We start from the raw sequence: 144,179 nt of genomic DNA on the forward strand, positions 1-144,179 counted from the left end.
AGTCCTTGTGGTGTCTGTTTCTCTTCCCATACCCCATGGAGCACAGGCTGGGAGGTGGGATAGCATCCTTTCTGCTTCTCATTGTTTCTTCCTAACCATTTTCTCCCTACTTCCTTAAAAACTTCTGGTCTTTTGAGGTAACTGCCATTACCATGTATATTAATCTTGGATTTTTCCAGAAAAGCAGAACCAATGAATATATTTGTATATTTATATCTCCTATAATAAAATGTATTATTATAATATAACATTATATATATTCAATATTTAATGTTTTATTTTAAATATATAGTATATATTTACTATACACACACAAACACACACACACACATGCACTAAAATTTACTATATATGTATTCTAAAATACTTATGTGTATTTACTGTAAGGAATTTGCTCACACCATTGTGGAGGCTGAGAAGTTCCAAGATCTGAAGTAGGAGAACTGCAGACCCAGGAGAACTGAGAGTGAAGTTCTAGTCTAAGTTCAAAGGCATGAGAACCAGGAGAGTTATAAGATCCTGTCTGGATTCGAGTCTGAAGGTAAGAGGAAATGGCTATTCCAGCTCAAAGACAATGAGGTAGAGAGAAGGAATTCTTTCTTACTCAGTATTTTATGTTATTCAGACCCTCAGCAGATTAAATGAGGCCCACTCACACTGGGAGAGCAACTTGCTTTACTCCTAACTACTCATTCAAATTTTTTCTCACTTTCTCACATATACACTTATTTCTCCTATCCTGTTAAATATATATGTATTAATTGAAGATTCAAGGGATTAGATCTGATAGAGTGCCTGAAGAACTATGGATGGAGGTTCGTGACATTGTACAGGAGGCAGTGATCAAGACCATCCCAAAGAAAAAGAAATGCAAAAAAGCAAAATGGTTGTTTGAGGAGGCCTTACAAATAGTTGTGAATAGAAGAGACATGAAAGGCAAAGGAGAAAAGGAAAGATATACTCATTCAAATGCAGAGTTCCAAAGAATAGCAAGGAGAGATAAGAAAGCCTTCCTCAGTGATCAATGCAAAGAAATAGAGGGAAAAAAAAGAAAAGAAATAGAGGAAACCAATGGAATGGGAAAGACTAGAGATCTCTTCAAGAAAATTAGAGATACCAAGGGAACACTTCATGCAAAGATAGGCACAATAAAGGACAGAAATGGTATGGACCTGACAGAAGCAGAAGATATTAAAAAGAGGTGGCAAGAATACATGGAAGAACTGTACAAAAAGGTCTTCATGACCCAGATAATCACGATGGTGTGATCACTCACCTAGACTCAGACATCCTGGAATACGAAGTGAAGTGGGCCTTAGGAAGCATCACTATGAACAAAGCTAGTGGAGGTGATGGAATTCCAGCTGAGCTATTTCAAATCCTAAAAGATGATGCTGTGAAAGTGTTGCACTCAATATCCCAGCAAATTTGGAAAACTCAGCAGTGGCCACAGGACTGGAAAAGGTCAGTTATCATTCCAATCCCAAAGAAAGGCAATGCTAAAGAATGCTCAAACTACTGCACAGTTGCACTCATCTCACATGCTAGTAAAGTCATGCTCAAAATTCTCCAAGCCAGGCTTCAACAGTAAGTGAACCATGAACTTCCAGATGTTCAAGCTGGATTTAGAAAAGGCAGAGGAATCAGAGATCAAATTGCCCACATTCATCGGATCATCGAAAAAGTGAGAGAATTTCAGAAAAACGTCTACTTCTGCTTCATATACTATGCCAAAGCCTTTGACTGTGTGAATCACAACAAACTGTGGAAAATTCTGAAAGACATGCAAATACCAGTCCACTTGATCTGCCTCCTGAGAAATCTGTATGCAGGTCAAGAAGCAACAGTTAGAACTGGACATGGAACAACAGACTGGTTCCAAATCAAGAAAGGAGTATGTCAAGGCTGTATACTGTCACCCTGCTTCTTTAACTTATACGCAGAGTACATCATGAGAAATGCTGGACTGAATGAAGCACAAGCTGGAATCAAGATTGCCAGGAGAAATATCAATAACCTCGATATACAGATGACACAACCCTTATGGCAGAAAGCAAAGGAGAAGTAAAGAGCCTTTTGATGAAAAGTCAAAGAGGAGAGTAAAAAAGTTGGCTTAAAGCTCAACATTCAGAAAACTAAGATCATGGCATCTGGTCCCATCACTTCATGGCAAATAGATGTGGAGACAGTGGAAATAGTGACAGATTTTATTTTGGGGGGCTCCCAAATCACTGCAGATGGTGACAGCAGCCATGAAATTAAAAGACGCTTGCTTCTTGGAAGAAAAGTTATGACCAACCTAGATGGCATATTAAAAAGCAGGGACATTACTTTGCCAACAAAGGTCCATCTAGTCAAAGCTATGGTTTTTCCAGTAGTCATGTATGGGTGTGAGAGTTGAACTATAAAGAAAACTGAGCACCAAAGAACTGATGCTTTTGAAATGTGGTGTTGGAGAAGGCTCTTGAGAGTCCCTTGGACTGCAAGGAGATCCAATCAGTCCATCCTAAAGGAAATCAGTCCTGAATATTCATTGGAAGGACTGATGCTGAAGCTGAAACTCCAAGACTTTGACCACCTAATGAGAACTGACTCATTTGAAAAGACCCTGATGCTTGGAAAGACTGAGGGCAGGAGGAGAAGGGGATGACAGAGGATAAGATGGTTGGATGGCATCACTGACTCAATGCACATGAGTTTGAGTAAGCTCCGGGAGCTGGTGATGCACAGGGAAGCCTGGCATGCTGCAGTCCGTGGGGTCGCAGAGTCGGACACGACTGAGTGACTGAATGAACTGAACTGATTAATTGAAGTAGAGTTGATTTACAGTGTTGTGTTAATTTCTGCTGTACAGCAAAATTATAAATATATATATACATATATATGTGTATAAATATATATATATATAAATATATTTATATAGTTGTTGTTTAGTTGCTTAGTCATGTCTGACTCTTTGCAACCCCATGGACTATAGCCTGCCAGGCTCCTCCATCTATGGGATTTTCTGGGCAAGAATACTGGAGTGGGTTGCCAATTCCTTCTCCAGGGGATCTTCCTGATCCAGAAATTGAACCCGTGTGTTCTGCATCTCCTGAACTGTGGGTAGATTCTTTATTGCTGAGCCACTGGGGAAGCCCTATATACTTAAAAAAATTTCATTCAGAAACACTCTCAGAAACACACCCAGAATAATGTTTAACCAAGTGTCTGGGCACCCCTTGGCCCAGACAATTTGACACATAAAATCAGCCATTGCACCACACTCTTCTCACCATCTTTCTTGTTCACTGAAGGTTTGAACACTTAGTTCCTTCTTATTATTTGGGAAACTGTAGAAAATATATTTTTACATTTTTGTACAGTGTTTTGAACAAATTTCATGAAATTTGGTAGCTATGCTAAAGATCAATGCTTGGAAGATGAAGGGTGATGAGGAAATGAAAGGCTTTCCTGAGAGAGCTGCCTCCCTGGAGGGGTGTGTTTATTTCAAGATGGGGTGAGACTTGGGAGCTTTGCATGTCCCTGGGCTCTAAAGTTGGAGACATTCACTTCCTCTCCTCCTTGGAGTCATTTATTTACATTCCTAAGAAAGAATTTCAGGATACATTCCAAGGTGAGTTTATTTCCCGAGGGAGTGACAAAGATCTTCTCCTTAACCATTTTTATTCAGGCTCCTGCACCTTCTAGATCCATCTGTTCAGTTCCTTCCAGGAGCCAGTTTTGGCAAGAAACTTGCTAAGTTATTTTAACCAGAAGCCCCCTTCCTTGACATATGATCAGATTCCTCATCTTCCACTGCCCCCCAGATAATGCCTGATCATCCCAGACTGCCTTCAGCAAGAGTCCTGAGAGGTTAATTTATTCAGAACTCCCCTGGCCCCCGATGATTCCTTTTAGTCATTATCCCTCCACTGCCTCTACCTGCCCCTTGGCTGTGACTCCCAATTGCCCATGCTGTACTCAGAGTTGAGCCTGGTACTGACATCTCCCTTTTTGCAATAGTTCTGAGTAAAATCTGTCTTACCACTTTCCTGTCCAACTCTTTGTTTTTCTTAGAGGGGAGATGAGTTTTGTTTTATTTTTCAAGAAAGGGAAGAGGGCCACAATATAAGCCATCTTATTTAACTGCTCAGATGCGTATTTCCATTTGCAACTGCAGGATGTATTCAGAGACGTCTGATGTAGCATTCTTTGTATCACCCCAGGGGTGAGGATTGACATGTGAGGAGAGTGTGGTTATGATAGGTGAGTAAAATTAATTTGTTCTTTCTCTGAAAACTCATATCTCCCACCAACTTAATATGAGCAAATATAGATACTGAACACTTCACATTGTCTTCATCTCTGCTCTAGGTTCTTGCTGATTCACATTCACATCAAATCCTTACACAAAGGCTTCTTAGCTCTTTCTTTTCCTCACTGTTCACATGCAAGGTTTCCTGTTTCACCTCAGCCACTTGCTCCTTTGTCTAAGATCTCTGACAATTTAATTCTAAGCATATTCCTTTCAAACACCACACTTCTTATCTTTACTTACTTGAGTGCTATGTCCTCACAATGCTTAGTCTATACAGGGACCATCCATTTATTTGTCCTCCTTTTTCACTGAGCATTACTCTTTTTTAAAAACCCAGTTTAGAGTTCTTGGTCCTTAACCATAATTACTCCCTTGTAAACACCCTCAGCTCTTGGCCTTTCTTGGCTTTGCTTGGCAAAACTCCAGCCTTGGCTAAAGTAAATTTTCTGACTCTAACACCTGCTTCCAAGCAACCAAATGTGTGAGGAACAATTGTCAGCAGTGACAACTGGTCCTGCTTTGAATTCATTACATAACTTCACTAAATCCTTCAGTACTACCCAGCTACCCTGTTACTTCCTCTGGTCAATTCTTTCTCTCACATCCAGAGAGAACCATTTCATACTTTGTCCTCTCTCCTTGAAACTGCTGATATCTTTCTGTATCAGTCAGTTTTTACTGTATAACAAGTGAGTACAAAGTCCCCATGGCCCACAGCACAATCTCTGGATCAGCTTGGTTGCTTGTTCCACGTGTCTCTTCATGCTCCAGGGGACCAGGAAACATTTTTTTCACAGCAGTGGAAGAAACAAAGAGACCAGGTCCAGCTGGGCAAGGTCACTTCAGTGTTCTGTTCACCTCACATTCACTCAAGTTGCATTGGCCAAAGTAAGTCACAATGTGATGGAAAAGTATTCCTCAGATAAGGGGGCTCCCCTGGTGGCTGAGATGGTAAAGGATCCACCTGCCAATGTGGGAGACTCAGGTTTGATCCCTGGGTCAGGAAGATCCCCTGGAGAAGGGAATGGCTACCCACTCTAGTATTCTTGCCTGGAAATTCCATGGACAGAAGAGCCTGGCAGGCTACAGCTCATGGGATCACAAAGAGTGAGACATGACTGAGGACTAACACACACACTCCTCAGATGGAGCTGTTGGGGGGAGTAAACATTTGCTGAAGGATAAGCATTCCCAGTTGATGATCTTGCTTTATTTCACTGAACAATCAAAAGAGAACTGCCTTGTATTTCCCCCAGTGAGTTGCCAGCCCAGCAGTAGCCTCTGCCTGACTCATGCCCTTGGCCTTCTTTCTTGTGATAAAGGGTCTGCTGTGTCTAAACCCAGCCTCTCCAGGGTGCCCTGGATCCTCTCTATTCTGGCTATGGTAGGTGGCTTCCCTGCACCATCAATTTTTCCTTCTCTCCTGGATCATCCCCAACAGCAGACATGCTGACTGGATCCCACACCAAAACATTGTCCTGCTTTGACTTGTTTTATCCCACTCTTGTCACCAGGTCAACTTGCTGATCTTTATAGAAAAACTCCTCAAAAGTGAAGTGAAGCTGCTCAGTTGTGTCCGACTCTTAAGAGTTGCCCAAATTACAGTTTCCACTGTCTCACTTTCTAATTCCAACAAGCTTTTATCTTCCATGTTAAGATCACAGTGGTCAAGGTCACCAACAATCACCATCTTGTCAAATCTAATGGACACTTGCAGCCTTCACCTTGCTTGACCGGTTGGTGGGATTTGGTACATTGCTTATTTCCTCCTTGAAGTCTCTTATTTGGTTTCCATGAGGCTCCCTTCTCATCCTCCTGCTTTACTAACTCCTCTTCCCGTGATTTTTCTTGTTTACAATTCTTCTCTTTTTGTGATGTCTAAATGTTGGTTCATTCTGGACTGAGCATTTGATTTCCTTCTGTGTCTAAAATTGCTCCCTAGGTAGTTCACATTTCACATAGTCTTGTGGCTTCAAAAGCATGTATAAGCTGATCCACATTTTTATATTTGTCCTTGACTTTCCCCCTAAACTTCAGACTTGTTACCCAATTTACTACCCAAGCCTGCTGCTTCCCATTTAAGTAAGTGATGCCACCTAGAGTCAGGCCATCTGGTTTTGGTTCTCCTCTTTACATCTTTCTTCCATTGTATTGTTGGAAGTATCTTTCAACTAAATCTGGAATCCACCTATTGTGACCACCTCTGTGATTGAAAGAATAATGCCCCCTCTCCAGAACACATGGATGCCACCTTACATGGCGACAGGGACTGTGTAAATGTGATTAAATTTACAGACCTTGGATGGAAGATTATTTTAGATTATCTGGCAACCCAATCTAGCCATGTGAGTCCTTACAATTGGAAGAGGAAGGTAAAAGGGGGTAAGAAAGACGTGATTATGAGAAAGACTTAACCATGTTTGTTGGCTTTGAAAATGAAGAAGAGAGGCCACGAGCTGAAATATGTAGCAGCTTCTAGAAGCTGGGCACAGCCCTTATTTTGCAGCCTGAAGGAAACAGAGACCTTGGGTCTTTAGCCACAAGGAAGTAAATTCTGACAATTTAATTGAACAGGAAATAATTTCTTCACTAGAGCCAGCAGAGATGAATGAAATGCTGCTAATACCTCATTAGACTGCATCATTAGACTATATAGGACTTCTGACCTAAGGAACAGTGAGGCAATAGATTAGTGTAGTTTTAGGCACTAAGTTTATGGTGACTTGTCACAGAAGGGATAGAAAACTAATATGACCTCTCCTAGAAATGTATCCAGAGAAAAACATGATCTGAAAAAATATTAATACATGCACCCCAGTGTTCACTGCAGCACTGTTTATAATAGCCAAGACATGGGAGCAACCTAGGTGCCCACCAACAGAAGAATGAATGAAGATGTGATGCGTGTGCATGTTCAGTCAGGTCCGACTGTTTAGTGACCTCATGGATTGTAACCTGCCACTTTCCTTTGTCAATGGGACTTCCCAGGCAAGAACACTGGAGTGGGTTGCCATTTCCAACAATAGAATATTATTCAGCCATTAAGAAGGATGAAATAATGCCATTTGCAGCAGCATGGATGGACCTGGAGATGATCATACTAAGACAAGTAAGTCAGACAGAGAAGGAGAAATATCATATGACATCCCGTATATGTGGAATCTAAAAAGAAATAAACAAATGAACTTATTGACAAAGCAGAAAGAGACCTACAGACTTAGAAAATGAACTTACAGTTGCCAGGGATAGTTATGGAGTTTGGGATAGACATGTACACACTGCTATATTTAAAATGAATAACCAACAAGGACCTACTCTTACTCTGTACAGCACAGGAAGCTCTGATCAATGATATATATGACAGCCTGGATGGGAGGGAGTTTGGGGGAGAATGGATGCATGTTTGGGTATGGCTGAGTCCCTTTGCTGTTCACCTGAAACCATCACAACATTGTTAATTGGCCATACATCAGTACACAATAAAAAGTTAAAAAAAAAAAAAAGAACACTGGGACTTTCCAGTAGTCTGGTGGTTGAGACTCTGAGTTTCCAATGCAGGGAACACAGGTTCAATTCCTTGATTGGGGAACTAAGACCCACATGCTGTGCAGTGCAGCCAAATAAAATTTAAAAAAAAGAAAAAAGAAAACTAATACAACCTTTGTTACTATCACCCTATCAAAGGCACCTCCATCCAGTTGCTTTTACTTTGCAAAATAACCAAAGTAATATTTTAAAATAGAAACCAGGTCATGCCATTATTCTGCTCCAAAGCCATTCTTCTGCTTTAAAATCTTCTCAACACATGTAGGAAAAATCCAAATTGTTTATCACGACATACACATCTCTACATATCTGATGCCTGTGTAACTGAAGAATCTTGAATTCTTTCATGCTTCTTCTCTGTCTCATTTTGCTCTAACACACTGATCCTGCAATTTTTTAAAACAGACCAGGATCATCCCTACCTCAGAGATTTTATCCTTGCAGTAACTTTTCCTTGAAATCTTTGCTCTTTTTCCAGGTATTTACCAGGTTTGTCCTCTCGTTTCATCTGGTTCAGTGCTGACAAGGCATCTGCATGGGCAGGACTCTTGCTTGGCCAGATCTCTAATCATCCCATCTTCCACTCCTGCCACCTCTGTTTCTTCACCTGTTATATTATTTTTGACAGCATTTCTTGGTATTCAAAATGAGTATTATAGTCTCATTCCTTTGCTGGTTTATTGCTTGTCTCTGCCACTAGAAAATAAATTTCACAAGGGGCCACAAAAGTTTGTCTTGCATGTTGCTGTTTTGTGCTTTGCTGGATAGAACACTTCTGGTGCATAATAAAGACTCAGCATATTTTTGTGATGACTTAGAAGCATGGCATGGGGGGTGGGAGGAAGCTTCAAGAGAAGGGATATGTTTATACTTATGGCTGATTCATGTTGTTGTGCAGCAGAAACTAGCACAACATTGTAAAGCAACTGTACTCCAATAAAGAGAAAAGAAAACAAACAAACAAGACAAAAAAAAACCTTAAAAAGAGTAAAGAACAGATTGCAGCTAGAGCATCTGAGTCTTTGATTCAGTGAATTCATCTCATCTGCACCTCAAGTGCTCAGAGAGGGAATGGAGATAGAAGCTCTCAATTTCTACATGATGACTTCTTTCCCAGACAGATCGGCACGCCAGTGGGCTCACTGGGTGAAGGGCCTCTGAAGAGCTTGGAAGGCAGTGCAGCTGGACTGGGCTAGCATGTTGCTTATGTCTCAAAACAGTAGATTCAGAGCCCAAGGGGAAAGGCACACAGGCAGAGCATCTGACGTGGCTGATCAGCTGCTGTTTCAGAATTTGGGGACTCAGAGTTGCAAGAGGTTGTAGTATTTTGCTTGCTTCTTTGGTTTTCTGCTGAATGTACATAGTTTTTTAATATAATGAAGACTGGAAGAAGCTTCTCCTCTCCTCCGACATACAGAATGATCTACTCCCATGCTGTTACAGCCTTCGAGAGAGGTCACAGAGCATGACCTGCCAACTAAGTCACACATTTAGCATCTCTCATTTTTGATGATGTTACTGAAGTGCTGAGATATCAGAACATGTGATATTAAAAAAATACTCATAGAACAACTTCATCTACAGAGATGAATCCTTGGGTCTACCTGACCTGCAGAGCTCCTTCAAATCACTGTATGCTTCCTCCCACCCACGTTTTAGGACCTAGCTGACACAGCAGGACTCAAGCTTCTGTAGCTCCTTCTTTTACATCATGAGTCTTCAGGTAGTTTTGATCAAATGTTTTTTTTTTTTTTTTACTATGATTCAAAAATAGAAATTTACATTTTTAAAATTAAAAGACACTTTGTTCTGCTCAAGTTCCTTTGCTGATACCCATTTCCTGGATGAAGTAACATTTTGGAGTGCAAGTTAACTTTAGAATGTCCATCTGTAGCAACATATAGCTTAGGGCTCACAAGGAGCTGCACAGGAGCCATGCTCTGTGATGGCTAAAGACACATCCTCTCATTCACTAAAGCTTACTCTGTGCCAAGCTCTGTGCGAATAATAGCACTTTATAATCATAGTCCTTCCTCCCCAGTTCTCCTTTGATCCAGTCCAGCTTCTGTCCCCAGCACAGCAGGGAAACAGCGCATGGAAAGGTCACCAATGACCTCCATCTTGTCGGGATCCAAGAGATCCACCTGGGTCTCCTCACAGGTCCTCTTGGTGGTATTAGATCCAGTTGACCACTTCATTCTCTCTCCTGAAATTCTTTCTTCTCTAGTTTCCAAAATGATTCATTCTCTTGATTTCCTTCCTCCCTCAAATTGCCTTCATTAATGCTGGTTTTTACCAGATGACATGTTGGTGAACTGCTGGTGGTTGCCCTTCCTTCTTCCTTCATTTGAATTTTCCCCTTAGGTGGTTTGTTACGGTCCTATGACTTTTAAGGCTATCTAAATGTTAATGACTTCCAAGTTTATGTTCATCCCTGAATTCTTCTTTGAGCTCTAGTCTCATATATGCAACTGCCCCCTTGACATCTCTATTTCAATATCTTTTAGACTTCTAGACCAAAAAAATCTGAAACAGAACTTTTGATCCATCACTATAATAAGAAAAAAAAAAAAACTAGAAGTAATCCTTGATTCTTCTCTTTCCATTATTGACACATCCAAATCCATCATCAAGTCCTGCCAGCTCTACCTCCATAAGGTACTTCCCCAAGCTACTTGGCTTGTCCCCACAGGTCCCATGCTGGTCCAACTACTTAATGGTTTCTTGGAGTTGATGAAGCAAAAATGAATTAGAAATCATCACTATCTTTGGAGAAGTTGCAGATGAATAAATGAATGATCATAACAGTGTTTAGTAAGGGCTGTTTGACATGGGAAAACACAGGGAATCTTCTTGGGCATATATTAAATCCGGTATGTCTTGGACTCTATTGTATGAGTCTAATAGGAGAATGTTAGATAATCATAGATGAGAACCAGAACAAAGGGTATTTGCAGTCTCCACCCAAAGGCATCAACTTCCCATAGATTCTTCAGCTACAAAATGGTACAGAAAGTGTAACATGCACTTCACCAAGTGAACTACTCAATCTAAAGAGACTACTCAATCTAAAGTTTTCTTGAGCACTTACTGTATGCCTAATGCTGGGCTAAAGCAAGGTCAGAAAAATGCTCCTCTGATCTCCTCCACGTCTGCCTTGTATGAATGTCCACCTCCTAGTGCAGCACTGACAAAAATATGGCATATGGCACCCATGGTGGCTGTTGCATCACTAATGGGTGGTGGTCTTTTTCATCTTTGCATATGGTACCCGTGGCTCCAGGCAGACACTACCAGCCAATAGGAGTTGGTGTTGGAAGCTAAACCCATTTACTATTTGTTTGCTTGAGGTCTCTGCATATAGGGCATTTAGGGGGTCTATTAATGACTGCTGCTTGGAGGGGAGAGAAATTGGGGGATAGGCAGTAACGTCAGAGAGCCTGTCCTCTTGGGCTTAGATCCTGGTGAATCAAGAGTCCTACCTCTTTTGTTTTCCTTCCTAAGTTTATAATTTCTCTGTTTTCATATTATGCTTTGAGAGTAAAAAATTCAGTGTGCTTACCCCTGAAAAGAAAAATTATTGGAAGGCAGGCTTTGATTTCCTTGATGAGCTCACACATTTGTTGGCATCTTGTTCATCTTTCTATTCTAAGCCCCTTCCCCACACCCTCCAACCCTCACAGCATCTGAGACATGAGAAGTGTTCAGAGAATGTGAGCTGGATGAATGACTGAGTTGATAGGAGGTCAGAGTCTGGAGCCTCCCCATTTGGTGAAATAACTGATGACCAGTCAGGGAGGAAGACTCTGAGACACAATGACTCCTCCGTGGGAACCATCATGTATTCATTCAATAAATATTTATGCTTTTCTTTTCTATTTATTAATTTTCACCTGATTATAGTTGCTTTACAATGTTGTGTCAGTTTCTGCTGTATAGCAAAGTGAATCAGCTATATGTATATGTATATCTCCTCTCTTTTGGATTTCTTTTCCATTTAGATCACTGCAGAGCACTGAGTAGAGTTCCCTGGCTTGAAACTCAACATTAAAAAAACTAAGATCATGGCATCGAGTCTTACCACTTTATGGCAAATAGAAGGGGAGAAAGTGGAAACAGTGACAGATTTTATTTTCTTGGGCACCAAAATCACTGTGGATGCTGACTGAGAAACCATGAGATTAAAAGACACTTGCTCCCTGGAAGGAAAGCTATGACAAACCTAGACAGCATATTGAAAAGCAGAGACATCACAACAACAAGTGTATGTATGTCAATCCCAGTATCCCAATGTATCCCACCCTCCCTCTTCCCTTGGTATCCATACATTTTTCCCTGTATATCTGTGTCCCTATTTCTGCTTTGCAAATAAGTTCATCTGTATCATTTTTATAGATTCCACATATAAGCAATATTGTATGAACAAAGGTTAATCCTTTAGACTAGCGGCATGATCCCCAGCTCCTTGGAACTTCCAGTCCATTTGGGGAGACAGACAAACAAATGCATAATTATAAACTGATTAATCAGGAAGGATGCAGCTTCGATGGTTCCAGAATTGGCTGGTGTGGAGGTGGGTGGGGCTCTGCACTCAGTCACTCACCTTGCCATCCTCCGAGACCCGTCACAGGTCCCCAGTGGGAAGAGCGCAGGGGCACAATAAGCAGGTCTCAGGCTGCAATAGAGGCCCTGGATTGTTAATGTAAACTCCATGAGTGAGAGATCTGCTATCTAACATGCTCCATTGGCACAGCCCGCGGTGAGAGTGGAGCTTGCTTTTTAACACCATGAAAGTTTTATCTTCCCAGACTTTAGTTCCAAAGAGGCAATAAACTAAATATTTAAGAGCGCCCCAAATTAAAAGTGACAGACAGACCCGAAGAAGTCTCCTACTTTGTAATGATAAAAATTAGCATAACTTCTACTTCATAAAAATGTACACTTACAGGCTTTAATTGGTTTTCATTTTATGGTGGCTTAGCTAAATCTGAGCCCTCTGAGTTGGGGTTTTTAAAAATTTTGTGAAAATAGTAACTTCATTCTCTTCTTTTTAAAGCTTTAATTTCTTTTCTCCTTTTTATGAAATGATGGTGCAGCCTCCAAATCCTCCTAAGTCTTTGGAATGCTTATTCGGTTCGATAGGTTTCCTTTCTTGAGTGTTCGTCTCTCTGCAGAATATAAAATTTGAGCCCTAAAATAAAACCCCCAAAATCAAGCAGTTAAAAAAACAGTTAGAACCTGTATTCTCTTTACTAACACGTTCCATGAAGTATTTGGAGGATACCACAAAGGAGACCACATAAAGCCCTCTCTACCAATATGCTCTGGAAGGACTGGTGCTAAAGCTGAAGCTCCAATACTTTGGCCACCTGATGTGAAGAGCCAACACATTGGAAAAGACCCTGATGCCAGGAAAGGTTGAGGACAGGAGGAGAAGGGGTGACAGAGGATGAGATGGTTGGATGGCATCACTGACTCAGTGGACACAAGTTTGAGTGAACTCCAGGAGATGGTGAAGGACAGGGAAGCCTGGCGTGTTGCAGTCCATGGGGTCACAAAGAGTCCAACACAACTTAGTGGCTAAACAACAGCAACTGTCAATATGGATATTATAGAGACCAAAATGTTTAAAGATTTTGTTGTTAGTATCCCTCCCTTCTCGTGACCATAATATTGATTTCAAAACAGGAAATCAACATTGTTAGTTTTCCACCTGCTGTTGTATAGTCTTCTCTCTTTCTTCCTCCCTGATTTCTGAGGTCTGTGGCTCCTTTCCTGTGTCATTGGCTTTGAACAGTGTTTCCCAAATTTTCCTCTCAGTGTTCTCTTCATAGAAGAGAGAGATATGTGTCCCTGAGCTTCTGGGGGATAACCCAGAAGGACTTGCCAAAACACAACATTTTGGGGTAATCTCCTATTTTATTTTATCTTGTTGCATGGCATGCAGGATCTTAGTTCCCTGACCTGGGATCAAATTTGTGTCCCTGCAGTGGAAACATGGAGTCTTAACCACTGGATCACCAGGGAAGTCCCTATAATCTATTACAGTTTCCCATCTGCCCCTTTGATTTACATTCTTACCTTATTCTCACTTGTTTTACTATAAAAATGTGTATTTCCCCAAACTTGCAAGTCACATTGATGTTTTCAGATATTTTATCGAGCACACGTGCCCTACAGCTGTGTGGGTGGTGGGTGGGGGTACTCAGCCCGGATGAGATGCATAGTATCTGGGCATGAGTTTTAGCACCAGGTGTACTGAGTGCTCCATTCAACAGGGTGAGACCCAGACCCTGGCTTCCTCTTGTCACCCCAAGAAACTAGCAACAGTTTGCCCTGGTGGTTTTTTCAGTCTCCTCCTGCATCTCCAAATACCTTATCCTTCCTGAGGTCTCCATTGTTACCCCAGTTAGAGGCAGAATCTCCCCTTCCTTCACATCCATGTGACAAAAGCAAGACAGAACAAAATAAAAGGAAGAGACAGAATTAGATGGCAAATGATGGAACTTGGAAACCCTTATTTTGCAATTATCGCTCTAATGAAATTGGGTGAAAGTCATGGGATGAAAAATTACAGGGCTATTGGATAGACACAAAGACTCAGAATAACACTCCTTGGTTATTTATTAATCACAAGGGGAAACTTCCCTTCACAGCCCTGGCATCTATCAGCATCAAGGTTGTGGGAGGAGCTGACATCACGGGCTGTTGCTCTGATGCAAGAAGAAGGGCAGAGCATCAAATATTTAGCATTTCAGTCGTATTTATTTTAACCTGAATCTAACATTGAGGACACAGTCAGACTCAATCAGACTGTAGGACAATCAGCAAAACAATTGGCCTGAACTCAAAAAAGATGCTGCAAAAAAAATGCAAAATAAAAACATAGACAAAGGCTCTGTTCTAGGTGAAGGATAGATAGAGAGGCACAAAGATTAAATACACTGCATAATCCTTGACAGGGTCTTGAACTCCTGAGACATTTGAAATGGATTATATATGTGATGCCATTATCAGTATTAAATTTCTTGGATGTGACAATAAGAGTCAAGTTATGGGGGAAAATATCATTTTCTTTAGAAGAAATATTTGGGGATAAAAGATTTGGGAATGAAATATGATGACTTAAACTTTCTTTTTTTAAAAAAAGCTGTAAAGTAGCAACTCTATTTTTTTTTTTTTTTAGCTTTTTAAAAAATTTTAATTGGAGGATAATTGCTTTACAATACTGTGCTGGTTTCTGCCATACATCAACATGAATCAGCCACAGGTATACATAGGTCCCCTCCTTCTTGAACCTCCCTCCCACCTCCTACCTCAACTTGCTTTCAAGTGATAGATAAATAAGTAGGGGGAGAGAGAAAGAAGGAGGGGGAGAGAGGGAATGCCAATGTTGGAAAGATTTAATTGGTGAAATGGGGTCAAAGGTGTTTGTTGTAATCTTTGACTTTTTCTGTAAGTTTGAAGTTTTTCTTGCTTCTGCAGAAAAAAAAAATCCACATAGCAATGTCCATCTACAAGTGTCATTTGGCAATTTTAATCTTATACTCTAGTCGTTTGTGGGTGTTCTACTGTCTCTAATGAAAACTTGACTTTCCTAGAATGAAGACCCAACTAGTACATTCTATAAGCAACTACTAAGAAATATCAATAACCTCAGATATGCAGATGACACCACCCTTATGGCAGAAAGAGAGTGAAGAGGAACTAAAAAGCCTCTTGATGCAAGTGAAGAGGAGAGTGAAAAAGTTGGCTTAAAGCCCAACATTCAGAAAATGAAGATCATGGCATCTGGTCCCATCACTTCATGGGAAATAGATGGGGAAACGGTGGAAACAGTGTCAGACTTTATTTTTTTGGGCTCCAAAATCACTGCAGATGGTGATTGCAGCCATGAAATTAAAAGACGCTTATCCTTGGAAGGAAAGTTATGAGCAACCTAGATAGCATATTGAAAAGCAGAAACATTACTTTGCCAACAAAGGTTCGTCTAGTCAAGGCTATGGTTTTTCCAGTGGTCATGTATGGATGTGAGAGTTGGACCATGAGGAAAGCTGAGCGCCGAAGAATTGATGCTTTTGAAGTGTGGTGTTGGAGAAGACTCTTGAGAGTCCCTTGGACTGCAAGGAGATCCAACCAGTCCATTCTGAAGGAGATCAGCCCTGGGTGTTCTTTGGAAGGAATGATGCTAAAGCTGAAACTCCAGTACTTTGGCCACCTCATGTGAAGAGTTGACTCATTGGAAAAGACTCTGATGCTGGGAGGGATTGGGGGCAGGAGGAGAAGGGGATGACAGAGGATGAGATGGCTGGATGGCATCACTGACTTGATGGACGTGAGTCTGAGTGAACTCTGGGAGATGGTGATGGACAGGGAGGCCTGGCGTGCTGCGATTCATGGGGTCGCAAAGAGTCGGACATGACTGAGCGACTGAACTGAACTGAACTGAGGCTAATTCATGGCTTTCCACACCATGTGTGTCCAGTACTTATCGTATCATTTACATGAGTGTAGTGCACTAATTCCTTGTACACTGAATGAATGAATACACCTCTCAGCCCCCCACCCTAGCTGCTGCTAAGTCGCTTCAGTCGTGTCCGACTCTGTGTGACCCCATAGACGGCAGCCCACCAGGCTCCCCCGTCCCTGGGATTCTCCAGGCAAGAACATTGGAGTGGGTTGCCATTTCCTTCTCCAATGCATGAAAGTGGAAAGTGAAAGTGAAGTAGCTCAGTCATGTCTGACTCTTAGCGACCCCATGGACTGCAGCCTACCAGGCTCCTCCATCCATGGGATTTTCCGGGCAACAGTATAGTCTCTGTTGGAGAGTTATGAAGATCTCGTGAGTGCTTCCAGGATGCAAGCTCCACATTTAGGATGCTACTTCTTGGCCTTGAAAGCCTCACATTTATCTATACAAGATGATAGGATGTGTGTGTGTGTGTGTCTTGTGTGAGGGAGCTGCCCAAATAATTTGAGAGCTGTGCAATAAAAATGCTTTTATGATAGGGGAAGATAGCATGCAAAGTTACAGATGATAAAGTTTTTATGAAGTGATGTTTTAAGGATATAGGGCATGAACAATAGAAAGGAAGTACACATTGAAGTCACGCTTTTCAGATGAGATATATATCTATCTCCAAGTTCTGGGAGCACTGTGTTTTTTCTCACATTCGTTTGCTTTGGGAAGCCCTGGTTTATCTTCCAGAGGGTCTCGGAGTTGGGGAAGAGGGGCTGTAAAGCTTCACATGGCTTTGACCATGTTTTACTGAAACCGCAATAGATGGAGATGCAGATATGGTTTCTTCACTTAAAGGTCAGGTGGATTTCAGGAGATGCCCCCTTACTCTTAAGAGGATGGTCTTTCTTCGGTGTGGTCCCTTCATGAAGCTTGGATTCTGAGAGACTCCAGATTGATCTGGATGCTGGTGGAGAAGATTGCTGTTACCGAGGCCACGAGGGGAGGGTCAGCACTGTCCAGAGGGTGCACGGGAAAGCAGACTCATCCCCCTCTGGCTCAGTCTGACTGCCAGCCAGATGGGCAGGTGACTGCCTTCCTAGCTCACCTGTAAAGCCAGCACCCCGCCAAGGTAAGTGCTGTTTCTTCTTGGCGACAACGTAGTTGGTATCACCCAGTGACGTCACATCACGTCACTCCTATTACAGGACCTCGTCATGCCTTCTTGCAAAACAATGAGCTCTGGCATCTCTGTGCCCAGGCGTGTCTGGCTTCTTCCCAGGACTGGCTTCCATTACAGGTGCCTCCTTGCTGGCCATGAACAGGTCTCTCTTTGCTCACAAGGAGGAGGATGCAGCTCCAGTAAGATAGTTTTACCTCCAAATCTTCCCCCGTGATTGTGCAGTGGCAGCTGTAGGGAATATAAAAAAGTGACACACAGCCCCACACTATGTACCACTCTTTGTTTCTGATTTTCCATTTTGATTCCATTTTGAACTGTTGATTCTATTTTGGGACATGGAGAGAATGCTCCCTTCTCTGCCCCCTTTGTAAAAATGAGCGGGAGGGGCAGATGGATGCAATTCCACAAGTCACCCTGCTGTCTCTCTCATTCTGGGTTCCACTGTGTCCCAATGACTGACCTAGTTGAATGTTTAGATTTTCCTTTATATTAATCTATTTGAACAGGAACTCCATTTGCATGACTTGAATACCAAAGCGATACGAAAGTGGATACTGACACGTCTCCACTCAACCCACCTCCTACCCACCCTGTGCCCTCCACTTGCCCTTGATGGTCATTCTCCACCCTCTGCTCAGCCTGGAAGCTGCCTATGTAGCCCACTCACCAGGCTTCCCTGCTCTGTTTAGCCAGTGGGAGATGCTGACACAGTCTCCTTAAGTGTTGGCCTTGGTGGATAACTTCCTCTGCTGCTTTGTTAAATGTGCCTACAGTTGGGTACACCATCTCAGTAGTAAGCCCCTTTCTGTTAAACCCATCCAAGTGAACCAAGAGCTTGTGGTCAGACCCAAACTGACTGAAGGAGGAGAGAGCAGGGCTCCGAGGGGTCACTTGGCTCTCTCCAAGTCACACAGCTTACTTGTGGAGCAGAGTTCTGATATGAACTGGATGTTTGTGTCCACCCTTATCCCTAATTCACATGTTGAAGTCCTAACCTGTGATGTGATGGTATTTGGAGGTGGGGCTTTGGGGAGGTGATTATGGTTAGAGGGCTTCCCTGGTGGCTTAGACAGTAAAGAGTCTGCCTGCAATGTAGGAGACTCAGGTTTGATTCCTGGGCCGGGAAGATTCCCTGGAGAAGGCAATGGCAACCCACTCCAGTATTCTTGCCTTGTGGTGGCTCTGTGGATATGTGAGGACCTCAGCCGGAGGACGCAAGGCAGAGTCTTGGAGGAGGTGGAGGTGGGGGAGGTGGATGGGACACCCAGGCAGCTGGCAAGGGGAGGGGGCTGCTCCACAATGAAGGACCCGCTCACAGCTGCACTCATTTCTCTCCTTCCAAGGGAAGGACGCGTCTTTGACCCCAGTGGGTGGCTGTCCTCTGGCTTCACCTTTGCAAAGCTTCCTCCTCAGCCCTTTGGTCTGTGAAGCTTGAGCCCTGGGGAGTCCTCAGTCCTGTGACCTCAAAATGTGCTGCGGGTCCAGAGGAGGAGCTGAAAAAAGATGAAAAAAGATGTTTTTGGTATATACGAGCCTGGTCCTAATTTATTCATGGTGTGGATGGCCTCTCAGCATGTTGCCATTTGACAGGGCTCCATCAGCTTCATAGTTGAGAAGCAACACTCTCCACTGGATAGCCCTGCCACGTGAGGTCCGAAAGGTGATGAGAGAAGAGCTGGCTTTGTGTTCCTATTTGGGAAGGTTTTTCTTTGAGCTCTAATAAGTTGGATGGCATCACTGATTCAGTGGACATGCACTTGGGCAAACTCCATCGTGAGGGACCGGGAAGCCTGGTGTGCTACAGTCCATGGAGTTGTGAAGGGTTGGACACAGTGAGGGACTGAACAACAACAACTTCTTTATTTTTATTTATTGGCTGTGCTGGGTCTTCATTGCTGTGAGGGCTTTTCTCTAGTTGCAGTGAGCCTGCTTCTTACTGAAGTGGCTCCTCTTGTTTGGAGCACAGGCTCTAAGGCATGCAGGCTTCAGTAGTTGCAGCATGGGGACTCAGTAGCTGCAGCATGGGGACTCAGTGGTTTCGGCTCCTGGGTGCTAGAGCACAGGCTCAGTAGCTGTGGTAAATGGGCTTAATTGCTCCTTGGCATGTGGGATCTTCCTGGACCGGGGATTAAACCCTTGTCTCCTGCATTGGCAGGTGGATTCTTCACCACTGAGCACCCAAGGAGAGCCCTCTAGCAACTTCTGACTGTGGAGCTGACTGTGTGGCCTTCCTAGCTGCATATAGAAAGCCAAGCTCTATGGGCTCTGAGCAAAGCAGAAATAAAGGTCTGGAAGGGAGTCTAGGTGGGACCAGCTTCCTAAGGTGACCACCCCACCAACAGCTTCCCTTTCTGCTGGGGGAGTGGTGCCCTTCCTCCTGAAGTTTTCTACAATGGGGCTGTTAAGAGCCTCCTGATCTACTGACTGAGCTAGTCAGGCACTATGGTGGGGTCTTTAAATCTCGAGCCCTCCACCAGGAGCTGGGAATGGCTGCCCTGGCACCCAGGTTTCCTGAAGCCAGAAGGGAAGAGTGGAGGCAGAGATATACTTTATCATCACCCTTTTTCTAAAAGGCAAGAAATAATTATTGAGGTCTTTTTTAAACACATTAATTCCCTTGTCTGAATAGAGATTGAAATTTGTTAACTGATAATTAACGTCTTTTTTACCTTTTAATTAAAAGTTAGCTGCCAGTGGAAAGTGCAGAAGTGGAAGTGGAAACATTCTCTCACTGTCCCCAGGCAATGTATGCTCTCGGGTTTTCCTGACCTGCTGGCCAGTTGGAGGGCCAGAAGGTGGCATTTGTATGCAAGTGATTAGGGACTTGGGGAGCTTGAGAAAAAAGTTATTTCTTTTATGCAAACTGATGTGAAAGGTAAGGCTGAGACAATTAAAAATGAAGATCATCTCCCGATCCAGTCCCTTCGGCTACAATCCCAGCCCCGCTTGTCTGCTTCTGAAGGGGAGAAGGCTTTATTTTGTCTTGCTGGGGCTGACTGCTGAGTCACCACAGATAATAGCTTCCTCCAGTATCTTCCATAAATGGAGGGCAGCTGGCCACCACGCTCTACGGCTCCGCTGGGATGCTGCCTCCTTGTCGCTCTTCTGATTGTCATGAGCTGCCACAGATGGCATTTAACTACAATTTCCCCAAAGGACACTTACTTCCCACCACTGTTAATAGCTTTATGGGTTGTATTCTGTCCAAGATTGGGGGATGGGGCACAAAGTCCTTACCTAGAAGTAACTTTTTTATTGTATTTTGAATAACCCAAGATTAATTTGCATCCTTGTAGGATTTCTATGTATCATTTATTGAGCTCTTGTAATGTGCCAGGCATAGTACTAAAACTCTGGGATGTTGGCCTAAACCCTATGAAATTGCAGATATCCAATTCCGCCTGCCAATGCAGGAGATATGAGTTTGATCCCTGGGTCGGGAAGATCCCCTGGAGTAGGAAATAGCAACACACTATAGTATTCTTTCCTGGGAAATCCCAAGGACAGAGAAGCCCAGCAGGCTATAGTTCATGGAGTGGCAAAAGATTCAGACGTGATTTAGCAACTAAACAACAACCACCAAAATTAACCTACAAAACTAGACATTTCCCATGGTTTAACCTAATACTTAATTGCACTTAATCCTCACAATAAGTCTACAGGGAGGTATCATTAAATTGATTTTTTGGATGGTGAGGAACCACGGTTCAGGGAGGTGAATGTATTTGCTTAATCTTGCAGAACCAGGAGGCTGCAGAGACTGCTGTCTTATGCTAAATAGCTTGCAGTATTCTGCACCTTATTCTGGGGCTTGGGGACCATATCTGGATGTTTCAAGAAGTTTGGACTAAAATTCAGTGCTTTTCAATAGCATGCAGTGCTGTGCTCTGAGAAGGCATTTAAAACAAAATTTCAGAGCCATAGTGATGGGGGAGGTGTCCCTTTGGCATTTACCAGGTGGTTCAGGGGTGCTAAGCACCCTATAAGGAGTGGGGTGGTCCTGACCCACATCAGTCATTCTGTTCCAAGGGCCAGTTGCTTCCTCCACAGGAACATGGGCTGGAGTGAACCCCAGGTTTCTTTGGCAATAGAACCCAATCATTTTGAGTCTTCAAAGGCAGTGTTTCTTTCTGTGCATAGCTGATGAGCTGTCTGACCACCCCCTTTTTGAGGATGCACTGATCCTGCCAGGCTCAGGGTGGGCTCCTGAGGAACATGATTCTGGTATGTGACTGCATCCTAGGCATAGCTGGTTCATCCAGGGGTGGACACCTAGCCAGACTGATTTCTGGGAAAGCTGACCACATGTACAGACAGAGACCACATGTGGCTGGGACCACTGCTGGGACACTGCACATGAACTTGGGCTTGCGGTGGTCGTCTTCCATCCACATGCGCCTTCAGCATCCAAGAAGCTCATTTTTTTCTTCAAATCCTTCTTTGAAATTAGTCTTGGTATTTGTCTGGAAATAGATCCAGTATTCACCTATTTATCAAGTGGCTAATTTTAACAAAATGGACAAGCATAATTATAATTGGACAACAATTCAAAGTAAGGACATGGGTATTTTCCACATCAAATGACTATGATCTGGGGTTGTTTTTCATCTCATTGATTTTTTTGTGGGCATTGAGAGCAGCTCTTTTCCTTGTATTTCGATTGTTACCTCTTAAGAATCCAGCTTAATTATCTTCAAGGTTTTATCTTCATAAAAGCCACTAAACTACTTGGAAATAATAGTTTCAGCATTATATGTGAAAGAATTCTGTCCTCAGACACTGAAAGGAATGATGACAGCAAGAGACATCTACATGATGCTTCTTTTCTTTTCATAATTATAAGTATTAGATCCCATCATTATGAAAAATAATATACTTAATTTATTTTAAAAAATGGATTGTACCTGTTACATAAGGGAAAGAGATTCTCAGCTCATCAGTCACTTGGGGAAATTCTTTGAGATATGAAAATTTTCTGGAACTTTTTTTCTGGAGTTGACTTTCAATGTGAATTGTCAGGATTTCAGATAATTTCCAGTGTTTTGGAACTGATCCCAGCTCCTTCAGAGGGCCTGACTTCACTCCAGGTCTTGATGTGGGTTATTCATGTCTGAATCTACTTCATTCATGGCTGGGGGAAGTTTCTATTGAGGAGAGTCTGGACTTCTCATGATCCCAAACCTCACCATGGCAGCAACATATAGGAAACAATAGGACCAAGATAGATGGGTCAATTTAATTCTCTGAACCTTATGAGTTTTGTTTTTGTTTTGTATTTAAAATGGGCTAATCATGCCTAAATTAAAGTGGGATTAAATGTCATAAGGCAGGTGAATGTACTTTGGAAATGAAAATAAGATGTCTGGCAGCTGAAACCTTGGCAATCTGACCTCTCTGTGATGCTGAGCGGCCATCAGTGTGTAACCACGGAGCAGAAACACAGGCATCCATTGCTTGACTTCTGGTTTTCATCAGCATGAAAAGCCCCACAAAAGAGCCCCGTCCGAAAAGCAAGCAGGTGAGGACAAGGGCAATGCACACAGACTCCGAAGATGAGCAGGCTGGCTGCGAGGCCCCCGAGCCAAGGCCGAGTCCTGCAGTGGTGACCTGAGGCTTTGGAGAGGACCGCCCTGCATTGAACCTACACCTGCGGGCTGTGCTCAGCGGTGGCCAGCCTCACTTTTCTATTCTTGGATACCACTTATCTACTAAGGATATGGTGAGAAGTGAATGAGATTGTGTGTAGGAGAGCTGGTCATTTATTACCTGCTTCCTGGAACAACATGCCACTCCCACCCTGGCCCAGGGTAACTCAGGTATGGGGGTGTCCGGGGACTGTGTGAGTGGGGATAAAATGGTCCCTTTATCTCTCTGGGGGATGTGTCAGAGATGAGGGAGAGATTCCTTCTTGTCTGCTCCAGAAATACACTCTAGTTTTCTTGATTTCTGGAAGCAAGTGACCCTAGCTCCTGCCTGGCTCCAAATGATAACCACTGGCCCATGTCCTGAATGGACACAAAGGTCAGTAGCCGAAGATTACTGGGGAGTGTTCCTTGGGTCAGCTCTCAGGCAGGCAGTGCTAGTGCCCATGAAGTCCCTCCTGGTCAACCCCTTAGTTCAGCCCAGTTCTCATCTGTAAGAATTCTCCACAAATAACAGGACAATCCAGTGTCTCAGAAGCTGCAACTTTTCCTTCTTAGACCAATGTCCAGAATTGCCTCCTTTCTCTACCTGGCTGCCCAACTCCAAGGTCCTAATTTCTCTGGCCCTGCCTAACTCCCCTCACTTGAGGCGTGATGCATTTATACATCATCTCCAATCATTTCCATTCCTTGGCTCTGGACCTCTTTCCCTCTCCTCTTGCACTCAGTGATTCTTTAGGGGACCTTCTGGGGAATTTTCACTTGCTCCTTCCTCCTGTATCTTGACTCTGCCCTCCCTCCAGCCTCTCCTGGTTTTTGGTCCTCCCTGAGACAAACTTTACACAAGGTGAGTGTCATCTTCCTCCTCACTGCTAGGGTCCTCCCTTCTTCCAGGGGTAAGCCTCTTCCTGTAGCCATTCATCAGGTCTCTCTATCTCTACCCACCCTAGACTGGTATCCTGCCATGTTTCTGGTTGCTCTTTCAATAGTTCAAGTACTTCATGAAGTTTTAGATATTTTTCCATGGCCCTAGGGATCAAAGGATGCACAGGTTCTGGAAGAATTACATGTCCCCAGAGATCTTATGGATATTGAAGAACTGATGCTTTTGAACTGTGGTGCTGGGGAAGACTCTTGAGAGTCCCTTGGACTGCAAGTAGATCAAACTAGTCAATCCTAAAGGAAATCAGTCCTGAATATTCATTGGAAGGACAGATGCTGAAACTGAAGCTCCAGTCCTTTGGCCACCTGATGTGAAGAGCTGACTCATTAGAAAAGACCCTGATGCTGGGAAAGATTGAAGGCAGGAGGAGAAGGGGAAGACAGAGGATAAGATGGTTGGATAGCATTGCTGACTGGATGGACATGAGTTTGAGTAAGCTCCGGGAGTTGGTGATGGACAGGGAAGCCTGACATGCTGCAGTCCATGGGATCGCAAAGAGTCACACACAACTGAGCGACTGAACAACAAGAAATCTTATTAAAGGCATTGCTATTACTGTTAAAAAATATGTGTTTATGGGAGAGTGTGCAGCAAGCTAGGGAGTGGCTATAAATGACATTCTGGCCTTTAGACTATTCAGACCAAAATAGAGCCATAGAATAGAATGTTATCATTCAAAAAACAACAAAATTCTGTAAAGCAATTATCCTTCAATTAAAAAATAAATAAATTTAAAAAATAGTTTTGCTTTGTAGGCATATGTTTGCAAAAGATGTTTTTCATCAGATGAATGAAAGCTTTTTTTTTCTGGTTAATTTCTTTACGTAATGAAAATGACCTCACCTTCTGAGATCCAAGTATATGATGGCATTCATGCATTTTTTAAGCTTCCTTCTCCACAATTATGCCTCAGTCAGAATATCTCATTTATGAGCTTAGTGACCCTGTGGCCACTCTGGAGGAAACATTGCCCCCACTCCCACAGCTGCTTAACTAGAGAATTAAATTTTTCTAAAGACTTTATTTCACTGAATTTAATTGACTGAGTTTTTTTTTTTTCTAATTTTTGCTATATCAGTATTAAGTTCTTTGGTGTGATTCAGTATCTGGAATTATTTAAAGCAAGTGCTTGTATTAAGTGGAGTGAACTTATCATTTTTAATGCTAATGTTTTTCAGTCTTGAAATGATTAAAACGACAGGAAGGTTTTGTAGAGGTCAGGTGTGAATATCATTTTTGCTTTCATTTTGAAAGATTTTAGCACAATTTCCTATCATCTATTGATATATACATTAGGCTCAGTGAGCGGGCACCATATATAATTCTTCCATGACCCATTTAAATTGTGTTAAGTTTAGGGGGTACCTCTGGGAATATGTTATGATTGTGTACTTTCTGTCTTCCCTTTTTTCTAGCCCGTACCCTTGAGACAGACAGACATTCAGACACACACACACACACACACAGAGATACACACACAATCTTTATTTTGTTGGTTGGACCAGCACAACCCTGGTACAAGGAAAGTACTCTATTGAGTTTTGAGGGGCTGAGATAGTGGGGTCCACTATTTTATACACCCAAGAAGAAAAACCATGATCAAAATTTTAAATTTTACTACCATACAAACTATTCATTTTCTCGAGGGCAAATAGTTGGATGGTCTGAATATAGGGAACTGAAAGTTATATTGTAGGTGAGTAGCAACAATGAAGTGACCTGTTATTTAATTTCTGGATCACTTGGGGATTCTCATGGAGACACTGTGTGAGAAGACACACCCATTTCTCCCACGTGACCCATGAGGATGTCTCCCAGGTACTCTAGTGACCATGGGCTGATCATGTAGTATTCACAAATCCTCCTAACTTCTCACCCCTGATGGATATTACCCCGACTCCAGTGAATCTAAGCATGTTATCATATTTTGGACACTCAAGCACACACATTTCCGACTGGGCCAGCTCCCAACCCCAGGTCAGAGTCTGCTTTCTCCCACTTCCCCCAGCACTTGGGTGTCAGGTTGTACCTGTAAGTAGACTCTGAAGTGGAGCTTAGAATGCTCGCAGGGTGACAGGGTATGACAGGTGTCCTGTTATCACAGCCATGTGGAAATTGTGAGTAAAAAATGTTTCCCCTGCCACATTGCTAGACAAAAGATGCTGCAGTCATCAGCTTCTTCAGCCATGCCGTCGGTGAGCTCTCAGGCGACTCAGGATGAAGATGAATAGGTTGCCAAGCCCTGCAGTCACCCTGACTGTGCACCCTGAGGGGATTCAAGATGGAGAAAAGCAAGATGCTGGTGGCGGATTCATTATATTTGGCAAAACTAATACAATTATGTAAAGTTTAAAAATAAAATAAAATTAAAAAAAAATAAAGTGAAGAGTGAAAGTGTTAGTTAGTCATGTCTGACTCTTTGTGACTCTATGGACTGTAGCCTGCCAGGCTCCTCTGTCCATGGAATTCTCCCGGCAAGAATACTGGAGTAGGTTGCCATTCCTTTCTCCAGGGTATCTTCCTGACCCAGCGATCAAATCTGGGTCTCCTGCATTAGAGGTGGATTTTTTTTTAACATCTGAGCCCCCTGGGAAGCCCCCTAGACATTTAACGTGCGCATTACAGGAGTGATCTCCAGGAGCCCACACTCTTGCATCTTCCCATACATACAAGAGTGCTAAAGTCATCAAACTGAGATGTTATCTTTAATTAGCAGTCATCTTTTGATGTTCTGATTACCTGGTCTTTGTAGTAAAAACTCCTATATATCCTGGTTCCCCCCTTACCCCTTCAGAGCAGTCCCTCAGAGCTGTCTGAGATGCTGTGTCCCAGGCTTAAATGCTCAGCTTTGCTTGCCATGTAAAATGGAATTCTCAGCTTTTAGGTTGTGCACTATTTTTTGGTCCACAGAGTGAAGGCCGGGGTAGGGCTGGGGTGGAGGATGTGGGCTGTGACTCCAGCAGACTCACAGGAAGTTTCAGAGCTGGGATGGAGGACCCTGGAGAACTGTCTCAAATTCGGCAAGGGGTCCAGGCCTTTGTTGGATGTAGACGTGTCATTAGAACAGAGCTGTGGCTTTGGGTGAGGCAGCTCGCTTGGGCTGAGGGCAGGCTCCCAGGGGACTGAGGGCAGGGCTGGGTTCATCACCATCACTGACACTCAGCAGCTGGGGAGTGAGACTTCAGTCCTGGGAGGGCGGGGTCTGAGGATGGCCACTGGAGCATCTTCCATAGAAAGAACCTCCACCATGGTCCAAGTCTGCCTGGGCTTCCATGATAGAGGACCATGCAGTGGGTGGCTTAAACAACAGGTATTTATTGTCTCACAGTCTGGAGGCTGGAAGTCCAAGGTCAAAGTGCCAGCAGGGTCAGTGTCTCCAGGGACCTCTCTCCTTGGCATGTCGATGGTCATCTCCCCGCCATGTCCTCACATGGCTGTCCCTCTGGGTGTGTCTGTGTCCTGACCTCCTCTTCTCATAAGGACACCAGCCACACTGAGCCAAGGTCCCTCTATATGACTTCATTTTGACTTCATCATCTCATTAAATGCCCCACCTCCAAAATATGCGGTGGGAGTAGGAAGTGGGTGGGGCGCACAATTTAGCTTGCAACACCGGACAAGTGGGCTGGCTCTGCAGAACCACTAATTTGAAATTAGTTTTTTTTTGAAATTGTTTTTTTTTTTTTTATGCTAAGTTCAAATGTATTTTTTTTTTTGATAATACAAAAAAGTAATCCTTGAAAATCAGAATACATAACAGAAAGAGCACAATAACTTAAGTATTAAACATCTGTATGAAATAACTGTTGCAAAGTTTGACAAAAATGCACACTTAGAACATGCGGTTATTAAAAAAAAAAAAAAAAAAAACAGAAAAAAACACCACACGATTCTGTAGAACCAATGTTATGTCACCACCAGGAGAGCACCAAGCAAGGCACCATTGGAAAGACAACATACTTGGAAAGTCTCTATAAATAAAGTAAATGCTAATCTGGTCGAAAAATCGGTGTCTTTGGTAAAAATTCTATGAGGATGACATATTCCATCATGTTATTCGTTTCACATTTCCTTTTGCTCAGTCTCCAGTGCAAGCACAGCTTGTGGTATAACCTATTGTTTTCCCATTCTAATAACTTCTCAATCGATCTTCGTGTTCTTTTACTGAGGCAAATAACTGGCCACATACTGCAACCTAAAGTGCAGCAGCAACAAAGGCAGCCACAAAGTAGCCAACGTACATTAACAGGAAGATTCTTCTTAAGACAACTGTTAACTCTGTTGATGCTGGCTTTAAATTCTTCAGGAGCTACTTTTCCAGTTAATGAAGAGGGGAATTCTGATTCAAATTTGTTGCTCAGTCCAAATACGGTGACGTGACCAGAGCCGCGGACCACCACCGGGTCCGGCGAGTTCTTGAGCAGCTGCTCTTCCAGGGCCCGCTCCTCGTCCTCCTCCTCCTCATAGATCTCGTCGAAATCCGCCATCCTGAGACTCCGAGACCCTCGGACCGAAGGGGCCTGTCCAGAGACGGAGGCCGAGATACGGGCTGGCGAGACGGCGAAGGCTGAGAGGAGTCGCTACCGCGGGCTCCGAGGCCGCGGAGTTCGTTCTGTGTAGTCTCGGCTTCCGCTACAGAAGAGATGGGGTCCTGAAATTTCGAGGACAGTGTCTGGAGAGGGAATTGGGGGAGCTCACCTGTGGAGGAAGAAAAGACAGGGGAACTAATTAAGGGCTGAACAAAACACAATTCCGAATGTTGTCACTGTCGGCCTTAGAGAAAGGGCTCTTTGAACATAAATACCTACTGACCTTTCCAACAAAGAGTGAGCTGTGGGAGGTGGCACACCAGCTCTGGGAGCCTTCCAGGAGGCTTCACCCTGGGGGCTGACTCGCACATTTAATTGGGAGAAAAGGGACTGCAGGTCGTAAGATGACCTTTTCATCTGTCACTTTCAAGGTCACTTAGACCTTGCGAATACTAGTGGCTGCAGATGAGACTGAGGCAATTGAAACTCGAAGATGAGATGACAGAAGTCCATGGAACCGTGGCCGATGGACTCGATGCGTACCTGTCCCCGTTCCTCCAGAATCCCCCTTTTCTCCTTCTCAGGGAGCCTTTGTAAGGAACCAGTGACCTCACTGAGGGTCAGGCAGGGTGGAAGTTTGGATAAGTAAACTCACGTTATTTTAAGTGAGACAGAGAGACACAGGGTGGGTGGGAAAGAAGAGAGAGCACAGAGACAACAAGCCTGCAATGCCAGGATGGCAGCCATGCGACATTGGCTAAAACATTGGAAGACCATGACTGAATATTTCCATTAATCTATTTTTTCTTTAAAAAGGCAATAAAACACAGGTCATGGAGGTTTACAACAGATAGTCATGCCAGTAATTCATTTATTTATATTTGTTTATAGTAAGTCCTTGTTGGTTATCTATTTTATTTTTTTAATTAAACTTTTTATTTATATTGAAGCATAGCCAATTATGGGCTTCCCTGATGGTTCAGACAGTATCTGCCTGCAATGTGGGAGACCCAGGTTTGATCCCTGGTTGGAAAGATCCCCTGGAGAAGGAAATGGAAACCCACTCCAGTATTCTTGCCTGGGAAATCTCATGTACAGAGGAGCCTGGCAGGCTATGGTCCGTTGGGCAGCAAAAGAACTGGACATGACTTAGGGACTAAATAACAACCACAAAAACTCAAGGAGAGACTAAATTTTTACAGACAACACACACACGAATGAAGCATTACAATAAAGAAATGCTGCCAGGAGAGGTTTGTTGAATAAGGTTGCATTTCCACACTTGTAAATACAACCAGATTGAAGGCAGGAGGAGAAGGGGATTGCAGAGGATGAAATGGTTGGATAGCATCACCAACTCAATGGACATGAGTGAGCAAGCTCTGGGAGTTGGTGATGGACAGGGAAGCCTGGCGTGCTACAGTCCATGGGTCACAAAGAGTTGGACACAATTGAGTGACTGAACTGACTGAGATACAACCAGGATAACCTCCTGGCTCTGGACCATGTGCGTCTAGAGGTTGGAGACAGGTGGATTCTCTAGGACGGATTGTTAATAAAATTGAAGGCAGCAGGAATCAAGGTAGGGGATCAAAGACTGAAGCCCACTGGCCTCCCATTAAGGTGGAGATGCTCAGACTCTGGTTTGGGGACCTATAGTCACCAAGGGACCATAGTTGGCTTCTGGTTGGGGAGCAGTAAAGGCAAAAGGAAGAAGTCCATGGAACCGTGGACTTCACTGTTGCTGGGCTGGTGAATCACTCCATCAGAGTGACACATTTTCTGTCTGTCCTGAAACCTTCCATGGTTAGGGATTAGGACAGAGCTGTGACTGCACATGGTGGTCACCAAAAGCCACGAAGAGGCAGAGAAACAAAGGAGGAGAAATGAAAGAGGAGATGGATTTTCTTAAAGTCCCCATACCTCCTGCCATTGTATGCCAATGATGCATTGGGTATGTAGGTCTGGTGAAAAGCCTTAGGTCATCAATATATAGTCTCCCTATAAATAAACCCAAAGGAAGATTTGAAAGATTGCCTGGCCCAACTCTGCACCTTCGGGCAGGCCCATGCTTCCAAGAAAATGAAAATAATCTGTCCATATTATATATTTTTTCATAAATTGCAGAACCACATGTCTGTATTTTAATTCAGCAAGGCTGAAGAATTCCCCCAGATCTAATATATGAAGCTGTAGATCTAATTCTCCTGAAGTTCTTTCAAAATTTATTTCCCAGCACAATATATTTAGTGTATGTATTTTTTCTTAGGTTGGCAGATGTGAGGTTTTAATATTTCTATATTACTAGCGCAGGAAATGAGACGCTGAGGAATGTGGAGGCTTGGCCAAGGTCATAAGGCAAACGATTGCTCACGTCAAGGATTAAAGTTCTAAGCTTCTGTTTTCTGGCTCCATCTACCATGTAAGATGGTGTTTGGTTGACCTAAGGAGAGTCATTGGATAGGGATGTGTTGAAGCTATTTAAATAAGATTGTTATTAATATATGTAAGAGTCAGCAATGACTATACACCTCCAAACCGTGATAAGAGAAGTAGAGGCAGGTGGTAACAGTGAGCCTGAGGAGTTGGGAAGGAGTGAGTGGTGTGTGTGTGTGTGTATGTGTGTGTGTGTATGTATGTCCTCTCACTGCTTCAAGCAGTAATTCTCAAACTTGACTGCTCATCAGAACCACATTATTGATGTTCAGTCACTCAGTCATGTCTGACTGTGACCCCATGGACTGCAGCACACCACGCTTCCCTGTCCTTCACTATCTCCCTGAATTTGCTCAAACTCATGTCCATTGAGCTGGTGATGCCATCCAACCATTTCATCCTCTGTTGCCCCCTTCTCCTGCTGCCTTCAATCTTTCCTAGCATCAGGGTCTGTTGTGATGAGTCGGCTTTTCACATCAGGTGGCCAAAGTATTGGAGCTTTAGCTTCAGTATCAGTCCTTCCAATGAATATTTAGGGTTGATATCCTTTAGGATTGACTGGTTTGTTCTCCTTGCAGTCCGAGGGGCTCTCAAGAGTCTTCTCTAGCACCACAATTTGAAAGCATCAGTTCTTTAGTGCTCAGTGTTTTTTATTGTCCAAGACCATCCATTTGTTATCTATTACCCTTGTCCTTGGGGAGTCCAAGACAGGGGTCATGGAGCCTTTGCCATCCTTGGTCTTATGGCTGGTTGTACTGAGGTGCCACTGCCCCAAGAGCATAGATGCAGCTGGCTGGGAGTTGTGGTCCAAGAGCCCATCTAGGGATGTGATGGAGGAGCACTCAGTGCCAGGGTGCCCATGGAGCTGGCCAGTGAGCATGATGGAGACATGTGGGGTGCACCCTCAGATGTGTCCTGTGTCACTCGTGGGCACTGACTTCTCACGGATGGCTTAATTTTCCTCCTGTGGCCACATTCAGCATCTGCCTTGTGTCTTCTAAAACAGATACAACCTCACAACTCATTAACAAGAGATAGCTATTTTACTAAAGATGCCCTGGGGAAATGGTGGTGGTGGTTTAGTCGCCAAGTGGTGTCCCAGTCTTGTGACCCCATGGACTATAGCCTACCAGGCTCCTTTGTCCACTGGATTCTCCAGGCAAGAATCCTGGAGTGGGTTGCCATTTCCTTCTCCAGTCCTGGGAAATGAAGAGTTAAGCTGCGCTCCATGTCCACACAATGAAATTCCCCATAAGGTTCTTCTAGCCATTCCTGGAAAGTCTTCCCCAAGTGCTTGTTAGGTCATCCATGTACTTGGTTGAGTCACCATAACAACATACCACAGGGTGGGAGACTTAACCAATAGAAAGTTGTTTTCTCTCAGTTATGGAGCCTGGTAGTCTGAGATCAAGGTGTGGACAAGGCTGTCTCCTGAGGCCTCTCTTCTTGGCTTGTAAATGGCCGTCTTCTCCCTGTGTTCTCATGAAATGAGGATATCTTCTCCCTGTGTCCTCCTCTCTGAAATGGGACCTGGTCCAGATTTCCTCTTCTTCTAAGACACCAGTCCTGTTGGACTTGAGCCCACTCATATGATCTCAATTTGCCTTAGTTACCTCTTTCAAGACCCTATCTCCAAGTATAGTAACATTCAGAAGTACAAGGGGTTAGGACCTTAATGTATGAATTTTGTGTCTGTGCTCAGTCACTAAGTCGTGTCCGACTCTTTGACCCCATGGACTGTAACATACTAGGCTCCTCTGTCCGTGGGATTCTCCAGGCAAGAATACTGGAGTGGGCTGCCGTTTCTTCTGCCAGGGGATCTTCCTGACCCAGGGATCCAAATCACATTTCTTACATCTCCTGCATTGACAGGTGGATTCTTTACCACTGCACTACCTGGGGAGCCATGAATTTTGGGGGGATACAATTCAGCCTATAACATCATTCATCCTCTCTTTCATAACCTTCATAATCCCCTGGTTTGTCCCAAACAGTTGTAGGCTCTACTCCGTAAAGCCACAGCCCACAGTCTGGGCGCCACCAATCCTAGTCCCTCTTATTGGAAGCTCCAGCAACGACGTACTCACTGCTTCTCCAACCCCAAGTTCTTGCAGTCTGTATGTGTGTCTGCGCTACAGCCAGGGCAGGAGAACGCAGGCTGGTGCTCTGTGTCCCTTCTCTTGTCCCTTCTGCCTGAGCACAGTCTGCAAACCATGGACCCGCCAAGACTACCACTGGAGAGCTCCACCTCCCTCTCCAGGCATAGGGTACTCAGAATTCCCACCCACTGAGGCGACTCTGCAGAGGGTGTGGTTCTGCGCCTCAAGGGGAGGACGGAGCCCTGCCCTCCCTCCTCCGGTCTGCAGTGCATCAGTCGGAGACACTGCGGACCTGGTTCTTGACCTCGACCTTCCTCTTCCCAACTCCCCTTCCTAAGCCCCTGGGGAGTCCTAAAGGCATCCCGCCTGGGTTCTCCCGTGTGTGAAATTGGGGACAGAATTTTGAGGAGTATGCTGTCAGGATGGGCTGGCAAGAAGATGCTTTGAGAGCCTGCAAATCCTTCGTGTGGTTAGGATATGTATCAGTTCAGTTCAGTTTGGTTCAGTCGCTCAGTCGCGTCTGACTCTTTGCGACGCCATGAATCGCAGCACACCAGGCCTCCCTGTCCATCACAAACTCCGGGAGTTCACTCAGACTCACGTCCATCGAGTCAGTGATGCCATCCAGCCAGTTCATCCTCTGTCGTCCCCTTCTCCTCCTGCCCCAAATCCCTCCCAGCATCAGAGTCTTTTCCAATGAGTCAACTCTTCGCATGAGGTGGCCAAAGTACTGGAGTTTCAGCTTCAGCATCATTCCTTCCAAAGAAATCCCAGGGCTGATCTCCTTCAGAATGGACTGCTTGGATCTCCTTGCAGTCCAAGGGACTCTCAAGAGTCTTCTCCAACACCACAGTTCAAAAGCATCAATTCATCGGCACTCAGCCTTCTTCACAGTCCAACTCTCACATCCATACATGACCACAGGAAAAACCATAGCCTTGACTAGACGGACCTTTGTTGGCAAAGTAATGTCTCTGCTTTTGATTATGCTATCTAGGTTGGTCATAACTTTCCTTCCAAGGAGTGAGCGTCTTTTAATTTCATGGCTGCAATCACCATCTGCAGTGATTTTGGAGCCCCCAAAAATAAAGTCTGACACTGTTTCCACTGTTTCCCATCTATTTCCCATGTGTATGCTTAATTTATATATTAAACCTATTTATCTTGTTCTGTGAAATAGGAATTATTATAATGAATACACCAATTTTCCCACTGAAAGGGGACCTTCTATAGATACAGTTCCCACGTAAAGTGGCTATAAATGAAGAAGGTGGGTTCACAAGCCATGGAGACTCCTGATTCTGTCTTCTTTGTGGTCCTGCTCACTGGTGTTCACAAGACTCAGACAAGGGCTCAGACCCAGTGCTTCTGTGTCAGCCTCCTTGGGCAGCCTGTGCTTGATGGTTCTGAAGTTTCCATCCAGCGCTCACACTGCTCATTGTATTTATCTGTGCTGTTTTCATCTTGAAATGTGCATTCTGGCTCCATCAGTCAGTTCAGTCACTCAGTTGTGTCCAGCTCTTTGTGACCCCATGAACCGCAGCACTCCAGGCCTCCCTGTCCATCACCAACTCCTGGAGTTTACCCAAACCCATGTTCATTGAGTTGGTGATGCCATCCAACCATCTCATCCTCTGTCGTCCCCTTCTCCTCCTGCCCTCAATCTTTCCCAGCACCAGAGTCTTTTCAAATGAGTCAGCCCTCCTCATCAGGTGGCCAAAGTATTGGAGTTTCAGCTTCAACATCAGTCCTTCCAATGAACACCCAGGACTGATCTCCTCTAGGATGGACCGGTTGGATCTCCTTGCAGTCCAAGGGACTCTCAAGAGTCTTCTCCAACACCACAGTTCAAAAGCATCAATTCTTTGGCACTCAGCTCTCACATCCATACATGACCACTGGAAAAACCATAGCCTTGACTAGACAGACCTTTGTTGGCAAAGTAATGTCTCTGCTTTTAAATATGCTGTCTAGGTTGGTCATAACTTTTCTTCCAGGGAGTAAGCGTATTTTAATTTCATGGCTCCAGTCACCATCTACAGTGATTTTGGAGCCCCCCAAATAAAGTCAGCCACTGTTTCCACTGTTTCCCCATCTACTTGCCATGAAATGATGGGACCAGATGCCATGATCTTAGTTTTCTGAATGTTGAGCTTAATGGCACCCCACCCCAGTACTCTTGCCTGGAAAATCCTGTGGACGGAGGAGCCTGGTAGGCTCCAGTCCATGGGGTCGCTAAGAGTTGGACACAACTGAGCGACTTCACTTTCACTTTTCACTTTCATGCATCGGAGAAGGAAATGGCAACCCACTCCAGTATTCTTGCCTGGAGAATCCCAGGGATAGAGGAGCCTAGTGGGCTGCTGTCTATGGGATCGCACAGAATTGGACACGACTGAAGCAACTTAGCAGAAGCAAGCCAAATTTTTCACTCTCCTCTTTCACTTTTATCAAGAGGCTCTTCAGTTCTTCTTCACTATCTGCCAGAAGGGTGGTGTCATCTGCATATCTGAGGTTATTGATATTTCTCCTGGCAATCTTGATTCCAGCCTGTGCTTCTTCCAGCCCAGCGTTTCTCATGATGTACTCTGCATATAAGTTAAATAAGCAGGGTGACAATATACAGCCTTGATGTAGTCCTTTTCCTATTTGGAACCAGTCTGTTGTTCCATGTCCAGTTCTGTTACTTCCTGACCTGCATACAGGTTTCTCAAGAAGCAGGTCAGGTGATCTGGTATTCCCATCTCTTTCAGAATTTTCCACAGTTTATTATGATCCACACAGTCAAAGGCTTTGGCATAGGCAATAAAGCAGAAGTAGATGTTTTTCTGGAACTTTCTTGCTTTTTCAACAATCCAGTGGATGTTGGCAATTTGATTTCTGGCTCCAACACTCTGCAAAAGCCATGTACAAACCTCTTCTTAGATGGTGCCCAGAGGGGTTCTGTTCTCTCCTTTTACCTCACTTTATTCTTTGATATGAAGCTTATCAACCCTCCCCTTGGGAACTGGGAAGCTGCCAGCAAGGCTAGGACCAAATTGGGCACACAATTTAAGGAGGCACCAGCTTTTAGGTTTGAGCAGGTGAAGCTCTGGCATTTGCAGGAACCTGAGAGTGAGTGCCTCCTTAAATTTTGCACCTGCCCTGCAGTCACCATTTCTTACTTCCTTCTCCAAACTCAGAAAGTAGCTTCTGTGGATCCAGCAGGTGGGGATTCAAACAGTAGGTCACCCAACTATTCCCAGGTCCCCCTAGGGTATCTGCATTTCAGGGTGGCTGTGAGGCAGAGTTGGTGGGACCTCACCCCCAAGCAGTCACTGTGGGTCATCTCCAGGCAGTGTGTAAGGATGATCTGGAAAGAACTTGGAGAGGATTAAAGTTTACGTGATTGTTGGCATGGAGAGGAGAGGGTGCCTGCTGGGAACAGGAAGCCTGGAGAAAGAGGGCATAGAGGTGTCATGAAAGCCCTCTGGGGTGTCAGGTGAGAGAGGGAGGGGCTGTGGAGGAGGATGTTGGAGGGAGAGGCTGCTGGGGTGATGGCTGGATGGAAATGGAGGAGAGTCAGAGACAGGGCTCTGATTAACATAATTTCCACAAGCGAGTGTGGATAGAGTGTCTGTGCTCCAGGTGACAGGTGAAGCCCATGGCGCATCTGAGGATCATACTGTGGTACCCAGGTCCTCATTTATTTGTCTACACCAGCTGTTTGGTAGCCATCACTTGGATATGCTTGCATCTCTGGTGGGTCCTTTGCATGTGAGGTGTTACTCTTATTCTTTGAAGTATTTGCCATGAGAAGGCATTCTTGTTAGCATGCTGAGGCTCCTACTTGAATCTGGACCCAATTGAAGCCAGCAAGTTGCCGGCAGGTGTCCTGACTAGTGGTGGACCAAGGAGACAGGCAGCCACATGTATCTCAGGTCTGAGGATTGGCTGCATTCCCTTCTGTAACATCTGCCCTGTCAAAATCAAGGGCCCATGCAGATGCTGCTCAGGGTCTTAGCAGTCCAGTTCAGTTCAGTCGCTCAGTCGTGTCCGACTCTTTATGACCCCATGGCCTGCAGCACACCAGGCTTTCCTGTCCATCATCAACTCCTGGATTGCTGAAACTCATGTCCATTGAGTCGATGATGCCACCCAACCATCTCACCCTTTATCATCCCCTTCTCCTCCTGCCTTCAATTTTTCCCAGCATCAAGGTCTTTTCCAAGGAGTCAGTTCTTCACATCAGGTGGCCAAAGTATTGGAGTTTCAGCTTAGTAGTCCAGACCTGGGCAAAAGGATCTTCACTGCCAGGCTGGATGGGCAGATTCCAGGGTCAAAGCCAAGTCTTCTCCAGCACTGGTGAGGCTATCACAACCATAGGAATAGCTGGGGAGAGGGGGGATGCTGTCCTCTGAGGAGTCACAGTGTGACTCTCCAAGTCCATGACCCCAACTGCTCACTTCCTACCGCCGGAGATGAGAACCTGGGGCGCAGGCAGGCTGGCAGATTTGGGGTTGGAGAAAGAGGAGCAGAAAATATTCAACTCTCAAAGCTGAGATTGTGCTACGAAGGGCAGGCGCCTCCCAAGTAAACCAGGGGGTTGCTGGGTGACTAGCATCAGGATTTTCAGAACTGCTCTTCCTTCCAAAAACAAACCTTCTGCTCGCTGACATTGAAAGTGCATTTTCCAAGTATCTAAATCCCGTACCCCTTGGAATTATGGAGTGACAAATCTGTGATGATCTCTGTGCTTCCTACTTAGACTATCTTGTCATCTGTCCTTTCCTTCCCTCCCTGGTGGGGCTTGGAGCCCTGACCCAGCCTGCCTTTCTCCTTTGCTCCACTAGGTGGCCCTGGGAGCTCTCAGATATCTGCCAGGCGTTCAGACAGGTGAATGAATCTCATTGGCTCAGAGGAAGCATGATGCCACCGGGCAGCCCTTTTTAAGAGAAAAGCCAGAACGGGGAGCAGCGACCCCTGAGCAGTGCTCTCCGTGTGGTCGGTGGGGATACGGAGCTGCCCGTTGTTACAGCATCATGAGTGAGGTGAGTGGGGCTTCCACTCTGGGAGGGAAACCTGGGGGTGAGACGGGGCAAAGTTAGACTCAGAAGATGTGAAGGGCTTCCGAGTGGTGAGAGCATGTCAACCCTGGAGCTATTTACCTGGAAGACTGACTCTGTTCCTATCTGGGTTTGCATTGCAAGTGCAAAAATTGGTTAAGTTGCAACTTTTACAAATTAAAAATGAAAGGGATTCATTGTTTGCTTCTGATTGAACTGTGAGTTGGAAAGTGCTTTGGGATTTAGACCTCAGGAGAGAAGGCTGAGTGAGTGTTTTTAGTCTCTTGCAAAGATTTGTCCTCTTGCGGTGTGTGGGTCTTCACATATCTTCCTTGGTGGGTACCTTTTAGAATGTGAGCAGGCTGGCCATCTGGTGAAAGTCAGCCTTGGAAGAGAAGCAAGGGAAGGATTGCATTGCATGATCCTGTGGAAACCTTGCCTGTACAAACTACATCTGCAGTTAATCAGAGTAAAACCAGGAGAGAAATGCAAGTCCAGTGAACCACGAAAAATCTATGTGTATGGGTGTGTGGGTCTAAGATGGGAGAGACCCTGGGAGAAGAGGGGCTACAGTTTTCAACTGAAAGTCACTGCGCTGCATCTGTTTATGCAGAAGAGAGTTTGTTGGGGGGCAAACTGAATGCTCACTGTATTTTTAAAAAGATCGTATTCTCTATCTTTACAAAAAGGCAGATTTGGGGTTGTATAGCATCACCCTCTAATTTGCACTTGGTAACCAAGACAAATCCACTTTCATTTCCTTTTGGTTGGCACTTAAATCATTACTTTTTAGATCTTTTATTTTGTCTGTCTTCTTTTTTTAACAGACGGGTGAACCTTTTTTGGAAATCTACAGTAAAATTAACAACTTTAAAAATAAAATGCTTCTTTCCTGCTTTCATATGTCTAATGGGTGACTTTTGATATAAAGGATTGCCTGCAATGCAGGAGACCCAGGTTTGATCCCTGGGTTGGGAAGATCCCCCGGAGAAGGGAATGGCAACCCCCTCCAGTATTTCTTGCCTGGAAAATCCCATGGACAGAGGAGCCTGGTGGGCTACAATCTATTGGGTCACAAAGAGTTGGACATGACTGAATGACTTACATATATATACATATATATATGTATATATATACAGTAAAATTAACAACTTCAGCAATAAAATGCCTCTTTCCAGCTTTCATTTTCCTGATGGGTGACTTTTGATACAAGCATGACAGGAAGACAGAGTAGGCAAAGCGTTATGAGATTTAGGAATTGGGTTTGGGATGGAGCCAAGGGCAAGTATGGATGGAAGAGGGGAAGGCAGGGTTATTCCAGCAGCAACAAGGGTGACCGCCATGGCAGCTCCTATTTGCCCAGCATCCTTAGAACCAAGCGGGGTATCTAGTTGTCTTATTTGAACTTCCTTACAACCCCGTGAATTAGAATAGAATTACCATGTACGTGCTAAATTGCTTCAGTCTATCTGACTCTGTGTGACACTATGGACTTCAGCCTTCCAGGTTCTTCTGTCCATGAGATTCTCCAGGCAAGAATACTGAGGTGGGTTGCCGTGCTGTCCTCCAGGGGATCTTCCCAACCGAAGGTCTTATGTCTCCCGCATTGGCGGGGGCTGGGGGGGAATCCTTCACCACTGGCGCCATCTGGGAATAAGTGGGTGCTGTTATGATTCCCAACTGACAGATGAGGAAACTGAGGCACAGGTCAAGGTCAGTTGGCTCAAAGCCACCAGCTCGTGAAGGGTAGAATCAGGACTTGGGTGGGTCTTGATGTCCAAACGGCACATGGAATTTCCTGGTCCATGTGAACGATGGGTGCCAGAGAAGAAAGAGGTGGACAGAGCGGGTGAGGGTGGGGGGCGAGGCCAGGAAGCTGGGCCTCCTGGTCCTGAATGTTCACTTAAGGGGCTTTCTGCAGACTCAACGGAGATTCTAGAAGCTTCTCTGTTTGCACCAGCTCACCTTGCTTGTGAGTAGCAGGAACAACTGTGTGGAGTGGGGTTTTTATATACAATTTAATTGGTTCATGTAGAAGGGCTTGGAAACCTGTGCAGCCCAGGGCCCTCCCTGTGTTCAATCAGGTTGGCTAAAGGGGACTCTTCAGGAGTGGGGAATTTCCTGCTGGTTCTCCCCTCTGGCTGTCACCCCCATCTTTACCAGAGTCTCCTTGCTCAGCATCTGGAGCTTTCTAGAATGCCTCAGCTTGGCAGTGTTCACTTAACTGTGGGTCCTCAGGGAGACAGCAAGTATCCCAGAGCTCACCCATCATTAGGATCACAACCTCATTTCTGCTGAACCTGTAATTAGGGCAGTTCTGCAACCACAGCCCTGCCCCCCAGCATCTGTCAGATGCCTTGCTGGGCTCTTCCAAGAACTCTGCCTCTTTCCTTGAATGTTGATAAACTCCCACAGTGTCTCACACCTTGACTTCCCTTTGCTGTCACCCGCCTCAATCCAGCATTCCCCCTCACCCCCGCCACCTTTCTCCCTCCTACACGGGTTCCCTGCTCAGGTCCCATGCAGCCCCGTCCTCAGGGTGACCAGCTCCCTGGCTCATCTCCCAGTTTCTTGGGAGTGTTCTCCTTGGAGAGTGGGAATTGGTCCTTTGACTCAAACTTAAATCTACTTAAAATGTTTCATAAAGTTGAACAGAAACTCCTTTCTGGGTAGAGGACTGAATCTCCCCTCCTTCCTCCTCAAGCTTTTCTTTAGTTAAATGAATTCCATGTGGCTTCCGGTTTTAATAACTCTCAGGTGGGTGTGGATTTCAGATGATCATTTACTTACCCATGTAACTAATTACCCCAGAGAGCCAAAGCAGTGGATTTTCTCAGACTTTCCTACGACTTTGGGTTTTATTTGAGTCTGATGGGCACCTCATTCCTGCTCCAGATGTTCGGGTTTATCTCCTGCTCTAGAAATTCTGAGGTTCACAGCTGGGCTGGGAGGAGAGGCTCCCCAGTGGCTAAATGCTCCCCAGAGTGGGCTCTCTTGAGTTCTTGCAGCCTTTCATGAGCCTGCAGCTTGATTCAAATTGGGTGACTTTAGGACAACACAACATCTTCTTTTCCCCTTTTGACAACACTTTATGGGGGAAATGGCATGTGATTGAAAAGAGAAGCTCACGTGTAGCAAGGCAAGTAAAGTCCAAATTTAGGGCAACGTGACAGAGTGGAGGTGGTTGGCGGGGGTGTCTAATTTACATTTCGGTATTAAAGTGTGTCAGAGGTGCCTGGAGCAATCTACGAGATGAGCTGCAAGATCACTTAGCAGGGATTAAGATGCAAGCTTAGGTACATTTGCTGGATCAGAAATCCTAACCACCACGGCTGACGTTTACAAAATGCATTCTCATCTTTCCCCACCGGATTTCTCACATAGGGAGAAAAAAAAGGCTCCCTTTGTTTAGTGACCTAATAATACCATGTGAAATAAGTTCTGCCAATAATGACAGTCAGTCCCATTTTCTCATTCAGGTGTCTTTTTAAGTTCCTTTTCAAAAGAACTGATTTAGTAGAGCCAGGAGCAAGAATGTACCGCATAACGGCACATGTTTGGAGAGTGGCTTTGCAAAATGACATGTACTTTTTGTGAGGCGGTGAGGTGTTCCCCATTGCATAATACATCCTTGACAGCTGTGAATTAGACTTGAAACCCCTTTGGGAAAGTGTTCTCCTGACCCTTCCTTGTTGCTGTTCCTGGTCTCTTTTCTAGCATCGATTTCGGTGGAATGTTGCAATTTGGTGCCAGGTTTCTGGGCCTTTCTCCCATCCAGACTTGGCGATGACAATAAGACTGTACGTGTCCAGGGCTGGTTTGAACACAAGGAGGAATTAAAGGGCAAATCTTTAGACCTTCATGTGTATCCCAGGTGGCACTGGTGGTAAGGAACCTTCCTGTCAATGCAGGAGATGTAAAAGAAGCAGGTTCGAGCCCTGAGTTGGGAAGATCCCCTGGAGAAGGAAATGGTAAACCGCTCCAGTATTCTTGCCTGGAAAATTCCATGGAAAGAGGGGCCTGGAAGGCTACAGTCCTTGGGGTCACAAAGAGTTGGACATAACTGAGCAGAGACCTACACAGTGTATCCTTAGCGCTGAATCAGAAGCTACTTGCCTGATACACTAAATCTCTGAAGCAAGAAGCAAACAGTGAACCACATTGTTTTGGAAAGAGACTGCCAGGGGGAAGCTCTGCCACTTATATCAGGGGTAGAGGGGATGGACAAGACATGACTTCATTTTTCAAAGGTAGCCATTGGTTTAAAATTTGCATTTGACACTGGTTTAGGGTTTACTTAACCAGCATTCAGGGTAATCCTTTGGAGAGAGAAATATTAAGATAAAACAGGTCTAAAGTGAAAATTAGTATAGTTCTGTGTTTCCTATGATGTAACAGTAAGCTGAAACAGATGCCAATGTGTGAGTAATAGGTTTGCAAGGAACTGTATAATTTAGACCAGTTAAGCACAGATACTGAGGATACCTGCATAAAATATGGATTTTGCAACTGGCCTCAAAGGCTTAGCAGGAAAAGGTCAAATGAAAATTCAACTTCTTAGGCAATTTTAACCTCACTTGCAGATGGCCCTGCAGCTGAGATACAGGAAGACCCAGCAAGATGCTTATGGTTTTGCTGGATCATAGAATGATAGATGTTCTAAATGGGGACATTAGGTCTAGAAAGACTCCAATTACAACTTGGGTCTGAGGTTCAACATTTCCTAAGTAGGAAGAGGCCAGTGAAGCAAGAATGTGTGTTTGTTCAGCTGATGATGGTAATGGATTGCTCTAAGATTGATTTCCCCAATCCTGCATTTCATTAACAGAAGCTGTGGGATTAAGAAGTCTCATTGTTTTTCTCTCTTGAATTCTAAGAATGACAGAATGCAAGATGTATGATATTTTTTAGAAAGAAAAATTGAATAAATGACTCACAATTAGAGGTTTAGTGGAATAATGTGATCAAGATGAAGAGGAAACATGGGCTTTTGTAATGGAAAGTACCTTGAATGTATGATGAACACGTTCTCTGCATTATTTTTAAAAATTCTAATTTCTGCTCTCAGAGCTCTGTCAGAAGAGTTTTCAGAGGTGGAAGGCATTCGCACTTTGTTTGGGGTCTTTCTGTTCTTGGTTCACTGGCCACACTGGACTATTTGAACATCTGAATAACATCATGAACCCAAGCTTGGGGCTTTCCATTACTTTAGAATGACTTTCTAGAAAAGGCTTCAGAGTAGGGAATAGAAAGATTGTAGGGGATGCATATGCACAGGTTTATATTGTATTTGATTGATATTTTTATAAAACAGTGCCTTAAAGATCATGTTGTTAAAGTGTTATCTTAATCTGTCTGGGCTGCTGCAATAAAATACCACAGACTGAGTGGCTTATAAAAAATAGAAATTTATTGCTCACAGTGCTGGAAGCTGGTAGTCTGAGATCAGGGTGTGGGCATCCTCAGGTGATGGGTCTCTTCTGGGTTGCAGATTTCCCACTGTATCCTCACCTATTGGAAGGGGCAAGAGAGTCTTCTGGGGTCTTTTTGATATAGGCACTAATTCCATTTATAGGCTTCCCAGGTGGCTCAGCAGTAAAAGAATCCACTTGCAATGCAGGCAAGAATACTGGAGTGGGTTGCCATGGTCCTTAGAGCATCCCTATTATACTGGGCTGTTTAAATATGGCTATTAAATCCCTGGGCTTCCCATGTGGCACTAGAGGTAAAGAATCTGCCTGCCAATGCAGGAGACACAGGAGATGTGGGTTCTATCCCTAGGTTGGGATGATCCTCTGGAGAAGGAAATGGCAACCCATTCCAGTATTCTTGTCTGGAAAATCCCATGGACAGAGGAACCTGGCAGGCTATAGTCCATGGGGTTGCAAAGAATCAGACACGGCTTAGCAACTAAACAACAAACAATGACAAAATCTCATTCATGAGGGCTCCAACCTCACAACCTAATCACCTCCTAATGCCATCACCTTTGGGTGTTATGATTTCAACATTCGAATTTTGGCAGAACACAAACATCCAGACCATAACTAGTATGGGCTGCATTTTATGTATTAGAATTATCCTACCTGGACTGTGAACTTTCTGATGTCATCCACAGACCCAGCTCCTGGGTGTGGCACTTGGGGATGTTCAGTTACTGGATGAATCAGATCAAATGGCTTTTGGGGGTCTGGATTTGTCAGTTATTATAACCAACAGACCAGCACCTTCTTTTCTAACTGTTGAGATTTGTGGTCTGGGTAGATTTGGAGAGAAAAATTTCTCTCTTTTGTTCTTTACCTCCAGGTTTGAAACCTGTGTTTGCCATTTAAATCCTTTTAAATTGGAAATGGGTGCATTGTTACACATGTCAAATAAACACTTTCATGGCTGGCAAAGAAAATGAGAAAAAAATCAGAAGAATCTCAATAGAAAGAACTCTTGACATTTGGGAAAATGTCAAGGAAAATAGGGAGCTGAGGGAAGAATGGAGAATTCTAATATCCTTCAGTTTGGGGCTTTTCTCCTTTGAGACTATTTTGCTTCAAATAAGTTCTGTGAAATTCAGACAAAACCAATGATAGCCCAAGGTGGCAGAGCTCACTTCTACCTTGAAAAAGACCCATTGTTTTTGAAATATAAAGTCAATTAGACAGTTAGGGGTTAAGGGTGAATAAGAAATAGTCCAAAATGATCTTTAGTAAGTTAGCTCCATATGCCCAATCATAGTCAAACCATAAATTCTGGAATATTGTTGAAGGCACAATATAGAATACAGAAAGCAAGCTGTGTATTTAAATATTATAATTAATACTTAAAATGAAGCCCCAATGTTAATACTAAATAAAACAAATAGTTCAATTATAGTTGCATATTCATACCATAATAGTTAAGGGAATGCCAATGTTAATATTCATTAAAACAAACATTTTAAACTATAGTTGTGTGTTTAAATTTTCAGGTTACTTTATATTTGAAATAGGAATATAGGACAATTCATATGCAAAAGACATCAACTCATATTTGTTCTCCTGGAAGCTGAATGTTGAATTATGAATCCGGGATACTGTGCAGTCCGTGGAGTTTGTGTCCATTTTCCTATATTCCCTACTCATAAGCTACTTACCAGTCTTCCAGTCTTCGGAATGAAGTGAGGTATAAATAATCAATGGCAAAATGCTGTTCATTTGATTTAATATAGGTGCCTTTTGGATACGGATACATGACTGTATCAGGTGGCGCTGTGGTAAAGAATCCACCTTCCAGTGCAGGAGACACAAAAGACATGGGTTCAATCCTGGGTTGGGAAGATCCCTCCACTCCAGTATTCTAGTCTGGAAAATTCCATGGACAGAAGAGACTTGTGGGCTGCAGTCCATGGGGTCACAAGGAGTTGGACACGAATGAGCACGCACACGAGAATGTTGTGTGGCTCATGGTTCTGTGACATAAGCCAAACAAGCTTGCCACACCCATCAAAGGTCCAGGCCTATAAACCAGCATCTCTTTCAGGGCTCTTTTACGTGAACAATGAGTTACCCATTACAGGCATCAATCTGCTTGAACGTCATTTGTGCCTTGCAAATAGCCCTAAATTTATGCTTCAGAATCTCACTGAAATACTTCTCATTCATTTCTGAAAGGGAAACTCATGGCCATATTTATAACATTGTCCGTGGAAAAATCAATCACCCACTAAATGCCATTATTTTATATTTTGCTCTCAAGCTGCCAGTTTATAAATAAAAGGAAGACAAATTAGAATCATAAAACAGGAAGGTAATCATCCACAGATTGAAAATGGCCTTGTAGGACATCTAAGCCAAGAAGTATGAAATGATGGAACTTTCGAATGGGGCCATTTTCATACCATAATGGAGCTATAATGGAGAACAGGGGGTCCTTTGTTCTGAGTGGTTTTCCCTTTCCAGTTTGAGGACAATGGTGGGTTTTCCAAGACTGAAATATGTCAAGTCATCCATAGAGCAATCTTTCACCCAATGGCCTGGAATGTCTTCTGCATGTTAGTTTTTAAAATACTTGTTTATGATGATTTGACAGGTAAGTTTGTATCTGGGTTGACCAGAGATTATGCTTTTCCAGCTATTACAGTCCAAAGCTGCTGTGGAATGACTCAGCAAAAGAAATGGTCATCTGCTTCCATAATGCTACACCTGTGCCATGGCCAAAGTTCTAATGAAGTGACTAGTTACTTTGTTGTTGTTTTTGGTTACCTATTTTAAATATAGAAGTGTGTACATGTCAATCACAAACTCCCAATTTATTCTTCCTCCAACCCCATCCTCTTGGTAACCATTCAGTTCAGTTCAGTTGCTCAGTCGTGTCCGACTCTTTGCAACTCCTGGAGCTTGCTCAAATTCATGTCCATCAAGGCAGTGATGCCATCCAAGCATCTCATCTTCTGTCATCCCCTTCTCCTGCCTTCAATCTTTCTTAGCATCAGAGTCTTTTCCAATGAGTCAGTTCTTTGCATCAGGTGGCCAAACTATTGGAGCTTCAGCTTCAACATCAGTCCTTCCAATGAATATTCAGGACTGATTTACTTTAGGATTGACTGTTTTGATCTCCTTGCAGTCCAAGAGACTCTCGAGAGTCTTCTCAGTAACCATAAGGTCATATTATATTTTAATTTTATGCAATGACTGAGAAAAGGACACCAGAGATTGACAATAGACCATGCATTAACATTGATCTTAACCAAACAGGAAGTAAAGATAAAGAAATAAGCTCTTTCTTACTCTCAAGATCTTTTTTGAAAATTTTTTAGCCAATCACTTTTCTGTATACCATGTGGCTAAGTTCCAATGTTTAAAAACTAATTTATAAATAACACTTAATTTAAGATTCTTAGGTATCAGTTCAGTTCAGTCGTTCAGTCATGTCCGACTCTGTGACCCTATGGGCTGCAGCATACCAGGCCTCCCTGTCCATCACCAACTCCCAGAGTTTACTCAAACTCATATCCATTGAGTCAGTGATGCCATCCAACCATCTCATCCTCTGTCTTCCCCTTCTCCTCCTGCTTTCAATCTTTCCCAGCATCAGGGTCTTTTCAAATGAGTCAGCTCTTCGCTTCAGGTGGCCAAAGTATTGGAGTTTCATCTTCAGCATCAGTCTCTCCAATCAACACCCAGGACTGATCTCCTTTAGGATGGACTGGTTGTATCTCCTTGTAGTACAAGGGTTTCTCAAGAGTCTTTTCCAACACCACAGTTCAAAAGTATCAATTCTTCTGTGCTCAGCTTTCTTTATAGTCCAACTCTCACATCCATACATGACTACTGGAAAAACCATAGCTTTAACTAGACAGACCTTTGTTGGCAAAGTAATGTCTCTGCTTTTTAATATGCTGTCCAGGTTAGTCATAGCTTTTCTTCCAAGGAGCAGGTGTCTTTTAATTTCATGGCTGCAGTCACCATCTGCAGTGATTTGGGAGCCCCCAAAATTAAAATATCTCACTGTTTCCACTGTTTATCCATCTATTTGCCATGAAGTGATAGGACTGGATGCCATGATCTTAGTTTTCTGAATGTTGAGCTTTAAGCCAAGTTTTTCACTCTCCTCTTTCACTTTTATCAAGAGGCTCTTCAGTTCTTCTTCACTTTCTGCCAGAAGGGTGGTGTCATCTGCATATCTGAGGTTATTGATATTTCTCCTGGCAATCTTGATTCCAGCCTGTGCTTCTTCCAGCCCAGTGTTTCTCATGACGTACTCTGCATATAAGTTAAATAAGCAGGGTGACAATATACAGCCTTGACGTACTCCTTTTCCTATTTGGAACCAGTCTGTTGTTCCATGACCAGTTCTAACTGTTGCTTCCTGACCTATCATTTCCTTATTAAGTAGTATTCACTGTTTCCTTGACACTCCCTCATGGTCTAGTGGTTCGGATTCAGCTCTCCCACTGCCGTGGCCAGGGTTTGATTCCTGGTCAAGAAAAACTTTCTTCCTAGGCTTCCCAGGTGGCACTAGTGGTAAAGAACCCACTGCTAGTGCAGGAGACATAAGAGACATAGGTTCAGTCCCTGGGTTGGGAAGATCTGGAGAAGGAAGTGGGCAACCCACTCCAGTATTCTTGCCTGGAGAATCCCATGGACAGAGGAGCCTGGTGGGCTACAGTCTATAGGATTGCAAAGAGTTGGATATGACTGAAGAGACTTAGCATGCATTGTTTAATTATGAATTGTTAGGAAATTATCACTTTATTTTCTTGAGCATGGCAAGATGGCTAATTGTACATAGGCTTTTCTTTTTCACATTTCCCCACACATATCTGAAGAGCAAAAAAATCTGTGAGGCCATAAATTGGTCCAGTTGTGAGCCTGAGAACATTCAAAATGGTGGTCTCCTCTTTTGGGAGAGGTGAGACATCAAGTAGACAGGTGTTGACACAAACCTGCCTACATCCGAGATGGAGGAGCATGTTGAGCCCTGTTTGAGAATCCTCTTATTTCATATGTCTCAAAGAGCTGCAGATGGAAATGCCGCAAGCAAAACTTCAAACCATTATGCTATAGAAACCCCTTCCTGAAACAATTCAAGGTGGTTTTGAAATGATTCTGTTCTCTTCCTAGTGAAACTATTGCTATCCTGCCCTTTCTTTTCTTTGACTTTTCCACTAGCTGTTGGTATTCTAATAATAACCATCCACAAGTGTTTAAAGTAACATTCAAAGCTTATCAGCTTCCAGGAAACCGTCTCTGCAGTCCTCCTGTGGATTCATGACAGACCAATGGAATGGTGTCCATGGTGACCATGGATATCCATCCTCAAGGAGAGTAGTCTTCAAAGATTTTGACAGTGTATCCTCTCAGGAAAAAAGTTGGAGCATGCATTCGCAATAATTTTTTATTTACTTACTTTATAATAATTTACCCAGTATTCTTGCCTGAGAAATTCCATGGACAGAGGAGCCTGGTGGGCTACAGTCCTTGGGGTCACGAGAGTCAGACATGACTGAGTGACTTTCACTTCACTTAGTGCAGGCTTATGTGCTCATATAGTAAGTGCAGCCATAAAATATACAAAAATAAACCTTAAAATGGACAAGAATATGATGAGATAAACTAGATATTTTGTTAATTGTGATGATGGCTTTATTAACCCTGATCAAGATTTCCAAGCACCATATATACTTGTGAGAGGTAATTGCTGGTGGAAGGTATAAAAATCTTTAACTCAAATAGTGTTGTTAACTGTACTTCTTTTGAGCTGAATTTGTTGATTGTGTTTTTAAGCTCATGTTGGTGCTTGTGAAGCCATTCTGATAGGAGAATGGTTAGGTAGCAATTTCACTGTTTCCTTTTGCTGGCAGTAATATTATCTTCAATCTGTGAAGATTTTATGTAGGAATTTTTTTATTCCTGTAGAGAATACATACCATAAAATTTACCATCTTACTCATTTTCAAGTGTATAATTCTGCAGTGTTGTCTATTTACATTATTGAAGCAGATCTCCTACTTTCTTATCTTGTAAAATTGAAATTCTACCCTTTAAACATCTCCCCCTTCGCCTCCCTCTCTCCCCTGTTAACCAGCTTTCTGCTTTCTGTCTCAATGAATTTGACTAAGCACCACGTAGAAGTGTAATTATACAATGTTTGTCTTTTTGTGACAGGCTTGTTTCACCTATCATCATGTCCTCAAGTTCCTCTATGTTGTATTGTGACTATGCAGGAATTTTTAAAGACACTTACCCACTATGGGGAAATTAGGTTGGTTAAGGGTAAACTGTATAAATATAAATCCTCTTACCAGAGCACCAGGAACTGCAGTGAAGCACATAGTGCTATTCGGAGAGCAATTCAAGAGTAAGGATGTCGTAGAAAGCAAACTCATGCTTACCAAAGGGGAAAGTGGGGTGAGAGTGATAAATTAGGAGCTTAGGCTCAACAGACACACACTACTATATATAAAAGAGATAAACAACAAGGTCCTATTGTGTAGCACAGGGAACTACATTCAATATCTCATAATAATGGAAAGATTCTGAAACAATATATCACACCCCCACACACACACACCCACCCACCCACACACACGCACACACACACATATAATATATATAATAGTGGTAAAGAACCTGCCCCACTTCAGTACTGTTGCCACTCCAGAACTCTTGCTCAGAGGATCTCATGAACAGAGGAGGCTGGCAGGCTACTGTCCACAGGGTTGCAAAGAGTCAAACATGACTGAAGCAACTTATGTCTGAATCACTTTGCTGTACACATGAAACTAACATAATATTGTAAATCAACTATGCTTCAGTTTGGGCTTCCCTTGTGGCTCAGCTGGTAAAGAATATCCCTGCAATGAGGGAGACCTGAGTTCGATCCCTGGGTTGGGAAGATCCCCTGGAGAAGGGAAAGGCTACCCACTTCAGTATTCTGGCCTGGAGAATTCCATGGACTGTATAGTCCATGGAGTCGCAGAGAGTCAGACACAACTGAGCAACTTTCACTTTCACACTTCAATTTATGTACTCCAATGTTCATTGCAACACAATTTACAATAGCCAGGATATAGAAACAACCTAGATGTCCACTGACAGATGAATGGATAAAGAAGATGTGGTGTGTGTGTGTGTGTGTGTGTGTATATATAATGAAATATTACTCAGCCAATAAAAGGAACAAATTTGAGTCAGTTGAAGCGAGATGGATGAATGGGTGAAACCAATGCAACATTACAAAGCAATTATCCTCCAACTAAAATGTAAAAAAACTATACTTCAATTAAAAAAATAGGATGGGGTAGAGTGAGGTAGTTCTGAACAATCCTCAGTTGTGGGATTCTCACTCTTTCCCACACACAAATGATGATGTCGGTATCAATCCAGATATTAGTTATTGATAATATCTGATTTCCTTCTTATTAATCTTAGATTGTAAAGTGATATAACTAGACATTCTGGAATTCTCTTCACCATACATGGTTGTAAGTGTTGAGCACCTTACAACCCCAGAGGGGCCATCCACACCACAGTTAGTGTCAATGGCATTCCCTGAATCTGCACAGTGCACAGCCTGTGTGGCTGAACATGGTGGTTCTGCCTTTCCAGGGGTGTGACCAGCTTGCTTAAAGACTCTTGACCTAGAGAAAGATGATCATTTCTTTTTTTTTTTAATTTTATTTTATTTTTAAACTTTACATAATTGTATTAGTTTTGCCAAATATCAAAATGAATCTGCCACAGGTATACATGTGTTCCCCATCCTGAACCCTCCTCCCTCCTCCCTCCCCATACCATCCCTCTGGGTCGTCCCAGTGCACTAGCCCCAAGCATCCAGTATTGTGCATTGAACCTGGACTGGCAACTCGTTTCTTACATGATATTTTACATGTTTCAATGTCATTCTCCCAAATCTTCCCACCCTCTCCCTCTCCCACAGAGTCCATAAGACTGTTCTATACATCAGTGTCTCTTTTGCTGTCTCGTAAACCGGGTTATTGTTACCATCTTTCTAAATTCCATATATATGCGTTAGTATACTGTATTTATGTTTTTCCTTCTGGCTTACTTCACTCTGTATAATAGGCTCCAGTTTCATCCACCTCATTAGAACTGATTCAAATGTATTCTTTTTAATGGCTGAGTAATACTCCATTGTGTATATGTACCACAGCTTTCTTATCCATTCATCTGCTGATGGGCATCTAGGTTGCTTCCATGTCCTGGCTATTATAAACAGTGCTGTGATGAACATTGGGATACATGTGTGTCTTTCCCTTCTGGTTTCCTCAGTGTGTATGCCCAGCAGTGGGATTGCTGGATCATAAGGCAGTTCTATTTCCAGTTTTTGAAGGAATCTCCACACTGTTCATAGTGGCTGTACTAGTTTGCATTCCCAACAACAGTGTAAGAGGGTTCCCTTCTCTCCACACCCTCTCCAGCATTTATTATTTGTAGACTTTTGGATCGCAGCCATTCTGACTGGTGTGAAATGGTACCTCATAGTGGTTTTGATTTGTATTTCTCTGATAATGAGTGATGTTGAGCATCTTTTCATGTGTTTGTCAGCCATCTGTATGTCTTCTTTGGAGAAATGTCTATTTAGTTCTTTGGCCCATTTTTTGATTGGGTCGTTTATTTTTCTGGAGTTGAGCTGTAGGAGTTGCTTGTATATTTTTGAGATTAGTTGTTTGTCAGTTGCTTCATTTGCTATTATTTTCTCCCATTCTGAAGGCTGTCTTTTCACCTTGCTAATAGTTTCCTTTGATGTGCAGAAGCTTTTAAGGTTACTTAGGTCCCATTTGTTTATTTTTGCTTTTATTTCCAATATTCTGGGAGGTGGGTCATAGAGGATCCTGCTGTGATGTATGTCAGAGAGTGTTTTGCCTATGTTCTCCTCTAGGAGTTTTATAGTTTCTGGTCTTACGTTTAGAACTTTAATCCATTTTGAGTTTATTTTTGTGTATGGTGTTAGAAAGTGGTCTAGTTTCATTCTTTTACAAGTGGTTGACCAGATTTCCCAGCACCACTTGTTAAAGAGAAGATGATCATTTCTATGGCCTTGCTTAGAATTCAGAGAATTAAAGGAGGCCCTATATTCATTTCATTCCAAACAGTCGTTTAAAATAGGGAACTGAGTACCCCTAGGCTGATTTTATTCAAAATCACAGAGCTTCTTAAGGAAAAGTCAGGCTAGGTTTCACTTACACCTTTCCTATCCTATTAAATTGCTCATTTTCTGACATATCCTAGATATAGCCCAATTTCTTTTATACCTGTCCCAGTTCCATTTAGGACTTGGGCATGAAATACATTAAAAATAATACTGTCCTTTTTTTCTTTTCCAGTCTTGAATTAAAAAAGAACAACCACAGAAATCTTGACAAAGTCATTCTTTCCTTCACTAGGGCTTCTACTTTGCTTGTAGAGATTTAACTTTCCACTCCAACCCCCTCAATCCTCCCACCCGAGTCTCACATGAAGTTGGTAAATGTCAGTATTGCTACTCTTGTGCAATATCATGGAGGTCTCTACCCACAAAGTTTTCTTCTGCGTCACCTGGCGGTTTCCCTGACTTAGAGTTTATACCAGTGGCCTTCATTCCTTGCCTTACCTCCCTGGCTCTGTTTGAATGTGTAAGACCATTCTGAACTCTCAATAAAAACTCTTAGAAAATGTTTGCTCAGGGAACAGAGTCCCTTTCTATGGTCAAAACTACTGCACATACAGGCAATCCTTGGAGGTATTTCGGGTTCAGTTCCAGACCATCATGATGAAGCAAAAATCTCAATAAAGCAACTCACAGAAACATTTTTGTTTCCCAGTGCATATAGAAGTGATGTTTACACTATACTGTGGTCTATTAAGCGTGCAATAGCATTATGACTAGGAAAAATTGCATACCTTAATTTAAAAGTATTGGTAAAAAGATGGTAGCCATCACCTGAGCCTTCTGAGAGTTGTAATCATTTTGCCATACTCACATCAAAGATGATTGATCACAGATTACCATGACAATATAATAACAATAATAAAAAAGTTTAAACATTGTGAGGATTACCAAAATGTGACACAGAGACACAAAGTGAGCAAATACTGTTGGAAAAAATGATGCCAATAGACTTGCTTTATGCAAGATTGCCACCAACATTCCACTTGTAAAAAGTACGATATTAGCAAAGTATAATAAAACGAGGTATGACTGTAATCAGTAATCACTTATCTTGTCAAATTTCTGTCTGCCTTCTAGATTATAAACCTTTAAAATACAGATATTGTGTCTTCTACACTCTTTCTTCTCTCCAGCACATACCTTCAACCACATTGATGAAGAATCCTTTATACGCTGGACATTATGCTGGGTGAACAGACCCCACCCCTCAAAGAGTTTATAGGCTAGAGGGGGAGATAGGATCACATAAAGTTAACTGAATGAGAGGGGCCATACAGAGTAGAGGTCTACTCACTGTATAAACCAAGTGTCAGGGAAGCATTGGTTAGGTCATTGTGCTGGCCTGGGAAAGGGAAAAAGGGCGTGATCAGGAAAACTTCCCCGAAGGGTCAGTGCTGGCAAAAGCAGGGCTCAAAACATGTTGGTTGAATAACTATACCTAACTAAAAACAATACCTAACTAATGGTTCAACTTAAAAGTCATATATGTTAGAACCACATGTTTAGCAGTCATGAAGTCCAGTGAATAGATACACATCTATTAGGATATTGTTCAGTTATCCCTAGGTATCCAAGGAGGATTATTTCCAGGACCACCCTGTCCACGGATGGTTACCAATCCAAAGATGCTCCTTATATAAAGTTCCTTATATAAAATGGCATAATATTTGTATATAAGCTACCCATGTCTTCCCATGTACTTTAAATCATCTCTAGATTACTTATGACACCTAATACAATGTAAATGCCATGTCAATAGTTATAAATACAATATAAATGCTAAGTAAATAGTTGCTGGCATATAGCAAATTCAAGTTTTGCTTTTGGGAACTTTCTGGAATTTTTAAAAAATATTTAAAACCTGTGGTTGGATGAATCCCAGATTTGGAACTGTTGGATATGGAGGGCTGATAGTAGTTGATTTCTAACTCCTGCTTAGTGATATAAATTGCTTTAAACATGTTGGAATTTTCCCCATCCTTATCAATAACGAGTTAGGTTCTATTGACTTATCGTATCTTCCTTTTAAAAGTGTGAAGTGAAAATACATCTGTTCAGTAATTTAGAAGCAGATTACATGAGAACAGTCGATAAGATTTTTGCAATTGTGCCTATTGTTTTTTTTTTTTTAAGTTCTGTGTTCTAATTGTTAGAAATGCCCACGTAAATTTAGATATTCCTGTAATCTACCTTCCGTGAGGGTATTCTGCATGGCAGAATATCATTACGCACTTTGTATCTGAGCTCCTGGTGACTTTTTTTTTTTTTGGCCATGTGATGTGGCTTGTGGGGTCTTAGTTCCCTGACCAGAGATAGAACATGTGCTTTCTGTGGAGGAAGCATGGAGTTTTAACCACTGGACCACCAGGGAAGTCCCACCTAGTAACTTTAACCATTATTATTTTCTAGTCTTTGGAGTTTGTTCAGGGCATGGCTCATGCCTGTATTTATAGCTCAGTTCTCACATATGCACAAATCTTGTCAAAATATCAAGATAATATGGTGGCACATCACAAATATTATTTCTGGCAATGTTCTATACTTCAGAAAGCTATTTTACTTCTTCTTTGAGATATACTCTTAAAATAGATAGGGCAATTTGTCAATTTGTATTTCCACCAAATCCTTCCTGTAAGTTCACTGTTATTTTTTCCATCTAGATTTAATCTTTCCCAGCTTCAAAGCAGATTTGGTTCATTTTGGGGGCACTATTTTGTGAATTTCCATGTCATCCTTTTTCTGCTGCATTCTTGCTGAGAACCAGATTTGGCTGATCTACATTTCAGAGCTCCCTCACAGTTGAATTTTGGCTGAAGATTTGGGATTCTCACTTGAAAAAAAAAAATTAATGCAGTGTAAAGTACCTGTAAGATTATGAGCAGCCCCCCAAGGGGACCCCACTCTGCTCCTGTGTCCCTTCAGTGTTATGACAAGCAGACAAGACTAGAGCAGAGGGGTGGAGCAGATCCCCATCAGAAATGAAAGTATTTAACCCCACTCCAGTACTCTTGCCTGGAAAACCCCATGGACGGAGGAGCCTGATCAGCCGCAGTCCATGGGGTTGCTAAGAGTCGGACACGACTGAGCGACTTCACTTTTTACTTTCATGCATTGGAGAATGCATGAAATGGCAACCCACTCCAGTGTTCTTGCCTGGGGAATCCCAGGGATGGGGGAGCCTGATGGGCTGCCGTCTATGGGGCGCAGAGTTGGACATGACTGAAGCGACTTAGCAGCAGCAGCAGCACTCCGGTATTCTTGCCTGGAGAATTCCATGGACAGAAGAGCTTGGCCAGCTACAGTCCATGGGGTCACAAAGAGCGGGACATGACTGAGTGACTAACACTTTCACTTTTAAAAACAAGCCACAGCCCTGTCATCATTTGCTCCCACCCACCTCTGCCATGAACCTCTTTCAAGGTGACCAAAGCTCAGAGTTGGGAGGTCCAGGTGAGCCTGAAATGGGGCGGTGGGGACAGGGCCATTGACATAATTTGGGGGAGAGTGAAAAAGCAGAAATGTGGTGTTCCATGTTGAACGTGGTGAAGAGTTTTGAGAGCATGACACCAAGTGTGGGCCCTGCTAAGGGAGGGACCCTGGGTGGGTTGTTGGGCCACAAGTCTAGCCCTGTAATGTGGGGGCAGGAAGGTGTGGACATGGGGGCTGCCTGATTGCTTTTTAGCAAAAACAATCAAACCAAACTGCCGGGAGCCGGCATATTGCATATTGAGTGCATATTGCATATTGAGTGCAGCACTTTCTACAGCATCATCTTTCAGGATCTGGAATAGCTCAACTAGAATTCTATCACTGCCAGGAGCCAGTGTGAGGAACTCTGCCCATGCATGGCAAAGGTCACGAGGAAGGAGGCTCGGCATACGCAAAGGCGGGATCGAGCCTCAGGAGGCCCCCTGGAAATTCTCGAGCATCTACCCCCAAAACCAGAGTCTGCCTACTTTCTGCTTTGTGCTTTCACCTACACCTCTGACTTTACCGGGGGCTGTCCCCCACTACCTCTCTCTGAAAAAAGAGTTAGCTTACAGCTCCAGTTAATAATTCCTGGGTGTGACAGTGTTTAACCTACAAACTCCTTTGGAAATCCTTTAGCCTGCCTGAATAGGTTTTTCCAGCCACATGTGATTGTTCAGAGCCTCCCAACTATGAGAGGCAGGAGATGTTCTAAACTGTCTAAACACAGATTCCTTTGAGTAGTTAAAAGATTGATTAGAAATTGTATTGGTGAAGGGTTTTTCACTTGTTGGGCCAATGTTTGCTGCTAAGTTTCCATATCCCTTACCTGCTGTGTCCCTGGCAGTGTATTGATTAATATGATTGGTGTAAGTAGTAGTTTAAATGTTTGTAACCTTGGACCCTTGAGTTAATTCTTTTCTTGATTGAGCCCACCTCACCTTTGCCCTATAGGAATGCAGCTTTGTCCAATGCTTTTTTTGGAGGCTGGTGCCTGACTTTGGAATAATCACCTTTAGAGAAAAATAAGTTTCTTAAAATGTTAACAGGTCTCCTGGCCAGAAGATGATGTAATTCACCTGAACTTTTGCATATGATAAGTTTGAAAGCCTGGCTTCGATTAGGACCAGGAACTGCTGTCCTTGCATAACTCCACCCCTTCCCCCATTATCCTCTATGCATAACTTAAGGTATAAAAACTACTTTGGAAAATAAAGTGCGGGCCTTGTTCACCGAAACTTGGTCTCCCCATGTCACGCTCTCTCTCACTCTGGCTGAGTCTCCATCTGGAGCGCAGAACCCACCATGCTTACTAATTATGCCTGGGCTTCTAAGATCCGACTGGGGAGGCCTCAGTGTCTCCTCTCCTTCGGGAGAACGGAAGGATGCCTGCGGCCTACGTAAGTGGCACAAACTTCTTGTCTTGAAGTTTTATGGGTCTCCCGCGTAAACCAAGCTACTCAGCCTCTTTTCTCTACTGAATTTCCTCACTGAGCTATCCTCATTCTATTACTCTTTATATCTTTGATAAATATTTAAATAAATAGGTCGCCTACGCCGTCTCTCCTTCGAATACCCTGGATCAGCCGGGGCTGGACCCCAGCACCAAACCAAACTGAGAGACAGAGCGATGAAACGTAATTCCACTGGTCCTTTGTCATGCCTGGAGCCTTTTACATATAATTTCTCTCCATCCAAGCAGAGCTTTAGGAATGGCCCATGCCTGACCATGGAAGCAGGTGGCTTGAGGGTCTTAGCCAGGAATCAGATGGAGTTTTCAGTCCAGCTCAGAAGAAGCCCACTCAAGGACACGCTTGAACAAGAAATCAATAATGCTGGCTGACCCCACAGGACCGTTCTGAGGATGGAGTCATAAAGCTGGTTCAAAATATTTGGAAAGCGTACATTTTTAAAAGACCATATAAATGCTAAGCTATGGAAAATTCCCCAATTACGATTCCACATATCTTTACTGAGTGTGGTTGTTGACTCTGATCAATACTCTGAGCTGCCCATTTTGTCCAAAGACTCTTCCTACACTAAAGCCCTCTGTCCTCACCCTTCTCTCATTGCCTGTGTGATGTCAGGGGATATAGAGGGCAGAAGTGTCAAGGGTCAATTAAAGGATGATGTTTGCACTTGGGAAGTAAAAGTTCTCCCCATAGTAGGATCCAGGGTTGGTCGTGCAGGCATGAAATAGTTTGGCGGCATCAGTCTCCTTCATTTGTAACAGCCCCCTCCCTGGAAGGCAACCTTCAACTCAGTTACACCTGGGCTGGTTTTCCAGCAAATTAAGTTGTTCTGGATTTTTGAGGGATTTGAAAATAAAATTTGCAGCAATATCAGATGTGAAGGAAGTGGAGGCGTTAGACTGAGTTGGTTGGTGCTGCTGGATGGTGGGGGTGGTGGTTTGTTTTAAGTGGAGAGTGAGCTAGAATTTTCAGCTTTCCAAAGGGCAACTGATCCGATGGTTTATATAGCTTTTTTTCTTTTAGTCATTTTATCTATTCATTCTGTATTGAAGCATAATTGATTTACAATGTTATATTAGTTTCAGATATACAACAAAGTGATTCAGTTATATATGTCTTTTTCAGATTGTTTTCCCTTATAGGTTATCACAAAATCTAGATTTCGCTGTACTATACAGTCAGTTCTTACTGGTTATCTATTTTATATATAGTATAGCTTTTCTACCATTTTCTGATCTCTCTCGATTCACTTTTTTTGGTTCATTCTCTATTTGTATTTTATATCTATGTGTATACACTCACAGACTTCCCTGGTGGCTCAGTGGTAAAGAATTTGCCTGCTATTGCAAGAGAAGTGGGATCGGGAAGATCCCCTGGAGGAGGAAATGGGAACCCACTCCAGTATTCTTGCCCAGAGAATCCCATAGACAGAGGAGCCTGGTGGGTTATAGTCCATAGGGTCGCAAAGAGTCAGACATGACTAAAGCTACTAAACAGCACCAGCAATATATACTCACACACGTATGTAAAAGGTGTATTATTTGTAATTATATTGTATACTCTATTTTTGCCTGATTCATAGATTTTCTTACTGTGCTGTGCTAAGTCTCTTCAGTCATGTCTGACTGTTTGAGACCCTATGGACTATAGCCCACCAGGCTCCTCTGTCCATGGGATTCTCCAGGCAAGAGTACTGGAGTGGGTTGCCATGCCCTCCTCCAGGGAATCTTCCTGAACCAGGGATCAAACCTTTGTCTCTAACGTCTCCTGCGTTGGCAGGCAGGTTCTTTACCACAAGCACCACCTAAGAAGGCCCAGATTTCCTTACTATACGTGTGCAAATATTCATCCAAACTCACTGAAGTGGGCTAGGATTCAGTTCACTTCTTCAGCCATGACAGCTGATTTAGGACAAAGCCTTGCCCTGTCTTCCCAAAGTACACAACCTCAGACTTGTACCATGTTCTGAAGCTATTTAGGTTTTAGTCGATTTGGGGAAGAAAAAGAAAAAAAACCTGGCTGCTTCTTTATTACCAGAAAAGAAAGACTCTAGCTCTTAAAGCCTGGAACAGCCCCTCCTGGAGAGGCATGCAGAGTAGCGGATAGGGCTGAGTCAACATCAGCTTCCTCACAAGTCAATGCATGGAGACTAAGCTTTGCCTTTCTTACTGAGTGTCCAGGCAAGAATCTGTGAAGTTAATTAAACACATAAAATAAGTCAGGACACCCAGACAGAGTGAATTATGGAGAGAGAGCTGTCTGAAGGGTCCCGGAGCTCCGTTCTAGCATCCTACACATCTGTGGGGTTTCCAAAGGCAGCTGAGGCAGGTTGAGTCAACCTACATGTCCTTTTATTCAACCTCAGGCTCAGGGAGAGTCTGCTGATCAGGTAAGAGGCACACACATAAAGGGGTCACTAGGTCCTTCCAGCTTCCGTCCACCTTCCGTCTTTGATCATATCTACTCAATTCTTGCATCTTCTCTTTCTAGAAAAAAATAAAAGCAGTGATTTATACCAAACACACAAACACACGCGCAGCAGAAGCAGAGGAAAATTCAACAGAAATTCATAACCTAACAACTAGCAGATGAAGGCTGCATGCTTTATGAAAAAAAAAAAGATCATAAATACCAATATGGATTGGTCTTTGGATTCTCACATAGACATGTGAAGTACATGCTTAATTTAATCATATTTATTTGACTTCTCCATGAAGAAGAAACTGAGCAGGTGCAGAAGAAGCCAAGGGAATCCCCTTTTCAGGGTTTGTCTGACTGCACACGAGGGCTGGGCTTCCTCCTTCCTCAAGCTTTGCTGAGCTCCTTGGGCCACTGTTAACGTACTGCAAGAAAAATACAATGAGGACAGAGTCCGTTGTCTTTCCAAGCCTTTTTTGCATTACTTTGCAGGCTGACTTTTTCAGGGATCTCCTCCAGGCAGTGTGAATGTTTTAATCTCATTGAATTCTCACAACTTGATGATGTGGGTGTATTGTTATCTTTGGTTTACAGAAGCAGAAACAGGCTCAGAGATGTCATGTGTCATGCACAGGGTCACACAGCTGCTAAGTGAAAGGGCTGGAGAGCCTGGCCAGCCTGATATCAGGACACTCTTTTCTTTCTTTTTTAAAAATCAATTTTATTAAGGTATATTTTATATACAGTAAAAATGATGCTTTTTAGTTGTATAGTTGATGAGCTTTGACATGTTTATAATCTTATAATTGAGGTTTGCTGCTGCTGCTGCTGCTGCTAAGTCGCTTCAGTCGTGTCCGACTCTGTGCGACCCCATAGATGACAGCCCACCAGGCTTCCCTGTCCCTGGGTTTCTCCAGGCAAGAACACTGGAGTGGGTTGCCATTTCCTTCTCCAATGCATGAAAGTGAAAAGTGAAAGTGAAGTCGCTCAGTCGTGTCCGACTCTTCGCGGGTGACAGGATAGTTAACATAGATTAACTCCTAACAGTTGGGTTATAAGTGTTTTGCTTTCCTCCTCGTGTATTTATTTTCTAAGATTTTCATTATGGCCCTAACTCACTTTTATAAATAGAAAATAGTATTACTGAAAAAGAAAATGGGCATGGAGAAAGTTTTTAAGGGTAGAAAAATACTCATTTAAAATATATAGCTATAGGATAAAGTATAAAGTAAATTTCAATAAGACAAACCACCAATCCCTAAAAATGAGGGATAAATGGCCTGCCTCACCACAGCCATGCTAATTGCTTCTATTAACATAAAGGTCAGGATAAAAATGCTCCATGCTGAATGTAGTCAGAAGGTGGAAGAATTAGGAAGAATTATAAAGGTTAATGCCTTTGTCATGAAGATCCCATCATTTTCTTTTTAACCAACTTTTTGACTTTCTTTGAAATCCTTCCAGTGGAAGTCCTCTTCTGATCTTTGGGGATTAAATTGGTGGATTTTAAAAATGTTCAGTGTTTGGAGTATTACCAGGAGAATCATAGATGATTTTAAAATGATCAGTGCTAAGAAGTTACATCAATTCTGTTCTGATCACACAGTGTTGGCAGAAATGTCTCTTCTGCTCTTCAGACAAATTCGGGGCCTTTGCTTTAGAGGAGGCCTTTCATGGTGTGCCTTTCATGTCGCTGAGAAACCACTGATTTCATGATGGCGGTGGCACGGAGCACACATCAGCTGCCTGTGCTGGCCAACCCAGCTGCTAATCTTACTTCATTGTGTGATCACCATGGTTCCCCAGCACTGTCCATTTAAAATCTGGTATTTCATCTAAAAGACTCACAATCTTTCATCAATAAAAATTAAACATAATACCATAGAAAAACGCCTTAATATAATACCATAGAAACACTCTGTTTCATTCTTTGTAAACATGGTCCTCAAAAGACAGCTTCGAAGGATGGATTGAGAACTCTGGGGCCCTTTCTCCATTTTGCCCTCTCTCCTGTGTGCAGGAAATGGCAACCCACTCCAGTATTCTGCCTGGAGAATCCCAGGGACAGGGGAGCCTGGTGGGCTGCTGTCTATGGGGTCGCACAGAGTCGGACACGACTGAAGCGACTTAGCAGCTGTGTGCAGGATATTGATTCTGCAAAGAATATTGCAATTATCTGAGCCTTCATGTTCCCTGAGAGTCTTCTAGCCCCAAAACACACAGATTGGCATTTTCCCCCTTATTTATGACCCATTTGAGGATCTGCTTGTCACGATGCTAGCCTTTAAGGGGCACCAGAATCCCTGAGCCATCAGCAATCTGAATATCAGGATGCAGCCTCACAAAAGGAAGACAGAGTCATGAAGAAAAAACAACTTCAGAGCAAAGTCATCACCAGGGGATAGACTGTGTGAAGGAGCACTTGCTGACAAGAGCTTCTAAGCAACTCCGGGGGTGGGGTGGATGTTTCTTTCATTCTTTTGCCAAATTTCTGTAACTTCTTGGTGGTGGTTGTTCAGTCCCTCAGTCGTGTCCGACCCTTGGAGACCCCATGGACTGCAGCACATCAGGCTTCCCTGTCCTTCACCATCTCCCAGAGTTTGCTCAAGCTCATGTCCATTGAGTTGGTGATGCCATCCAACCATCTCATTATCTGTTGCCCGCTTCTCCTCCTACCCTCAATCTTCCCCAGCATCAGGGTCTTATCCAACGAGTCGCCTCTTTTCATCAGATGGTCAAATACTGGAGCTTCAGACAAAATCCAACAGAGGTCAGATATTGGGGACAGAGAGGAAAATGTTAAAAAATGCCTCGAAACACATACTTTCCTTTCCCTTGAGACAGTGATGCCATCCACTTGATAATGCCAAATAATGTCTCTTTTGGAAAATGCTGCCACAGATGGGTGGATGGGAGAGTGGACTTGCTGTATGGCAGGTCCTTACATGTGACTGCTGCTGCTGCTAAGTCGCTTCAGTCATGTCCGACTCTGTGTGACCCCATAGACGGCAGCCCACCAGGCTCCCCTGTCCCTGGGATTCTCCAGGCAAGAACACTGGAGTGGGTTGCTGTTTCCTTCTCCAATGCATGAAAGTGAAAAGTGAGAGTGAAGTCGCTCAGTCGTGTCCGACTCTTAGCGACCCCATGGACTGCAGCCCACCAGGCTCCTCCGCCCATGGGATTTTCCAGGCAAGATTACTGGAGTGGGGTGCCATTGCCTTCTCCATTACATGTGACAGCAGGAGCCAAAGGTCACCGTCTTTCCTTCTCAGGAGGGAACTTGGTAAGGAGTTTCCCCAGCTCTGCCCAGCTTGTGGGGTCGCTGTGACTCATTCCCTTCCCTCAAAATGTGGAACTGTCCTTGACCCCCTACTCACTCCAATGTGAGCTGGGGGACCCTAACCTATGGCCCTGAACTTGGTCATCTTGGGTCTTATGTTACCCACCATCTGAGCTGATTAGTTTAGTCTCTCTCCCTCTAGGCTGTGACCAACCAAAGTCAGAGCATATCCCCCTTCTCCTGGGGACCCTCAGGGCCTGGCCCTGTGCCTGGCCTAAGGAAAGAGGAGTAAATTGTGAGTCCAGGAGCCAGTCACCCCCTGGGTTACTCGCAGCCTCTGTCTGACACTGAATCCATGACTTCACTGCTAATGGTTTTGCACAGTGGTGAATATACCTTTTTTTTTTTTTTAATAAATAATGTTTTATTGGAACACAGCTAGTGTTTGCATATTGTCTATGGCTACTTTGACATTACAACTGCAGACTTGAGTAGTTGCAACAGAGACCACTTGGCCTATGACCCTAAAATATTTACTATCCAGCCCTTTAACAAAATTTAAGCTGGCTCTTTCTTTAGAAAGTGATTTTCAGAGCAATTAGGAAGTATTAATTTAACTTCCTTTGGAACCTCCCTGGAGTTTCTTGTTTTCTTATTGTGGATGTGAGTTTCTGTGTGGTACCATCTTCCTTCTGCATGAAAATCTTTTATTTCTTAACTTGGGCAAGACCAAAGTCCTCTAATGGGAATTTTCCTAATCCAGCAGCACTGACAGGCTGACCCCAGGGCTGTGAGGAGCTCATTCACATCCTCTCCTACCCTGATGGCTTGATAAGGAGGATGAGAAGAAATGCCTCTGGGAGCCAAAGACTTCTATGGGCTCTTCTGTCTTTCCCCCCCATGGATCTGGTGCCATGAGGGTGGTCTTTTCTCCAGTGTTGCCAAAGCAAATTCATGCATGGAGCTCTTTCCAGAATTTTGTGGCACAATGGGTGCATTGCTTGGGTAGATGAAAGAAGAAGGGATGGAGAGCTGGGGGACTCTGGGAACCCTGGGGACCCTGGGTATGCCCTGGGACCCTTACTGCTGCAGAAGGCAATTTGTTCCCCAACCCTAAAGGGCCTTTGAAATTAGTCACCCACTATTTGAGTCTTTTGTTGTTGTTCAGTTGCTCAGTTGTGTCTGATTCTTTGTGACCCCATGGACTACAGCACGCCAAGCTTCCCTGTCCTTCACCATCTCCCAGAGTTTGCTCAAACTCATGTCTATTGAGTGGGCAATGCCATCCAACCATCTCATTCTCTGTCATCCCCTTCTCCTTCTGCCTTCAATCTTTCCCATCATCAGGGTCTTTTCTGATGAGTTGGCTCTTCACATCAGGTGGCCAAAGTATTGCAGCTGTATCTCATCAAATTAAGGAACAAGCCAAGTTTTTGAAGACAGGTTTATCCACTTAGTGGGTGCAGATTCAGAAAATATTCTTGAACTGTCATTTGTGTCGCTCTGGAATTCATTTCACATTTCATTCTCTCCAACCTTCTGAAATGAAAAGCAAATGTCTTCATGGGAACTTGTGTTTTATCCTAAGGATGAAACCAATATGTACTGGCTGAATGGATTTTCCAAGTGGACATAATCTGTCCAGGGCTCTGGGTCTGCTTTAATGAGGAAGCAGGTTTTAGCGATTCTGGGTCCTATACAATATATGATTGGCATGACCGATTTTATGGGTATCGACAGCAAAATATGAAAGGCGAGATGCTCCTCTGCAGTATTCTAGAAACCGTACAATAAAAACTTGAAAAATGACAGCATGAATCATAACCCACAGTCTTGGCCCTTGAGAGAGCTGCAGAAGAAAGGTTTCAAAGACTGTTAGAATAATTGTATAAATCCATGAAATTACTCAACTTCCTGAGTCATTTATTTGCTTTAGGGAAACATGGCCAGTACCTGGGAGAGCCACACAAGAGTGTGGCAAAAGGAAATGCCAGTGGTTCCCATCTGTTTCTTCTCGTGGGTAATGCAAAACGTGGGTCTTTTGTTTATCATGACTTTTTGCAGTATTTTTAATTTTCTAAAATATTGCATTAATATTTGCCTTTTTTCCAGTTTTCTTGACGTATGTTGTTTAGTCGCTAAGTCATGTCCGACCCTTTGTGATCCCATGGGCTATAGCCTGCCAGGCTCCTCTGTCCACAGGATTCTCCAGGCAAGGACACTGGAGTGAGTTGTCATTTCCTTCTTTAGGTGATCTTCCAGACCCAGCAATCAAACCCATGTCTCCTGCACTGGCAGGCAGATTCATTACCACTGAATACCTGGGAAGCCCTTTTTTAATGTTTACTTGGCAAATAAAATTGTAACATGATTAAAGTGTACAACTGGAAATTTTGACATATCTGTACACTGTGAAAGGAGTCCCATTATGGGTTTAATTTCAACCTCCATCACCTAAAACTTTTACCTTTCTTTTTTTTTTTTTTTTTGGTGAGAGCTCTTAAGTTTCATTCTCTTAGCAAATTTCAATTTTACAGCAGAGTGTTATTAACCATAGTCACCATGTAACACGTTTGATTCTCTAACCTTGCTCATAACCAAGTTTGCACCCTTTTACCAGCTTCTCCCCTTTCCCCAACCCCAGCTCCTGGCAGCCACCGTTTCACTCTCTGCTCCTATGACCTTGATTTTTTTTTCTTCTTCAGATTCCATGCAAACATGATCCCAGGCAGCATTTGTTCTGATTAATGAGTTTCTTGATGCCGTCTTAAATTCTGTGCCCAAGGCGGGTGAACACTTCACTCTCCTTAGCCAGTGACTTGATAATTACTCCAAGAACACAAAGGTTTTGCAATAGTTCTCATAAGGAAGAACAGGGGATGTGGGGGCTTGTGATGGTCATGCAGTAGGATTGGGCTTCAGTCTGTTGGTGATGGGTAGGATGACAGCACACTTTCTCTTCCAACCAACACTGTTGAGACGGGTCTTACTGATGTGGGTGTGGCGCCTGTTGTTCAAGTCACTAAATCGTGTCTGACTCTTTGCAGCCCCATGGACTGCAGCACACCAGGCTTCCCTGTCCTTCACTATCTCCTGGAGCTTGCTCAGATTCATGTCCATTGAATTGGTGATGCTTTCTAACCATCTCATCCTTGTCACCCCCTTTTCCTCCTGCCCTCAATCTTTCCCAGCATCAGAGTCTTTTCCAATGAGCCCTGGCCCCTAGATGTAGCAAAAAATGACTGCACACACTCTGAGCTCAAAATACAGGAAGAAGTGGCGCCAAAGCTGGTTATTTACCAGAAAGTTGGAGTGGCTTGTTCCACTAGTGAAGTTTCTAATATGAAAGGACTGTCCGTGAGCTTGCAACTTGGTTGAAAAGACCCACCAGCCAAGTTGACGTGCTGTCAGACACCTCTCCTGTGTCACTTCAGGTCCCATCAGGAAGGGCCCTGTGGGTGGGCAGCCAGCGTGGACTCTGCAGGCTTCAGGCAGGTTGAAGTGACAGTATGTCACCTCCTGCCCATGCCGGTGTCTCCATCTCCTTCCCAGGGGTGTCCTCCTTGTCCTTGGGCAGACACCATGTTGGAGACATGGCCCAGACTAGAAGCACTGGGAATTAAGCTCCATGGTGCATGTCTTGGGCCAGTGATATGGGAGCTGATGGATCTTGGGAGTCTGTCCTCGAACAGAGTTCAAGCATCACTGGAGGGCAGAGTCTTGGGGTCTGGGTGCCCCTGGCAGTGCCTACCAGATGCTATTTCCTTGCATGGCTGTCTGGGCCCCACTGCCCATCCTCTCCACTCATTCCTGGAACCTCCCTCCCCAATTAAGTTGTAGCACAAACGGCTCTTGCCTTGCACCGTGCTTTCTGGGAAGCCAAGCTAAGACATGTTCCTTGTCATTTCCCCGTAGCCCTTGGTGTCAGGGGACTGACAGGGAAAATCACTTTAAGAATCATACTTTTGAAAACCAGTTCTGCCTTTTTATGAGTACTTAGTATTGTGTTGGATTGTAAGAAGAAGCTATATACGCCTATTCTTCATTTAGGCTCCTTTTAAAAAATTCATTTATTTTTAATTGGAGGATAATTACACTATAATGTTGTGTTGGCTTCTTCCATACATCAACATGAATCAGCCAGAGGCATACATATGTCCCCTCCTCTTGAACCTCCCACCTCGCACCCCATCCCACCCCTTGATGTTGTCAAAGAGCACGGCGTTGAGCTCCCTGTGTCATATAGCAAATTCCCACTGGCTATCTGTTTTGCCATGGCAATGTATATGTTTCAGTGCTACTCTGTCAATTTGTCCCACCCTCTCCTTCCTCCACTGTGTCTTCAAGTCTGTTCTCTACTTGATTGGGATTTATCAAACTCTGAAATGCTATCCTTGTATTAGTTAACATCACTGAGGAAGGAAACCTCCCTCCCAAGGCCCGTGGGAGTTGCTGGGCGAGGATTTAAGGACTGAGGACCCAGAGAAAACCTCTCCTGGCCACGGTTCTGCCTTGTTGGCTCACATCCCCTTCTCTCATGGCTGCTCCACAGACCCCCCCAGCATCCTCAAGCCTCCTGATTGTGCTGCAGAAGAAGGAGGCTCCAATGCTGTCATATCAACATTTTGGGCTGCGTCCTTAGACAGGGCTCTTACACTTCATGAGAAATTCTGCAGAGACCATCAGTTTGTGTGTGCTCAGTGGTGTCTGTTCTCTGCGACCCCTGGACTGTATGTAGCCCCCTAGAAAATTCCCCTGTCAATGGAATTTTCCAGGTGAGAATCCTGGAGTGTGTTGCCATGCCCTCCTCCAGGCGATCCTCCCGACCCAGGGATTGAACCTGGGTCTTTTGCGTATCCCGCATTGGCAGGAGAATTCTTTACCACTAGAGCCATCAGGGAAGCCCACACTTCCTGTTGGTGATGGAAGGGTGTTGGATGGTGATGCATTTTCTCTTAAGCTATTTTTCTCTGTGTTGCTGTCTGCCCTCCATATAGCAATCTCCCCACTTGCTGGTGTGTTGGGTGAAGGTGGGGTGGGCTCAGAAGGATACTAGGGAATGTGCAGGCTCAGTGGTTCAAAGGTCAACTAAGGAGCCAGAGCCTCTGGGTTTGAGCTCAGGCTCCACCACTTCCCAGCTGTGTGACCTTGAGCAAGTTCCTCTGTGCCTGGGGGTACAGTGTGCAGAATGATGCTGATGAGCACCATGGTGGTATCTACCTGGTTAAGGATGCTGTTGTAATTCCCTGAGCCCATAATGCCCAGGACCACTTGGAGCTTGTCTGGCCTCGGCACCCTAAGCCCCAGCTTGACTCAGGCCCCCTCCAGATGCTTGGTTCAGGGGAGTTTCAGCTTCTTCCCTAGGGATAAAACAATCACAAGTGATGACCCTGGAGATCCCTGGAACAGGAACAAGAGCCCTCTTGACTGCTCCCCTCCCTGTTCTCAGCCTTGCCTTAAAAATGGTGCCAGGTCTGAAAGAATTCTGAAACAAGATGTTCTGGATGACTAGTTCTTTTTTGTAGGGATCATTTTCTGATGCGAGACACAAGATCCTTATGACATCTATCAGCTTCATTTTGGCTCCATTGAATAAGACCTGACACAAAACTCCTATCTTATAAATTCTTAGAAAATGAACCCCTTTTCTTCCCCAGTGCACGTTTCATTTTGGTTTTCTTCAGGTTTCATAGAGGTGATCTTTTATGCAATGAAGTATTCAGGACATTTGAAAGGTCTCAGTGTTTAAGGCATTTAAAGATAAAGGAGCTGGATGTGCACCTATTTTGCACTTGTATGCCATTGAATTTGCTTTATTCAGCTCTAAAACCCTGTCCTTTTATTCTGTGGAATTTGCCAAGTCTTCTGAGTCTTCTATGAACTATGTGGGGAAGGATGGAGAGTTTAAACCTTGGAGCGGTTCAACCCCTAACTGGCTGCTGTGTCACTTTTGATCCTTCACAACGGTGATCAGATTTCCATCCTGTGCAGCTAATTTACCAGCTTTCTGTTTTAAAAAAATGAAACTGAGTAAACACAGGCAAGAATAAAGTGGCATTTTCACTTACAAATCTACTGTATTTAAGAAATGTGTAATTTGGTTTAAATCAAGATGACGATGTGTTACAAGCTGAGTGCTTTAGATAAAGATGCTATGATACAGAGAATGAATGGAAGAAATGTATTGAAGATCAATGGATGTTTGGCCAGTACTGCAACCTTCTTCCATGGGAACACGGGCAGGTCTGGATTCTGAGAAAATGTTTAAAATTAAATAAGAAGAAGGAACCCACATTTATCTAGGCTTTCCTTCCACTTTGTGCCAGAGAAAGGTGGTTTTTCTTCTTGGAATGAAGCAGAGTACTCTCCTGACCTGGGTGGGCATTTGCACTTCTCATTGACTGAGACAGAGTCTGTGTGTACATGGGGTGTGTGTGTGTGTGTGTGTGTGTGTGTGTGTGTGTGGCATGTGTGTGGCATGTGTGTGGTGGGATTTGTAATAAATGGAAGGCTTGACTTTTCCTCTCTCTTGAGTTATCATCTACACCAGGGAGTAAGTGTACACAGGGATGATTAAATTTGTTCACATCAGTCTCTATCATTCATTTGCCATATTTATTTACACTAATCAGAACATGCAAGCAAGATTTTTCCAGATGATCCAGCTTCTATTAATCAAGGGTTGGCCGAGGACCTGGGAATTTCTCATGACAACATTGGACAATAATAGGAACTAATAATTTTTTTTAGTATTGCTTTAGGTTGAAGGCTTGGACTCAAATATAAATTTTAAGTTCATTCTGATCCCGATGGGAGTCACCTATATCAATTTTCTCCTTGGTCAGTGCCTTGCTTCTCTTTCCAGGATCCCATCAAAGAGTTACATAATGATGACTATTTCTGCAAGGTACTAACCTTGGCATGAAGTCCAGTCTCCAGCCTTGACTGCACCACCAATTAGCTTTGTGAACTTGGACAAATCAGCTCCCTGCCTGGTCTCTTTTTCAACACCTGAAAGCTAGAGACTTTACAATCACTTTATTTTTCTCAACTTAAAGCATCTTTTCTGATGATGATCAGAAAACTGGACTGACAAAATACTTCTCTCTGCATGGACTAGAACAATTCTGAACAGCATGTTATTTAAAAGTAGTCGCTGGATAAGCTTTGAGGAAACATGCTTATATGCCTGCATATGCGATACATTGCACGTAGCTCCCCAGGCCACATATCCAGAGAATCTTGCCCAAAGATTCAAGACTAACCATAAAACATTCCTTTTGGTCAACCTAGTAAATCGAAAATACACAAGATAGGCATAAACATGGACAGAAGAGTAATCTAACGATAGAAGAGATTCTGGTCATTGTCATGGGACTTTTTAAAATCGATTACCATATATTTGAAGATGAGACATTGAACATAGTGATTGGAATAAAAATGTGGCTGTGTAATCATGACAAAAGTGATAGCCCTGATCTTGTCGCAGTTGGCGCAAACTCTTTGCTGCTTCCCTCGTGTTTCTGTTGATGCTATAGTCTCCTGTCTGCTATCCCTTGTGACTAATGAACTGAATTCATAAAGCAGTGGATCTGGTCCAGGGAGGCAGTCTGTGACATTTCAAAACATACTGTCTTGGACTGATCTTTTCTTGGTCTCACAAACATCATGCCCCAACCATCTTGAGCTAAAGTGACATAGAACTTGATATGATGCAAAAAGTATTGGAAACAATGAAAGAGACAAAAATAACCCTGAAAGTGACTGATGACAATTTCTTTTTTTTTTTAATGCCTTTAGCGACAAGGAGCTGGGACAACCAATGGAAAAGACAAGCCATCTGGTGAAAATGGTAAGACCCCATGAATAGTCTAACTACTTACTTATTTCCTGTCTGTAGCTTTGGGCACATAGCAGGTGTGGATCATAACTTTCAGCCAAATTGGCCACTATCTATGCCTGCACTTTGGTGTAGAGTGGATTTTAGCAATTCAAAGTGGGCACCATGATCTGGTTTAAAAAAAAAAAACAAAAACTGAGCTAAATGCAGTGGATAAGATCAGTTTCTTTCCCAAAGGAGGACACCCATTCTGGGCAACATGATAATTATGATGCAAATATAGTTCTCTGCTTTCTTCATTAGGGGTGGTGAGAATCACCCGAGTTGTTGTGAGGATAAAATGAGATCAAATGAGAGAAGTGCTTTGAAAACTGTGAAGCACTCAACTTCACAGGAAAGGAGGTTTAAAACTCACTTCACTCTCCCTCGTACATAGAGCAGGGTGCTGGTTGGGGGAGGTCCCGGATCAGTGTCACTGCACGGATTCACAGAAGATAAAAGTAATAGCAGAGACCAGAGCATTTATATTTTCCATTCCAGTCTCCACCTCAGCCTTAAATTGTAGGAAGGATCATTAAATTTTATCGTTGAAGGCGACAGAGCTGGAAAGAAGCCCAGCTCCCCACCTTTAGTGGTTGTAATGGAGGATGACTGGTCATGAGAATAAAAACCCAGTAAGCACCCAGGGTTGGGGTTGTGGTCCTGGTGAGGGTGAGTTCTGGGTGTTCCTGTGTGTGTGCTCAGTCACTCAGTTGTGTCTGACTCTTTGTGACCCCATGGACTATAGCCCACCAGGCGACTCTGGTGGAGGAATCCATGGGATTCTCCAGGTAAGAATACTGGAGTGAGTTGCCATTCCCTTCTCCAGGGGATCTTCCCTGACCCTGGGTGTTCCAACTTTTTGTTTATTACAAAATGAACTCAACTTTCATGGAAAACTACTCCTTGCTTCCTGTTGGATGGAATTTAAGCTGATGCTGCTCATCCAGTTGTAGATAATGTCAATCTCAGATCCCGGCTGTAAAGACTTAGGGCCCTGAAAACCACTTAGGAGCCTCCGTTTTGAATCTGAATGGGGCCTGAGCAAGTCTAAAGTCCTAGAATATTTCTTGGTGGGTCACTCATCTGTGGCTGCTGACTCACTCACCTGTTGTGGGCCTTTGCCCTGGAGAGGGACTGTGTGGTGGTGACCCCTGGGGTGAAAAGTTCATTGTATTAATAAAAAGAGGGACTGGTACCCAAGAATGTCTTGATCAGACCTGGGGACTTAGGGAGGGTGGGGGAAGAAATGCGCTCTTTCACAAGCCTTTTCTGATGCCTACGGCTTTTCCCATTTTCTCTGTGTGGGTGCGGGTTGGTGTGTTTATTAGCAAGAAGTTCAGAGAGCAGAGAGGAGCAAATTGAGAGTTGCTCAAACAGAGAAGGACGGACACAGGAGTATCTTGACTTTTTGGGTTCATAGATTCATGTCCATCTTGTCAATGGAGTTAACATCCATGGAACCTGCCAACCTTGGTATCATGGGATTTAGGGTCAAAAGTCTTCTCAGAGATGCCCTCATGAAGCAGTTCTCAACCTTTTGGCTCTCACAACTTCTTTCCATTCTTAAAAATTCTCAAAGACCCCAAAGAACTTCTGATTTGTTGGCTATATCTACTGATGATTCTCATATTAGAAATTAAAATGGAGAAATTGTTAAAGGGTTTATTTGTTTGTTCATTAAAAACAAAGTGGCAAACCTATGTTAACATAGATAACATTTTAAAAATAAAAAGTAATAATATTTTCCAAGATGGAAAAAAATACTTTTGCAAGACAGTGGAAGAGTTCTGTATTTTTGCACATAGCTGTAATGTCTGGCTGCCTAGAAGACAGCTGCTTCTACATTCAGTCTGTTGTAATATGTGTTGTGTAGCCTCTAGAAAGTTCCACTGTGTACTTATGAGAGGACAAGATTTTAAAAAGCAAATAATACCTTGTTGTTGTTGTCTGGTGGTACTAGTGGTAAAGAACCTGCCTGCCAGGGCTGGAGACACAAGATGTGGGTTCGATCCCTGGGTTGGGAAGATCCCCTGTAGAAGGAAAAGGCAACCCTCTCCAGTTTCCTGCCTGGAGAATCCTATGGACAGAAAAGCCTGGCGGGTTACAGTCCACAGGGTGGCAAAGAGTCAGACACAAACAGAGCGACTTCGCATGCACACATGTCGCTGTTGTTCAGTCCCTCAGTCATGTCTGAATCTTTGTGACCCCATGGACTGCAGCAGGCCAGCCTTCCCTGTCCTCTACTATCTCTTGGAGTTTGCTCAAATTCATGTTCATTGAGGCAGTGATGCTATTTAACCATCTCATCCTCTGCTGCCCTTTCATTTTACCTTCAATCTTTCCAGCATCAGGGTCTTTTCCAGTAAGTCAGCTGTTCATATCAGGTGGCCAAAGGATTGGAGCTTCAGCATCAGTCCTTCCAATGAATATTCAGGGTTGCTTTCCTTTAGGGTTGACTGGTCTGATCTCCTTTCTGTCCAAGGGACTCTAAAGAGTTTTCTCCAGCACCATAATTTGAAAGTATCAGATAATATAGTACCTTAGTACCATAAAAATAATTTTGATTTTGTGGGCTCCCTTTAAGGAAGGAAGTCCCCTCAGGGTGACCAGTCTGCTCTTTGAGAACTGCTGCTTTAGGTAACTCATGGCTCATGCGGGAGGAGCCTGAAGTCTGGGGTCTGGCAGAGTGGAGGTCAAGGCAGGACTAGGTCCCTTGTGCTCAACAGCTTTGCAGCCTGGCTTTTCCTTGGCATCCACAGGTCCTTCAAAGCAAGTCTATGTGCTCAGCGTTTTGCGCCAGAGGGAGTTATCAGCTGTTACAGAAGACACTGCTTTCTCGTATTATAAAGCATGAAATTCATTTCCAATAAAAATTGATTCACTCTAGTGAAAAATGCATATGTCTTTTCTGGAAGTCTAAAAGTAAACAGAAAGGAAAAATTCAAGATGCTACAAATAAAGTGTTTCTTTATATAATTCTAAATATTAGAAGCTATTCATTTGATAAAGACTATTTGATGGTTAAAGATTATTTGATAGTTAAAGACTCATGGCTCTGTATACATTCAAATTGTTATTAACATGTTCTATCTTAATTTCAGATATAACTGCTCATGTGTGATATACATACATGGTATTTCATTAAAATTTTTTTTTATTAAAATATTAAATTTGGGATAAAGTTTTCTAGAGGTGGTCTAAATATTTTCCTAAAAATCTAAGCTGCCTAATTCCTTATTCTTAAATATGCAATATGAGAAGATCATCTTGGAATTTCTGTTTTAACCTAATATTACATCCCATTGAAATTCAGTTCACTTTATTCTGTCATCATGGGTATCTCAAGAGATCTTTTATCTTAATATATATTTCCTATTAATACAAATGAAGCTGTCTACATGTTTTGAAGAAACAGGGACCCACGAGAGTAGAAATATGAAGCACAGACTATCAAAATGTTATGAGATCAGAATAGTAGTCAATTAATTGTAAAATGAGCATCCCAAAATGTCATTAGTTGACTACATTTGAATATTATACATTTACTTGAGGTCTCCATTTAGCACAAGGCAATGAAGACTTTAAGAGGTTCCCTGGTGGCTCAGTTGATAAAGAATCTGCCTGCAATACAGGAGACTGCCTGCAATGAAGGAGACATGGGTTTGATCCTCAGGTTGGGAAGATCCCCTGGAGAAGGAAATGGCAACTCACTCCTGGATTCTGGCCTGGGAAATCCCTTGGACAGAGGAGCCTGGCAGGCCACAGTCCACGGTGTCACAAGACTTGGACATGACTTAGCAACTAAACCACCACCGCTAATGAAGACTACAGGGCTAAGGGCTTCCCAGGTGGTGCTAATGGTAAAGAATCTGCCTGCCAGTGTGGAAGACATAAGGGACGTGAGTTTGATCCCTGGAATGAAAAGGTCTCTGGGAGCAGGAAATGGCACCCCACTCCAGTAATCTTGCCTGGAAAATTCCATGGGCAGAGGATCCTGGTGGGCTACAGTCCATGGGATGCAAAGAACTGGACATGACTGAACAACTGAGCACAAACACAGACATAATGAAGACTATGGGAGTGAATTCAGGGTGCCTTGAAATTCTAATCTGGATTACAGAAGACACAAGTCAGATACATTAAACTCCAGTGGGATCTAAATTCTTGAGCTCTGCTGAAATACTGTTAAATATTATCTCAAAAGGGTCATTGGCTAGGAATCTGGATTCTTCTAAGATTTATTTTTGTGTCGTTGCTGTTGCCGTGGTATTTATTGATGTGAAATTTAACATATATCGACCCCATACTATACAGAACAACCTTGAACTTGTCCTTATTCTCCAGTACACCAACCTCTGGATACACAACCCAGATGGTCCTCATCTTACCTGCAGTGTGAAGACATTTTTTTCCCCCAGAAATACTAGAGTTGTATTATTTTTTAATTAAAAAAATTAATTCATTAGTATCTTGATAATTCAGAGATTTTTATTCTTTATCTGAACAAAGTGCCTTTGTGATTGAGTAGTTTTGGCTGAGAACTTCATTTGTTTGCACATAGGACTTCTCTATGTGCGTGTGTTAGTTGCTCACTAACACACATGTCCGACACTTCGTGACCCCCATGGATTATAGCCTGCCTGTCTCCATTGGCCATGGGATTTTCCAGGCAAAAATACTGGAGTGGGTAGCCATTTCTTTCTCCAGGGGATCTTCCTGACCCAGGGGTCGAACGTGGGTCTCCTGCATTGCAGGCAGATTCTTTACTGTCTGAGCCACCAGGGAAGCCCACATAATTCTCCACTTCAGTGAAACACCGCTTCAGAGCTCTGGTTACAATTCATCTGCTACATTCAATTCAAACATGACACAATCATCTGAATCAGATTATTCCCCACTAGTCACCAGTTTGTTGTTGTTGTTCAGTCACTCAGTTGTGTCTGATTCTTTGTGACCCCATGAACTGCGGTACACCAGGCTTCCCTGTCCTCTGCTACCTCCCAGAGTTGGCTCAAAATCATGTTCATTGAGTTGGTGATGCCATTCAACCATCTCATCCTCTGCCACCCTCTTCTCCTTTTACATTCAATCTTTCCCAGCGTCAGGGTCTTTTCCAGTGAGTTGAGTGTTTGCATCAGGTGGCCAAGGTATTAGAGCTTCGGCTTCAGGATCAGCATCCGTCCTTCCAATGCATATTCAGGGTTGGACACAACCAAAAGGTTTCATTTTGTAAGACAATAATTTGGCTGTGTCTCTTGATTTATATCTTGATGTTCATTGTTCAGGGAGACTGTAAGAGTTAACTTTCTTTATTGATGAAAAAAAGTGGGAAAATACTGGAATGAGAGTGGCTGCTGGGTGACTTCCAATCTGAAGGAAAGATTTATGAGTAATAAACTTCTGATGGAGCTTACTTTTAGTGCTTGGAGGCTTACCCAAGCTAGATTGAATTTCTAAAACTGGAATGGATTTCTCTTGACTTATTGAGCTGTGATATATTTGTTTCCAAAAGTCTGCATTTGGAGGTGAAAGGCATGGGGACATACCTGAGTTTGATAAGAGAATCCCCCAGTCCTGGCTGTAGGTAAATACCCAGAAGGAAGATATTTTTCTGAAATACCTGTGGGGCTTACCCCAGTTGTCATCTCTTTGAGATGTGAGTTGTTGTGTTGTGTGTGTGCACAGTCATGTCCGACTCTTTGTGAGACCATGGACTATAGCCCACCAGGCTCCTCTGTCCATGGGATTCTCCAGGCAAGAATACTGGAGTGGGTTGCTATTTCCTTCTCCAGGGGATCTTCCTGAACCTGGGATTGAACTCAGTTTCCTGCATCGGCAGGTGGATTCTTGAGTATCTGAGCAAAAATACAGCACCGTACTTGGATAGGTGCTTCTTCTTTGGAAAAGAGGTCATGGCTTGAGAAGTTTCTAGTAGGTGTGGGATTGTACTAGGAGCATCCAAGATTTAGTTTGCTTTGATGAGATTATAGTTACTAACAACGAATAAGGTCAAAGATGGGTACTCTCCTCTCCTTGTTTTGAATAAAGTTAAAAATCACATTTAAGTTTATCTTGCCTTTGATTTTGAGGGAACAGAGACACACACACTGCAATTTTATTTTTCTGCTATCAAGTATGTGGAGAAACTGATTGAGAAGGCCCTGCATTCATAGACATAGAGACAGATACAGCAGCATTAATTTGAGCCTGATTTTTCAAATAAGAAATAAAATTCAAATATTTATTCCCAAAACACCTTCCATGCTGCCCCCACCCACCCCCTTGGCTCCAGGGCACCCAGCAGATACCCCATTTTTTCTTTTGGTATCTTGTTGACCTTTCCAGGACCACAAATCGACATGGGCAGATTTTGCCTGGGCTACATTTCCTCTCTTTCCTTGGTTTGTGGAAGTGTGTGGGGCAAGGTCTTGTACACAGGATGGGTGATCAGCCTGGAGTAGGGAGAGACAGCTTTGGAACTGGGTACAAAAAGGAGCTGACTGCATGCTCACTACCATGCTTAAGAGAGAAGGTCAGTTCTGGCAGGAGATGCTGCAGGGCTGGTCTGATTCTTTGGTCTGGGGAGGTTGGGCTGGAAGGCAAGAGGAGAAAATGAAATTTCCAGAAAGGGTACGGAGGGATCATGCCTTGTTACTGTCTATGGCAGAGATGTGACTTGGTTCTGCTTCAAATACGGGACGTGATGGTGCCTGAGGCTGGGTGGAGGGTTTTGGATGCTTCAGTAGGCTGCTGTGAGTGGGGGTCTGGAAGCCAGGGCACCATGCAGTTCTCCTCTACTCTGAGGATGTAATACGTCAATTCTGCATGAATCTCAATATGAATTTAGGTGGAAGCTCAGCGTGCAGAGCCTCTAAGCCCTTTGAAACAGGGAAAATGGTAACTTGGAATGCTGAGCTGCCACGGGTCTCAGAGACGTGCTGGTTAAACTGCATCTGGCTATGGGAAAAACATGTCTCTAAGTAATCAATCACTGAGGTGTGCAACGATTCCCAGAACAGAAAGTTCTAAATCTGCTTCCTGTTAGAGCAGTAAAACCTGCAGGAAGCCCTGAATTCACCTGGACGGATGCATCGTGCGTGCTGCTCTGAACGCCACAGAGCTCTCAGGGTGAAACATCAAATCACTCTGGTCTCCATCAGGGGTTACTTGGCCCTTTCCTCCTTCTTTTTCTATATTTGAAGTAACCAGAAAAAATTTCAAAACAAGAATGGATGAAATATTGTACTAACATGGCTCTCAAATACTATCCACAGGACGTGCCCTTTGTGTTATAGCTTGGAATGCTCTGAAGCTTCTCTATTCCAGAAGAAGCTATGGATGGATACACAAGGTTGCTTCTGATATTGATCTAGATGGGGAAAGAATGAAATAGGAATTGCTCAGAAGGCCAGGCCTTTAAACCATCAGGGTATCCACACAGACATGGTCAATGGGTAATACTGTTCAACAAGTGAATTGATTCTTTGCAAAGGTTATTTTAGGGATTAGGGCTGACAGGGAATTTATTACTGCCAATCTCAACTGAGTGACTGATTGATTGATATCCTCCACACCCCCGCTTCAGTTTGAGCCTTATAATAACTTCAGTGTGCTAGTAAATACCGTGGATAAACACGGTGCTTCTAATCCACTGTCTTTGGAGTAAACGTGCTTGAAGCATTGTTAATAGATGTGGCACTTTTTACCTGCTCCTGGTTCAAGTTCTCTATGTCTGTGGGTGTTTGCATAGCCTAAAATGCTCTCACGCACAACCGATTCAGTGGCAGACTTGGGAGGGGAGTTAGGGAGGCTATGTCAGCCCAAGTTCCTTGGGGAGTCAGGAGATAGGCCCCAAGGTTGCATAAATCACAGGAAAGATGGCAGGTCATCTAGCTTGCGGTCCAAACACACCAGCTTGTCCCCATGTTCACGCTGTCCTGGGTTCTCTCTTGACCAGGGATCTGGGGTGTAAATGGGCAACTAGGTTGGGCTGTGGTCTGAGTCCATAGCACTGAAGGAGGTTAATAGACTTACATCTTGGCCAAGCTGGAAACCATGGTCTCAACAGCAGTATCATCTCATCAATTTAGTTAACTAGCTTCTGGCATGTGTGTGGTCATAGACTATTATAGGGACCGCCTGTTAATTTTCAAAAGTAAAACACTGAAGCAATATTCTAATTTGTGGGCTTATCTGTATTTCCTTCCTCCTTCTCTCCTTGCTTCCTTTCTTTTTTTTTTTTTTTTGAGATTAAATTTTAGATAGCTTTAGACCAACTGAAGATAGAGTTTTTGTGTTGTACAGAGAAGGCCCATGTGTTTTAGTGAAAAAAATGAATTTATAAATTATGCTGAAAGAATTCCCACTGAAGATCTTTTGAAGCCTATGAATTATGAGCTTGTACCAGGAGAGTGATGATCTGTCTATCGTTTGCCCTCATCAGGAGACAAGAATGTTTCTTATTCTGCTTATCAATTATTTGTATGGACCTAATACTTCTCAGGTACTTGAATATGTTTTGCTTTTTTAAGCAGCAGGTGATACATTCATAATTTTATGTATGAAATTAATTCGCACAACAAACAGCTTTTCAGAAGAGAATCCACTACAACTGCAGCCTGAGCTCCATGATAAGATGTTGAAATTTGTAGGGTTCCTATCAGAGGGGTGCATCTGTGATTACAAAGGAGTTAGAGAAGCTCACAGCTCATGTTCCTTCTTGGGAGTCAGTGTGTTTAGGCAAGAGAGTGGGCTGCGTTGTCTTCAGGCACTGGACTTCCTCTTAGGTGGGACCTGCTCTCCTGTCCAAGCTGTGCAGAACAAGGAGGTCTCCTGTGCCTGTGACGGTCTGCAGGCATCCTCAGAGCAACCACAGACTCACCCAGACCTGCAGGCAGACCTCTCCCTGGTCTCACCTGAAAGCTCTCATCAACGATCCTAGAACGTGGCTTTGGGGAGAGCCCCAGAGGGTTGTTGTGAGTTTCTGTAAAATCCACACAATTGGTTTCTTCCAACATTCTTAATCAGTAATGAGTTAGCATTTCCAATCAATAATAATTAACTGCCAAGATTTGGCTCAATTTACACAATTCAGCCAGGAAACGGTGCTATTTCACTCCAAGTACAGTTTTTATTCTTTCCTAAGTGGGTCCCTCATACTCAGGAAGTGACCACTTTTTATTCACTCTGACAAGCTGAGAACAAATTAGCTCTGAATCCTCTTTAAATTTTTTTAATTGAAGTAAAACTAATGTATAATGTTATGTAAGTTACAGGTGTACAAAATAGCAATTCACATTTTAAAGGTTATACTCCATTTATAGTTATTATAAAATATTGCCTGTATTCCCTGTGCTGTAAAGTATATTCCGTAGCTTATTTATACCTAATAGTTTGTACCCGCTCATCCCCCAGCCCATGTTGCCCCTCCCCCTTCCCTTGCCCCACCAGTAACCACTAGTCTGTTCTCTATATTTGTGAGTCTGCTTCTTTTTTGCCACACATACTAGTTTGTTGTATTTTTTAGATTCTACATATAAGAGATATTATACAGTATTTGTGTTTCTCTTTCTGACTTAACTTCACTTATCATAATGCCTTCTATGTCCATCTGTACGTGTATGAGTGCATGCTCAGTCATGTCTGACTCTTTGCAACCTCATGGACTGTAGCCCACGAGACCCCTTTGTCCATGGAATTTTCCAGTCAAGAATACTGGAGTGAGTTGCCATTTCCTTCTCCGGAGGATCTTCCCTACCCAGGGTTTGAACCTGCATCTCCTGCGTCTCCTGCATTGGTGGGTAGACCCTTTACCACCGCATCACCTGGGAAGCCCTCCCAGTCCATCCATGTTGGTGCAAATGGCAAAATTTCACTCCTTTATATGGCTGAGTAGTATTCCTCTGTGTGTGTGTGTGTGTCTCATATCTTCTTTATCTGGAATCCTGTTTTTAAGAGTGACTTCAGAATGTGATAGTGGATTTTGTTGGCCCTGTGCTAAAACCTCATCTAGCAAACAGGCTGCATCAGTGTGGTTTTGCCTCATTGAGGGCAGGTACCTTCCACTTCAGAGACAGACAGGGGAGCAAAGGTGGTGGGTCACCACACAGCTGAGTTTGTCTCAAGGTTGGCATGATGTCACCCAGCCCAGGCTCTGGAAGACAAGGCCCTACAAGCTCAGCCTTCGCTCTTCTTCAGTTGCTGCCTCCTGACCTCACTTGCTCTCTACCAAGGACCAAGGACAGGGCCAGCTGTATCAGTTGTAGGGTCCAGGGAAAAATTGAGGAACTGGGCTCCTTGGATTTGCCTGGTGTTGCAGTGGATAGGAATTCGACTGCCAATGCAGGGGCATGGGTTTGGTCCCTGGTTCAGGAAGGTTCCATATGCTTCAAAGCAACTAAGCCCATGAGCCTCACCTACTAAGCCTGTGCTCTAGAGCCCTGGAGCCAGAACTACTGAAGTTTGTGTGCCTAGAGCCTGTGCTCTGCAACAAGAGAAGCTCTCACAATAAGGCCTCTCTAGTTGCATCGCAACTAGAGAAAGCCCACGTGTAGCAACGAAGACCCAGCACAGCCAAAAAAGAAAGAAAGAAAACCTGGACTCCTTGTTAAAAATTATTAAGCAGATCATTCAGTCAAGACTGGTCACTTCCCTAGGGTCCCTGCACATTTTGCCTGCCATGAAGCTGGTCTGAATGGTACCACATACAAACTCCTATTTAAAAACAATTCAATATTAAGTTCCCTGACAGTCCAGTGGTTAAGATTCTGCACTTCCACTGCAGGGCTCATGAGTCAGGGAACTAAGATCCCATGTGCCATGCAGTGCACAACCTCCCAAGAAAGTCAATTCATTATGTATTATTCATTTCACAATATCAATACATTTCCACTCCCATCCCCACCCCCAGCACATTCTAAACTGCTACCCTGGTTTAAGCAAGAATATAGATCATTATGAACTTTTTAAGTATGAAAATTTACATCTAAGAACTTTTCCAAGTCAAGGGGTAAAACCTCCCTCTCTTTAAAGTTTTCTTTACTTGTTAATGGCCTTGACACATATTCCTGGATCACTTTGTGTGTTGGTTATGACTTTGTGTGATTCCTGGTTTGGGGTCAGACTTGAAGAGGATGAAAGATTGCTGCAGACTCTCTGGCCTGTGGAGGGAGAGTTCTAAGTCCCTCCTCTTGCTTCAGGGCAGCTGAGGCTCCTCAGGCCAACAGCATGCAGCAGAAGGGGGCCTATGAGTTTCCTGGTTTGGACCTTAGGAAACTGGAAGCCTCTGCTTTTTCCCTCTGGGAATGTTTGCTGTGGGAGAAGCCAGTTACCACTTAAGAGGTTCCAGTAGATAGGAAGGAAATCCAAAAAAGAAGGGATGAATGTACATGTATAGCTGACTCGTTTGTCTGAACGGCAGAAACATCACTTTGCCGACAAAGGTCTGTATAGTCGAAGCTATGGTTTTTCCAGTAGTCATGTACTGATGTGAGAGTTGAACCGTAAGGAAGGTTGAGAGCCAAAGAATGGATGCTTTTGAACTGTGGTACTGGAGAAGACTCTTGAGAGTCCCTTGGACTGCAAGGAAATCAAACCAGTCCATTCTAAAGGAAATCAAACCTGAATATTCATTGGAGGACTGATACTGAAGCTGAAGCTCCAATACTTTGGCCACCTGATGAGAAGAACTGAGTCATTGGAAAAGACCCTGATGCTGGGAAAGATTGAGGGTAGGCAGAGAAGGGGGCAGCAGAGAATGAGATGGTTGGATGGCATCACTGACTCAATGGATATGAGTTTGAGCCAGTTCCAGGAGTTGCTGATGGACAGGGAAGCCTGGCGTGCTGCAGTCCATGGGGTCACAAAGTGTCAGACATGACTGAGTCACTGACCAACAGCAACAAGAAACTAATACAATGTTATAAAAGAACTATGCTCCAATAAAAATTTAAAAAATAAATTAAAAAAGAAGAGCCACTACCTTAAACTGCCATGCTGTAAGGAAGTCCAGCTAGTCCATGGGCAGCAGCCTGGATAGGTGCCCACCCAGTCAGACTCTGCCGGCTCTCCCCTCCCAGATGGCAAGAATGTGGGTGAAGGTTCTTGGGTGACCTCAGCCCTGGGACCATCCGGCTGCAGTCTTGTGGGAGGCTCCATCCGAGAGACAAGAAGCTCAGCCAAGCCTGCTAACCTACAGCACTGGGGGTAGAGAACACTCAGTTCTTGGGCTGAAGCTGCTAATTCAGGGTGATCGGTTCTGCAGGAATAGTTATCTGGGACACAGGTTATCTTGCTCCTCTTTGCTAACCCCTCGGTTCCGTCTCCTTCTCCCAGTCCACCATTCTTGAAGAACATCCTGGATCACTTTCTATTCTTTGCTGGCTAGAGTAGGATCACATCAGGATGCAGACTTTTGGGTCCTTAACTACAGAAGTGGGATGCTGCAAAGCACTCTGGACCCTAGCCTGGTTGTGCTCATTCGTTCATCCATTCATTCAGGAAATATTTGCTGAGCACCTAGTATGTGCTACACCTGGGATGGGAGGATCCCCTGGAGGAGGGCATGGCAACCCACTCCAGTATTCTTGTCTGGGAAAATCCCATGGACAGAGAAGCCTGGCAGGCTATAGTCCTTGGAGTTGCAAAGAGTCGGACATGACTGAAGCAACTTATCATGCACACACTCACTATATGCTACATCTGGTACTCAGAGCTGGGGATGGGGAACTTGAAAAAAGCGATGCTGGGAAAGTGAAGCGGGATGTCCTTAGTGATGAATGTATTAGTCATGATTCTGAGGGGAACCAGAGGACAACTTCTACAGGAGTAATTTGAAGAAGGTCAACTCCAAAAGACCGTTTGCAAAGGTGACTGCAAATGCCAGAGACCCCAGTTTGATTCCTGGGTCAGGAAGATCCACTGGAAAAGGGATAGGCTACTCACTCCAGTATTCCTGGGCTTCCCTTGTGGCTCAGCTGGTAAATAATGCACCTGCAATGTGGGAGATCTGGGTTTGACCCCTGGGGTGGGAAGATCCCCTGGAAAAGGGAAAGGTTACCCACTCCAGTATTCTGGCCTGGAGAATTCCATGGGCTGTGTAGTCCATGGGGTCCAAGAGAGTTGGACCTGACTGAGCGACTTCCACGTTCATGTAGTTTAGGGAAACCCACAAAGAACAATGCAGCATCTCACACTGGGAATAGCAGAACCCTCAGGGAAGCACCAGAAACTGGAGAGGGTGCTATGTGGGGAGCGCCTGACAAGGTCTGTGGTCTTCTGTTGAAGGGCACAGCTATGCTTCAGGCTATTTATTTATTTATTTGGCTGTACCGGGTCTTAGTTTTGACATGTGGGATCTTTAGTTGCAGCATGTGGGATCAAGTTCCCCAACCAGGGATCAAACCTGGGCCCCCTGCACTGGGAGCACGAAGTCTTAGCCACTGGACCACCAGAGAAGCCCCAGCCTCAGGCTGTTTTACAGATTTTTATGGTTGCCACATTTCAACAGACAAAAATTCAGAATGCCCAGTTAAATTTCAATGTCAGATAAGCCAAAAAAAAAAAAAGTGTAAGTATATTCCATGAAATATCTGGGGGCATAGTTATACTAAACTTTTTCTTGTTGTTTATCTGAAATTCAAATTGAACTGAACAGTCTGTGTTTTACCTGAGCAGAGAAAGAGGCAAATAAATACCCAGATCTTGTTTCTTCTGTCTTCTGATCACCTCTGGTACCACCTATGGGCTGAATCCACTAAAGCCACAGCACGATGTTGAGGGAAAGGGTGGTGGTGAGTCAGGAGGGGCGAGAGGGGAGGACTGTCTTGCTTTTTACCCCTTCATGTCTCCCCCTGGGCTCTTGGCCAGGTCCTGAGTGTTCCTCTCAGCCTCCCTAATTAAAAATGTCAACTGTTAGACTGTAAGTGATGGCAGCTTTACAAAGATGGTGAAGGTGTGATTTTTGAACTCTGATACTGCATTGGTTTCAGAAGAAAAAAAAAAGTAAAGAAAATCAGTGTATCATCCTTTTATTTTAACTGCTGTGTCATTGGTTGGTTTCATATTTTTTAAAAAAGGAAAACTGTCAGACCTTTTGGGAAAAGTGAAAGTCGCTCAGTCTGACTCTTTGTGACCCCATGGACAATGGAGTGGGTAGCCTTTCCCTTCTCCACGGGATCTTCTCGACCCAGGGATTGAACCCAAGTCTCCTATATCTCAGGCAGATTGATTGCCAGCCGAGTCACAAGGGAAGCCCCTTTCAGGAAGGACGACATATTTGACATTCTTGGAGCAATTAGGCTCTCCCTGTAAAGGTTAATGCGTGTTCGTGAAGTCAGTTTTAGGCTCCCAGCCCAACTTGGATGTCATTCAGGAGGTGGCCAGAGATGTGGATACTTAACTGGGGATGTGGCCAGGGCGGCAGTGAGCGTGGACACCGGCTGTGAGCATCTCAACCCCATCTGAAGGGAAACCCTGGTGGATGCAGGCCAGCCGGAAACGGGGGTGGAGGCAAAGCAGGTCGGTTGCCCCCAGAAGTCTAGACTGTTGGAACAGAAAGGAGAGAGGGTGGCAGCTTCTGCCTCCTAGGATTTGGGGCCACCAGGGTCCAAACATGGACAGGGCAGGGCAGGCGCCCTTCAATGAGCTGGTCCTGAAAGCCACACGGGTTTCTAGAAATGCTGCTTTCTATGTATGGAGTCCACTGTGTCTCTGGATAACTCACCCAGCCACCTTGGCCCAGAAAGTTGGGAGATGGAGGGCCGCCAGGACTCCAGGTGTCCCCCCGGGAGGTGTGGACAAGCTGCCATCTGGCCTGGGGCCAGGGCTCTTGATCTGGGATGTACTGTCCTGTGCTCTCCCAGCCAGTGATACAGGGTAAAGATGCTAACTTTTGCTGTCCCTGTCTTGGGGAGATGTCAAGGAGCAGATCTGCTCTTGGATTCCTGGGCCCCAGAGCTTTGAATTCAACTTTGGACTTGTGACTCTGAGATTAGCTGCTTAAAAACTATGAGAAATGACCATTTCTTTCCTTTGATGACATACAAACCAGGAATCGAAATCTTCATCTCTCTGCTTCTTCACACAACCAGGGGGACTGTTCTTTGGGGACCACAGTGAAGATAGTCCCCAAAAAGAAGAGAATTTGAGGCCCTTAATATAAGCCAGGCTTTGAAAGTTCAAGAGGGAAGAAGATTAACCCATGCTATGCGATCATTGAATTTAAAGGGCAATTATTTATAGACTGGGCTTCCCTGGTGGCTCAGATGGTAAAGAATCTGCCTGCAGGGCAGGAGATTTGGGCTCTATCCCTGGGTCGGGAAGATCCCCTGGAGGAGGAAATGACAACCCACTCCAGTATTCTTGCCTGGAAAATCCCATGGACAGAGGAAGTTGGTGGGATATAGTCCACGGGGTCGCAAAGAGTTGGACACGACTGAGCATTATCACTTTCACTTTCATTTACAGACTTGGCTTTTTCCAGCGTTAAAGTGACAGAGTATTTACTATTATCCTTCACAGGATTTGCTACCTATGAGTGAGAAGCCTAATTACTTGCAGATTACTAGATTTAATTCAATAAGACATGGAAAAATTATGTTTTTCTTGAAGACTACCCCTTTCTCTCAAAAAGTGAACTGAAGAGTAGATGCTTCTTGTCAATCCTCTGGTGTTCTTTTGCCACAGCTGTGCTGTCCTAGCTGCCATGTTCCTTTTGCCTGTTGGGATCTGAAATTGAGTCAACCAACAATCAGCTGAAATATGTATTGATTCCATAGAGCCAGACAGTTGGGGGGTGGGCAGGGGAAGGATGGGAAATGGACAGACAATGGACGAGATGGGCTCAGTCATAGTGTTTATGGGAACACTCCTTCCAGTAATTTGTGATTATGTGAAATGAAAGCTTGCTGCTATTTTTGTGCTTGGCTTCTTCAATATCTCCAAAGCACCGTTTCCTCTCTCTACTCTCCCCTCATCCCAGACCCTGAAGATAATTGAAAATTGAACTGCACTCTGGCATTCATTTAGAGAGCAGAGTCTCCTCAGATGTCAGAGAGATGCTTTCATGGCTTTGGTGCTGATGCGAGGGAAGTCATTCTCCCTTTGGACTCACCGGATCACAATCAGCTCGGAGCCAAGCATCCTACACGCAGGACCCACTTCCCACAGCACAGTGATTGCTAATTGTGTTCATCGCAGTGAGACGAGGCTTCTTGCATCCAACCTTTCTTAGGCTTCAGGGTTTTAGAGTTTCAAGGCAAACATTAACATTTTGACAGCTTGAATTGATGTGCGCTCACCAAAATTCCATTTCCCACCAGTCCATAAAGACCTTGTTTTTATGGTGAGTTTTAAAAATGGGCTGGGTCATCAGAAACAGCTCATGAAGATGCCTACTGTAGATGATAATACATTTACTGGCCATGAAAAGCGCCCTAGATGTTCCTTGCAGGTAGTCACACTTGATAATTGTTTCCTAGGAATTCTGAAAGCAATAGAGAAATGTTTAGCATCCAATTTTCACTGGATCTGCCCTTGGAAGTGCTGACACCTCACTGCCTCCTCTGGAGAGCTTTGCCATGTCTGACTCTTTGCAACCCCATGGATTGTAGCCTCCCAGGCTTCTCTGTCCATAGGATTCTTCAGGCAAGAATACTGGAGTGGGTACACCATTCCCTTCTCCAGGGGATCTTCCCCACCCAGGGATCGAAGGTGAGTCTTCCGCATTGCAGGCAGATTCTTTATCATCTGAGCCACAAGGGAAGCCCTTTTCCATCTTAGTTGATTGCTTTGAAGGTTCTTTACATTTTAGCCATTCCTCTTACTGCAGGGCCTCTGGGCCTCCTCACCTGTCTGGTCTTCCCAGAAAACCCCTTCTGAGTCTCAGCTTCTTCGTCTAGGGGTGGGGGGAAGGATGAACCCCCAAAGTTTCTGGTCCCTTTCCTGTGGTTTGGCCATTTGCTGGCAGTTCACTCGTGGTGAATCATTTTACTCTTGGGGTTCCAGTGTCCTCTTTGCGGGACAACGGTGTCTTCAGACTCTTCCTCTAATCTGGACACTCTCTGATCCTCTCTCTCTCCCAGAACACTGCAGAATGCTTGATTTCTCTTGATTTTACTTTCTGCTCACATCAAGGGAATGCTGCCTTTGAGTTCAAAGGAGAAAAGGATGCTATTTCTTGGTGGAGGCAGTAGAGGGGAAAGTAGGTACAACGGACAGAATCAGAGTCAGATTCTCACCAGCTGTGAACCTGTGATAACAGATAATGTAACTATTTCCAAAAAATGGATGAAAACGGAAAAATTTGGCCTTTTATCTGGACAAACTGCACTTCCAACTTGCTGACTGCCAAACAGGAAGAGAGGGTTATTTCCCTGGATGTTTCTGTGGTGTGCATTCAGGCTGATGGTGAGGCTGCCTGGCAGGGGACCGGCCTCCTGGCGAGGACAGGTGTAGACAACTAGTCCATGGTGACAGGTGGGTGGCCTCCTAAGGTTGAAATGGGCACACCTGTGCACATAAAGAGGCTGCTGTCAGCACCCCCCTTACCCCCTAAAATTAAATTGTTACCGTGCTGTTGCAGTCAGAAAATATTCTGATTTTCTTTTGAAACTTTGTAACCCTTTCCCTTCTGGTGCCCTGCATATTTGGGATGATGGAACCTGAGGTTGTCAGCCGGTATCCTCTCTGGTGCCATGGCAACTGAATATTGAGTTGCAGCTACTTCTGGAAAAATGTCTCATTCACATTTTCATTCTTCTTTTAAATATCTTTTTCTTTTGGCCATGTTACATGGCATGTGGGATCTTACTTCCCCAACCAGGGATCGAACCTGTGCCTCCTGTGGTGGACGTCTTAACCACTAGACCAACAGGGAAGTCCCTCACTTGCATTTTTTATCCATCCAGGCCTTGACATCTTAAATGACAGCAAGGCATCATTTAATAAAAATTCCAATTCTTGCTGGGAAAGATTGAAGGTAAAAGGAGTAGGAAGTGGCAGAGGATGAGATGGTTAGATAGCATCACTGACTCAATGGACATAAATCTGAGCAAACTTTAGGAGATAATAAAGGACAAGGGACCCTGGTGTGCTGTAGTTCATCGGGTAGCAAAGAGTCAGGCGTGAGTTAGTGAGTGAACAGCAACAAATTTTGAGATTACGAGCCAGATTAGTGTCAGGACGGCTAGCATAGGATCTCTGAAGACATTATGAGCAAGTTGCAGATAAAATGTTCAGTCTTTTCCTGTTCACACATCTCAGAGGTGAACAAAACAAAACAAATCTTTCCAATTAGGTATCTGGGCTGTAAGCAGCCTGCTGGGTCTCCCTGGCCATTTGCAGCTGGCAAAATAAAAGTCCCTGCTGTGTCAGTCCTCAGTTCAGCTTGAAATGACTTTAATGAAAGGTCAGATGCTACGGCTCTGGGGAGGACTTCTGTTCTCCAACAGACTGACATTAGACCTTTTTTCCCCGCTAACATTCTATCTAAATTGGTTTCCTTCATCAGTTTCTTGTCATCAGCCTCTATTTAATGCTCCCTTGAGCTGCTGCCACCAAAAATGGATATTTTATCACTGCTTGCATGTGTGATCTAGAGAGTAATGTTTCTGCAACCTCTGTTGATGATTAGAATGCTTCAAGGGATGGTCAGTGCTGATCCTCTGAAATACGTTTTGTTAAAACTTTTATTTCAAAATTGAATGCTTTTTGATCATGTTGCCTGACATTGGAAATTATTTCCTTTTTGGAATTCTTTTTTAAATTAATTAATTAATTTTTAGCTGTGCTGGATCTTCACTACTCTGCAGGCTTTTCTCTAGTTGCAGAGAGAGGGGCTACTCTCTAGCTGTGCTGCAAGGGCTTCTCAGTGTTGTGGAGCACGGGCTCTAGATCTCACGGGCTTCAGTAGCTGCGGCACGTGGGCTCAGCAGTCGCAGCTCCCGGGCCCTAGAGCATAGGCCTGATAGCTGTGGTGCACGGACTCCGTTACTCTGGGGCATGTGGGATCTTCCCAGACCAGCAGTGGAACCTATGTCTTCTGCATTGGCAGGCACATTCTTTCTCACTGAGCCACCAGGGAAGCCCTAGCTTGGAATTCTTGAAATAAAAATATTGTGCTTCTGGATGGGGGGAGGGGCTAGATGGTCTGTCTGTGGAAAGTGCAAGGCTTTGCTTTCCTGTCGCAGTGAGGCATAAAAGTCCTGGTTAAACACTCACGATGGCTCGTGGGACCAAGCACAACCCACGTCTGGATTCATCCCAGATGCTCTTCACCTCAACCAGGAGGAGAGGAGCCTGGAACTTTAGTACTTTTCCACCTACTTGGGAAGCACTTCTTATTCTGTTTCTTCTTGGGATTACTTGTCAGAACATCACTACTAAATAATGCTTAAAATTAAAACCCAGACTCTACTGAGAGCTAGTCCTTGAGAATCTGACATACTCTATGTTGTTGAGTTACTTCACCCAGAAACCACATCACTTTATCCTTCCTTGGGTGTTGAATTTTGTTCTCTTTTTACAAATATGTGAATCCATCTTCCTGGTAGGGAGGATAAGAAAGCCCAAAGCTTAAAATAGCATGCCTTTAAAACCACTCTTTCCAACAAATCAGCAAGTCCCTGGCCGTGGGCTCTCAAGATAGTGTCACTTTAAAAAAGCAAATGGAAGGGATATAGTTTTTCCTAAAACCTACAGAAGGAAGAAAGGAAGGAAGAAAGGAAGGGAGACTGAGGCTGTGGGGTCAGGAGACAGAGTGCATGGAGTTTAAACCCTTGGGCCAGCAGTTCCTGGAGCTGATTGCATGTCTTTGACGACACATAAATAGACATTTATGAAAAGAGGCACACACCTCTGTAAAGAGCTGGTCCCTATCATTAGGACACTTAGGAAGCACAAGACGCATGACCAGATGGGGAAATCAAGGCTGATCGCAACTCAGGTTTGAGATGGTGAGCAGAAACGGGCGTATGTCAGTCCGACTGTAGCTGGACCCACCAGGATCCAGGCTCTGATTTGGCTTCACAGACCCCCCCCTTTCAAAACTTTGTACCCAAATTCTGAATACACAGTGGACGCATCTGTCCAATACTCTCTTGCATCTAAGAAAGCTTGTAATCCCTGAAAATCTGCCTGGGAAAACACCTGTCCACCTGGATTAGAGGTGCAGGGCTGAAGAGCCCAAGTGGGATGTTCCTGGGGAGACAACACAGCCCCTGGCTCAGCTGCTGGTGGAGCTCCAGGAAGGATGCAGACATGCCCGGCACACTGCTGGAGAAAGGCATCTCTAATCAGCCAGTGCCTGGCACAGAGGGCAAAGGGGAGGAGAGGAGAACCACAGTCCCAAAGCCTGGAAACAGCTTCTATCCTTTCTGGCATCTGAGTGATGATTTTTCTTTTTTTTTTTTTTTTTTTGAGTGATGATTTTTCAACTGACGTTGCTGTTTGCTCTCCACATTTTTCATAAAGCTTGCCTAATTCCATGAGAGCCCTAAGGCTTGCCTTGGCCTTTCTCCTGTTCAGTCTTCTTCCTCCTGCACAGAGTGGAATGCATTCCATCTGCCTTAATGCCTTCCTTTCCCTTTTAAAGTTAAACTGTCTAGAATGATGGGGCAATGGACGTTAGATACTCAATGGGCTCAAGTGAGGTTTTTAATATTGTTGTTTTTCAGTCACTAAGACATGTCTGAATCTTGGTGACCCCATGGACTGCAGCACACCAGGTGTCCCTGTCCTACATCATCTTCCAGAGTTTGCTCCAACTCATGTCCTTTGAGTCGGTGATGCCTTCTATTCATCACTCTCTGTTGTCCCCTTCTCCTCTTGCCCTCAGTTTTTCCCAGCATCAGGGTCTTTTCCAGTGAGTTGGCTGTTCACATTAGGTGGCCGAAGTATTGGATCTTCAGCGTCAGCATCAATCCTTCCAATGAGTATTCAGGGTTGATTTCCTTTAGGATTGACTGGTTTGATTTCCTTGCTGTCCAGGGGACTCTCAAGAGTCTTCTCCAGCAACACAATTCCAAGCATTAATTCTTTGGTGCTTAGCCTTCTTTATGGTCCAGCTCTCACACCCATACATGAATACTGGGAAAACCGTAGCTCTCACTATATGGACCTTTGTCAGCAAAGTGATGTCTCTGCTTTTAAATATTAGATGAACTAATACTTTGAGGCTACTTGAACATGTACTGTGATTATGATTGTATCTGACTTTTCTACTTCAAACTGGGGAACTTTAGGGAATTCTCCATCATGGTGAAATTTTCAGAGTTTAATCCTTTAAAACTAATATTTTGAAGTTTAAAAGCTGGGGGAAAAGAGCCTGAGGAAATTCTTCCCTTCTGAAATGGTAAAACCAGGTAACATAAAAGAAAGGAAAGCACTCAAATTTTTCCAAAACTCTAAAAAGAATTAAAAAAAAATGAGCCTGGAGTAGAAAGGAAGGAGTGAGCTAAACCCTGGTGGGAAAATGCATTCCTAGAAGCTGCACCTTACTCAGGTTAATTTCCTAAGTTTTAGGGAGTGGAAGGAGGAAGCTGATGCCCCAGGAGGAGAAAAATAATAAATGAATCAGGGACACCTGAGAGTGATGGTTGCCAAAGGTTGCCACATATGCAGGCAATATTTCTGTAGAAACAAAACCTGAGGTTTTAAAAGTATTAAGTGTTATAAAGAAATGGCCATCCATATCAGAAATTGAACAGATGTGTATATCCAAAAAACAAGCATATAGTTAAGTGAAACCAAACTATGCACAGGGATGTATATTTGAATTTTTATTATCAGCTTGAAACAAAATGTTTTCAAATGAACTATACACATTATTATGTATGTGTAAGTAGATAAGGTTTATCTGTAAGAAGTTGAAACCCTTAAAATAGCAACAGCTTAAACTATAATGCCTTTTCCTCACTCGTATAAAAGGAGTCTGAAGATAGGTAGTTGATAACAATCAAGATGATTTCAAGGTGCATTAAGTATCTGTATTACTGCTTTGTCATCCTTGGTGTAAGGCTTATGCTCCAGAATGGCTGCCTGAGCACCAGCCGTTGCATCTGCATTCCAGCTAATAGAAAGCAGATAGCAGTAAGTAAAAAGGGCCAAGGGTTAGCTTCTTTCCTTTCTTCCTTTCTCTTTTTTTTTGGCCCTGCTACTTAGGATTTTAGTTCCCTCAGCAAGGGTCAAACCTGGGCCTAGCAGTGAAAGTGCTGAGTCCTAGCAACTGGACTGCTATGGAATTCCCAGGTTAGCTTTCTTTTAATGAGATTTCTTTCTCCCATATGGTACTGACCAGAACCTAGGTCACCCAATTTCAAGGAGCATGGAAACCTTGTTCTGGGTAGCCATGTGCTCAGCCCCAAGTCAGGGGTTTTATAACTAAGAAAAGGGGGGTAAACAGAGGCAAGAAATAGACTTGGCCACAACACATTTCTGCTGATGGAGTTTCTTGAGCCCTTACCTATGTGGCTGGCTTGAATGGAGAGGAGGTCTAAGGTGTCAGATGACTCTTTTGTTCTCCATCTTCCCAGTCAGTTCAAAGTCTTCAGAGTGTGATGGAAGGCAAATGGTGGCTTTTCTGAGTGGTTCGCTGTTAAGGAAGTTAGGTGTTAATCCCTGGGAAGGAATTTTCATTCTTTCCGTGTGCTCTGAAGAGGAAAGGAACATTTGATGTGTTGTTATCCACGTCTCCCAGAGGTTTCTTACTTACTACTTCCATTCAAGTTGTTCTCTAGTGCATACTAAAGAATCTTCTATGCAAATGAAATGGAAGTCTGCTGTCTGATCCCTAGACGCACAGGATCATCTCTTTCATTACCTAACACTCCTCTCCTCCCATAGCCTCACATAAGCTAGGCATGCCTGCAGGAGATAGCAGCACAGATCACAGACACCACTCTTGCAAGATTCAGCTGAAATGGGTTTATTATAGGTTATCCATGTATTACAGAAATTCTGTGAGGCAGGGAAACCAGTTCTGGCCATTCATAGCCAGGGACAATGCACACGGAAACACGCAGCCACACAACAAGTTCTTCCAGCAGAAGGTCTTCCAAGAACTGTTGCTGTTGCCTGGTCTGTGGGTCTAGGCACAGGACAGGGGCTGTCTGCTGGCTGCCTTGGGAAGCCCTATTAGGTGTTTCTACTTCTGTGCCTGAGGAGGGGGGTCTTGCCATATTTGGTTGCTTCCTCTGGTGCTCACCTCTGTTTTCTCAGATCCTGCCACACTGCACCTGTTTGACTGGCCTTACACCTGGACTTAGGGCTTACCACTTGGCACAATGGTAAGAATCTGGCTGTCAGTGCAGGAGACGTGGGTTTGATCCCTGGGTCGGGAAGATTCCCTGGAGTAGGAAATGGCAACCCACTCCAGTATTCTTGCCTGGAAAATTCCATGGACAGAGAAGCCTGGTGGGCTACAGTCTATGAAGTTGCAAAGAGTCGGACACAACTGAGCACACATGCATGCATGCCTGCACACTCGTGCGTGCACACCTAGACTTAGTGACTAAACAACAACAACACCTGGGCAGCAGAATTCTACTCCCAGGACACCTGTGGTAGAGGGAAGAGGTGGCAGGAGGGGTGCTGGGGGAGCCAGTCCGCAGGCCCCCATCTATTACCACCGGGGAATAACCCTGCATTTGTCTTTCAAATTATGAAGCAGCCAGGTACACTCTGGCAAATATCTTGTGAGAGAAACAAGCCTCCATTTATTATTATCCCTGTTTCAAACACAGGGAAGGATGTGAATCCCAGAAAGGCAAATCTGACCACACAGAGTCAGTTGGGATTTGAGGCTTCTTTAGTGAAGCCGTTTCTCATCGTAACTCATCGGGCTTTCTTTATTTTTATGCTAGGAAATGTAGGCATTCTGGCCAGTGTCACGGGCTGAATTATGTGTCCTCCTCAAATGCCTCTGTTGAAGCCCTAAGCCCTGGTGCTTCAGTATGTGACTATATTTAGAAATATGGCCTTTAAAGAGGTAATTAAGGTAAAATGAGGTCATCAGGGTGGGCCTTCATCCAAGATGTCTGCTGTCCTTATAAGAGGAAATTAGGACACAGATACACAGAGGGATGAGCGCTTGAAGACCTGGGGAGAAGACGGCCATCTGCGTGCCAGGCAGACAGCTCGGAGGACCCAAGCCTGTGGACACCTTGACCTTGGACTTCCAGCCTCCAGGAGTGGGAACAATTAAATGTCTGCCATTTAAGCCACACTGACTGTGGTAGTTTGTTGTGGCAGCCCTAAGCAGACTAATGCAAATAGGAACTGAGTTTGCCTTTCCAATAGAAAAACTGTTTTCAACAATATTTATATCATTTTGTTTTGTTTTGTTTTGTTTTTCTCTTCCTAGACTTAATGAGTTTGGGGAAATTTTTGATCTCACCAGTGCTTATTCTTTTCCATTGAGTCCCACAGATGTGCACTTATTTGATTACCTAAATGCCACAGCTTGGGAGTAATCTTATCTGAGCAAGGTGCATCCAGGTAGGGGTCAGAGAAATTAGATAATGAGATCGAGAGAAAGGAGGGAGTGGGGGGAGCTTTGCATCCACCAAAGCCTGGGGTGAGCATTGGAGACTGTGGGATTCAAAATGCCTCGATTTTAGGGCAAAATAGAATTTCTTTCTCTTGCAAAAAGCTGTAAGGACCAGAAGGGTGCTGACTTGATAACGGAAAAGTTAGGAGAAATGAGAACCGTGTTTTCATCTGATGCGAGAGGGAACATGGTGAATGCAGAAAGTGCCCCCCTTGCCTGCTGCCACTAATGCCTGACCCTGCTCATTAATCTCTGCCGCTTAGCAGAGACCTGGAAAATTGCAATTCTCCGCGCCAGCAGCCCCTGTTCAATAAATCCCGAGCCAGCAGGCAGAAGCAAGAAATGGCCTGAAGCTCGGAGCTGGCTTGCCGCATTCCACTCTGCTGCCCAGCAAGGGAGACTCTGTTTTAACTCGGGAACAACTGGCTGAGGAAGCTGGGTCCTCTTCGTGCTCATTTCCAGCTTTTAAAAGAACGTGTTGTCTTTGTTTTTATTAGCGTTTCATAGGATGCTTTGTGCCAGCATTGTGATGAACTAGGTATACTAATTTATTTTTATTACTATTTTTTTTCCTCGGGAGGAGCTGACCTTTTCTATAACACTAGCTGCCTTGTTCTCTGGGTGTATTTTGATCCAATTTGAGGCTTAAGGGATAAAAATCCCAATTCTTGCTTTTCTTATGTGTGGCTCTGTTTTCCCTGCCTGGAGGGCTGGGTTTTGGTCCTGATGAAGGAAGACACCTTAGCTGTCCTGGGTCACTCTGTAACCCTGGTGCTGGAGAGGGTCAGTGGCCAGTTCAGAGGCCTCCGGAGCCCAAGTACAGTCTCTGTGTATCAAGGGAAGCCCAACTGACAGATGTTAATTCTTTCCCAGTTAACATTACACTTTGAAAGAAGGTAGGACATTCTAAGAAACTTGGCATTAAAATACCCCATTTGCAAGGCATACTTAAGTTAAATGACTGTTATTTCTTGATGGTGTACTAAAATTTAGGTTCTTTTATAGTACGCTCTGTGCTTTGCCTCCTAATCAAGGCAAACTCCCACTCAGGACAATTATATCCCAATTTACTGCTTATGTGCAAATTTCTGATCTAGGGGATTAGGCCTTAGGAGGTAATTTGTTTCTATAAAATAAATCCAAAAATATGGAGGGTTATAAATGTGTAAACGAAAGACTTTACATCTGTGTGTGTGTGTGTATGTGTGTGTGTATACACAAGCCCCTGTGCTCATGAATTACTGCCAGTATCTCTAGGCAATGACTTTGCATCATCATAAACTCAGAAACAAATATAAGAGCTCTTCTGATCAAGCGTGGGGGTTCATATATTTTGGAATGAGGCTGAATTTCAAACTTTTAAAATCACACCCGGAGCTGTTGCAGGATCCCTGAATAGCTCTGTTTTGCCCTGGATGACTGTGTGTTTTTTAATTTTGAAAGAACTCATGCTAATCGAGTGAAGTCTGCCACTTGGATGGGGACTGGGCGGATGAAGAATACTTTTTCAACCAGTGAAGAATAATTTTTCAAAAAGTGTATTTGTCACCCCTTTTGTCTGGGCAAGTGAGTGTGAGGCTAGCTTTGGGGATGGCCTCCCCTGTCCCCTTCCCAGAGGCCTTTGTTGCTGCTGAGTTGTTTCAGTCGTGTCTGACTCTTTGTCACCCCATGTACTGTAGCACACCAGGCTCCTCTGTACATAGGATTTCCCAGGCAAGAACACTGGAGTGGGTTGCGCTTACTCCAGGGGATCTTCCTGACCCAGGGACCGAACCTGAGTCTCCTGTCTCCTGCATTGGCAGGCGGGTTCTTTACCACTGAGCCACCTGGGAGACCCTACCCAGAGGCCCACTAGGCACATTAAAGCATTCACATTCCCTCTCCCACTCAGCACCCTGTTTTATTTGAGGAATTTCTGAAATTCTATTGCTTATCTATACACTTACCTTTTTAATTTCTGTTTCCCCAGAAGAGCAGGGTTTTGTCCTCTGTTCTCTCCCAGCCCCTAGAACAGTGACAGGCCCGCAGGAGGCCTTCTGGGCCATTTATCAAATGACTGAATTTGGTATATGAATTCTCCTGGACTGCCTGGTAAACAGACAGATTTTCTGAACTGGTAGACCCAACCATGTATTTAGACTTGGACTATTTGAGACTTCTTTTTCCTCCCTGGGCAATAGTAACTGGTCCATACAGCAGGCTATCATCTTGGTCTCAGTCTAGGGAACTCAATGTAACAAGACACGGGGGAATAAAAAGAAGATTTGGAGCAAGACCTGGATTCTGAATCAGCCCATGGCCAGCACTCACCGGGTGGTCTCCAGTGAGGCAGGTTATGGTCTCTGAGCCTTTGTAAAGTGAGGACCATGAACGTTTCCTGCAGCTCTCATAACTGGCCAAAGAAGCCAGACAATGCATACAACATGAAGCTACTTTAAAACCTAGCACTGGATGGGAGAGGCGTTTGGGGGAGAAAGGACACGTGTATGTATGGCTGGGTCCCTTTGCTGTTCACCTGAAACTGTCTCAACATTTGTTTGTTAACTGGTTATACCCCAGTGCAAAATAAATAGTTTCATTAAAAAATTAAGTAGTTATTGACAGGTACATGCTAAGTTGCTTCAGTCACGTCCAGCTCTGTTTGATCCATGCACTGTAGCCCCCCAGGCTCCTCTGGCCATGGGATTCTCCAGGCAAGAATACTGGAGTGGGTTGCCATGGCCTCCTCCAGGGGATCTTCCTGACCCAGAGATCAAACCCACATCTCTTATACCTCTTGCATTGGCAGGCAGATTCTTTAGCCCTAGCACCACCTGGGAAACCCATTGATAGGTAACAGAAGAAATAATAAAACGTAGAGAGCCCCAAAGTTAAATCAGGTGCTGTTATGTGTTGAATTGTGTCTGACCTCAAATTCGGATGCTGAAGCCCTGTACCCCCAGCCCCCCACCACACCATCCCTCAGAATGTGGTTGTATTTGGATACAGGCCCTTTAGAGAGGTGATGCAGTTAAAAGGGCTCAGCAGGTAAAGAATCCATTTGCAATACAGGAGACACAGGAACCTCGGGTTCCATCCCTGGGTTGGAAAGATCCCTTGGAAGAGGAAATGGTAACCCACTCCAGTATTCTTGCCTGGAGAATCCCATGGACAGAGGAAGCCCGGCCAGCTACAGTCCATGGAGTTGCAAAGTCAGACACGACTGAGCGACTAACACACTACTACAGGTTGATACGGCTGCTCACCAAGAAACTTCTATGGGTGTAGGGCTGATCTGTGTTTTATCAGGATGAATTCACTCAAAGGGAATTTTTGTCTCTCAAACTGTTTTCCTATTCGCTGGATTTTCATGACCGTATCAGAGGCTTGTAGTAGCTATTTGGGATTGTCTTCACCTGGTAACAGTTCCTTCCTTTTATGTTTATGATTCTCGATTTTCTATTTGCCATCAAATGATCTATAAAAGAAAATCCGCTTATGTCTATGAGGGAGAATCCATGTAATGCTTGGTGAAGATTGGTTCTTATTACAACGGCATCTTCAAGAAGGGCTCCCTCAACAATTCTCTGATGGTGTAATAAAATGTAAAACAGCAGGGTCATTCCCTGTCTCAGTTTCTGCAAGGAGAAGGCTGTATTTCAGGAAAAGATTGTAAGAAACACCTTGTTATTTGCTTCAGTCGCTAAGTCATGTCCTAGTCTTTGCCACCCCATGGTCTGTAGCTTGCCAGGCTCTTCTGTCCATGGCATTTTCCAGGCGAAAATACTGGAGTGCGTTGCCATTTCCTCCTCTAGAAGATCTTCCTGACCCAAGGATCAAACCCATGTCTCCTGCAATGGCAGGCGGATTCTTGACTACTGAGCCACCAGGAATAGTCTAGAGCCATGCAAAGTGTAAATCTGAATAGAATGAGGTTCCTTCCTGGTGGGGAGGTCACGGAAGAAGTCTGAGCCACAGGGAGCATTGGTTCTTCATCAGGCTGGGGCCATCAACAGTGCTCTGAGTTGTGCCTTGGTTGGTTGATGATGTTTCTGCCTGGGGAAAAGACTATAATTGTTTGGGATGGTTTTACAGCTGTGCCTTTCATTCTAAGAGAGAAGATGGATGGGAACACAGACAGATGGATGACACAGATAGTTAGATACTGTAGTTGAGACTGCCGCTGCCTTGGCTGATAGACTGTGAGCCTCACCTCCTCAGACTTGCTCGTGTCTCTGAGACCCGGTGCTCCAGGTAACGGACCCACTTCACTTGGGTGAAGTCTGAAGGGCTCGTGGGGAGTCCTGCTCACTTCTCTTGAGCTCCACAGTCAAGAAGGTGGTTTTTCTCTCATGCTCCAGGGGAGCTGGCAATCAATATCTTTTTTTATCAAACGAGTGGACTGGAATGAATCATCTGTCGACCGTTCTCCTATTCAGGTTCAGAACTCCTTCCTGGAGGATACACAAAAATACTAAAATTCTAGGACCCCAGAGAGAAACAAATGATAAGAACTGCACAGTCCTGGGCAGTTTACATGGTGCTCTGGTGAAATACTGCCTGCCCAGGCTCAAAATCTACTGTCAGTAGCCAGGTGGGATGTGTGTTGTCCACTCCAGGCAGCAGGACTCTAAATAAAAATGCCAGGTGCAGCCCACCCAGTGCAGATGTGAGCGGCAGATGGTCTTCATGGAGCGGCAGCGGACGGAGGACACGGGAGGAAGGGTGGCTGCAGGGAGGTCTGGAAATGAGGGTGGTGTCGGTCCCCTGCGTGGCTTGCCAGAATCTACTGTCCCTTCTGGTGGAGAGGTGTGCAGAGCCTGATGCCCTCAGGGCCTCCCAGCTGTGGGGCCTGGTGGCACCTTTCTCTTGTACTGTTCCGGGTGTGTATTCGCAGGACCCAGAAGTCATCTTTAGGTGGAGGACTCTCTGCGCCTTGCCCTGCTGAGTGAGGACCATCCCAACACAAGCCCAGCAAATGCCACCTGCCACCCCAAAGACTGGGTGGGGCCTGATGCCCTGGGGCTCCGGCCTGGCTGTGTTTGGTGGTCACGTGGCTGGCCCTGCAGGAAAGCAGTCCCTCCTTCTTTGCGTTGGGGCCCAAACATCCATGAGTCTCACCACTGAGCAGATGGCCAGGCAGAGAACCATGTGACTGCCTGCATCCTCTGCTGACTTAGCAAGTCCTGCCCCACACCAATGGGTCTCAGTTTAATTTACACCACAGCCTTGAATTTGCTCATGACACTCGTGACTAGGTGGAGCAGGCTTGGAGTTTTTAATTTATTTTTATTTTTTTTAGCCACACCACATGGCTTGCACGATATAGGTCCCCGGACCAGGGATGGAACCTGGGCCACAGCAGTGAAGGCTGGGAGTCCTAACCACTAGGCCACACTGAATTCCCAGGGCAGGCTCTTTAAAAAGCAATTTTACCTCTCCATTTTTGAGATGAGCAAACTGAGACCCAGAGAAGCTAGGAACCTTCCTGAGGGTCCCAGAGCAGGCAGAGACACCCCCAATCCACCCTTATCTGGACCTATACCCCTGCTTCTGCTGGCAGCTTTATCAGAGGTGGGAGGGTCTGAGGGCTGCGAGAGGGTCAGCCCAACCCCACAGCAGGCTGGAGGTGCTGTCTGCCTGCCTGAGACCTCCTTTCATTATTCCTCTGGACTGGTGCTAGGAACAGGCACTGTTCTGGCACATTTTCCATTCAGGAGAGAAACTTTGCCTCTTTTTCACCGTGCTTCTGGGGTCAGTGCCCCACAGAGGCTTTGTTTGCCCTGCTGCCCAGACCCCTCCTTAAGAGCCCTGGGGTGGAAGAGGAGGCTGAGGACTCCCTGCCGCATGGAAATGAAAGGCCTGCACTGGACAGCTGCCTGGCTTATCAATCAATGGACTCACTTGCAATCAACCATTAGTTACTTGTGGAACGTCTATGTGCTGGGCCCTGTGTGAGCCGCTGAAGCAAGATGGATGAAGTCCCCGCCCTTATGGAGCTCAGATGGGGTGATGGACCACCAAACGAGAAGTAGAGCAGGGAGTAGAATAAGACAGAAATAGCCCCAGGAAGAGTAGTAATACGGGGGGAGTGGATAGGGTGTGCCCTGGAGGGAACCCACTCCCCCCAGGGCCCTTCCTGTCCCCCGCAGGCAAGGCCAAGGTCCTACCTTTGGGTTTCAGCTGATGCTGCTGGTCGGCATCTCTCTTCTGCCCTGGAGTGATGGCAAAGGGAGGTTTCATATAGCCCTCCTGCACCCCTCCACTGTTACCATCACCCAGGCCATGGGAGGGAGCCTTGGCATCAATGAGGAGATGTCCACAGGGCCAGGGGCACTGGGCTCTGGCTGTGGCCCCTCAGTTGCCCTTCCCCATCATTCCCTCACTCCTGCTGAGTCTGGGGTGCTTAGAGCTCCTTTTTTTTCTAGCTCCCAGTATGACATGGACCCATTGCCAGGCCCTCACATCATTTGCATTGAACCCTGTGTCACCAATTCTAATTGTTTCTTTTCCACCACAATCTGAGTCCTCCTCCTGCTTTGCACATCCCTGGGCAGCTCAGTTGAAGCACTAACCATGGCAGACCTCCAAGAAAAGCTGGACTCTACAAAGTAAAGACTCCTGAAACATCAGTGGTTTTCTTTTTTAAACACTGGAATATTTTTCAAAGGACAGAGGAATCTATAAATCACTTTGGCTGAAGATATTAGTTGAAGATATAATTGCAAAATCCATTTTTATGACCCGTCCTTACTGTCTCATTACATATTCCCTAAATATACATAATTTTCCACATCTTCATTCATCATGTGTCAAAAAATAATATTGCTGTTTTCTTCCATTATTGTAAGAGGAAAAAGATGAACCAGGCTGCTCAAAAGCTTCAGGCTGCAGCAGCATTTTAACTCTGAAAGAGAAAATCTCCCATCTTCTTTTGAGTCAGATCTCATTCTCCCCCTCTGCAATCAGGGTACAGTAGATACAAGGGCTCCTCTGGGAAGAGAAGCACCTGGAACTCCAGACCATCCGGTGATGATTCTCGGTGCACGAGATACTGCTTCTGCTCTCTGTTGAGGACAGACGAGCTGGAGCCATCATTCGCTGGTTTGATAGATGCTTGTGCTCCAGTCACACGCTCTTGTGATAATCATTTTTGTTTTTGTTTAGTTGCTAAGTCCAGCTCTTTTGTGACCCTGTGGACTGTAGCCCACCAGGGTCCTCTATCCATGGGATTTCCCAGGAAAGAATACTGGAGTGGATAGCCATTCCCTTCTCCAGGGGATCTCCCTGACCCAGGGATAGAATCCACATCTCCTACATTGGCAGGCAGCTTCTTCCCACTGAGCCACCTGGGAAGCCTGTGATAACCTTAGTGAATGTTTTTAAAGGATGAATTTGAGCCTCAGGAAACTCCTGTCCTTCCTGATGTTTCTGCTCCTTAGAGAATCTCTGAAGAAAGGGACTTGGAGTGGGGATTAAAATGTGGATGTCTACCCAATGCAGTAAGAGACAATCCCACGATTCTCTGTATCATCTGGGGTCTCATGGGTTAAAAAAATATCACTCCCAAATAATCCGTGGACATCAGGCTGCTCAAAATCTTGGTGGTCAATCTGAGACAGAGGGAAACAATTTTACTGATTTAGGTCATGGACCAATCAGTCCAGTAAGGCTTTCAAAGCCAGCATTTTCTCCTCCCAGATGGAGGTGGGATTGGAGGGCTCTGGGCACAACCTGCTTGATCTCTGAGAAAACTGAGGGAGCCTGCTTAAGGATCTGCAAAGGAAAAGTTATGCAACCAGACACGTCTCTCTCTCTCTCATCTACCTACCTAGTCTTTCTATCTATTGCTATCTATCTATCTAATCTATGGGCTTCCTAGGTGGCTCAGTGGTAAAGAATCTTCCTGCCAATGCAAGAGACGAAGGTTTGATCCCTGGTTTGGGAAGATCCCCTGCAGGAGGAAATGGCAACCCACTCTAGTATTCTTGCCTGGAGAATTCCATGGATAGAGGAGGCTAGCAGGTTACAGTCGGGGTCACAAAGAGTTGGACATGACTGAGCGACTGAACACAGATGTCTGTTTCATCTATCATATCTATTTATTTATCTATCCATCTATCTAAACTGTCATCTAACATTATCTATCTATCTATAAGAGAGAAAACAGAACAGAGTAAGCAGGAGGGAAGGAACCTGTGTCACTTGCACGTAACCCCAGCGTCCTTGACCCTCTGTGCTGGGGATGCTGACTGAATACTGTCATCCAAGGGCACAAAGTAAGACAGATGGAGAAGGGCTGGACCACACTCAGGTTAAGTGATGAACTCAGGATGCTGGTGATACGGTCAAGGGGTAAAGCCCTGGCAGTGCTCCCTGGGCATCCTGTCCTGCCTCCAGTGCTGCCCGCTCTCCACCCCCAAGCTGGGTGCGCTCCACACGCTGTCCTGACCTCTGCTCCAGGCGTGGGCCCAGATGGCAGGGATGTTCTAAGCCCAGGTGCTGAGTGGGGGGTTCTGCCTCCAGTTCTTTCAGGAGTTAACCCCAGGGCCTTATTTGTTACTTCATCTTAAGCCAAGTAGCTGGATCTCAACCCTGGCTGCATCTGGAAATCACCCGAGAGCATTTTTTAGAAAGTAGGGCTGTCTGACCCTCTGCCCAGGGATGCTGATTACTCTAACTTGGTCTTGTTTGAAGGAGTGCTTCCGCTGTGGCTGTGAAGAGGCAGCCTGAGTCTGGGGTGGGTCCTCATGTCTCCATTAAAAAATAGTGCCTTTGATGATTCTGATGATCAGCTGTCACTAAACTGAAGGAGTGTTGATGATTCTTCCCTTGTGTGACTAGAGGGTTTGTTGATTTATTTTTCTTATATTTGGCTAGAAATGTACACAGCACAAAGGGAGCCCCAACATAGGTGATCACTTCACTGTGGCACCGATCCTATTCTAGGATCTTAACTGTGAATGAGTTCAGCCCACTGACACAGCAGACAAATGCGAAGCCTACATCTTTGAAACAAATTGTTAAGATGTAGGAGTCCAGCTTGATTGTGAAGGTTGGATGGTATCATCCATCCGTGACAATGGTAGAAACAGAAGCCCTCATTCAGTCAGTAAATCTCACGTGTGTGTGCGTAAAAGCTCAGTGCCTCTGTTAGTTGGAGCTGTTCTGAGCAAAAGATACCACTGGGTCCATTAGCTGTTCTGCTAAGTCGCTTCAGTCGTGTCTGACTCTGTGCTACCCCATAGGCGGCCGCCCACCAGGCTCCTCTGTCCTTGGGATTCTCCAGGCAAGAACACTGGAGTGGGGTGCCATTACTGTATCTCAGGAGGTTCAAGAAGGAGGGGAACATATGTACACCTATGGCTAATTCATGTTGATACATGACAGAAATCAAACCAATATTGTAAAGCAATTAGCAACCAATTAGAAATAAATATAACCAAAGATAAAAAATAAATACAAATCAGTAAAAATATAAAAAAAGAAAAAAATTGTATCTACATGAGAAAGCAGAGGAAAATAATAGCACTGTTAGTGTTTTCAGTTTTTTTAATTGAAGTACAGTTAACTTACAATGCTGTGCTTGTTTCGGTGTACAGCCAAGTACAAACACATACACGTATATGCATATTCTTTTTCAGATTCTTTTCCATTATAGGTTATTGCAGGATGTTCAGTAGAGTTCCCTGTGCTATATAGTAGGTCCTTGTCACTTACTTTATATATGGTGGTTTGGTCACTAAGTTGTCCTCGACTCTTGAGACCCCATGGACTGTAGCTCGCCAGGCTTCTCTGTTCATGGGATTTTCCAGGCAAGAATACTGGAGTGGGTTGCCATTTCCTTCTCCAGGGAGTCTTCCAGGTCCAGGGATCAAACGCGGGTCTCCTGTATTGCTGGTGAAGTCTTTACCAACTGAGCTACCAGGGAAACCCTATTTTATATATAGTAGTCTATATGTTAATCCCGATGTTAAATGGGGCCCCAAGGAACAGAGACTGGTACAGAAAGTATCCACGACGCTGAGACTGTGTTTCTGACTTTCCTCATTCCTCCCTGGCAGGGGTAGGACTAGGGAGTCAGAAGATGGCTGCTTCTGAGCTCCAAGGAAGCCCAGGACATGCTCCACTGGCTTGTACTTTGCAAATTAGGTCTTGTGCTGGGGGAGGTGCTACGTGGCGCCTGGAGCCTGGCTTGATCCAGAGCCGCTGTCTTCCTGCTCACTGCTCAGTGATCACCTTCTGTCTGTATTTTTCTTGCTCCAGATGGGCAGAAGAAGGTTCAAGAGGAATTCGACATCGACATGGACGCGCCAGAGACAGAACGAGCAGCGGTGGCCATCCAGTCTCAGTTCAGAAAATTCCAGAAGAAAAAGGCCGGGTCCCAGTCCTAGCAGGAGAGTCCCTTCCTAGTCTGCCAGGAGACACCACCTACAGCCATCATCCATCAAGAAATTAAAAAGGAACAGCGCCCTCAAGAGAAGTCCTCATCACATGATACCCATGTGCACCGCAGTCCCGCAATGCATGCACAGAGACCCGTGATATTTATACCCTTGTAGGAAGGTGTAGACAATGCAATTGTGAGCAGCTTAATCTCTGTTTATCTCTAGGATCATTCCTCCTGCAACTAATTATTTTCCTTGATGTTGTAATAAAATGGAGTTAAGATGCGTGATTAAAGTGTCTGCCTCTGTCTCCCCTTTTACATTAACTTGGAAAGTTACTGCTGTTAGAAGTGACTGCAAGCTAGATGCCTATTTTCCTCTCCCTCCAAGAGTCAGAGCTGAAACACGGTGCTTTCTGTGAGCAGTTTTCCTGCTGAGAATGGGAGATGTGTGCTCAGCTGTGCCTGTCTAGTTTGGAGAGTTCTAACCACTGACTGGTGATGGGCAATATATTTTCTTCTTACCATGGGGTTAGAGCCTTGGATCCTGGAGAGTCAAAGAATCAGAGGGCTCCTTGGGGAGTTGTGACTCATGCAGAAGAACTTGAAGGGGGAGGGCAACAGGTCTATTTGGGCGTGTCACCCAGGTTTAGGCAGCAGGCACATTTCAGTGCCCTGAGGGGGATGTCCCCACTACTGAGAGCCATTCCACCACTCACCTGCCTCTCCCCACTCATGTGGGGCTCTATGGCCAGGTGGCCCCTTGCCCCCAACTCCTTACACTCCTCAGGTAGTAATTTGCCACCTGTTAAGACTATTTAGCACATCCTGCAAATGGGAGAAGCTGTGGGTTCTCTCAAGCCCCATCTCTTCCCCTGCAAACCTCACAGATAAATTGTTTCCCACACCCAAAGGGTAGGCAGGAAGGAGAGGGCTGTCGCATGCAGAGGACACTCCTCTGAATTGAGAGCCAGGCTCCTCCAGCCCCCAAGTCTGGTGTGGTTTGGGCTTTGCCATGTGAGACCCTGATGTGGAAGCTGCATCTCGTCTTCATCCCGAGATGCTTGGGGGCAGCATAGGGTACTGCTGTGGGCCAGTCAGCTTCTTTCCTTTGTCAGCAATTAACCAAGGATGGAGGCAGAGAGTGGGGAATAGTGGAGAGAGGAGGGACTGTGGTGTGTGTGTGTATGTGTGTGTGTGTGTGTGTGTGTGTAGTGTGTGTACGTGCCCTCTCACATATGTGCACCTGGGAGTGTTGTGTGTGTGTGTGTGTGTGTGTGTATAAAGCATGGTGGGAGCAAGCAGTGGGCAGGGCCATGACTCATAGCTCCTCTGTCAAGGTCCCATTCACTGTCTCCAAGGTACAGACTGAGAAAGATTGTCTGAAAAACTCAGCTGCAAATGTATTGATTCTCTTGTGTACACAAATCCCTTTTACTGGACACCCTCTGGGGCTGTTATGGTCTAGGAGACTTGGGCTCCTCTGATGGGTTTCCAACTAGAGAAGTACAAGTTGGGATCATTGTGGATCACCCAGCAACCAGCCAGGACTCCTCAGGGCTCCTGACAACCTGTGGTCCCCACTGAGAGGAGGACAGTGGATTGAGGGGACCCTCCATAGAAAGCATCATGAAGATAGTGAGTTGTGAATGGGACCCTGTCTTATCTGGAGTCACATGGAGCACCAACATGAAGAAAGTTGGGAGCAAAAAGAAGTGTTTGAGTCATTCACATGAATTCCCTCTATACCCAGTCCTCCCAGCAATCCCATTGGCCCTCATTCTCTGAATGTTTCACATAAAGGAAGTGGGGTTCCCCCTTACTAGACAGGTCTGCACTTGATGGCCAACACTCTCTCTGGCTCTGAGAAATCTAGAAACAGGACTTCCCTCGTGGTGCACTGGATAGGAATCTGCTACCAATGCAGGAGACATGGGTTCCATCCCTGGTCTGGGAAGACCCCACATGCCACCGAGTTACTAAGCCCGTTGTGCCCATAACTACTGAGTCCTGCAGGCCCTAGAGCCCAGGAGCCACAACTACAGAGCCCACAGCCTGCAACTACTGAAGCCTGCCCATATAGAGCCCATGCTGTGCAATAAGAGAAGCCACCGTATCGAGAAGCCCGGGCACCACAACTGGAGAGTAGCTTTCGCTGGCAGCAACTGGAGAAAAGCCAGTATAGCAGTGAAGACCCAGCACGGCCAAAAATAAATAAATAAAATGCAATAAAAAAAGAAATCTAGAAACAACTGGTTTTATAGTGAGGCTGCTCCCCCTAGAGGGGATTCTCCATGCACAGTGGGGAGTACTAGGGAGGGACTCCTGGACCAGAAACACTCCTTTTGCACTGACAAAGCCTGTGGAGGCAAAAGGAGGAGGCTGGGGTGAGGGCTGTGATGGTTGGAGAGGCCCCTCAAGCATTCTGATTCACCTTCTTGGTTCAATCACAGGACAAGGGTGTATCTGACTTCCTATGAGTCACAGGAATGAATTTAATTTACTTCCCAGGTGGATTCAGGAGAGTCTGAAATGCCAGTCAACAGCAATGGGGAGATTCCAAAGTGCCCAACTCTGCATGGGAATTGGGTGCACTAGGTCTATGGCTTTGTAGAGCCAGAGGAAAGAGCAGAGGCTCGTGGCTTCAGCCTCTGGGGACATTTATGCTCCCGAGGCTGCAGTGTTCACCACAGAGAGGAGGGGGACTTTCCCTTCCCAGGGTGTGTCTGAGTGGGGCAACATGTGGTGTCAATTTCATTTCACACATGTTTATTGAACTCCTAGTACATGTATGTACTTGGCCCTATCACGGTGGTGGCAGACTGGTGGGGAAGAGGCACCAATAAGTAGATATTAAAATGGAGAGATTTGTGCTCCAGTGGACCAGAGGACAGACAGCTCATCTGAACTTGGAGAATTACTGAAGTCTTCCTAAGGAATTGCTACCCATAGCAGTCATCAGAAAGATAGTGGGAGCTACTGTATTTACCACGTAATAGTGTGGGTGGTAGGCGGGTGCAGGAGAGTCAGGGCAAGGCCTAGGAGGAGAAGGTGCTAAGCTCTGCAGACCCAAAGGTTCTCTGGATTATCACACCCGAGCCTAGGGGCAAGCTCTGTACTCAAACTTGTGGAAGCCAAGAGGCAGGACTTGGAACTAGATTCATTTCTGACCTACAGGTCAGCCAACCAACCACAAAGAAGCTATCTACCTTGAGCAGCTTGTTTCCATACCATTCAGGTGATGATAAAGTCTACTTGGCAAAGTGGATGGGAAAATGTTAGGAATTTAAAATGTCTCCATGTGGGTGTCTGCTAAGTGGAACATTATTAATGGTAGTGCACGTGTGCATGCTAAGTCATTTCAGTTGTGTCCGACTCTGTATGACCCTATGGATTGTAGCCCACCAGGCTCCTCTGTCCATGGGATTCTCCAGGCAAGAATACTGGAGTGGGTTGCCATGCCCTCCTCCAGGAGATCTTCCTGATCTGGGGATTGAACCCATATCTCTTTTGCCTCCCGCATTGGCAGGTGGGTTCTTTAGCACCACCTGGGAAGCTAATGGCAGACCATGAGGTAAAGGGTCAATCATTGCCTCCATCACCAACAGCCTTTTTCCTGACTCAACCTAATTCATGGGACTCTGCTTCTCTGGGCTGTAGCCATTTGGATAGGTGGTGTGTGCTTGACCCACAAGGTTCAGTTCTGTTCAATTGCTCATTCATGTCCAACTCTTTGTGACCCCACAGACTGCAGTATGCCAGGCCTCCCTGTCCATCATCAACTCCCAGAGCTTGCTCAAGCTCATGTCAATTGAGTTGGTGATGGCATCCAACCATCTCATCCTCTGTCATCCCCTTCTCCTCCTGCCTTCAATCTTTCCCAGTATCAGAGTCTTTCCCAATTAGTCAGTTCTTTGCATCTGGTGGCCAAAGTATTGGAGTTTCAGCTTCAGCATCAGTCCTTCCAATGAATATCAGGACGGACTTCTTTTAGAATGGACTGGTTTGATCTCCTTGCTGTCCAAGAGACTCTCAAGAATCTTCCCTAATACCACAGTTCAAAAGCATCAATCCATGTGAGTCTGAACCAATAGTCATAACCTGAGCCAGTTAATGGGAAGGAGCTTAAATGCTAAAGCTAGTTACAGCTGCCCCCAAATCTTAAATCCTATCTTATCCAAATCTTATCTTCTGTCCAAGGGGCTCTAAGAGTCTTCTCCAGCATCATGCTGCTGCTGCTGCTAAGTTGCTTCAGTTGTGTCCAACTCTGTGCAACCCCATAGACAGCAGCCCACCAGGCTCTGCTGTCCCTGGGATTCTCCAGGCAAGAACACTGGAATGGGTTGCCATTTCCTTCTCCAATGCACGAAAGTGAAAGTGAAGTCACTCAGTCGTGTCCAACTCTCAGCGACCCCATGGACTGCAGCCTACCAGGCTCCTCCGTCCATGGGATTTTCCAGGCAAGAGTACTGGAGTGGGGTGCCATTGCCTTCTCCGTCTCCAGCATCATAGTTCTCTCTAAAAGACAGAGTTATTCAGGTATCACAGACATCCAAGAGTGGAACATCTAAGACATCTCTGATGCCACGGACATGCAGAATTACATTGAATTTATGACCAAACTGGGGCATAGTTAGGGAAGAATGGATTTCTTTATATTATTGTCTTTACAGCATTTTATGACTTTCAGTCAAGTTTTACAGTTTTATTCAGGTCTTGCACATTTCTTTTCAATTTCTAGGTATCTCATAGTATTTGTTGTTCATACAAATACAATCTTTCCCCACAGCGATCTCTAGTTGGGTTTGCTTTTTTTCTAGGATAACTACTGATTTCTACATATTCAACTTGTTCAGTTCAATTCAGTCACTCAGCTGTGTTTGACTCTTTGTGACCCCACGGACTGCAGCACTCCAGGCTTTCCTGTCCATCACCAACTTCCGAAGTTTACTCAAACTCACATACATAGAGTTGGTGATGTCATCCAACCATCTCATCCTCTGTCGTCCCCGTCTCCTCCCACCTTCAATGTTTCCAGTCATCAAGGTCTTTTCCATTGAGTCAGTTCTTTGCATCAGGTGGCCAAAGTATTGGAGTTTCAGCTTCAGCATCAGTCCTTCTAATGAATATTAAGGACTGATTTCCTTTAGGATGGATTGATTGGATCTCCTTGCAGTCCAAGGGACTCTCAGGAGTCTTCTCCAACACCACAGTTCAAAAGCATCAATTCTTTGGTGTTCAGCTTTCTTTATAGTCCAACTCTCATATCCATACATGACTACTGGAAAAACCATAGCTTTGACTAGACGGAGCTTTGTTGGCCAAGTAATGTCTCCACTTTTTAATGTGCTGTCTAGGTTAGTCATAGCTTTTCTTCCAAGGAGCAAGCATCTTTTAATTTTATGGTTGCAGTCACCATCTGCAGTAATTTTGGAGCCCCAACCCCCAAAAAAAGTCTGTCAAATCATATGTAATATCTGATCATTTTTCAGTGGATTTGTTAAGATTTCCAAGTAGACAGACCTGTCTATCTTCTGTAAATAACAATAACTTTCTATTCTGTGTTTTGAGCTCCTTTCTTTATTCTTGTCTTGTCTTCTTTATACTCTATCCTTGCATTTTGAGGGAGGTGTAGGGATTTTTTCCATCTAAAGTGACAGCAAAAGACCATCTCAGACAGCAAAAGACCATCTCATGCACGAGATGAGCATCTCCATAGGTCATGTATGTATATATTAATATACATATATATTTTTATTTTACATATTCTTGAGAGTCCCTTGGACAGCAAGTAGATCAAACCAGTCCATCCTAAAGGAAATGAGCCCTGAATATTCATTGGAGGACTGATGCTGAAGCTCCAATACTTTGGCCACCTGGTGCAAAGACCTGACTGATTGAAAAAGACCCTGATGCTGGGAAAGATTGAAGGCAGGAGGAGAAGGGGACAACAGAGGATGAGATGGTTGGATGGCATCATCAACTCAATGGACATGAATTTGAGCAAACTCTAGGAGATAGTGAAGGATAGGGAAGCCTGGTATGCTGCAGTCCATGGGGCACAAAAAGTCAGACAGGACTGAGCGACTGAACAGCACAACGACATATATTCTTTTCCATTGTGGTTTATCACCAGGTATTGAGTAGAGTTCCTGGGATATATAGTAGCACTGTGCTGTTATTCATTCTCTATATAATAGTTTGCATCTGCTACCCCAAACTCTCACTCCACCCTCCACCCCTGCCTTAGCAACCACAAGTCTGTTCTCTAAGTGGGCCTCCTCCACCTTGCTGCATCCTCACATGGTGGAAAGAAAGTTCTAGTGTCTCTTCTTCTTTTTGTAAGAGCATGGATCCCAGACTTCCCTGGTGGCTCAGTGGTAAAGAAACTGTCCACCAATGCAGAAGACATAGGTTCGATCTCTGATCTGGGAAGATCCCACATGCTGCGGAGTAACTAAGCCCTTGTGCCATGACTATTGAGCATGTGATCCAGAGAGCCTGGGAACTGCAAGTGCTGAGCCCACGTGCCACAGCTACTGAGGCCTGTGTGCTCTAAAGCCTGTGCTCCCCAGCTGGAGAAACCACTGCAGTGAGAAGACTGCACACCACAATGAGAGGGTAGCCCCTGCTCGCCACAACTAGAGAAAAGCCCACGTGCAGCAACAAAGACCCAGGACAACCAAACATTAAATAAATAAAAATTTTTTTTTTAAACAGCATGGATCCCATCATGGGGTCCACCCTCATGACCTGCTGTAAACGCAGTTATTTCCCAAAGACCCCATTACGTCAGGAATTAGGGTTTCACCCTATACATTTTTGGTGGGACACAAACATTCAGTCTACAGCGTTCACCTTCTCAGGAGCAGAGCTCACCAGTTCTGAAAGCCCTTTACTGCAATGTAAACAGACTGAAGAGCTCGCTGGACTGGCTCCACAGCCCTGTTGATCGACTGCAGGGCTCTGAGGTGTCCTTACCATTTCTGTTTCTTCTCGGCTACTGCTCTGATGTTTTCCTCATGGCTGTGGCACTGGACTCTACAGGCTGTCACGTTGCCCTTTTCCAAATAGTCTGTCCTTTTGCTAACAGATGCTTAACTGAATACGAATGAAGGCTGCTCTGCTTGATGTGACCTCCTGAGAGGCAGGGGTCCACAGGGCAGGGATAATGACGGGACTTTATCAGGATTTATGGATAAAACAACCGGAGGCTAGTCAAGAGCACGATACTGAACTTGTCCACTTTCTGCTCCTTGCCCTGTGAAATAAGACCTGACTATGGAGATTTCTCTCCTTATTTCCATATGCCAGTGCTGCAGGGGCTCACTGACTAAGAGTTTAGAAAGATGTCATCACACGAGTTGTGATTGCTCACAAAGGGTGAGTGGATGGAGGTTTCTCTGTTAGTGCTTTCAGAGCTTCATGTGAGGTTTTTTTTCTTATAGACCCTCAACTAAAGAGAGCTTCCCAGGTGGCACTACTGGTAAAGAATCCACCTGCCAATGTAGGAGACATAAAAGATGAGGGTTCGATCCCTGAGTCAGGAAGATTCCCTGGAGAAGGGAATGGCAACCCACTCCAGTATTCTTGCCTGGGGAATCCCATGGACAGAGGAACCTGGTGGGCTATAGTCCATGGGGTTGCAAAGAGTTTGACACGACTGAGTGACTGAACAACTAAGGAATCTTTTCCTAGCCCACCTCTGCGATGAACTACAGAGCTCCAACAAGATGACTGTCTCGTCCCAAACCAGGTTGTCATTGACGTGTGTGATGGACTGCTGCATGGAGAGGCCTGAATGGAGATGAAAACACATTGCTGAGTTAGACTGAGAGGAGTCTCCACCACTGTGTTCCCATGTGAACTTCACTGATGCCGGGAACATCACCCTGACCACAGGTTTCCCTCTTCTGCTGCCATGGCCACTCACATCCCTGTTCTCTGTCTGTCCACTGTGCCCTGGAAGCCACGTACAGAGCATGGCCAGCTTGAGACAGGAAACTTGTGCCACACTCTCTAGTGATCTGCTGGTCCAAAGGGCTAGATCGAGCTGCTAACTGGGAGAGAGCCACGTCACTCTGCGCGGGGATCAGCTCATCGTTCCTCCGATTCTTCCACTTTGTGTCCACAGTCCTTTCTCGAGAATGTTCCCCTGTAGCAGCCAGAGTATTCTTTTACAAATGTGGATCTGACCATGTCACCTTGTCTTCCTGTCCCCACACTTGAAACCTTACACTGGCTTCATTGTGTTCTTAGGAGAAAGGCAATCTCCTTGATGTGTCTTGGGGAGACCTGCCCTCTCTCCCCTTGTTTTCTGGATGTTTCAGTTCTTCAAACAGACTTTCCCACCTTCCATGTTGGTGCCCCTTAGTCTTTGCATCTGGTTACCTCCTAGCATGGGCTTCCCTGGTGGCTCAGATGGTAAAGAATCCACCTGCAATGCAGGAGACCGGGGTTTCATCTCTAGGTCAGGAAGATCTCCTGGAGAAGAGAATGGCAACCCACTCCAGTATTCTTGCCTGGGAAATCCCATGGACAGCAGAGCCTGGTGGGCTACAGTCAATGGGGTCACAAAAAGTTAGACATGACTTAATGACTAACACACACACACACACTTCCCACCATGCCTTAGTTCTGAGCTGGCACATTCCCTTCTGGAGCAACTGAGATGAAACTAACTGCGGGAAGAGCTCAGCCTCCAATTGTGGAGGCTGCCCTGAGGGAAGTTCATTTTTCACTCACTGCGGAGCCTGATGCAGGTGTTCTGAGCCAGTGTTCTTCATGTGGAAGACGGCATCAAAGGTGTGTAATGGGCCAGGTCAAAAAGTGACTCACAGAAGTTCCCCCGGTCTGAACACAGGCAAGTGGCCACACTTATTTTCAAGGGAAGCAGGAAATGCATCCACCCATGTGCTCAGGAGGTATAGGATACACACCTCCATTTCTGCTGCAAGCCCCACCCTGGCACCCCCATCCCCTCTATCAGGTCTTACTCTTGAAGTTTCTTGATTCAGCTTCAATTTAACATGCATTTATGTGCTTCTGTGATTGGTGTCTTCACTCAGCTCCATGAGGTCAGGGACGTCCATTTGATGGCAGGTTAGTTGCTCAGTAAATATTTGTCAGGAGAGTGAATGAATAAATACGTATTTAAGTTCTGAGCACTCTGAAGAAATCAGCTCCCATTGTATCTGAGGACATGGACATCCACATTTGAGAGATATAAATATTCTGTTCCCATTCAGTCAACAACCAAGAAAGACTGATCATGATTTGGTCAGAGTTCAAAATCAGCCCATTTTCCTTTTTAAAGAGGGCTTTAGAAAGATGTGTGCTGGATTTTTTAAATCATTTCAGCTGACAATGGATAGATATACAGTTGGATCAGGACAGATGGGCATCAAGACATGTACATTTCTAGGCCACCTCTTTCCTAAAAAAAAGCAAACAAATCCCCAAGCCCATGGTGGCCACAAGGACAGCAGGTGTCTGAGCACTGCAAATCCAGGATCCTGCTTTGCATATATTTTTGCCCTTTCTTCCATGTGAAACAAAGTTCCTTCTTTCAACCCAACCTCCCAGGAGCACCTGTCGTCAGGAGAGCCAGGCTTGGCTCTGACTCAGTTACTGCCACTGATGCCATCCTGGGCAAGAACCATAACTTCCATTGACCTCAATCTCCTTCTCTGTAAAATGGGTCTAATAAGCTCCCCAGAGTGGAAGAGAGGGAACAGAGACCTTTCTGTGTGTCAGGCTGAAGCAAGCCACTGAGCACTTTATAGCATATTCAAAAGCAGAGACATTACTTTGCCAACAAAGGTCCGTCTAGTCAAGACTATGGTTTTTCCTGTGGTCATGTATGGATGTGAGAGTTGGACCATAAAGAAAGCTGAGCACTGAAGGATTGATGCTTTTGAGCTGTGGTGTTGGAGAAGACTCTTGAGAGTCCCTTCGACTGCAAAGAGTTCAAACCAGTCAATTCCAAAGGAAATCAGTCCTGGGTATTCACTGGAAGGACTGATGCTAAAGCTGAAGATCCAATATTTTGGCCACCTGATGTGAAGAACTGACTCAGTGGAAAAGACCTTGATGCTGGGCAAGACTGAAAGCAGGAGGAGAAGGGGACGACAGAAGATGAGATGGCTGGTAGTATCATCGACTTGATGGACTTGAGTTTGAGCAAGCTGTGGGAGTTGGTGATGGACAGGGAAGCCTGGTGTGCTGTCATCCATGGGGTAGCAAAGAGTTGGACATGACTGAGTGGCTGAATTGAACTGACTAATCTATATAGCATAGGTTATACAGATTAACATATATATATATATAAAACATAATTTCATTTAATCTATAATATAGATTATATTTTGCTGGTAGCTCAGCTGGTAAAGAATCTGCCTTCAATGCAGGAGACCCTGGTTCCATCCCTGGCTTGGAAAGATTCCCCGGAGAAGGTATAGGCTACCCACTCCAATATTCTTGGGCTTCCCTGGTGGCTCAGCTGGTAAAGAATCCATCTGCAATATGGGAGACCCTGGCTTTGATCTCTGGTTTGGAAAGATCCCCTGGAGAAGGGAATGGCTACCCACTCCAGCATTCTGCCCTGGAGAATTCCATGGACAGAACAGTTTGGCAGACTACAGTCCCCAGGGACAGATGAGAAAACTAAGGCTCAAAGAGGTAAGGAAATGCTTAGGGTCATGCAGCTAGTGAAGAGTGAAGTGGAGTTTCTAATCTGGGTCTGATTTGAGAGCCTGCAGTCTTTGACACCTGCATCCCTTAGGCGTTGAACACTAATTTCTTATCCTGATAGTGTGCCTTAGGGTTCTACAATCTTCAAGGGTCCCCATGATGCCTCCCTTATCCATTCAACCCCTTAGGAGGCTCTTTTGCCTCTGAATTCCAACAGGGATGGTCAGTAAAATAATTGTTCATAATGTTCACAAAGATGTCCATGTTCTTGTCCCAGAAAATAGAAATATGGTACCTGACATGGCAAAAAAGCCTTTGCAGACGAGATTAAGTTAAAGGTCTTGAGGTAGGGAGATCATACTGTTTGTCTGGGTGAACCCAGCATAATCACAGGGTCCTTATTAGAGAGAGGCAGGAGGATCACATCAGAAAAAAACATAATTTAGATGGGTCCAGCCCCAGCTGATCCAGGGAGTTCGAAGCGGGGATGGCGTCGGTGAGGATCCGGATAAAATAGCTTCAATTAGATATTAATTAGAGATATAAAGAGTAATAGAATGAGGATAGCTCAGCAGGAAAATTTAGTGGAGAAAAGAGGCTGAGTAGCTTGGTTTACGCAGGAGACCAATAAAACTTCAAGACAAGAAGTTTGCACCACTTACGTAGGCTGCAGGCATCCTTCCGTTCTCCCAAAGGAGAGGAGACACTGAGGCCTCCCCGGTCGAATCTTAGAAGCCCAGGCAAAATTAGTAAGCTTGGTGGGTTCCGCACTCCAGATGGAGACTCAGCCAGAGTTTGAGAGAGAGAGCGACATGGGGAGACCAGTATTTCGAGACACTGATCCCAATTCTTTATTTTCCATGGTCTACTTTTATACACTGAGATGTTATGCAAAAGTCACACGGGGTCAGCAGTCCTGACTTTTATCAAAGTCAGGTGCTTCATACAAATGTATACAGAGGTCTTAGGGGTGTTACATCATCTTCTGGCCAGGGGGCCTGCTGACAATTTATTACCCTCTCCTTGTGACAGCTGTCAGTCAACCAGGACACTTATTTCTCCAGGGGTGATTATTCTTAAAACAGACGCCACCCAAATAAAGTTACATTCCTATAGGGTGAGGGTGTAGTGGGTTTTAGTTTAGGAAAGAATTTACTTAGCCTAAGGTCTAACGTGATTTATATCAAAGGTTAATACTTATTTCTTCTATATATTCATTAATGTGTGTACGGGCAGGGGATGTGGAGACTTAGCAACAAACATTGGCTCAACAAATGAAAACCCCTTCACCAATACAATTTCTAATCAGCCCACTATACTTATAGTTTTCTAACTTCTCTAAAGAACCTGTTTTTAGAAGGTTTAAAGCATCTCGTGCCTCTCATGGTTGGGAGGCTGTGAGCAATCACATGTGGCCGGACAAGCCTGTCAGGCAGGCTAGAGAACCTTCAGAGGAGTTTGTAGGTTGAAACACTCCTATCACACCCAGGAATTATTATTAACTGGAGCTCTAAGTTAACTCCTTCTCCAAAAGAGGTGGTGGGGGACAGCCCCCCGTAAAGTCAGAGGTGTAGGTGAGAGCACAAAGTAGTAAAGTAGGTAGGCTCTGGTTATGGGGGTAGATGCTCAAGGATTTCCAGGGGGACTCCTGAGGCTTGATCCTGCCTTTGCGTATGTCGAGCCTCTTTCCTTATGTGCCTCCTGCCGGCTCCCTGAAGTAGAGAGGTTGGAGTGATGTCTTTGAAGTTGAAGGAAGTGGCTGTGAGCCAAGGAATGGAGGTAGTGGAGGTAGTGTCTAGAAGCTGGAAAAGTCAAGAAAACAGTTCTTCCCCCAGGGCCTCGAGAAGGAACTTAGCCCTGGAGAAGATTCTTGAGAGTCCCTTGGACTGCAAGGAGATCGAAGTGGTCAATCCTAAAGAAAATCAACCCTGAATATTGGAAGGACTGTTGCTGAAGCTCAAACGACAATACTTTGGCCACCTGATGCAAAGAACCAACCCATTGGGAAAGACCCTGATGCTGGGAAAAATTGAGGGCAAGAGGAGAAGGGGGTGACAGACGATGAGATGGTTAGATAGCATCACTGACTCAGTGGACATGAATTTGAGCAAACTCTGGGAGATAGCGGAGGACAGAGGAGTGTGTTATGCTGTAGTCCATGGGGTTGCAGAGAGTTAGACAGAACTTAGGGACTGAGCAACACAGCAACAGCTAATGGAGGATCTCTTGGTAGAGGGAGAGGGAGACTAGAGCTTACACTCACCAGGACAGGGCAGACACATAAAAGCATCGAGTAGAAATCTGTTGAGGTCCAAGGCTGTGACCCAGTGGTGAGGCCATTGAGCCAACTGACAGCTCATTATGTCACCAGGGCAGTCTCTGGAATGGAAGCTGCATGGCAGTGTCACATCCACATCCACCTGGGCTCCCCTCCAGGTGGCAGATGTTGGCTGAAGTCAACTGAGAGTGTCATGGCATTGGCATGCCCACACAGCTATGCACATACTGCACACCAAACCATGTCCTGCTGCAGAGGCTGGCCCGGGGCCAGCTCTGGTATCACCTGGATCTTCTGGTGGTTCAGGGGTCATGCATGCTCTTTTGTGTGTGATTTGTTTTCCAGCAAGCCAGCATCTTCTGCTGCACCAGGGCACCAAGCCAAGTCAATGAACACAGTGGCCAAAGGAATAGCTTTGCGGCTGCAGAGCTGCAGGTGGGAAGGGGTCAGTGCAGACTCTGCAGTGTTTGTTATTTCCTCAGCATCGCTGACCTCCACTGCAGTCAGTTCTGAGTGCATCCTCCTTGTGGAGGTGAATGGTGGACGGGACAGCAGGAATCAGGATCCTTTGTGAATTTGCTAACCTCCGAGGTGGGTGTGTGATGGTGACTCCAAGGAGCTGTTTGTGGAGCGGTTTTTGTGACTGTCTGGGTCTAAATGAACTCTCTGGTTCTTAATCCAGCACTTGCTTAATCGGCCCTCCCATGCCCAGCTACGGCTTCCTGCTTGTAAATCAGAGAGCATTCAATGTTTCAAGCCTCCACAGGGATCTAAACCATCCCTGCATTTCATAAACAAATAAAGTAAAGATTCCAAGACATGGAGTTTTTGATCTGTGATCCCATGGCCAGGCCCAGATCAGGGCCAGTGAGTCCCCTGATGAAGCTTCACCTCAGACACGGATGCTGTAACCCATGTTCAACTCTCCATCAGAGACACGAGGCTGTGCTTTTCACCAACCAGACCTCAGGAGGCCCCTCGCTGGCCAGGTTGCACAACCTTTTACTAAAATTCCCTGGGGATGGAAGCGGAAGAAAGCTCAGAAACAAACAACTATGGGGCCACTCCACCGTTATTTTAGTCCAGGTCTCAGAAGAGCGGAGGGGAGGATGGGTGGCAATCAGGATTTCAGCTCAGCTGCTTTAACAAGACCCCCAATAAAAGTGGCTCCAACCAGAGGCTTGTTTCACCTTGACAGTCTGGGTGAAGCCTCCTGGGGGGCTGGGAGAACAGCTCCTGCCATCAGAAACACGTTCCTTCTGTCTCATTTGCCTCCACCCCGAGGTTCTGCCATTTTTCCTTACTGTTTAAGATGGATCACCATGGTGTTCCAGTTCCAGGAAGGATACCTGGGAGGATAGATGTAGGACACGCAGTCCTTGCCACAAGGATCACCTAACTACAGAGACAGGCAAGTCTATGGTTCAAGTTCCCCAGACAGTTGGCATTTGTCTGCTTCCCTTGGTGTGTGTGGCCTGGGGAAGTGGGACTGATGTGATCAGACCGATGCTCTCTGTGCTTACCTGTGTCTCCCTGCACAGGTCACTCTAGTTAATGCCGATGGCCTCCTACAAGCCTCTGCAACTCCCCAGGGGCTTCTCCCAGCCTACATGTAGCCCCTGGGGTGTCACTGCTGCCCAAGGCAGTCCCCAGCCAATGCCCAGTGGAGCTTGGGGGACAACTATGCCCATCTCCTTGCTCCTCAGGTGGGATCACTAGGAGAATGTACCATCCTGTTTTCTGGAGATCCTGGTGGGGATGAATCCCAAATAGCAGGTAGTGACCTGCTCAACTACAGCCTCTTTATCGGCTTTGTTTCCTTCCTGCCTCACGTCCTCACTTTCCTGCCCACGCTCCCTTGGATAACCTTCCCAACAAACCGTTTTCCTCCAAATCTTTGTCTCAGAGTTTGTTTCTGGGTGAATCCAACCCAAGACATATGGCAAGGGAGACGTGGGCATTTTTAGCCAAAACTCCAGGTTTCAAGAATTCTGGACCATATGGATGATATGTTTTGTTTATATCGTATTTGTCACAACCTCCTTGCATGAAGAAATCAGCTTCTTAAGATTTAAAAAGAGGGGAGAATTGACTTTTGTTTCTGAAGCAACCTCACCCACTTCATGTCCAGAACTTGAGCCAAAAAGCCTCCTTCTGGTCCTTGGGAATTGCCTGTGATCACGCCTTGGTTTTTTTCAGCAGAAAGCAGGAATTTCAGGTTGTTTCAGGGACCCTGCTTTCTTTATTGATTTGTTGTGACTTGATGCTCAGGTCTCTGGGATGCACTGATGTCTAGGGCTGGCTTCTGGATCTCAGGATGAGCAGGGATGGTGCTCTCTGCACAGGAGCATCCATCCTTCCCCCCAGGGATGCTCCCCAGGGTTCCCTTTCCCTGTTCCTTCCAGATGTTCACTTCTTTGCTTTTTTGTGGAGGCTCTCTCAGCTTTCTTACCCTCAAGGCAGACTGTCCTCCAAATGGTCCTTGCTCCCTCGTGTTTGGTCCAGTATTGCACCCTCAAGGTCTCTGCCAGAGGGTAGATGCTTCCCAGGAGGGTCCTTGATACCTATAATGATACTTCTCTGATGGACAAAAACTCTAGGCATCCGGGATGCCCAGAGCACAGCCAGTCTTGAATCTATGCTGTCCTAGGACCTTGAAAAATGATTCCAGTTCAAATCTGTTCTATTTTGGATGATATGGATTGCACTGTGACTTCTCAGAATTTCCTGAGCTCCATCTCTTTTTTTTCCCCCGATAGTTTCTAAGTCCCAGGCTATGACCCCTCAGCTTTCTTAATAAGAGATCTGACAAGCTGAGTTGTATTCCAGACAGATTATACTGTACCATCTTTCTATCACTTTAACCTGGACTCCTGAGCCAGGGTAGCTCAGTCCTGGGTGTGCCCCTGGGTTGACTCTGGCCTGAGACCACACTCCTTCTCCATGTGAGGTCTGCCCAGGGCATCATGTTTGTGCTTCTCCATGGGAGTCCTGAATTTTACAGCCCTGATGTGTAATAAGTGGTCTAACTGTGTCTCTGAGCCAATAGTAGCTCCAGCAGGTTTTGAGGATAAGGAGGGATGAGCAGGGTTTTGTTTGTGTCTGGATGAGAAAGACTGAGAAACTTTTTTTTTTGGTCAGTGAAAACGCAGAGTCCTGACCCCTGACCACCATGGAATTCATAAGACCCTGGACTTGATGCACCATTGAAAGTGAAGGGGAGGAACTGACTACCTTTATTAATTTCCATTTTTTCCCTGTTCTCAGGATTTCTTTCTCTCTCACCTAGATTCCTCCTTCTGGTCTTGTCATCATAATGGCTGTATTAGTCAGCGTAGTTAATGCTAGCTGCTGTAACGAGCAACTCTGCATCATAGCAGTTCAGTACACGGGAAGCGTGTTTCTCACTCCTGTTCAGTCCACAAGTATTTTCAGCTCTCTTGGGCAGCTCTCACCAGATGACTCAAGGATTCTGGTTCCATGTCATGGGTAACTCTGCTCTCCATGGGTCATTTGCTTGTAAGAGAAAGCACTTGAGTGATTCCCTGATGTCTTAGTTTCCTAGTGAAAGTTGCTCAGTCGTGTTCGACTCTTTGTGACCCCATGGACTATACAGTCCATAGAATTCTCCAGGCCAGAATACTGGAGTGGGTAGCTGTTCCCTTCTCCAAGGAACCTCCCTAATTCTTGGATCGAACCCTGGTCTCCCACATTGCAGGCAGATTCTTTACCATCTGAACCACCAGGGAAGCCCAAGAATACTGGAGTGGGAAGCCTTTCCCTTCGCCAGCGGATCTTCCCAACCCAGGAATCAAACGGGGGTCTCCTGCATTGCAGGCGGATTCTAGGGCTTCCATAAAAAAATTTGACACAAACTAGGGACTTAAAACAACAGAATTTTATTGTCTCATGGTTCCGAAGGCCAGGCTCCAAGATTAAGGTGTTGGCAGGGTTGGTTCCTTATGGAACCGAGGGAGAATCCATTCCATGCTTCTCTCCTAGCATTCTGTGCTTCTGACGGTTCTTGAGTTTTCTTGGCTTGTAGACACATAACTCTAATCCCTGCCGGCATCTTCATTTGGACCTCTTCTCTGTGTTTCTGGGTTCCATTCTCTCTCTCTACTTCTAGAAATACCTGTTATTTGACTCAGAGTCTACCCTAAACTCCAGATTATCTCTTCTTAAGATCTTTGACTTCATTACATCTGCAAAGACCAACTCTTCCCAGATAAGGTCACCATCACGGGTTCGGGAGGTTGGGACTTGGATCTTTTTGGAGTCACTCTTCAACATGTGACACATGGTTTTTTTTTTTATTATCAGGCCTAGAAGTGGCTCATGAATCTGCTTACATTCACTGCCCAGAACTAATCGTATGCACAGCCCTGATTGCAAGGGGACCTGGGAAATACAGTCATTCTGTTTGCCCAGAGGGAGGAGACAGAGGTGGTGGGCATCTGGCCAGTCTCTGACATCAGCTAATACTCAAGGAGTGTGTCCTCTGTGCCAGATGTCTTGCTAAGGACCTTGCAAGGACAACCTCATTTTGATCATTTTAATACTCACAAGGGACTTATGAGGTCAATGATCTTTGTTATCCAAGTTCCAGGTAAGTAAATAGAAGCACAGAGTCCTCTGAACAATGACCCACATCATTTGTAAATGAGGGAGCCATTGTTTGCATCTGAGCAGACTGTTTTCAGGACCTGTGCCTTTAGCTCCTGTGTGATGCAATCTCTAACTGCCCTGATGCCTGGCTACTAGTCTTTGTGGGGACAATTTTTACCCTCCCCTAGATATTCCCAAGTCTATTCTCAGAAATGTATTCATCACCGGGCACTGACCTGGCTGGAGCAAAGTGCTTACAGGGTGACTTTCCTTCACTCTGGAAAGGGTTTCATCTTTCTTCTCCCTGAAATGACTTGTTCAAGGACAACTCAGTGGACAATGATGAAGCAGCTAACATTCTTACCTCCAGCCCTGTAATCAGAGGACACCAATAAACAGGGATGACAGTGCAGACACCCCAAGTTGATTGAAGTAAATGTTATGTTCATCTGCCAAAGAAGACGGGCTGGCTCGTGGAGTGCGATGCGTCCCCCAAGCACAACGATTGACTTTGGGTGAGAGGACACTGAGTTTATTTCTATTTTGACCACTCACAGAACTACATTTTAGCAGCTCTAGCATCATCTACATCAAGCTACAAAACATCAATTGGCAGCTTGTTTGAAGTGGATCCAAACTACCTTGTCTGAATAGAGCGACGCAGAGTGTTTGTAAGCAGGAAAGCCTTGGATTCACAGCCTGTGGGGAGAAGGGGACTGGGGTTGCTTTCTCTCTCCCTTCTGCCCCTTCTGTCCCAGAAAATTTTCTGCTGGCTTGCGGAAGTCCAAGGAAGGAAAAACACGCTTGTGTAATTTTGTATTTCATTATGATTATTGATCCAGATCTGTCTTGTACACATTGAGACAAATAAATAAATGTTTTTTTAAGGAAATAAAGTCCAGAAGAGAGTGATATTGGAGGAAGGGTAAGATGTGGGGGGTGGGCAGGGAAGGAACCTGAGGAAACATGGAGAGAGGCAGGAAGTTGAGAGAGGAAAAAAAAAAAAAAAAAAAAAAAAACAAGTAGGAAAGAAAAAAATCCCTCTAGCTGGGTTTTGATGTAAGAGATAATATTTCTCACCATGCCCTTGACAAGGGCATGCATTGTGTATGTGTGTGTGCGCTCAGTCACGTCTGACTCTTTGTGACTTCCTGGACTGTAGCTCATCAGGCTCCTCTGTCCATGGAATTTTTCAGGTAAGAATACTGGAGTGGGTTGCCATTTCTACCTCCAGTGGATCTTCCTGACTCAGGGATTGAACTAATGTCTCATGCATTGACCAGGAGGATTCTTTATCACTGAGCCACCTGGGAAGCACTGACAAGGGTATTGTTAGGGGATATTCCTGCTAAAAGTTCTGGCAAATCTGTCCTCAGTTACTGCAGATGCAGTAGATCTCATCCTTGGTGCTGGAGTGCATGGTCCCTCCATGGATGGAGAAAGGGGACACCTGAGGGCCTGAGTTGGCACCAGTTTACTTTGTACCTGCTACACAGGAGGTGTTGTATCAATTCTCCAGGCACAGACAGAATGATGTAATTAGGTATGAATGTTTCAGGTCTGCTTTGATAAAACACAATATGAGACATGGGAGCTTGATTTTTTAATGGATATATGGACATACCCACAGAGAAGGTAAATGTGGCATGTTCTGTGGCAGACAGATAGATGAAGATTAGCCAGGGACTGAGACACATTTCAACCTAAAGAAAGCTTCATGGAGAAGTACAAGTCTTGAAGAGAGCACAGAAACTGGACATGTGAAGACAGGGAATAGGATAGTCCAAGGGGGCAGTCACAGGCAGGAAGACACTTTCGGGAATAATAACATTTCTTTCAGTTTAAGATATGCAAAGGGAGCTCCGAGTGGCATGGAGTTGCAGATCCCAGGCTCTAGAGTGCAGGCTCTGTAGTTGTGGTGCATGGGCTTAGTTGTTCCTCAGCATGTGGGATCTCCCAGGATCTGGGATAAGACCTGGGTTTCCTGCCTTGGCAGGCAGATTCCTTACCACTGAGTCACCAGGGAAGTCCCCAGACTTCTTTCTACAGTGGCTGTGATATTTCAAGTTCCCATCAGCAATGTATGGGAGTTCTCGTAATTTCAGATCTTTGTTAACATTTGGTAGTCTCTTAACATTTTCAAAAGTGTTATTATTTTATTGGCTCCACTGTTGCTGAAAATAAATCAAATACCATTATGATATCCAAACTTTTGTCTGTTCTTCAATTTTTGTTCTTGAGCCTCTCTTTATTGCAGTTTTCTGACAATTGACAGTGATATGCTTTGAGGTATTTTGGCTGAATGTTTATGTCTAAGTTCCCAACTGGAGTCTTATGTCCTCCAATTCCACAAGTTCATTCTCTATATCGAACTTCCCTTGTGGCTCAGCTGGTAAAGAATCTACCTGCAATGCAGGAGACCTGGATTCGATCCCTGGGTTGGAAAGATCCCCTGGAGTAGGGAAAAGCTACCCACTCCAGTATTCTGGCCTGGAGAATTCCATGGACTATACAGTCCATGGGGTCACAAAGAGTAGGACATGACCAAGTGACTTTCACTTTCTTCACTTTAATTCTCTATATCTGTGTCTCCATCCTTCCTTTCAAATAGGTTCAGTACCATTTTTTACATTTCATGTATATGCATTAATATACAATATTTCTTTCTCTTTTTGACTTCATTCTGTGTAACAGGTTCATCCGCCTCATTAAGAACTGACTCAAATTCATTCCTTTTTATACTGATTTTTTTTTTTTTTTGCTTTGTCTTTCAATAGTTTTATTGTCTTTTCCATTTTGATCTCATATCTTTACTTTCTGAGACCTAGCTTTTTTGTCGTCTTACTGTGCTTGCTTTTAATCCACTTTATTCTTGTTTTAATGAAACAGTACATACCTGTATTTAACAGGATGTTAATTGCAGTTTTTTTCTTTCCAAAGATGTATTTTCCTCCTTTCCTCATGCTAGTTTGCTTTTTCCTGTTTGTTTTAGGATTTGCCTTTCCTATTGTACTATGTCAATGACTCTCCACTGAGCTGATGGACTAGAAGGAGGAAGACCTCACCCTCAGGGGATATTTGGTAACATCTGGAGATATTCTTGTTGCTCCCACTGGAGTAGGGGTGCTACCCTCTCTAGTGGGTAGAGGTCAGGGATGTTGCTAAGCATTCTACAGTGCATAGGTTGCCCACACCCTTCTCCACCACAAAAACTTGTCTGGCCTCAAATGTCAGCAGTGTGGGGTGAGAAACCCTGGATGCTAGATGCTTCTGTAAAATGTCCCCTGATCTTTGGCTGTCATTTCATACTGGAAGTGAAGTTCATTAAAAAGTATCTTTATATGGTCCATATATACAATGGTATACTGCTCAACCATAGCAAAGAATGAAGTAACGCCATTTGCAGCAACAGGGAGAGTCCTCAAGATGATCATACTAAGTGAAGTAAGTCAGACAGAGAAAGATAAATACCGTATGATATCACTTACATGACACAAATGAACCTATCTATAAAACAGAGACAGTCTCAGAGCCGTAGAGAACAGATACATGGTTGTGAAGGAGAGGGTGGGGTAGATTGGGAGTTTGGGGTTAGCAGATGCAAACGGGTGTATATACAATGGATAAACAATAAGGTCCTACTGTAAAGCACAGAAAACTATATTCAATATCCTATGATAAACCATAATGGATGTGAATATGAAAACATGTATATGTATGTATCACTGACCTAGAGCCAGACATCCTGGAATGTGAAGTCAAGTGGGCCTTAGAAAGCATCACTACAAACAAAGCTAGTGGAGGTGATGGAATTCCAGTTGAGCTATTCCAAATTCTGAAAGATGATGCTGTGAAAGTGCTGCCCTCAATATGCCAGCAAATTTGGAAAACTCAGCAGTGGTCACAGGACTGGAAAAGGTCAGTTTTCATTCCAATCCCAAAGAAAGGCAATGCCAAAGAATGCTCAAACTACCGCACAATTGCACTCATTTCACACGCTAGTAAAATAATGCTCAAAATTCTCGAAGCCAAGCTTCAGCAATATGTGAACCGTGAACTTCCTGATGTTCAAGCTGGTTTTAGAAAAGGCAGAGGAACCAGAGATCAAATTGCCAACATCCGCTGGATCATAGAAAAAGCAAGAGAGTTCCAGAAAAACATCTATCTCTGCTTTCTTGACTATGCCAAAGCCTTTGACTGTGTGGATCACAATAAACTGTGGAAAATTCTGAAAGAGATGGGAATACCAGACCACCTGATTTGCCTCTTGAGAAATTTGTACACAGGTCAGGAAGCAACAGTTAGAACTGGACATGGAACAACAGACTGGTTCCAAATAGGAAAGGGAGTTCGTCAAGGCTGTATATTGTCACTCTGTTTATTTAACTTCTATTCACAGTACATCAAGAGAAACGCTGGACTGGAAGAAACACAAATTGGAATCAAGATTGCCGGGAGAAATATCAATAACCTCAGATATGCAGATGACACCACCCTTATGGCAGAAAGTGCAGAGGAACTCAAAAGCCTCTTGATGAAAGTGAAAGTGGAGAGTGAAAAAGTTGGCTTAAAGCTCAACATTCAGAAAATGAAGATCATGGCATCCGGTCCCACCACTTCATGGGAAATAGATGGGGAAACAGTGGAAACAGTGTCAGACTTTATTTTTCTGGGCTCCAAAGTCACTGCAGATGGTGACTGCAGCCATGAAATAAAAAGATGCTTACTCCTTGGAAGGAAAGTTATGACCAACCTAGATAGCATATTCAAAAGCAGAGACATTACTTTGCCAACAAAGGTTCATCTAGTCAAGGCTATGGTTTTTCCTGTGGTCATGTATGGATGTGAGAGTTGGTCTGTGAAGAAGGCTGAGTGCCGAAGAATTAATGCTTTTGAACTGTGGTGTTGGAGAAGACTCTTGCGAGTCCCTTGGACTGCAAGGAGATCCAACCGTTCCATTCTGAAGGAGATCAGCCCTGGGAATTCTTTGGAAGGAATTATTTTAAAGCTGAAACTCCAATACTTTGGCCACCTCATGTGAAGAGTTGACTCATTGGAAAAGACTCTGATGCTGGGAGGGATTTGGGGCAGGAGGAGAAGGGGAAGACAGAGGATGAGATGGCTGGATGGCATCACTGACTTGATGGACGTGAGTCTGAGTGAACTCCGGGAGTTGGTGATGGACAGGGAGGCCTGGCATGCTGCAATTCATGGGGTCACAAAGAGTCAGACACAACTGAGCAACTGATCTGATCTGAATGAGTAATTTTGCTATAGAGCAGAAATTAACACAGCATTGTAGTTCAGTGAGTGAGTGATAGTCACTCAGTTGTGTCTGACTCTTTGTGACCCCATGGACTATAGCCTGCCAGGCTCCTCTGTCCATGGAATTCTGCAGGCAGAAATACTGGAGTGGGTTGTCATTTCCTTCTCCAGGGGATCTTCCTGACCCAGGGACTGAACATGGGTCTCCTGCATTGCAGGCAGATTCTTTACCATCTGAGCCACCAGGGAATTGAACTATACTTCAATAAAAATAAATAAATAAATAGAGTATCCATAGGCAGAACTCATTGACTGGGGGATTCAACTAAGAGTAACTTGGTGGGTTCTTTTCATTGCTAAGTGTAGGTCTTTGTCAGAGCTGATGAGAAATCCTCAAATTCCACTTAATGTGAGGATGAGTCTAAGCATGGCAGCCCATGTTCTCAAAACTAAGGTGGGAAAGGAGGCCAGAGTCTTAGCAGCCACTGTGTCAACTTTGATTTAATTTCCATAATTCAGTCTGTACTATGACCTCAGCTCTATATACTCTCTGTTTCAGTCTCTCCATAGAATAAGCTCCATGGCAAATAGAAGGGGAAAAAGTGGAAGCCGTGATAGATTTTATTTTCTTGGGCTCCTAAATCACTGCAGATGATGACCACAACTATGAAATTCAAAGACACTTGCTCCTTGGAAGGAAAGTTATGACAAACCTAGACAGCATATTAAAAAGGGGAGACATCACTTTGCCAACAAAGGTCCATATAGTCAAAGCTATGGTCTTTCCAATAGTCATATACAGATGTGAGAGTTGGACCATGATTATCTCTAGGTCTATCTCTGTTGCTGCAAATGGTATGATTTCCTTCTTTTTTATGGCTGAGTAGTATTCCACTGTATATATGTACTGCATCTTCTTTATTCATCCATCTGTCAATGTACATTTTTATTGCTTTCATGTCTTGATCTTTTCTGAATCCTCAGTCTCTCCCTCGTCATAGCCCTCTTTTCCTGTATAAAACATGATTAGGTCTGCCCTGTCTTTAAAAATATCATGACCTTAGTATTTCCTAAGACCTGTCCCTTCACAGTCATATTTCTTTGTAGAAGTTGTCTAAACTTTTTGAAAGCACTTACTCACCTGACCTTTGTGGACCAGCCTTCACTCCCATCCCTCCTCCTGTCACTGATGAGGATCTTGCCTTGGGTCCTCTCAGAGATGTTCCCAGAGAAGATATATGCCCCTCTGTGCCCTTGTCCCTGCTCCTCCTTTCTGCTGATTTCTTCTCTTCCTCCCCTGGGTCTTCCTTTTCCACCCACACACTAACAAATGGATGAATCACTTCAGGATAATCTTTTTATATCCAGAACATCTCTCAGTCGGCTCCCAAATCTTCACCACCAGCTTCCTGGTTTGAAATGCTCAGGCTCCATCCATATAAGGTACACCTGAGGGAAATGATCCTTTGATTTTAGATTATGGGTGGGAAAGATGGCTGCCAACATACTGCTACACTGGTTGGAGACACATGGGCAGAGGACAGCATCTGTCAACTGGCTGTAATTCTCTAGTGAGCTCACATCACCAAGTATGGGAAATAGCCTCCACCCTCACTAAAGATTCATTCTTGTGCTTCCCAGGTGGTCCTAGTGGTAAAGAACCTGCTTGCCAGTGCAGGAGACGTAAGAGACTCAGGTTCAGTCCCTGGGTTGGGAAGATCCCCTGGTGAAGGGCATGGCAACCCACTCCAGTATTCTTGCCTGGAGAATCCCATGGACAGAGAAGCCTGGCAGGCTGTAAGTCCATAGGGTCACACAGAGTTGGAGATGACTGAAGTAACTTAGCGCACACGCACTGGCCAAAGATTCAGAATTTCTGCTCATCTTACACATTAAATCCTTACCTTACTCTGTCTTAACTTGGGACCCTTTTCATGCCTAAACTATTCACATACTTCTGTTTATGTCTGTGGCTGCTGCTAAGTCACTTCAGTCGTGTCCGACTCTGTGTGACCCCATAGACGGCGGCCCACCAGGCTCCCCCGTCCCTGGGATTCTCCAGGCAAGAACACTGGAGTGGGTTGCCATTTCCTTCTCCAATGCATGAAAGTGAAAAGGGAAAGTGAAGTCGCTCAGTCGTGTCCAACTCTTAGCGACCCCATGGACTGCAGCCCACCAGGCTCCTCCATCCATGGGATTTTCCAGGCAAGAGTACTGGAGTGGGGTGCCATTGCCTTCTCCACTATTTATGTCTAATTACCCTGAAATTACATTTTTCATCCATCTGCAGCTAAACAAGAGAAATATGGTCTTTCAGTCTTTTTACGTTAAAAAGGAAAGCAAGGTTTTGTTTATTTTGTGACTTGGAACACAAAGGGGCTACAGGCAAATCTGCTCTGAAGCCCACACTCACACACTCGTTATTGCTGCCTCTGGATTAAGTCTTGTGGCTGAGGTTCTTGGCACCTGCTCACACTGTAATCAGCTGGGGAGTTGCTGAAAAACATCATTGTTCAGGTTTCACCCTGGACCAGTTATGGGGCTTGGGCATCAGTGTTTTTACATCAGTACTTTTCACGTGATTCAAAGGTGCTGCCAGAGCTGACAGCCACAGTTCCAGTTAGCTTTTTTTCTTTGCCCAACTTTTGGCCAAGACTCAAATCTAACTCTAGTGATTCTCCCACATTGATATATCAAAATCAACCTTGAGCCTTATTAAGACAGATTTCTGAGCCTCACCCCCAGAGTTTCTGATTCTATAGGTCTGGGGTGGAGTCCAGGAATGATGATGAGGATGCTGGTCTGGGGGCCACACTTGCAGAATCACTGCCTCATTCTGCCTGAGGATTTTAATCTTCTGAAGTCTGCCTCTCAGAGTGGGGTAACTGGCCAATCTCCATGTTGGTGCTGAAAGTCCCAAGTCTTGAAAAATCCTTCCAATTCAGGAAAATGGGGACAGATGGTCACTACAAATGTATACCACATCCTAATCCTTAGAGCCTGTGAATGATCTTATTCTGGTCAGGGCTCTTTGTAGATGTAATTAAGTAAAAGGTGCTGAGATAAGGTGATCATGATGGATTGTCTGAGTGGGGGTGGGGGGCAAAGCCAGTGATCAGGATCTTTATTTATTAATTTTTTTACATGAAGACACCATTTTTACATTCTCTAAGGACATAAAAATAATATAAACAGGATAAAATGACCAGATGGTGTCAAGAAAATAAAAGAAGTATAGCATAACCACCCAGAAAAGAACTGACAATTTGGTAGTATTACAATTCAGAGTCAGAATACAACTGCATTTATATGATAGAAAATCAGTAAAATCTTGTATTTTAAGGGAGAAATCCAGATGTTTCACATCCCACATGTCAAAAGTTTTGTATTCAATTTTGTGGTGTAATTGCTTTGGTACATGTAAGTAGGTCTATCTAGCATGAATCATAGTGAGTCATCATCTAGAAACATAAGAATAGTATCCCCTGCTTCACATGTGTGTATGTGTTCTCAGTTGTTCAGTTGTGTCTGACTCTTTGCAACCCCATGGACTGTAGCCCACCAGGCTCCTCTGTCCATGGGATTTCCCAGGCAAGAATACTGGAGTGAGTTGCCATTTTCTTCTCTAAGGAATCTGTCTAACCTAGGGATCAAACCTGCATCTCCTGCATTGGCAGGTGGGTTCTTTAACACTGAGCCAGTTAACCCTAACCCTACTTCAGAAGATAGTTTGAATAATGAAGGAAATTGATTGTCCTTAAGAGAATGAGGCTGAGTGAGATTATACAGATAGAAGAGGAGGCCATGTGGTCATAGGGACAGAATGTGGATTTATCCTGTCATAAACCAAGGAGCTCCAGGAGCCACCAGAAGCTAGAAGATGCAAGGAATGGATTCTACTAGAGCTTCTAGTGGGAATGTGGTCCTGTCGACACCTTGATTTTTTTTTTTTTGGAAAAGTCCAGAATTGTGAGAGAAAAGTTGATTACAGCAGCCACTGGAAATTCACACAGTTGCCCCAACACTGCTTTTCTATTGTGGGTGTTTCTTGTCTCTTATACCTATCAAAAGGGAAATTCAGTTCGGTTCAGTTCAGTTCAGTCACTCAGTCGTGTCCAACTCTGTGATCCCATTGACTGCAGCACACCAGGCCTCCCTGTCCATCACCAACTCCCGGAGTTAACTCAAACTCATGTCCATTGAGTCAGTGATGCCATCCAACCATCTCATCCTTTGTCATCCCCTTCTCCTCCTGTCTTCAATCTTTCCTAGCATCAGGGTCTTTTCAAATGAGTCAGTTCTTTGCATCAGGTGGCCAAAGTATTGGAGTTTTAGCTTCAACATCAGTCCATCCAATCAATATTCAGGGCTGATTTCCTTTAGGATGGACTGGTTGGATCTCCTTACAGTCCAAGGGACTCTCAAGAGTCTTCTCCAACACCATAGTTCAAAAGTATCAATTCTTTGGTGCTCAGCTTTCTCTATAGTCCAACTCTCACATCCATACATGACCACTGGAAAAACCACAGTCTTGACTAGACAGACCTTTGTTGGCAAAGTAACATCTCTGCTTTTTAACCTAGACAGCAGTCGAGGCTGGTCGTAACTTTTCTTCCAAGGAGCAAGCATCTTTTAATTTCATGGCTGCAGTCACCATCTGCAGTGATTTTGGAGCCTAAAAAAAAATAAAGTCTGACACTGTTTCCACTGTTTCTCCATCTATTTGCTATGAAGTGATTGGACCAGATGCCATGATCTTTGTTTAGTCTCCTGTAATAAACCACAATGGAAAAAGAGTATCTATTTATCTCTGTATCTGGGCTTCCCAGGTGGCTCAATAGTAAAGAATCCTCTTGCCAAACAGGAGATTCGATTTTAATCCCTGGGTCAGGAAGATGCCCTGGAGCAGAAGATGGAAACCCACTCCAGTATTCTTGGCTAGAAAATCCCATGGATAGAGGAACCTAGTGGGCTACAGTCCATGGGGTCGCAAGAGTTGGACGTGACTTAGTGACTAAGCAACAACAGCAATAATATCTCTATCTCTCTAGATAACTGAATAACTTTTCTGTATACCAGAAACTTCGCACAACATTGGAAATCAACTATACTCCGATTGGAAAAAAGGAGAGAGATTCTGATAATACATTTCCCCCACAAAGACTGGGTGGTTGACTAATGAGTCTGTAAAAATGCTTCTCAGAAAGAACAGGCTAGAAATCAATGGAGTACAGCTAATCTGATATATTCAAAGTTCTGAAGATTATCTGCAGTAGGTCATTAAGCAGCAAATGAGGTAACTAGAAAATCTATTCATATTAAATGTGCCACTTTGTTATGCAGGATATGACAGTCCGACGTGGGTGGGTGTCCGGTCAGAAATGTCCCAGAGCAGTGGTGCTCTGGGTACCAAACAGAGACCATGTAGAGACTTCGGGGGCTTGTTAGTGCTCTTGACCCCTGGCTGCTGCTCTGTGCTGTGTGTGTGCTTGGTTGCGTCTGACTCCGTCCCCCCCTGGACTACAGACTGTCAGGCTCCTCCACCCATGGAATTTCCCAGGCAAGAATACTGGAGTGGCTTGCCATTTCCTTCTCCATTTGACCACTGGGAATGGACTTCAATCCCAGGGTCAGGGGTTGAAGAATTTTCTGTGTTTTTGGAAACTACTGTTACCTTCACATTATTGGGCCACAAAGAAGCAAAGTTGGGCCATCCCAAGGGAGGTACACCCTGTCAAGTCTAGGTCACTTCTGGGGCCAAAACTAGTGGGAAAGGAAGGATAAGATACATATGAAAGCTCCAGAAATGGCAGTTTGTCTTGCAAAAATCTTTGAATTTTATGCCTTGGGCTGGTTCTGCTCTAAAAATCAGATGTGGGTCTACTTGGGCGTCCTGACTGGTGTCCTCTGTTTTCTCCATCTGTTCTGGGCTTTCTACTGGCTGTTCCTCATGGACCTTGGGATCCTATGTCCTTGTTGAGATCTGAGTCATGGTTTTCTCCTGATAGTCAATGTCTGGACTATTCTATGAATGTACTGCTCTGTAAGAGTTGGATCATAAAGCAGGCTGAGCACCGAGGAATTGATGCTTTTGAATATGGTGCTGGAGAAGACTCTTGAGAGTCCCTTGGCCTGCAAAGGTGATCCAACCAGTCAATCCTAAAGGAAATAAACCCTAAATATTCATTAGAAGGACTGATGTTGAAGCTGGAGCTCTAATACTTTGGCCACCTCATGCGAAGAGCCAACTCATTGGAAAAGACCCTGATCCTGGGAAAGATTGAAGTCAGGAGAAGAAGGGGGTGACAGAGGATGAGATGGTTGGATGGCATCACTGACTCAATGAATTTGAGCAAACTCTGGGAGATGCTTGAGAACAGGGAAGCCTGGCGTGCTGCAGTCCATAGGGTTGCAAAGAGTTGGACACAACTTAGTGGCTGAACAATGACAATAACCACTGTGTGAGTTACCTTGTCTAATTTGCCCATACTAAGTACATATCCAGCATAGACTGTGACATATTTGACTTTCTTTCTGTTTATTTTTTTCATATTGTTCATCTATTGTCTCAGGTACACACTTCTGGATGCTGAGACAACTAATTATTTAAAGTCCAGAGCTAGGCTATCTGCCTTTCCTCCAAGACACCCAGGTCTGGCACTGGCCCACAGTAGGATCTTATTTGGTACAGATGTATTTACAGTTCCCCTCTATTGTTTCTATTATTACTAGATGTAAATACTAATAAAAACAACCCTTCTGGTTCAGATGTGAATTGAATGGGGCATCCCCGAATGGGCCTCAAAAGGGGGCTAAATGTTCCAGAATTTTAAGACAGAGGGCCAACACCAAAGACCTGGGAGAGGGTGGTGGAATGGTGGGCATAGCGTAATACCTGTCTCTTTGCAAGCTTTTAGTGAGATTTGCTGAATGAACGCTGCCTGAGAGGATTAGCTGTGTCCAACATCTTGTAATAGGACAGAAGCAGCCCCAAGCATGGAATTCAAAGACCACTACATGGCAACCTATCTTTTCTGGAACTTTACATAGGTATCTTAATTTGGGGTGTTTTGCATCATAGAGAAAATCTGTTTTGAAACTCAAGTCCTGCAGTGGCTGTTCTGATTAGACTTAGTTTCTGAGATCATAGAAAACTCTAAGTTAAATTTAATGTCATATCCAGCCCAAGGCACAACCGGCCCAAAGGCCCAGATGTGTTTGAAAGCTGGTGTTCTGGCCCCCAAACTCACATGAATGTTTATTCTACTCCAGTGTTACATTGTAAATTACCCCTCAAGGAATACAATCAATCTTTAGAGAAGACAAATGTGGTGCTTTATTCCTTTATTTTCCACTCCCTCTGAAGCTTGAGTTCAGGGTTCTCATCCATAACTCTTAAACATGCTTGGCTCAGACTACAGCTCTAAGGAACTGTGTTAAAACTGTGATTTTCAGGGGCTTCCCTGATGGCTCAGTGGTAAAGAATCTGCCTGTCAATGCAGGAGACACGGGTTTGATCCCTGACCCTGGAAGATCTCACATGCCACGGAGCAAGTAAGCTCAAGTACCACAGCTACTGAGCCTGTGCTCTAGAGCCTGGGAGCCGCAACTGCTGAAGCCTGCACGCCCTAGAGCCTGAGCTCCAGAATAAGAGAAGTCACCACAAACAGAAGGCCACACACTGCAACTAGAAAAACTAAGGAAAACTAAAGAAAAGTCTGCTTGCAGCAAGGAAGACCCAGCACAGCCAAAAAGAAATAAAATCCAGAAGAAGTGATGAACATGGCGTTTAAACAACGTAAAGATATGAGTCAATACTTAGTTCTCCTAGCTTTAGCTATGGAGGATGATCTTAGAGAAAACTTAAAGTTCTTATTGCTAAAAATAGAAGCAAGCTGTCAAGATGCAATGGCCTAGTGTAACAGACCCTGCAATATTTTCTCAGAAAAGCAGAATTGTTAGTAAACTAACATGCTGTGAGATTTTAACTCACAGGCTTACCATTGAAACCTTTAATGTGGGAAGGGCACATAAGAAAAGCTTTGCTTGCAAAGCCATCAATAATGTAGGTGGTGGTTTCTTAGGGATGTACTCATTGACTTTATTGCGACTTTGCAGTGGGCAGAAGAGAGACTGTTTTTGAATATTGTTGAAGTTATGCCACACAAAGACTCTAAGTTAGAGGAAGAAAAGCTTAAAGGGACCCTAGAACAATCTATCTCCTATCAACGGGGAGATAATGATTTAAGAAAACTAAGGATTGTGTATTAGTCACTTTGGTGCAAAGTTAGGAAAATATTTACCTAGGCCCTTATAAATTTCCATTGGATTTGCTTTAGCACTGTTCCAAAGTCCTAAATCCAAGGTGAATTTTGTAAAATGAATTTATTATGCTACAAAAGAAAAAGTGTTTGCAAGGATAGTCAGGTTTCCTACTGATAAAAGGTGGTCATGTTCTCTCAGCTATTGTTCAAGGAACTATTTCTAGCAGCTTACTAATGTCTTTGAAACTTAGAAGTGCAGGCCAATGTCATGGAAATGAAATGAAGCCTATGAAAAATTAGTTTCTTTCTAGTTTTAGCACTCTCAATAAACACTGCTTTGATTTTTAAAGTAAGTTCTGACCTTGGGGAGTTATGGTACCTGAAAGAATAAAACAAGTCAGAAGTAATATTTTAAAAAAATTATGTGCATCCATGGACTCTGTCCTTGGCTCTAAAGGTGGATTTTCATGGATAGAAAGAATAGTTTGGTGGTTGCCAAGGGGGACGTGTGTGGAGCAGAATGGAGTGGGAGGTTAGGGTTAGGGGACTAAATAAGCTTTTATATATAGAATAGATAAAAAGCAAGGTCCTACTGTGTAGCACAGAGAACTATATTCAATATACTATGAGAAACAGTAATGGAAAAGAATATAAGAAAAAAGAATGCATGCATATATGTATAACTGTATCGCTTTGATGTACAGCAGAAATTAACACATTTTAAATCAACTATAATTCAATAAAAAGAGAGGGAGAAAGGTCAATTTTGCCTATAAGCACTCAATTTAAAGAAACAAGGGTAAGAAACTAGTTTCATGAAAAGAAGTGACACTTCTGAGGATCTCAGAGTTGAGTTCATCTGAGGAGCTCAGTGGTAAAGAATCCCCTGCCAAGGCAGGAGATGCAGGAGACACAGGTTTGATCCCTGGGTCAGGAAGATCCTCTGGCTGGAGGGGCTACATTACATGGGGTTGTGTAGAGTCAGATATGACTGAACGACTGAGCATAGGCGGATTAAGACATCTCTATGGATGTGTGATTAAATCCTTTTTGAGAGGTATCTAACATGCCTTGGAGAGTTAACTGATGCTCCAAGTGCCTTACAATCACCACACGTCCATAGAATATCTCCACACTAATGCTTCACAAAGTATCACCAGTAACTCCACAACGCATAGGAGACAGGGAGCATTAACTGTCAAGTCAGAGTAAAGGGGAGTCTGCGGGGCCTTGGACACAGATATCACTGTTGCATTTTCCAAGTAACCTGTTCTCTAAGTTTTCCAACTATTCACTTCTGTGCATGTGTGCTAAGTTGCTTTAGTCATGTCCGAATCTTTGCGACCCCGTGGACTGTAGCCCGCCAGGCTCCTCTGTGCAAAGAATTCTCCAGGTAAGAATACTGGAGTGGGTTGCTATGCCCTCCTCCAGGGAATCTTCCTGACCCAGGGATCTAATCCTGGCCTCCTGCGTTGATAGGCAGGTTCTTTACCACTAGCACCATCTGAGAAGCTCATTTGCTTCTGTCAGTGCTGATGTTTAATGGATAAGCTGAGCTGTTAGGTTGAGCAGGATGGTCTTACCTGCTTCTCTTTTTGAAACATGCTGACCTGATGTTTGCCACCTCAAATATCAAGAGCCAGGTGGATTTTTTTGGAAGTTCAAATTCTGTAAGTTTGCATGTTATCTTTAGCTGGGGCTCAGAAGGAAAATAGGCAAGCATTTATAAAAGGGTGACTTTTAAAAGAATGCTATTTCTCTATTTTTATTTTTAACAGTTTGAGTAGACATTTTAAAAGACTGTTTCATGTCAGCAAGGAAGCCTGCAGAATGAAACTTTCCTTTACAATTGAAACTTAACTGAAAATTCCAGTAAAAACACTACATTTTAGCTCAAGGTAGGAAACTGCAGGTTGCGATAAAATGCAGGGAAAAGTGCAGGAGTCTCACCTGGGTTCTTTCCTCAGGTCTAGGGAAATGAAGCAACTTTCAGCCTCATAGTTTTTCAATTGTTTTGACATTAACAATCTTCGTGTCCATTTCATTTCAAAAAATGTTATTTACGGCTGTTTTCTGGGTCTTATAACCACCAAGATTTACTCTGCCTTCAAAGAAGGAGAATTCCTCACCATGGCTACAACCTTTGTTCTCTTCCACTGTCTCACTCTGAATGTCCCTGTTTTTCTCCATCAAACCAGCAGTCCTGCAACCTGCCCTGGTTCTCCCAGTTTATCAATCTTTTTTTTATCTCAGTTTCCCGACTCGGGATGGGTTAGATGATCAACCACTTCCACTGTCACTTTTCTCTTACTAGGGTTCAGTTTTGGTTCCTGTTTGATTTCTTCACCTCCAATTTTGTTTCTGCCTGACATTGATTAAATGTGTGTGTGTGTGTGTGTGTGTGTGTATGCCTGTGAGCATGCACATGTATTTATGGTCTTGATGTGGAGCCTTTAGATGCTATTAGAAAAAGACACTCAGTCATATTCATTGCTCTCATCACAAAATTATTTTATATAACCTTCTTGCAAATTGACATAATTAATTCCTTACTGAATTGTCTCCAGTGGCTGATGTACCCTTTTCTGTTCTCTTTGGGTTTTACACTTACTCCTTTAAACTGCCTCACTCTCTGAAGGTGAACTTGTGTCCCACTTCACTGAGAAGATATGGCTTCTGACACTGCAACGTCAGAATTCCTCTTCCTCTTCTCTTCTCTTTTGCTGACCAATATTTCAGAAGATAAAATATCTCTCTTCCTTTTTCATTGCTGGAAAATTCTCAGCCATTATTTCTCTGACTGTTACTTCTACCCAATTTCTCCTCTTTACAACATACATATGCTGGACCTTCTGAGAGTATCCTGTACGTAATTTATACTCCTATTTATTTTCCCCACTGTTTCTGTCTGTGCAATGCATATCATTTCTATTGGCTTTTCTTCCAACTTACAAATCTGTGTTCTGTGTGTACAATCTGCTGTTAAATCTATTCTAAACTTGAGATATTATACTTTATTTTTAAATTTTAGATGTTCATTTAATTTTTTATGAATTTAAATTCCTTGGAAAAATTCTTCACCTTTTGACCTATATTATGATTCTTTTCCTTCATTTAAAGAAACACATCTTGTTCAGTTGTACAGGAGTGTCTGACTGTTTGTGAGCTCAGGGACAGCAGCATGTCAGTTTTCCCTGTTTAAACCATCTTCTCCTGGAGTTTGCTCAAACCTGTGTCCATTGAGTCAGTGATGCCATCCAGCCATCTCATCCTCTATTCTCCCCTTCTCCTCCTGCCTTCAGTCTTTCCCAGAATCAAGGTCTTTTCCAATGAGTCAGCTCTTTGTATCAGGTGGCCAAAGTGTTGGAATTTCAGCTTCAGCATCAGTCCTTCCAATGAATATTCAGGATTGATTTCCTTTAGGATTGGCTGGTTGGATCTCCTTGCAGTCCAAGGGACTCTCAAGAGTCTTTTCCAAAACCACAGTTCAAAAGCTCAAAAGCACAGTTCAGTCACAGAAAACTAACCAAACTGATCACGTGGATCACAGCCTTGTCTAACTCAATGAAACTATGAGCTGTGTTGTGTAGGGCCACCCAAGATGGATGGGTCATGGTGGAGAGTTCTGACAAAATGTGGCCCACTGGAGAAGAGGATGGCAAACCACTTCAGCACTATTGCCTTGAGAACTCCATGTTCTCAAAGTTGAAAAGGCAAAAAGATATGACACTGAAAGATGAACTCCCCAGGTCAGTAGGTGCCCAATATGTTACTGGAGAAGAGTGAAGAAATAGCTCCAGAAGAAATGAAGAGACTGAGCCAAAGTGGAAACAACACCCAGTTTTGGATGTGTGTGGTGATGAAAGAAAAGTCTGATGCTGTAAAGAACAATATTGCATAGGAACCTGGAATGTTAGGTCCGTGAGTCAAGGTAAATTGGAAGTGGTCAAACGTGAGATGGCAAGAGTGAACTTCGACATTTTCGGAATCAGTGAACTAAAATGGACTGGGATGGGTGGATTTAACTCAAATGACCATTATATCTACTACTGTGGGCAGGAATCCCTTAGAAGAAATGGAGTAGCCTTCATAGGCAACAAAAGAGTCCAAAATGCAGTACTTGGTAGCAATCTCAAAAAGACAGAATGATCTCTGTTTGTTTCCAAGGCAAACTATTCAATATCACACTAATCCAAGTCTATGCCCCAAACACTAATGCCAAAGAAGCTGGAGTTGAACATTTCTATGAAGACCCATAAGACCTGCTAGTACGAACATCAAAAAAAGACGTCCTTTTCATCATAGGGGATTGGAAAGCAAAAGAAACATATTAATTACTTTAAAATCCTTGTCTGCAATTTCCAATATCCAGCTTATCTGTGTTTCTACTTTCATTGAATGATTTTTTCCTATTGATTATTAGTCCTATTGTTGCAGGAAAATGGAGCCCAGAGCATGGTTATGTCCCAGGTCTTGGGTGAGTCCCTGGGATGGGCTGCCAAGTGAGGGGCCTTGGCTTCACATAGGAAAGAATTCAAAATCAAGCCACAGGAAAGTGAAAAAAGGATTATTCACAGTGATACACACCCCATAGACAAAATGCAGTCTGTCTCAGAAGGGAGAGTGGCCTTGAAATATGGGTGGTTGGTTTTTATGGGCTGGGTAATTTTTCTTTTTTTGGCCACATCATGTAGCTTGTGAGAATCCTAGTTCCCTGACTGGGGATTAAAGCCAGGGCCCTGGCAGTGAAAGCACTGAGTCCTACCACTGCAATGGAACTCCCATATGATTTCATAGGTTAATGAGAGGGAGGAATATTCCAGTATTTTGAGGAAGGTGGGGGGGAGGTCGATTTTCAGCAGTGAGGTCATTACCTACATTTTGGCCTTTTATGGTCAGCCTTGGAACTGTCCTGGTGCTGTTGAGTGTGTCATTCAGCGAATGTATTACCTGCTCAATCACTAAGTCATGTCTGACTCTTTGCGACCCCATGGACTGTAGCCTGCCAGGCTCCTCTGTCCATGGAATTCTCCAGGCCAGAATACTGGAGTGGGTAGCTGTTCCCTTCTCCAGGGCATCTTCCCAACCCAGGGGTTGAGCTCATGTTTCCTGCATTGGCAGGCAGATTCTTTATCACTTGAACCACCTAGGAAGCCCTATGTTTTACAATGAGCACATAATGAGGCTCAAAGTCTACTGGAAGTCAATTTTTTACCATCTTTGATCTAGCTGATTCTAGCATGTTTATGTTTTATCCTCATTGGTATGTCATTTTTTTTTTTTGCAAAAGGTTGTGCCCTGCCCCTTCCCTCTTGTCTCAATATGACCTTCCCTCTTTGCACATCTAATTTTTTAAATGCATATTACATGTTAAAGAACAGTAGAGATTTAGGTGATGTTGTCTTTCACCAAAATGACTTGCTTTTCTTTTTTGTTAGGCAGAGAAGAGACTGATCACCTTAGCTTAATTGAGAGTGAGTTGAGCTAGCTGCTGAGCTGCAGTCTTAGTGAGACTCAGTTTATATCTGCTTCACCACTATTTCAGGCTTCTGATCAAGAGCCCAGCAAATCTTCATCTCAGCCTTGAAAGACTAGAAATTTCAGTTCTTCCCTTCAGAGGCTTTCAATTTAGCTCTTTCCTTTCCCAGATTCAGGGTCTTTTCCAATGAGTCGGCTCTTTGAATCAGGAGCTTCAGTTTCAGCATCAGTCCTTCCAATGAATATTTAGGGTTGATTTCCTTTAACATTAACTGGTTTGATCTCCTTGCAATCCCTGATGCTGGAAAATATTGAATGCAAAAGGAAAAGGGGGTGACAGGATGAGATAGTTAGATAGCATCACTGACTCAATGGACATGAATTTGAGCAAACTCGGGGAGATAGTGGAGGACAGAGGAGCCTGGTGTGCTACAGTCCGTGAAGCTGCAAAAAGTCGGATACGACTTAGTGACTGAACAACAAGTTACTTATGTTTAGTTATCTATTTCTGCATGACTAGTTATTCCAAACTTAAAGGCTTAAAACAATCAGTGTTATTATCTCAGTTTATATGTCATGAATTTGGGAGCAGTTTAGCTTAGTAATTTGGCTGAGGGTCTCACAAATTTGTAGTGAAAGCATCGGCTGCAGCTTCCTTCAAGATGCAGACTGGACTGGAGCTGGAAGAGTTCCTCACAAATTTAGTTACTTGGCTGTTGACCTGGGCTCTCCTTTTTTCTCTGACTGTTGTTCACTTCCTCACCATATAGCGTCTCTATAGGGCATTTGTGCATCCTTCTGACATGGCAGGTGGTTTTCCCCGGAAGGAGTGACTCAAGAGAGAAAGCAAGATGGAAATCACTGTGTCTTTATGACTTGGTCTCAAAAGTCACACTCCATCATGTCTGCCACATTCTCTTCCCTGGAGGTAAGTCACTAAGGGGAATTTGCTCCACTGAAGGGAAGAATATCAGGGCATCTCTGAACATGTTTTTAACTGCCGCACTACCGGGGTCCAGCCCCGGTTGGATCCAGGGATTCCCTCGGGAGGACGGCGTTGGCGATTAAAAGGATAAAAGGAGAAAGAGACAGAGGCTTAACTAACTGGTTTACGCAGAAAGCCAATAAAACCTGTGACATCAGATTTGCACTGACCACTGAGGCCACAGGCTCCCTCTCAAATTGCAGAAAGTGTCCCACCTTAGGCACCTTCTCCAGTGGGTCTTAGAAGCCCAGGTAAATAAGTGGTCTCAGAGGGCCCCCGCGCTCCAAATTAGTCATCCTGGAGGAAGAACCGAGAAGAAAAGGAGAGAAAAGGAAACAAGAAAGAAAGACAT

General features: G+C 44.3%; 1 protein-coding gene and 1 pseudogene across 2 annotated transcripts; one reads left to right on the plus strand and one right to left on the minus strand.

Moving 5' to 3' along the window:
• Positions 1–27,924: 27,924 nt before the first annotated feature.
• On the minus strand, positions 27,925–28,720 carry LOC113895405 (annotated as a pseudogene). Its single transcript, XR_003511830.1, has one exon. The product of XR_003511830.1 is annotated as a cysteine-rich hydrophobic domain-containing protein 2 pseudogene (transcript).
• Positions 28,721–38,062: 9,342 nt separating this feature from the next.
• PCP4 (Purkinje cell protein 4) lies at positions 38,063–106,553 on the plus strand. The gene is made up of 3 exons (XM_027546590.1): positions 38,063–38,166; positions 71,266–71,317; positions 106,137–106,553. The coding sequence occupies exons 1-3, from the start codon at positions 38,158–38,160 to the stop codon at positions 106,262–106,264; spliced, it is 189 nt and encodes a 62-aa protein (XP_027402391.1). The 5' UTR covers positions 38,063–38,157; the 3' UTR covers positions 106,265–106,553.
• The last annotated feature ends 37,626 nt before the right edge of the window (positions 106,554–144,179 follow it).

Source organism: Bos indicus x Bos taurus, chromosome 1 (genome assembly GCF_003369695.1).
Source record: "Bos indicus x Bos taurus breed Angus x Brahman F1 hybrid chromosome 1, Bos_hybrid_MaternalHap_v2.0, whole genome shotgun sequence".
NCBI lineage: Eukaryota > Metazoa > Chordata > Mammalia > Artiodactyla > Bovidae > Bos > Bos indicus x Bos taurus.

Coding starts and splice junctions, on each gene's coding strand:
- PCP4 (XM_027546590.1), top strand. Junction 71,318..106,136: donor CAAGCCATCTGGTGAAAATG/GTAAGACCCCAT, acceptor TTCTTGCTCCAG/ATGGGCAGAAGAAGGTTCAA.